The sequence below is a fragment of the Lithobates pipiens genome, unplaced genomic scaffold (genome assembly GCF_037356315.1).
Source record: "Lithobates pipiens isolate NorthernLeopardFrog02 unplaced genomic scaffold, aLitPip1_a1.2 Scaffold_44, whole genome shotgun sequence".
Classification (NCBI taxonomy): domain Eukaryota; kingdom Metazoa; phylum Chordata; class Amphibia; order Anura; family Ranidae; genus Lithobates; species Lithobates pipiens.
The window spans coordinates 1,312,129-1,456,307 of NW_027507870.1; the positions used below are offsets into that span (position 1 = coordinate 1,312,129).

At 45.4% G+C, this 144,179-nt stretch overlaps 1 protein-coding gene and 1 pseudogene across 1 annotated transcript; both read right to left on the reverse strand.

The window, feature by feature from the left end:
* Positions 1-15,045: 15,045 nt before the first annotated feature.
* Positions 15,046-102,919, reverse strand: LOC143956836 (uncharacterized). The gene is made up of 4 exons (XM_077467010.1): positions 102,819-102,919; positions 59,066-64,392; positions 16,139-16,286; positions 15,046-15,308 (listed from the first exon to the last, which is right to left on the reverse strand). Exons 2-4 carry the CDS (start codon positions 64,324-64,326, stop codon positions 15,192-15,194), a joined length of 5,526 nt encoding a protein of 1,841 aa, XP_077323136.1. The 5' UTR covers positions 64,327-64,392; positions 102,819-102,919; the 3' UTR covers positions 15,046-15,191.
* LOC143956852 (ubiA prenyltransferase domain-containing protein 1-like) lies at positions 64,997-74,998 on the reverse strand (annotated as a pseudogene).
* Positions 102,920-144,179: the final 41,260 nt, after the last annotated feature.

The following is a 144,179-nucleotide window of genomic DNA, read 5'->3' on the forward strand; positions in this document are numbered from 1 at the left end:
GAGTAAAATCCGTTGTATGATTTCTACCTATCGGTAAGCCTATAGTAAGGCTTACTTATAGGTAGGGTAAAATATCTCCTAAATGCGCACCATTTAGGGCATAATTACTTTAGATGCAGCTGGTGACATCAGCGGTACATGCACTCTGAAGGAACAGCATACTGTGCCGGTCCTTCAGAGCACCGTGCCGGAACCGGGGGCTCAGGCATGGGAGTGACATCATTGAAGCTCCGGCCACTCACGCGGTCAGAGTCCACCAACCCAGAAGAAAGATCGGGGGAAGATGGAAACCCTGTCAGCAGTGACAGTAGATTACTGATTACATTTCTAGTAGTAAAAAAAGCAAAGTGATTTACAAATAAAATAAAAGCTTTTTAAAAAATACAAAAAAACACAAAAAAAAACGAATAAAACTAACAAAAATAGAAAAAAGAAAAATACATTTGATAGAAAAAAGTTATTTTAATTTAACACTTAAAAAAGAGGATCTTCATCCCTATCATGAAAATGACAACAAAGGCACCTTTAGAAATGTTTAGTAATTACAATCTACAAATAGACACATAGATAATTGCAGGCTTTGTATTCTTTGCATGCCTTTTCTTTTCTTCCCCATTCTTTTTGGGGCGGCCATTTTTACTAAGGGCAGATGAACCCACTTCCCCTTATGTCCTGGAACTCTGGGTCGGCTTCCTGGAACATGTGACAGGAACTTCCCAGAATGCATCTGTGAGGCTCTGGTTACATCAACAGCACCTCAATCAAATAGGAAGTTTAAAAAAAGTAATTGTGAGTTAACTAGTTTAGGACACTGGATGTGTTACCCAAGAAAAAAAAAAGTAATGATAGTACACAGGACATGTGTAGCATGTTCGGTCTTTCTGCCATGTCCTCCCACCAACACTCTGGAAATTCTCGGCTTCGGTTGCTGTGTACAGATTTAGCAGTTTCTGCTGAAAATAAAAGCTTTCTGACTCTGTGTTTGCCAACACCAATCAGAGAGGAAAGGAGATAGGGAGATACAAAATAACATTGTTTATAAACATTGATCAGACAAGAGATAGAGAGATGCAAAGCAACATTGTTTATAAACATTGATCAGACAGGAGATAGAGAGATACAAAGTAACATTGTTTATAAACATTGATCAGACAAGAGATAGAGAGATACAAAGTAACATTGTTTATAAACATTGATCAGACAGGACAGTCCACTCATAAGGCCTCATACCCGCTGGCATTTTAAAAAATGAGCTGTAAAGCTAATATCAATGCCAGAAAAAAGTGGCATCAAAAACACAATTTTTCCCCGCGTTTTGCATTTGCGTCAATGTGCGTTTAGCCGCTCTAGCTTTTCAGCTGCTGTTTCTCTGTCTCTATTGAAAATCAATGGTTCCCAAAATTTTGCTGGGGTTCCCCTTCAAGATTCTCAGCACCGCAAGTCGGATCATCTTGATGCGACTTTTATTCAAATCAATGGGCTCTCATAGGGAACCATTGATTGTGAATAGAGAGAGAGAAACGCCGGAGGAGGCTTAACGCTGTATATACAGCAATAACCATCGTTATTTAGCACCTTTTACCGGTGTCTGGCGTTTTTCCAGCTCTAGTGCTGGAGCCTCAGAAAGCGCTGGTCCTGTGCCACTTACAGCTCCTAAACGCCTTGGTGGACATGAGGTCATAGGATAACATGGAGAGGAAAACATGGAGAGGAAAACATGGAGAGGATAACATGGAGAGGAAAACGTGGAGAGGATAACGTGGAGAGGAAAACTGGAGAGGAAAACGCGGAGAGGATAATGTGGAGAGGATAACGTGGAGAGGAAAACGTGGAGAGGATAACGTGGAGAGGAAAACGTGGAGAGGAAAACGTGGAGAGGATAACGTGGAGAGGAAAACGTGGAGAGGATAACGTGGAGAGGAAAACGTGGAGAGGATAACGTGGAGAGGATAACGTGGAGAGGATAACGTGGAGAGGAAAACGTGGAGAGGATAACGTGGAGAGGAAAACGTGGAGAGGATAACGTGGAGAGGAAAACGTGGAGAGGAAAACGTGGAGAGGATAACGTGGAGAGGAAAACGTGGAGAGGATAACGTGGAGAGGATAACGTGGAGAGGAAAACGTGGAGAGGAAAACGTGGAGAGGATAACGTGAAGAGTATAACATGGAGAGGAAAACCTGGAGAGGATAACGTGGAGAGGAAAACGTGGAGAGGATAACGTGGAGAGGAAAACGTGGAGAGGAAAATGTGGAGAGGATAACGTGGAGAGGATAACGTGGAGAGGAAAACGTGGAGAGGAAAACGTGGAGAGGATAACGTGGAGAGGAAAACGTGGAGAGGATAACGTGGAGAGGATAACATGGTGAGGAAAACGTGGAGAGGATAACATGGTGAGGAAAACGTGGAGAGGATAACGTGGAGAGGATAACATGGAGAGGATAACGTGGAGAGGATAACGTGGAGAGGATAACAAGGAGAGGATAACATGGAGAGGATAACGTGGAGAGGATAACGTGGAGAGGATAACATGGAGAGGATAACGCGGAGAGGCATTTTTAAGTTGTGAAAAACACTCCTAAAGCAGCTGTAAAAACATCGGTGGGCACGAGGCCTTATAGTCAGAGAAGAAGAAGAAGAAAGTGCTGACGGAGGAAATAGGGAAGGAAATGAGACTGGAAACCCGAGAAATATGATAACACTGTGCTGTAATACAATCTATACTACACACAGCTCCACTCTGCACACTGTGCTGTACAATCCATACTACACACAGCTCCACTCTGCACACTGTGCTGTACAATCTATACTACACACCAAAACTACTAAACCCCAATCTGTCTAAAGTCTCTCCCATCCTCTGAAACTCCCTCGTCCAGTCTGTCCAGAGCATTTCCCAGCCTCTGGAACTCCCTACTTCAATCTGTCCAGCCTCGACTATCTCCTACTCTGTTCACCTTTAGGTGATTCCTGAACACTCATCTCTTCAAGGAAGCCTATCCCACCTATCCCACCTTCACCTAAAAATGGAATGTTTATTTTATTCATAACCTAATCTACCTTCAGTTATTACCTTTTGTATCGCTTGCCCCCCCCCCCCCCATTTTAGATTGTAAGCTCCCATGAGCGGGGCTTTTCTAATTTTCCTTAATTTAATTGTATTGTAACTGTAGTGTCTGCCTTTATATTGTAGAGTGCTGTGCAAACTGTTGGTGCTATATAAATCCTGTATCCCTGTATCAGGGATAACTTGGGGTTCCTGTATGTATAGTGAAGTAATATATTAGGACAATTTACCAGAGATCAGAATATTTATAAATATCTATACATTCCTGGTATTACAAAATATAAAACTGGGAAGAATTCAGAGATTGCATCATTAAAAAAAAATTGCATAACATCTGCTTTTATTTCCTTTTTACTGTATTTTGTTGAGCCGGCAAATATGAATCGTGGGATTTTCTAATAATGAAGAAGGGCTTCCCCATTTTATTCATAGTTCCATAAACTTCAGGAAGAGTTTTGATGTTATAAATTGTTCTCATTCAAATTATTCCCAACGTCCCTCTTGAATAGAGTTGGGCAAACAGTATGAGCCAAGCAAAAGTTTGGGCCAAACATTTGGTGAACACCCGAATTTGCGTGCCGCTTGGAGGGAAGCTTGGTTGGTGATGTCACAAGGGGCGGTGACAGCTGGTGATGTCACCAGGTGGCCCCGTGCCTTACCAATCTAAGCACTATCAAATGGCGGAGCAGGCATTCGGTGGTTAGTCTTTATCGCGGGTGGAGAATTTTTTTCTTCTAATTGTGGGGACTTAAAGGGGGCTTCCAGATTCCAATAAGCCCCCTGCTCACAGACCCCCTCAACCACAGACCAGGGTTGTCGGGAAGAGGCACTTGTCCCCCATGGACATGGGGACAAGGAGCTTAGGTGTGGGAGGGGCAGAGCCCTACCTCCCCTACAGCACCCCCCCCATGTTGAGGGCATGTGGCTTGGTATGATTCAGGAGGAGGGGCACTCGCTCACCCCCTCTCTTTCCTTGTCTGCCAGGCTGCATGCTCGGATAAGGGTCTGGTATGGATTTTGGGGGACCCCATGCCTTTTTTTCAACATGGTTGCATGGGGTTCCCCTTAAAGTTCATACCAGACCCAAAGAGCCTGGAATGGATGGGGGGGGGGGGCGCCACACCATTCTTTAAAAACATTTTTGTATTTCCGGCAATGGCTTGCAGCCAGGAAAATCAGTTTTAATGTTTTTCTTTATCTATGTCAGTTTTGCTGCAGCAGGTTCTATACATGGTACAGATGTGCCACTTTACAGGCAGGCTAAGGGGACCCCCCCAGGCACTATATTTAAAGGGATTTTTATTTTTATTGTTGTACTTTAAGCATCATTAAATTCACTGCTCTTGTTAAAACCATTTTTTATTTTTCAAACATCAGGTCCCATAGACTATAATAGGGTTTACACTTTTTCCATGTTTGGTGTGAACCAAACCAGGGGGTGTTCAGCCCATCACTAACCACCAGCATAAGGGGACATTTCTCCACTGACCACCAATGTAAGGGGGCATTTTCTTCACTGACCACTAACGTACATACCTGAGAACTTTAGGGAGCTGACCTTGCAATTTTAAACTGGTTGCTGGCTCATTGGTTTGCAAACATTCAGGCAGAGCGCATGGCATCATTCTTGAGAGGCACGCTGTGCTCTGCAATGACTGACTGTTTACATTGAGAGAAGGAGGGAGGGGAGTAGTTCTGTGCCGTGTAGGAGACTGGCAGGAGTGGCCAGTAGTCTCTGGGTTGGAGTCACAGACAGAACTAAGGTAAGAGCTCAGCAGGTAAGATCAGTTGTAGCCCCAAGAAGGGTCACAATGGGCAAATGTGGCAGGTCTGGGCTTTCCAGAAAGAGACCCAGGGAAACTGGTGATGTACCTGGTGAGGGGTAGGTAGGTGTCAGCCAGGTGTTCTGTCAGTGTCATTGGAATGGTGTGTGCACCAGGCTCCCACCTATCCACAATTCCGGTGGAGGCAACATTGGAATGGTGGATAGGTGTGAGTCAGGTGCACTGTCTATGTTACTATAAGGCTAAATACATAGTACACCAGTGTTACTGCAATGTTGCACACACATTGCTCATGGCTCCCACCTGTCCATCATTCTGAAGCCTCTGGGCCTATCCTTTAAGCCCCCCAATTTAAAACACACCTTGGCCACACCCACCAGTGTTGCTTAGCCCCACGCACAATCCTGCTCACAATCTAGGGAATAAAAATGAATCTGGAGAGACACCAATTTATTCCTGGAAGAGGATGTCAGGGGCCATTGGAGCCACCAGCACTGCCAGGAGCTCCTTTCGGTATCCACCACAACGGGATTAGCGGGACTGGACCAGCTTGATACATGACTAGATGAACGCTTTTATCTCCATCACATTGTAGGATGTCATTTTGTTATTTCCAAATAAATAACACTTTTATGCTACATTTAGAACGGTGCTGTTCTTCTTTTCTATTGGTTACCAAGTCACTTCCATGATTTGTCCTTCCACTGTATGGATTGCCCCAAGTATTTCTATCTTCTTATAAGGAAGATTTCTACTTGGGCATGACTGCAACAAATGTTATCATGCAGGGACAGTATACAGGTACATCTCATAAAATTAGAATATCATCAAAAAGTTTATTTCAGTAATTAAATTCAAAAAGTGAAACTTATATTTTATGTAGATGCGTTACACACAGAGTGATATATTTTCTTTCTTTTCATTTTGATGATTATGGCTTACAGCTAGTGACACCCCAAAATTCTGTATCTCCGAAAATTTGAATATTACATAAAGCCAATAAAAAATGCGTTGTAATACAGAAATGTCCATGTACAGTATAGTGTGCACTCAAAACTTGGTCGGGGCTCCTTTTGGATGAATTGCTGCATCAATGCGGCATTGCATGGAGTTGATCAGTTTTATCAAGTCCAAAGTCAGTGCAGCCCTCTAGCAGGAAATTCTAGAGCACTTCACTTCAGTAAACTCGCCTGACCTAAACCCCATTGAGATTCTGTGGGGTATTATGAAGAGGAAGATGAGAGGCACCAGACCCAACAATGCAGACTAGCTGAAGGCCACTATCAAAGCAACCTGGGCTTCCACAACACCTCAGGAGTGCCATAGGCTGATCCCTTCCATGCCACTCCGCATTGATGCCGTAATCCAGGCAGAAGGAGCCCTGATTAAATATTTAGTGCATACTATACTGTACTTGGACAGACTTTTCACTAAGGCCGCGTACACACGCGGGGACTGTTCGCCCAACTTTGTCCGTCAAACAGTTTCGGCGGACAGTCCGCTCAAACTTAGCATGGACGGACATGGCCACACACGACGAACGAACAGTTTGCTGAAACCGTGCGCGATGACGTTTCGACACGTACGACGGATCGAAAAATTCGACGTCCAATACACTGCAATGCAACTTTCCGACGTGTAAATCCTTTCTGAGCATGCGCGGAACTTAGTTTGTCGAACAAGCCTACACACGGGCGGACTGTTCGCTCAAACAAAGTTTCAGCGGACAGTTTTTCGGAATTTCCGAAAAACCTTGTTCGTCAAACTGTCCGCTGAAACTGTCCGCTGAAGCCCCACACACGAGCGGACTGTCCGCTGAAACACTGTTCAGCGGACAAGGTTGGGCGAACAGTCCGCGCGTGTGTACGCGGCCTTAGCCAACATTTCTGTATTAAAAATCCCTTTTCTTATTGGTCTTATGCAATATTCTAATTTTCTGAGATAATGCATTTTTGGGGTGTCACTAGCTGGAAGCCATCATCATCAAATTTAAAAGAAAGAAATGTGTGAAATATGTCACCTATCCTATAAGTTTCATGCGATTTGGTGTTCCACAAGGCAAAATAGGGACATTAAGCTTGTTTTTTGGGAGCTTAATGTGGCTTATCATACAAAAAAGACCTTAAATGTTAACCAATGTCCCCCAAACTTTACACAGTATAAGGCTCTACCCATGTCAACATATTCTGAAAATTTCAGCTCATTTGGTTAATCACATCAAAAGTTATTCATATTAAGCTATATTTTAGAATGCTAAAACGTTTAATGTAAAGAGCTTAATTTACCATAATGTACCTTAAAGTGGCTGTAAACCCTTACAAACCACTTTGACCTACAGGTAAGCCTAGATTAAGGCTTATCTGTAGGTCCAAGAAATATCTCCTAAACCTACACGGTTTAGGAGATATTTGCCAAAACACAGGCACCGCTGTCTATGGCGCTTGTGCCGTAGACAGCGGCGCGCAGGTGCACTGAGCACGCCACTGTCAACGGTGATATGCCGCGAGTGGCGGCTCCCGTGCGCATGCGCGGGGAGTAACATCATCGCGGCTTCGTCGAATGACAGCGCCGGAGCAGCGAGACCCACCAAGAAGATGGAGGCTCCGTACACAAGAGGACAGCGGTGACTTCGCTGGCTCCTGTGTCAGGTAAGTGACACATAATGGACTAATATGCTATGCATAGTAGTCCATTATGCTTTACCTTTGCAGGGAATCAAAGAGGAAGTAAACCCATCAGATCCGTGAGATCCAGGGGGGCATCCTGACTCATTTTCTTCTTTGGGAAGTATCGCTGGAACAAAGGTTCTGGTAGAATGGTGACTTGGGACCCAGTGTCGAAGAGACATTCAACCTCTTGGCCACCGAAGTACCCATGTACCACAGGGCAATCGACCACCATGTCCTCCGTATGTGAAGGGGGAGTCGTTTTGCTGGGCCGGCCCACTGCTTGACTCTTAGTGGCAGGGGCGCTCTGAATTTAACGGCTCCCTCGGTATATTCGATCAGGACAGTCCCTCAAGCGATGTCCCTTTTGTCGACAGCCCCAACATGGAGAGGGAGACCTTGCCTGCCTTGGTCATCTGCGGGGTGGTGATCGGTTTCTCCATGAAGGGGTGTACTCCCTTGGCCCCCTTGGATTGTCTCGCTCACGTCTCAGTGTGGCAAATTCTGTCTGTACCTGGGCAATTCCTTCTGTCAGCTTGTGGATGGCTACCTACCACGGAGCTGTGTGTTGAGTTTGTGGCAGTTTACATGGTTTATCACCTGTGCTGGCCATGAGGACGTCCGTACTGGCACGTCTGGGTTCTGAATATAGGATAGCCACTTCTAGAATTTGATGGAATTTTAAGTTTGGGTTACTTCTTTCCTTTTCCTGTAACTTTTCCCTAACTTTGTCAGACAGAAGCCCATCCACGAACTGATCCTTTAGCCACCCATCTGTATCACTCCAGCCAGCACGTCCTGCTTGCCTCCTCTCCTTGCGGCGGATCTCGGCTGCTATATCCTGCAATTCCAGGGCATACTGTGGAATGGATTCTCCCACTCTCTGCCTTCAACTGATAAAGTGAGCTCTGAGATCCCCTAATGCAACCGTTTGGGTGTAGACTGCTTCCAAGCGGCTGATTATCTTGTCTAGAGAGTCCTGGTCCTCTGCTGGAAGGTGTAGGATCAACTTCCTTGCTTCCCCTTCAAGGGCATTAATGTCCAGGTCTGCCTGTTGTGCAGGTGGGAACCCATATGACCGGATCAAGCCCCGCAATCTTCTAATCCAATCATCTAAGTCCTGATCTGGTCCTGTGTACTTAGGCAGCTGTTGTGGTAGCAATCCTGCCAGCAATAAAGAAGCCATGACTGACTGTTTAACTCCCTCCATGCCGCTGCTGACTGGCTCTGCTATTGTGCTGCTCTCCTCATCACTGTCTGACATGGCTGATCCTGTTCATGATGCCAAGTGTAATGTAACGGTTTCAGCCAAGTGATCAGACCAGCCGTGATGTGCAATTTCTACTTTACTTAACAATAAACTTCAACATAAATTGTACCGGATATTGTGTGAACACTGGTATATAGTACAGAACATTAATATGAACTGTGAAGAAAAAGGATATAACAATTATACTGCTGTTCAACTAATGTCCACTAGATGGCAGCAGGGTGTTCTGAGTTCAATCTTCAGATAGAATAGAGCACTAAAGAATCTCAAGTGTCCAAGATAGTAATCGTTCGTTCAACAGACTGGGAGCTGAATGGACCTCCTGCTGGCACAAAACTTCACACTGGCCCTGCTTTCTACTTGCTTCGGTCAGGAGGTTCTGGTGGCTGCAGATAGGGCCAACCCACATCATGGACAGCTTCCAAAAATGGACTGTAACAGACTTTTCTCCAATGACTGGGGCCTGGAAAAATGGTGCGTGCTCTTGTGCTCACTGCTGATGGCCCACATAGCAGACTTAACAGGGGAGGACCCAGCACCTGGGAACAGCTCACTTGCCCAGTCATTGCTGTCCCATCAGGCAGGATCTCTCTGAGTACAGGAAGCTGGCTGGAGCTGACATTTATACCACCGGGCATGTCTAGGAGCTCAGAGGATTGTAGAAAAAGAGGCATCCCACTACATATATATATATATATATATATATATATATATATACAGTGGGGATCGAAAGTTTTGGCACCCCACGTAAAAAATGTGTTGTTAATGTGCATAACGAAGCCAAGGAAAGATGGAAAAATCTCCATATGGCATCAAATTACAGATTAGACATTCTTATAATATGTCAAAAAAAGTTAGATTTCATTTCCATCATTTACACTTTCAAAATTACAGAAAACAAAAAAATGGCGTCTGCAAAAGTTTGGGCACCCTGCAGAGTTAATATCTTGTACTGCCATCTTTGGCAAGTATCACAGTTTGTAAATGCTTTTTGTAGCCAGCCAAGAGTCTTTCAATTCTTGTTTGAGGTATCTTTGCCCATTCTTCCTTACAAAAGTGTTCCAGTTCTTTGAGATTTCTGGGCTGTCTGTCACTCACTGTTCTTTTAAGGTCTATCCATAGATTTTCAATAATGTTGAGGTCAGGAGATTGTGAAGGCCATGGCAAAACCTTCAGTTTACGCCTCTTGATGTAATCCCCCGTGGATTTTGAGGTGTGTTTAGGATCATTATCCATTTGTAGAAGCCATTCTCTCTTTAACTTCAGCTTTTTCACAGATGGCATCAAGTTACCATCCAAAATTTGCTGAAATTTTATTGAATCCATTTTTCCTTCTACTCATGAAATGTTCCCTATGCCACTGGCTGCAATACAACCCCAAAGCATGATTGATCCACCCCCATGCTTAACAGTTGGACAGAGGTTCTTTTCATTAAATTCTGTGCCCTTTCTTCTCCAAACGTACCTTTGCTCATTCCGGCCAAAATGTTCTATTTTAACCTCATCGGTCCACAGAACTTGTTTCCAAAATGCCTCAGGCTTGTCTATATGTTCATTTGCAAAGTTCAAACGCTGATTTTTGTGGTGAGGACGTAGAAGAGGTTTTCTTCTGATGACTCTTTCATGAAGACCATATTTGTACAAGTATCTCTTTATAGTGGAATAGTGTACCACAACTCCAGTGTCTGCCAGGTCTTTCTGGAGGGATCGTGCAGTCAAACGTGGGTTTTGAATTGCTTTTCTCACAATCCTGCGAGCTGTTCTGTCTGATATTTTTCTTGGTCTTCCAGATCTTGCTTTAACTTCCACTGTTCCTGATGACTGCCATTTCTTAATTACATTCCGAACAGAGGATATTGACATCTGAAAACACTGAAAACCCTTTGCTATCTTCTTATAGCCTTCTCCAGCTTTGTGAGCGTCAACTATTTTCACTTTCAGTTTTCTAGACAGCTGCTTAGAAGAACCCATGGTGCTGATTGTTGGGGCAAGGTCAGATGAGTCTGGCCATTTAAAACCTTTGAGATTGACATCACCTGGTCTTCCCAGACGATGATTGGGAACAATCCATGACACTGGCAGGTCTCGGCTTTGTAAAGGGGGCAGTGCATGCTATAAATTCTGCAGGGTGCCCAAACTTTTGCAGACACCATTTTTTTGTTTTCTGTCATTTTGAAAGTGTAAATGATGGAAATAAAATGTAACTTTTTTTGACATATTATAAGAATGTCTAATCTGTAATTTGATGCCATTTGGAGATTTTTCCATCTTTCCTTGGCTTCGTTATGCACATTAATACACATTTTTACCTGGGGTGCCCAAACTTTCGATCCCCAAAGTATATATATATATATATATATATATATTAGGGCTGTGTAAATTAAAGATTAATTCCTCGATTAATCGATTAATTATTTTGATCGATCAAACTTCTTTTGATCTGTACTCACCTCTCCGCCAGCTTCAGGGAGTTCCGTCGGAGACGTGGTGATGTCACAGACATCGACATCACTGGACTCCTCCCCCCTTCCCCAAGTGCCTCCATCTGCTAACGAATGGAAGGGGGGAGGAGTCCGGTGATGGCAAAGATTGGGTATGGGGGAGGAGATTCGCATGACATCACCTGCTGCTGCCCTACAGAACTAACGCGATTGTTGGCTTTACATGCTGTGCTTTTATCATCTTTATGTGAGTAGTTTGTGTTTGAACACAAAAATTAAATCTTATACTTAAGCGGTGAGCACTGAGATCTTTTCTTTCTACCCATGACCTGGCGTCCTTGCTGAGATCTAAGGAGACGTGAGGGAAGTTTATGGTCCGGGTTAACCCTTTTGATACCCGCTTGCTTGACCACCTGTTTGCACAGGGGTCCATGCCATAAGGTGAGAGTGATTCGTTAGACCGGAGGTGGAGAGATTGTCACACTACTGTAGAGAAAAAAATGACTTACGTCAGTGCTACAGTTTGAATTTAAAACGTATTTGTGTGAACTGTGAAGTTAAGTCATGGATTGTGGAAACTAACTAGTGTCAGGTGATTGTATATAGTGTATACCACATTTACCACTGACTAATGCAGAGTTGCAATGCAAGGAGATCAGCTAAAAGTAGTTGGATCTGTATGTGTATTATAATTAATCGAATTAGTTGATTAATCAATTAAAAAAACACAGAAATTTTAATCAGTAACAGCCCTAATTTTTTATTTTTTTTGTTTTGTTTTTGGTTTACATCACCAACACATCAAGTGAGGGGTGGCTGGGGGGAGTTGGATGGGGCAGATGGGGGGGGAGGGGTGGTGGGGATGCGGGGAGTAGGAATTAGGCAGAAAAGCCTGGTAACCCCTAGACCAGTGTTTCTCAACCTTTTTCAGTCAAAGTTATTATGGAGAGTCTTGAGGCACCCCATTCTAAAATGTATAAACTATTCTAAATATTTTTACATAATGCAGCAAAATCCACACATGTAGGACACCAAGCGTTAGAGGTGATTTATTCTTCCAAAGCAACTACACATTTGCACACTGGTACTGACTAGTATTCTGTTGTTTCTCTTTTCCCTCAGGTTTTCTCCATCTCCATTGCTCCTCCTTACATCCATCCTCCTCCCCCATCCATGCGTCCGGGCCCCTAATCAACATGGGCTTTAATAGGCCAGAGGCTCTAATAAGCTTCAAAAAAGGGTGGGCTCGGGGCACAGAGAACTGCGCCCGAAGCCCACCCAGTTGTGTGACAATAGTGAATGGATATTTGCTACTGTAACACAGATTCTCCTTACGGCTAATCAGGAAGCGGGTCCTGAGACCCATTTCCCAATTGGCCAAAAGGAGAAGCGATTCTATTGGGCCACAAGGAGGAGGAAGGACACGCGGAGGCCGCCGGAGATGCAGGAATGAAGCCATTGCCCGGAGGGAAGCACAGCCCGTGGGTAAGTGTGGGCCTCATCGATCGACCTGGACCTGGACATCCCCTTTGTATGGCACAGCAGACGCCCCCACCACTGGGAAGAGAGAGAGCAAGCACATCAGATTTCAAGAGGAAGAGAGAGCACCCAACCCAAATGACTCACGGGTGGGGGGGGGGGTGTGATGTGTGCAGTGGACCTGACCGACCCATTTTGGGTTGCGGGTGAACTGACCAACCAGGGAGGGGGTGCCGGCCAAACAATATACCACCAGCCACCACTGCCGCCTTATCATCTGATGATGTCATTGGTGGTTAGGAGGTCGGCAGCTAGAAGGTCATAATGGTGCACAATGAAAACCTGTGGCAGGATTCAGCCACCTTCTAGCTTGTATACAATTCTCGGGCAATTGTTGGGCATTTTGCCAAGGCACCCCAGGCTGCCTGTCAGGAACCATGAAACAGACAGAGACAGAAGTACAATCAAATCGCAACTTGTTTATTAATAAAAATAAAAAGGTAAATAGAAAAAAAGCGTAGTCAAGCATAGCCAGAGTCCTGTAGCCAGATCAGGTAGTCAGCCAGTCCAAAGTTCATTAACCAGATCGGGTAATCAGCCAGGCCGGAAGTCAGGGATCCAAGGAGAGCAACCGTAAGTGGGATAAGAAGCCAGGTGGCATGTCAGCAAACCAGTCTTGAAACAAACAGCAGGAGATGGTTCCCTGTGATGTGACCAATGCGAAGGCAAACGAAAAAGTGAGCAGGAAGGCTTTAAATAGGCAGGTCAGACGAGCATCATCGGGAACAGCTGGTAACTGTGGAAAGAGAAGAGAGCTGGCAATTATCCGACAGCTGAGCGGCCAGCCCAGAGGAGGAAGGGCTAAGCCAGCCCTGACACTGCCCTAGACTATATATGGGAGAAAGATCGGAAATAGTATCTGTTCTTAGAAGAGGGGCACCTCCACCTGTCACATGTCTCTTGGCTCCTCTCTTGGGGAAGAAATACGATATACATGGTTACAAGAAGAAGCTCCTAGACCATACACCTTTTATTATGTTTGTAACTAAATTCATATTGTGGTGTCTACGAAACTCATATGGTTTTCTGTTGGGTTTTTATTTTTTTTTGCTTATTCTACAAATGTTGTCTGGGTTTTTGACTGTGATGTATTGTTTTTGTTACTCCCTAAATTAATAAAAAATAATGTAAACACCAAATTGAAATGAGCGTGGAGTAGAAACTGTCAGCTTGTGTTGTGAATGACGGTCACTGGAGAGAAGCGCCATAGTTCACAGAAACAAAAACTCTCACTGCTGCTACTACACTACTTGATCTAAGACAAGTATATTACCTGCCTAGATGAGGATTTGCGTTCTTAGGAATGGCAGTGCTCCCCCCATTTGCCATCACACATAACAAACCCCGGACCGCCCACTGCAGATTTACATTGGCTGTTTGAAGGAGGATATCATTGTTATGGGCGCAAGATCGCTTTTATCCGTGGCGGGAGAGAGTGCCCCCACTCCCGCTGCGATCTGGTGCCCTCCGCCGCTTACCGGAGCTATCGGCAGCGGCGGAGGCGATCGCGTCTGTTCGCCTGTCAGGCATGGAGACGAGTGAGGGGAAGATGGACCCCACCCGTCTCTATACAATTGCTCGGCGAAAGCGACGCCAAACATCCCTTCTGCCACGGCTCTTAAAGGGACATTTTATTTAAATCATTTTTTTTATTGCATTTTAGTCTAAATATGAGATCTGAGGACTTTTTGACCCCCGATCTCATATTTGAGAGGTCCTGTCATGCTTTTTTCTATTACAAGGGATGTTTACATTTCTTGTAATAGGAATAAAAGTGAATTTTTTTTTAAACAGTATAAAAATGAAAAATAAAAGGTAAAATAAATAATAATAAAAAAAAAAAAATTTTTAAATGCCCCCCCGTCCCGAGGAGTTCGCGTGCAACCTGTAGAATTTTTTAAACGTTGCCTATGGAGATTTTTAAGAGTAGAAGTTTGTCACCATTCCACGAGCGGGCGCAATTTTAAAGCGTGACATGTTGAGTATCAATTTACTCGGCGTAACATTATCTTTCACAATATAAAAAAAATTGGGCTAATTTTACTGTTGTCTTATTTATTTATTCAAAAAAGTGATTTTTTTTCCAAAAAAGGTGCGCTTGTAAGACCGCTGTGAAAAAAAGTATTGCAATGACCGCCATTTTATTCTCTAGGGTGTTAGAAAAAAAACATTGTATAATGTTTGGGAGTTCTAAGTAATTTTCTAGCAAAAAAAAAAAAACAGTTTTAAACATGCAAACACCAAAATCTCAAAACGAAGGCTGGTCCTTACGTGGTTAAGAACACAAGCTGACAGTTTCTACTCCACTCTCCCCTGCATAGCTGGAGGAAGACAAGGCAGCTATTAAGCATTTGGTGAGACTTCTTTAATATGTCATATCTTTTTATTTGAACACTAAAAAAGTTCACTGAGTCTTTGTTTTGTTCTCATTTTTCATCCTCCTTATTTCCCGGGATTGTGTAATGAGCCGCCATGTCCATCCATTTCTGTCGCTGGATCTCCCGGTTGATCTGCGGTAGATACTCCTCCGAATTCTCCCGGATCTGGGAAATATATACAAAGAGGATAATGTACTCCATGCTGTATCTATGACATTGATCACACTACTGACAGAAGTCTGAGAATTTTTGGGAAACCATTTTGGTGAAAGTTGGTTAAAGAGCTCTAAACTGCTACACAGACCTGTCTACTGCCCAACATTCAGAACATTTCAGACAATGTCAACCATTTTAACCCCTTTTGTTGCCAAAGCTGTTTTTTTTTTCTTTGCACACATGTTTAAAAAATTATTTTAGACCTGAGGATTAGTTATCTATTTCAGTAACGGTCATTTTCACTCAATTCCAGCATTAGCAAATGTCTAGAAACATTTTGTAACACTTTTTAGAGAATGGTCAATTAATTGTTGGGGAAATTTACATCTAATTGTTTTTTTTTTTACTTTCCATTTTAGTTTCCTTTTTAATTTGTTTCATCAACCATAAGAAATAGCTTTTATTGCTGTGGCAGAATGTGAATCAATAGTCCTGAGGGGATCGTCTTCTTCTGCCGGCATTTGATTCCATCCCCAAACAATTTGGCTTGACAAAGGGGGTCCACCCCGGAAACACGTTGTCCTTTCTCATTTTGACATTTATTGTAGTTCTGATGTGCATTGCACTCACTGGGTTTGCTTTTTTTTTTTTTTTTAATAATTGACAGTTTCCTTTAAATACCCCGATACCATGGTAACACCCAATACTGAATGGGGACTTTGGCTGTGTCAGGTGATAGTTGCCCTGACCGGTTCCTTTTAAGTATTCCTGTTATTTACTTTTTTTTTTACATGAAGATGAGTTCTGTGGATCACAGCACCACCGTCTAATACCAATACCTCATTATGGACGGATGTCTGGATGATATCACCTCTGATCTTCCCTCCGCTGGCTTGTGATATGGCATCATACAGTTCGCTCCACTCGCCGCTGGCTTCATGGCCCTCTGGATTGGCAGTGCGGAACTTTAATTGTCCTGAGTGAGAACTGAAGAACGATAGAGGAAGAAGTGTGAGTAAAGGAACACATAGACATGGTATACGACAATAATAATAGATTAATATAAATACATTTATGTAACACAATAGAAATTATTTCATACTGTCTCACTATTAACTTCTTAAAGTAAAACAGTCAGGCAATGGACATTCAACTATCTGCATATTCTTAACATGCAATAAATACGCTTCAAAACAACTCCTAACTGATCTCTGTAGCTGCAGGAACCATGGAGTAATTCATCCTTAAAGATCACAGCAGAAGCGCTGAAGTGGTTCAAGTCCTTCTTGCTGCAGCTTAGCTCTGCTTCTCCCTACCAGCAGTGACTCAGGAGCTCATCTCAACATCATCCCTTTCCACAGAGGTGTCTCCGGATTTCCGCTCCCTGCGCTCCACCTGTTCTCCCCTCTTAGCAGCGACTTAACAGCTCAGCTCACCCTGTTTCCTCTCCCAGAAGTGACTTAGCAACTCAGCTCATTCTGCTCCCCCTTCCAAGCAGTGACTCGGAATCTGATCCCTCCTCCTCCCAGCAGTGACTCAAAATCTCACGTCACCCTGCTCCCCCATCCCAACAGGGTTTCAACAGGCCATCTTACCCTACTTTCTTTCCTAGCACTGTCTCAGCAAATCAGCTAACCCTGTTCTTCCCTCCCAGCAATGACTCAGCAGCCCAGAAGTGACTCCTGTCAGGGCTGGCTTAGCCCTTCCTCCTCTGGGCTGGCCGCTCAGCTGTCGGCTAATTGCCAGCTCTCTTCTCTCTCCACAGTTACCAGCTGTTCCCAATGATGCTTGTCTGACCTGCCTATTTAAAGCCCTCCAGCTCATTTCTCCATTGCCTTCACATGGTCACATCACAAGGAATCATCTCCTGCTGTTTGTTTCAAGACTGGCTTGCTGACATCCCTCCTGGCTTCTTATCCTGCTTACAGTTGCTCTCCTTGGATCCCTGACTTCTGGACTGGCTGATTACCCGATCTGGCTACTGGACTCTGTCTATGCTTGACTACGCTTTTTTCTATTTACCTTTTTATTTTTATTATTAATAAACAAGTGTAATTTGATTGTACTTCTGTCTCTGTCTGTTTCATGGTTCCTGACACTCCACATCTCAGTTCCCCCTGCTCCCCCCTCATATAAGTGACTAAAAAGTTCACCTCTTTCTACACTCTGCTTCCAGCAGTCATTCGGCAGCTCTGCTTACCCTGCTCCCCCCCTTGCAGCAACTCAGCTCCACTTGCCCCTTCCCCCCAGCGGTGACTAGGCAGTAGGTTTGCCACCTGTACAGGAATGACCCGGACAGTCCAGGTTTTGACAGCTGTGCCCAAGTTTGTGCTCTCCCGACACCCGGACACATTAGCAATGCAGAAGCTCCGCTCTCTATACCAGTTCCAGGCTCCAATGAGATCATCATCCACCCCCCCCCGCCTGTGTGTCAGTGTGGAAATAGATTTCCTATTCCGCCAGCAGACTACCCCCGCCCCCCTCCCCAGAAGAAGACGATCCCCCGCAGTGTAATCGGGCAGCTGCAGAACTCCTCTCTCTCCCGGCTTGTCTTTTACAGTCAGCAGCATGGCACCGCCCCAGCCCCCCCCTTCTTCGCTGCTCCAGTGGCCAATGTGCTGCAGCAGCCGCCCAGGTCTGTGGCTCTGTGCCTGTGCTCTCTCTCCCACCCGCCGGCGCCGATGCCAGCCATAGACAGTGCATGAAACTGTCTGGTCTCCTAGCAACCTAGGACGCGATGAGTGAGAGAACATGGTGTTAGACTCCTGAAAGGTAAGGTTTTTTTTTTCTTGCTCTGTGGGGGGTGGAGGTAGGCACTGTATGGTAAGATTTAAGGCCTGATTCACACCTATGGCATTTTTAGTGCTTTTTGCAGATTTGCACTACAGTCCATTTATCATGGTTTCCTATTTAACACGTTCTGTAGTGCAAATGTGTAAAATGCAAAAAGCAAATAAAATGTCCTAGGTGTGAATCCAGCCTTAGCCCTTGTACACACGGTCGGACATTCCAACGGAAAATGTCCGATCGGACCGCGTTGTCGTATAATCCGACTGTGTGTGGGCTCCATCGGACTGTTTCCGTCGGAATATCCGACGGACAAAGTTTTAGAGCTGGGCTATAAAACTTTCCGACAACATGATCCGATTGGACTTTGTCCGATTGTGTGTAGAGAATTCCGATCGGACACAGTGCCACGCATGCTCAGATCAAATTCCTAGACCAAAGCTATTGGCTACTAGCCTGAACGTAGTCCCGTCGTAACTAAATAACGTCATCACTAGGGATGAGCCGAACACCCCCCGGTTCGGTTCGCACCAGAACTTTCGAATGGACCGAAAATTCGTACGAACTTTAGAACCCCATTGAAGTCTATGGGACTCGAACGTTCAAAATAAAAAGTGCTAATTTTAATGGCTAATATGCAAGATATTGTCCTAAAAAGGGTTTGGAGACCTGGCCCCTGCCCCAGGGGACATAGGTCAATGCCTAAAATGTTTTGAAAAACTGCAGTTTTTTCGGGAGCACTGATTTTAATGATGGTTAAAGTAAAAAAAAAAAAAAAAAGAGTGAAATATTCCTTTAAATATCGTGCCTGGGGGTGTCTATATTATGCTTGTGAAGTGCCACGTGCTTCCCGTGTTTAGAACAGTCCCTGCACAAAATGACATTTAACGGAAAAAAAGTCATTTAAAACTGGTTGCGGTTTTAATGTAATATCTGGTTCTGGCAATATGGATGAAAATCATTGAGAAAAATGGGATGGGTAGCCCCCCTGCCCCTTACCATCCCCTTTGGGTCTTGTACGGATATTAAAGGGAACCCCGTACCCAATTCATATTAAAAAAAGGAAAGACGTGGGGCCCCCAGGCCCTATATACTCAGAACAGCAGTATAACAGGCGGTGCAAACAAGACAGGGACTGTGTAGGTTTGTTGTGTTAAGTAGAATCTGTTTGTAATTTTCAACTGGTAAATTTTTAAAGTGTAGCTCCAGTCAAAAAAATCTATTTTTAAGCTTTTTGGAAAACATAGGGAAGGGTTATCACCCCTGTATAATTTGTTTGCCGTCCGTCTATTTTCATCTCACTTCCTGTTGTCTCCTTCCGTTTGCAAGTAGGAGATGTTTGTAAGTTGGATGTTTGAAAGTAGGGGCCTGCCCTATATGCTCTGCAGAAATTGTGGAACAAGGTGTTGGTGTTGCCACAACATTGTAAGCCCCCAACGTGACTCTTGGTGGGCGCTGGAGCACCCTGCTGTGAACGATTATATCAAGAATTGTAAATACATGCCATTGTTGAACAGGGGCTGAAAAATTGGGCCTTAGGCACTGGTGCTGGTGCCACGACACTGCAACCTCTCCCATATACTCTACTTGTAGTGCAGAAATGGTAAAAAAAATCGGGCCTTTGGTGGTTGTGGTGCTGGTGGTGCTGGTGCCACAACACTACAAGTCCTCACAGTTATTCTCGGTGGGCACAGGAACGGGCCCTGCTGTGAAATATTATATCAAGAATTGTAACTACATGCCCCTGTTAAACAGGGGCTGAAAAATTGGGCCTTAGGCACTGGTGCCACGACACTGCAACCTCTCCCATATACTCTAGTTGTAGTGCAGGAATGAGCCCTGCTGCAAAGCATTGCATCAAAAATTTTAATTAAACGCCCCTGTTAGACAGGGGCTGAAAAATTGGGCTGGTGGCATCACCCAGAACCAAAAATGTTCTTCCAACATATCAGTGGAGGAGGAAGAGGATAGACAATCAACATAACAGGACAGTCACTCGGCATCAGCATAGGCAGTCTTGAAGGGATGTGATATTTCAAAAAAAATTATTCGGTTACATCAACTTCAGGTGCTTGGTAGCTGTGGGTGATCCAAGACTGATTCATCTTTATGAAGGTCAGTCGATCAAACGAGTTGGTGGACAGGCGCACCCTGTGATTCAGCAGCACTGAAGGTGCGTTCCGAAAGAACGCTGGATGCAGGACAGGCTAGTAGCTCAATTGCATACTGTGCAAGCTCTGGCCAGTGATCCATCCTCAAGACCCAGTAAGCCAGAGGATTTTCGGTGGGAAAGGTTTCCAAGTCTGACCTTGCCCCTAGGTATTCCTGCACCATGTAAATCAGACGCTGGCGATGGTTGCTGGAACCGATCATACCTTGGGGCTGCGGACTAAAAAATTGTCTGAACGCATCAGTCAAACGGCCACCTTCTCCACCGCTCCTTCTGACTGATGCTTCAGCGACATGTTGTCCAGGACCAGGAGTTTGTAACCTCCCAGTCTCTGGTAACGCGTTGCACAGACCTTTCTGCAAGGCCTCCCGGAGATGTCTCATCCTCTGCTCCCTCTGCGATGGCAAGATAAGGTCGGCAACCTTACCCTTGTACCGTGGATCAAGGAGAGTGGCCAGCCAGTAATGGTCCCTCTCCTTGATCCGAAGAATACGAGGATCCTTCCGCAGGCACTGCAGGATCAGGGAGGCCATGCAGCGTAGGTTAGCTGAGGAATTCGGTCAAGAGTCCTCTGGGTCACTAAGGACAACATGATCCGCAGATACCTCCTCCCAGCCACGTACAAGTCCATGGGTTTCTTGGGACTGTAAATCATCCCTACAAGACTGCTGCTGCTGCTGCTGATGCTGAGTGCCAGCCTCCACCTCCATGCTGACACAATCATCCTCCTCCTCCTCCTCCTCCTCCTCCGCGTTCTCGTCCTGTGTGATGGGTGGGACAGCAGGAACACTGTCTGGATAAAGGGGGCCTTGAGAGGCAAGGAAGTGCTCCTCTTCCTGCCTCTGTTCTGCCTCAAGTGCCCTGTCCATTATTCCACGCAGCGTATGCTCCAACAGGTGGACAAGAGGTACAGTGTCACTGATGCATGCACTGTCACTGCTCACCATCCTTGTGGCCTCCTCAAACAATGACAGGACAGTGCATGCATCCCTGATCATGCCCCACTGGCGTGGTGAGAAAAAACCGAGCTCCCCTGACCCTGTCCTGGTGCCGTAGTCGCACAGGTACTCATTGATGGCCCTCTGCTGCATGTGCAGCCGCTGCAGCATGGCCAACGTTGAGTTCCACTTGGTGGGCATGTCACATATAAGGCGGTTCTTGGGCAGGTTCAACTCCTTTTGGAGCTCAGCCAGCTGAGCACAGGCATTAAATGATCGGCGGAAATGCACACAGACTTTCCTGGTCTGCTTCAGGACATCCTGTAAGCCCGGGTACCTGCCCAAGAACTGCTGCACCACCAGGTTAAGGACGTGAGCCACACAGGGCACATGGGTCAGTTGTCCCTGTCGGAGGGCGGAGAGGAGGTTGGTGTCATTGTCGCAAACCACCAATCCTGGCTTAAGCTGGCGTGGCGTCAACCACCTCTCGGCCTGCCCCTGCAGAGCTGACAAAATATCTTCCCCAGTGTGGCTCCTGTCCCCCAAACAAACCAGCGCAAGCGTGGCATGGCATTGTTTTGCCTGCGTACTTGCGTAGCCCCTTGAACGCCTACGGAGCACCGCTGGTTGTGAGGACAGAGTACTGGAAGAGGCCATGGAGGAAGAAGAAGAGGGGGTGGAGGAGAGAGGTGTGTCACAACCAGTAGTAGCATTTTGGAGGCGTGGTGGCGGAACAACCTCCAACACTACTGCACATTGTCCTGCATCCTTCCCAGCTGCCAGAAGAGTGACCCAATGGGCCGTGAAAGACAGGTAACGTCCCTGTCCATGCCTGCTGGACCATGAGTCAGCGGTAATATGCACCTTACCGCTGACCGCCCTGTCCAGCGAGGCAAGGACATTGCCTTCCACATGCCGGTAGAGAGCCGGAATCACAAAAGTGGCCAAAGTGGCATTTGGGGACCTGCCACTGAGGAACCACACATTGTACAAACTCACAGAAGGGGGCCGAGTCTACCAACTGAAAAGGCAGCAGTTGAAGTGCTAGCAATTTAGCCAAGCTAGCATTCCACCGCTGGGCATGTGGATGGCTGGGAGTGAACTTCTTTCGGCGGTCCAGCAGCTGGGGCAGGGAAATTTGCCTGCTATAATCGGATGTGGGTGTACTGCTAGCAGAATGCCCGGAAGCACTTGGCTGTGACACACCTAATTCTACACCTTCATTCCTCTCAGAGCAGGTTTCAGAGAGGACTGAAGGTCTAGTGGGGTTGGAGATCCCAGCTGATGAGGAGCAAGGAGAGGTCCGCTTTGTTCTTTGGTGTGGGTCTTTGAGGTACGCTTGCCAACGAGCTGCATGGCAGGTCAACATATGTCTGGTCAAGCATGTGGTGCCCAAGCAGCTGATGTTTTGGCCACGCGAGATACGCTTGAGACATATGTTGCAAATAGCAGCGGTGCGATCTGATGCACTCGTCTCAAAAATGGCCCACACCAAAGAACTTTTAGAATAACACGCAGAGGCAGCACCCTGCACAGGTGGAGCTCTGCGGTGTGATTCAGTCGGTGTGCTGCCCCTAAGCTGGCCCCCGGAGGGCATCCTGCCTCGTTTGACATGTGCCTCCTCCTCCTCCTCTCTCCTACCAGGCACCCATGTGGAGTCAGTGCCCTCATCATCCCCTCCCTCTTCATCGCTGGAGCAAACCTGGCAGTATGCTGCAGCTTGAGGAACATGACTGCCAGATTGCTGTTCTTCTTGAGCATCCCCTCTCTCTGCGCTGACGCTACTGCCTTCCTCTAGCTGAGTATCATCATCAGAGCCTACAAAACACTGGGCATCCTCCTGGAGCATGTACCCAACACTGTGCTCAAAGAGTTCAGGGGACTCCTCAGGAGGACGTGGTGGGTCTAGGGAAGGAGTCACTGATGATGACATTGAGACGAGGGAAGAGGATGCGTTGGCAGTTGCTTTGCTAGTACCCTGAGCCTGGGTGAGAGAGGATGAGGAGGATGAGGAGGGCTTGGTCATCCACTCTACCAAGTCTTCAGCATGATGTGGCTCAACATGTCCAGCTGCCGAAAAGAAGGACAAGCGTGTCCCATGGCCACGTGCTGATCCTGCCTGTGGCCAATCATGGCTCTCCTCGCTGCCGGCGCTGTGATTGGCCAAGCATGCGGGGTCACAGTGCATGCTTGGCCAATCATGAGCCAGCAATGAACTGTGATGGCGCAGTGCATTGTGGGCCGTGCGTGCCACACGAATTTGGCGCGAACGCCCCATAACGTTTGGTATTCGCTGAACGTGCGAACAGCTGATGTTCGAGTCGAACGTATTTTCGACTCGAACACCAAGCTCATCCCTAGTCATCTCGTTCAGAACAATCAGATTTTCCGACAACTTTGTCCGACCGTGTGTATGCAACAGTTTCGGACAAATCCATCGGACAAAATCCAACGGATTTGGTTGTCGGAATGTCCGACCGTGTGTACAAGGGCTAAGAGCTAACAGGGTCCGGGGGGGGGGTGGCATCACCCGAGGAAGGTCTGTAATGGTCAGTGGCTCAAAATTTTTACTTGGGAGGTCACAAAAAATGTGAAAAAAAAAACATTAAACGCAGCCACTGTGCCATCAAACTCAGCCACTGTGCCATCAAACTCAGCCACTGTGCCATCAAACTCAGCCACTGTGCCATCAAACTCAGTCACTGTGCCATCAAACTCAGCCACTGTGCCATCAAGCACTACCACAGCACCATCAAACACTGTCCCTGTGCCCATGAAACAAAGCCCCTGTGCCATCAAACGCTGCCACTGTGCCATCAAACTCAGCCACTGTGCCATCAAACTCAGCCACTGTGCCATCAAACTCAGTCACTGTGCCATCAAACTCAGCCACTGTGCCATCAAGCACTACCACAGCACCATCAAACACTGTCCCTGTGCCCATGAAACAAAGCCACTGTGCCCATGAAACAAAGCCACTGTGCCCATCAAACTCAGCCACTGTGCCCATCAAACTCAGCCACTGTGCCCATCAAACGCAGCCACTGTGCCCATCAAATGCAGCCACTGTGCCCATCAAACGCAGCCACTGTGCCATCAAGCACTACCACAGCACCATCAAACACTGTCCCTATGCCCATGAAACAAAGCCCCTGTGCCATCAAACGCTGTCACTGTGCCCATCAAACGCTGCCACTGTGCCCATCAAACGCTGCCACTGTGCCCATCAAACGCTGCCACTGTGCCCATCAAAAGCAGCCACTGTACCATTAAACGCAGCCACTGTGCCATCAAACGCTGGCAGTGTGCCCATCAGTGTGACCCCCCCACCTACTCGCTGTCTGCCCGCCACTCACTTTCTTGGTGGGGCAGCGGGTGACAGCGATGAGCGGGGTCCTCCATGCTTCTCCTACTGTCCTCATCTCCCGTCCTCTCCTCCTGATAGGCGTCCAATAGCAGCGCCTGTAGTTTCAGCCAGGTAACAGACCTGAGCACCTGATTGGCGGAGAGGCGGTTTAGTGTTAGTAAAGCGAATATTCATTCACTTTTCTAACACAGCTGAGTGACCTGCGAGCGCCATGTTTTTTGTGACGCCTATTAGATCCAATGGTTCTAATCAGGTGCTTCAAAAAAAAAACCCTCGCACGCCGCTGTGATTCCGGCGCCCTGCGCCCAAAAAGCGGCCGGGCGCCTGAATAGGGGATGGCAGCAGCAGCCATGGATAGATTCATGCAATGCATGAATCTATCTATTAGTGATAGAGGGGGCGGCGCCCCTGTGCCATTATTAACGCACAGCTACTGATTATGGGGGGAGACAGGCACTGTCCGATAGTTAAGGGACTCAGAGCTAGCAGGGTCTCTAAGGGGGGGGGGGAACTGTCACCAGGGGGAGGTCTATGCTGCTAATATGAAGGGACGGGGTGAGTCTATGCTACTAATATAAATTGAGGGGGTGAGTCTATGCTGCTAATATAAAGAGGGGGGTGAGTCTATGCTGCTAATATAAAGGGAGGGGGTGAGTCTATGCTGCTAATATAAAGGGAGGGGGGTGAGTCTATGCTGCTAATATAAAGGGAGGGGGTGAGCCTATGCTGCTAATATAAAGGGAGGGGGTGAGTCTATGCTGCTAATATAAATTGGGGGGGTGAGTCTATGCTGCTAATATAAAGGGAGGGGGGTGGGTCTATGCTGCTAATATAAAGAGGGGGGTGAGTCTATGCTGCTAATATAAAGGGACACTATTCTAATGGGGCTCACTCTTTAAGGAGGAGTGCTGATCAGTGGCGTCACTACAGGGGGGCTCACTCACACTACAGTCACCACTGGTGCCGATATAAGATGACTCTAATAAGATGAACTAATGGGGAATGCTGACTGCCAATTTAATGGTTGCTGACCAACCATTCGATCAGCAGTCAGCACCCCCCATTAGAGACCCCCATTATATCAGAGTCATTTTATATCAGCACCCACCGCTTACAGACCCCCATTAGATTCGAGTCTGGAGAAAAGTGTCCAGTAGTAAAGTTTTTTTGAGCTTTAACGAATAGTGCTTTATTTGTATGAAGAAATAACACCCAGCATCATTCAAACCCGGCTGTCAAAGGTACAACCCCCGAGGCTGAGTTCACATATGTGCGGCCGCATGTTTACCCGTGGGGCCCGGACGTGACTGTTCACTGGTTCAGGCGCAAATCAGGTCTGAATTTCTGCCTGAATCCGCACCTGAACCAGACCAAAAAAGACGCACAGGACCCTTTTTGTATGCAGACTGCGGCCACCCCAGACCCGTGTGAAGCGGCTCCATAGAGAGCCGGTCACACTCGCCTATCGTGCGAATTGGATGATGGGGAAAACCACATTCCAGTTCGCACATATGTGAACCCTGGCCTAAGGGTGCGTCATCGTGGGCTCTTATTACACCTGCACAGAATGGCGCTTTTATGTCATTACATAAAATCTGCGTTGTGTGCAGGAGTAGAACCACCCTAGATTTAAGGGACTTTTTTAAAGAATATATGTGTGTGGTGAGGAAGTGGGTGGTGGGTGGTGGCTTTAAGCAGAGAGTGTGGGGAGAATAGTCTAAAGGCCCGTACACACGATCAGACTTTTTGACAACAAACATGCAAATTAGCTGTTTTGGAGCAACATCCGACTGTGTGTACGCTCCATCGGACAAACTTTTTCTGTTTTCATCGGACTTTTGTTGGCTGTGCGAACGGACAAACTTTCTGGCAACAAAAGTCAGATCCGACCGTGTGTATGCAAAAGCATTGGACTTTTGTACAAGGTACAAACACGTATGCTCAGAACCAATGCAAAAGATCAGACTACAATACAGAAGTTGACCAAAGGTGGCGCTGGAGTCATTGAACGTCCTCTTTTGAAGTGGCGTCAGTACGTTGTGACGTCAATACGTTCGTGTTTGTTGTCAAAAAGTCAGATCGTGTGTATGCAATACAAACTTGTGGACCACGCCCTTTGTACAAATGTCCACGGGAAAGTTTGTACAAAGTCCGATCGTGTGTATGGGGCTTAAAGCTTGTTTATAAGGACTACTGCACTGCATGAATATGAATATCATCGCCGGTGACAGAAAGTTCAAATTTATGGTAGATGTTTTAGGTTTTTTTTTGGTGTGTGCCTTTCTATTCTGGTGTGTTGACATTTCATGACCTGATGTCAAAGTCGTGTCCCCAAGAAGACACATAATAAGGAAAAGTAACTCCCCGGTGGGGTCAGATGCAGCATTAAAAACCTAATAGAGGTTCAAACCTTTCCATGCCCTTATTTAAAACTAGAATAAAATTGGTTGGGGTTATGCTGGTCATAGATGATACAATTTTCTTTCCCTCCAGCATGGCTAAAAGAAAGAAAAGAAAATAGCTCAATTCCCCGATGAACACAGTGTTGATGGGGAAATGCCTCCAGAACACTATTGTATTCTGCATTCTCATCTGGCAGAATACAATGGTTACTGCTAGTGGCTATAGCTGCCTGGCAGTAACTGTATGTAGAAAAATCTGACATGCTGGTTGTACCCAAGTTGATCGATAGGTCAATGTAAGGGCATCTTGCCCTTACATGGATTGAAATTCAGACACAGATTTAATGTAGGGCTGTGGAAATTAAAGATTAATTCCTCGATTCATTTTTTTTGATCGATCAAAAGCGTTCCGTCGGAGATCCGGTGACGTCACAGACATCGACGTCATTGGACTCCTCCCCCCTTCACCCAAGTTCCTCCGTCTGCTAACGAAGGGAAGGGTGGGGGGGGGGGGGGGGAGTCCGGTGACGTCAAAGTTCTGATTGAACGTAGCGCGTATGGGGGAGGAGCTACACATGACGTCACCCGCTGCTGCCCTACGGAACTAACGCGATTGTCGGCTTTACATGCTGTGTTTTTATCATCTTTATGCGAGTAGTTTGTGTTTGAACACAAAAATTAAATCTTATACTTAAGTGGTGAGCACTGAGATCTTTTCTTTCTGCCCGTGACCCGGCGTCCTTGCTGAGAGCTAAGGAGACGTGAGAGAAGTTTATGGTCCGTGTTAACCCTTTTTTGAAAGCCGCTTGCATGACCACCTGCCATAAGGTGAGAGTGATTAGTTATGCAGCGTACACACAGGCGGACTGTATGGCCTTCTTAGTCCGTCGAAACACATTTCAGCGGACAGTCCACTCGTGTGTGGGCTTCAGCGGACTTTTTTAGCGTGCAGTCTGGCGTACTAAGTATTTCGGATTTTTGGAAATTCTGTCCGTCATACTTTGGTTTCAGCGGAGAATCCGCTCGTCAGTAGGCTAGTTCGACGGACTAAGAATGGCGCATGCTCAGAAAGGATTTACACGGCGAAAGGTTGCATTGCTGTGTATTGGACTTCCTATTTCTAGTCCCGTCGTACGTGCTGTACACGTCATCGCGCAAGCTTTCGACGGACTGTTTGTGCATCCGTGTGTGGTCAAGTCCGTTCAGTGGAAAGTATGACGGACTGTCCGTCGGATTGTATGACGGACTAAGTAGGCCATACAGTCCGCCCGTGCGGCTTTAGACCGGAGGTGGAGGGATTGTCACGCTACTGTGGGGAAAAAAAAATTACTTACGTCAGTGCTACAGTTTGAATTTAAAAATTTGAATTATTTGTGTGGACTGTGAAGTTAAGTCATGGATTGTGGAAACTAACTAGTGTCGGGTGATTGTATATAGTGTATACCACATTCACCACTGACTAATGCAGAGTTGCAATGCAAGGAGATCAGCCAAAAGTAGTTGGATCTGTATGTGCCTTATAATTAATCAAAATTAGTTGATTAATCGAACACGGAAATTTTAATCAGTAACAGCCCTAATTTAATGACATTGCAGACACCCAGCGCTCCGTGGCAAAGATATTGCGCCGCATCCTGAAAAGAATTCTGAATTGTTCTACAAGGGGACTACTTTGAAGCTATGTTCACATTGGTGTGGTGCAGGGAACTGCATGTGATTCAGAGGTATCGCACCACATTCCTGTTCAAAACACATGCAATTCATTGCAGTGCAATTTGGGCCCATTCATTTTGTGTGGCTCAAATCGCACCGCACCCACACAAAAAAGGTGCATGCAACTTTTTTTGCCGCACTAGAATCAGATCGCGTGGGTGTTCACACCTATGCAATTTGATTCTGACAATTGCACTGCATTTTGTGAACTGTTTTTTGGGTTGTTGTTAATATTGACAACCACAACAGTTCACATGGAAAGACTATGATTGTGACGCGGTGCAGAAAACGCACAGGAATCACTGCAAATCCCACCCACCCTGCATTAGTGTGAACCAGGGCTCCAGGTTACATTAGCTGCTTGTGTATAGGTAGGTATAACTTTTTTTCCCCCCACACTCACTAAACACTTTATTAGGTACATATGTTCAAATGCTTAGCAACACAAATTGCTAATCAGTCAATCACATGGCAGCAACTCAATGCATTTAGGCATCTAGATGTGGTGAAGACGACTTGCTGAAGTTCAAACATTTTGATGGTAGGGTCAGAATTTGGCGTAAACATGAAAGCATGGATCCATCGTGCCCTGTATCAATAGTTCAGGCTGGTGGTGGGGGTGTAATGGTGGGGGAAATATTTTCTTGGCACACTTTGGGCCCCTTGGTACCAATTGAGCATCGTTTATACACCACGGCCTACCAGAGTATTGTTGGTGACCATGTCCATCCCTTTATGACTACAGTGTCCCCATCTTCTGATGGCTCCGTCCAGCAGGATAATGCACCATGTCACAAAGCTCCAATCATCTCACCACTGGACAATGAGGTCACTGTACTCCAATCATCTCACCACCAGACAATGAGGTCACTGTCCCCCAATCATCTCACCACCGGACAATGAGGTCACTGTACTCCAATCATCTCACCGCTGGACAATGAGGTCACTGTACACCAATCATCTCACCACTGGAAAATGAGGTCACTGTACTCCAATCATCTCACCGCCGGACAATGAGGTCACTGTACTCCAATCATCTCACCACTGGACAATGAGGTCACTGGACTCCAATCATCTCACCACTGGACAATGAGGTCACTGTACTCCAGTCATCTCACCACTGGACAAAGAGGTCACTGTACTCCAATCATCTCACCACTGGACAGAGAGGTCACTGTACTCCAATCATCTCACCACTGGACAATGAGGTCACTGTCCTCCAATCATCTCACCACTGGACAGAGAGGTCACTGTACTCCAATCATCTCACCACTGGACAATGAGGTCATTGTACTCCATCCATTTCATTGCTGGATAAAGATGTCACTGTACTCCAATCATCTCACCACTGGACAATGAGGCCACTGTACTCCAGTCATCTTACCACTGGACAATGAGGTCACTGCACTCCAATCATCTCACCACTGGACAAAGAGGTCACTGTACTCCAATCATCTCACCACTGGACAAAGAGGTCACTGTACTCCAATCATATCACCAGTGGACAATGAGTTCACTGTACTCCAATCATCTCACCACCGGACAATGAGGTCACTGGACTCCAATCATCTCACCACCGGACAATGAGGTCACTGGACTCCAATCATCTCACCACCGGACAATGAGGTCACTGGACTCCAATCATCTCACCACTGGACAATGAGGTCACTGTACTCCAATCATCTCACCACTGGACAATGAGGTCACTGCACTCCAATCATCTCACTACTGGACAAAGAGGTCACTGTACTCCAATCATCTCACCACTGGACAAAGAGGTCACTGTACTCCAATCATCTCACCACTGGACAAAGAGGTCACTGTACTCCAATTATCTCACCACCAGACAATGAGGTCACTGGACTCCAATCATCTCACCACTGGACAATGAGGTCACTGTACTCCAATCATCTCACCACTGGACAATGAGGTCACTGCACTCCAATCATCTCACCACTGGACAATGAGGTCACTGTACTCCAATCATCTCACCACTGGACAATGAGGTCACTGGACTCCAATCATCTCACCACTGGACAATGAGGTCACTGTACTCCAGTCATCTCACCACTGGACAAAGAGGTCACTGTACTCCAATCATCTCACCACTGGACAGAGAGGTCACTGTACTCCAATCATCTCACCACTGGACAATGAGGTCACTGTCCTCCAATCATCTCACCACTGGACAGAGAGGTCACTGTACTCCAATCATCTCACCACTGGACAATGAGGTCATTGTACTCCATCCATTTCATTGCTGGATAAAGATGTCACTGTACTCCAATCATCTCACCACTGGACAATGAGGCCACTGTACTCCAGTCATCTTACCACTGGACAATGAGGTCACTGCACTCCAATCATCTCACCACTGGACAAAGAGGTCACTGTACTCCAATCATCTCACCACTGGACAAAGAGGTCACTGTACTCCAATCATATCACCAGTGGACAATGAGTTCACTGTACTCCAATCATCTCACCACCGGACAATGAGGTCACTGGACTCCAATCATCTCACCACCGGACAATGAGGTCACTGGACTCCAATCATCTCACCACCGGACAATGAGGTCACTGGACTCCAATCATCTCACCACTGGACAATGAGGTCACTGTACTCCAATCATCTCACCACTGGACAATGAGGTCACTGCACTCCAATCATCTCACTACTGGACAAAGAGGTCACTGTACTCCAATCATCTCACCACTGGACAAAGAGGTCACTGTACTCCAATCATCTCACCACTGGACAAAGAGGTCACTGTACTCCAATTATCTCACCACCAGACAATGAGGTCACTGGACTCCAATCATCTCACCACTGGACAATGAGGTCACTGTACTCCAATCATCTCACCACTGGACAATGAGGTCACTGCACTCCAATCATCTCACCACTGGACAATGAGGTTACTGTACTCCAATCATCTCACCAGTGGACAATGAGGTCACTGCACTCCAATCATCTCACCACTGGACAAAGTGGTCACTGTACTCCAATCATCTCACCACCGGACAATGAGGTCACTGTACTCCAATCATCTCACCACTGGACAATAAGGTCACTGTACTCCAATCATCTCACCACCGGACAATGAGGTCACTGGACTCCAATCATCTCACCACTGGACAATGAGGTCACTGCACTCCAATCATCTCACCACTGGACAATGAGGTTACTGTACTCCAATCATCTCACCAGTGGACAATGAGGTCACTGTCCCCCAATCATCTCACCACCGGACAATGAGGTCACTGTACTCCAATCATCTCACCGCTGGACAATGAGGTCACTGTACTCCAATCATCTCACCACTGGACAATGAGGTCACTGTACTCCAATCATCTCACCGCCGGACAATGAGGTCACTGTCCCCCAATCATCTCACCACCGGACAATGAGGTCACTGTACTCCAATCATCTCACCGCCGGACAATGAGGTCACTGTACTCCAATCATCTCACCACTGGACAATGAGGACACAAGTACCAGGCTTGATAGCAGGTAGTAGGCAAGCCGGAACAGGTGGTAGACTGGAACGGCAGGTGCAACCAGCGCTGGGTGCTGGACTGGAACTGCAGGGCAGCTGGCACAGGTGAACAGGCAGGAACCGCAGAAGTAGTCTGTGCTGGACTTCAGGTAGACAGGCAGGCGTGGTCAGGGACGAGCTGGGTCGGCAACAATCGGGCAGCAGAGGTACAGAGCAGAAGGCAGAAGCGAGGTCAATCAGGCAAAGGGTCGGAGGCAGGCGGCAAACAGGCAAGGTCCAGGAACAGGCCGGGTACAGAATCAGGAGCACACACACAGGAACGGATAGCAGGAGTCTCGGGAACGCTGTAGACAGGACAGCACTGAGGAGCAGGAGCAGGTCCCTTAAATAGGCAATTGGGCGCCAAGAACGGTCGCACGGTACGTTTGCGTACCCCCGCGGGTAACCGTGCTCCCGTTCGTGACCCCGCGTACCCGCGTACGCCCGTTAGGCTCGTCGCGCACCCGCGTGCGCCCGCTCGTGTCAACGCGCACCCGCGTGCGCCTGCTGGGGACTACGTGCACTCGCGTGCGTTCGTTAGCGCCAACCCGCGTCCGAAGGCACCGACGATCCCCTTGTACGGGGAACTTGCGGGTAAGTCTTCCTTGAACGACCGGGATAGTGGAACGACCGTGACAGTAGCCCATTATGTGTCACTTACCTGACACAGGAGCCAGCAATGTCACCGCTGTCCCCTGTAGTCCGGAGCATCCATCTTCTCGGTGGGTCTCGCCGCTCCGCCGCTGTCATTCGACAAAGTCGCGATGACATCACTCCCGCGCATGCGCACGGGAGCCACCACACGCCTGCGCGCCACTGTCTTGGACCTACAGGTAAGCCTTAATCTAGGCTCACCTGTAGGTCAAACTGTATTGTAATGCCGCGTACACACGGTCGAACTGTTTGACGTACTTAGTCCGTTGAAACACATTTCAGCGGACAATCCGCTCGTGTGTGGGCTTCAGCGGACTTTTTCAGCGTGCAGTCTGGAGTACTAAGAATTTCGGTTTTTCCAAAAATCTGTCCGTCATACTTTGGTTTCAGCGGACAATACGGTCGTCAGTATGCTAGTTCGACGGACTAAGAATGGCGCATGCCCAGAAAGGATTTACACGGCGGAAGGTTGCTTTGCTGTGTATTGGACTTCCTATTTCTAGTCCCGTCGTACGTGCTGTACACGTCATCGTGCAAGCTTTCGACGGACTGTTTGTGTATCCGTGTGTGGTCAAGTCCCTTCAGTGGAAAGTACGACGGATTGTCCGTCGGATTGTATGACGGACTAAGTACGCCATACAATCCGCTCGTGTGTACGTGGCATAAGGGTTTACAACCACTTTAAAAGCTGGCTTGTAAGGGAAAAAGGTGACAATACATTGGGAAGATGCAGAGTGTGTCGTGTTACATTCAAGGTGACATATGATGGCCTTAAAGCTGTTAAAGCTCACCAAAATTCAGAGACGTTACAAGCAAGCTATGCATGCTCAGAAAACATCCAATACTAAGCAAATTTTTTTTGTCAAAGCCAACACAGAGGAAGAAGACAAAGTCCTTGCTGCTGAAATCAGCCTAATCTATCATGGGGGGGTTACACATCACCACAGCTATTTGTCTCAGGTGAGAAAATTATTTGATTTTTATAATGCTACCTTTTCCTAGTAGTAGTTTAGTTTACTTCACATAAATTGTGTTCTTCCATCAATATAGTTAATGTATTTTTACTAATTATTTATGGCATGTATTTGAATAAAATAAAATCATTTTTTTAAATGTTTGCCCCCCCTTCAAAGAAGTAGTAAAAATTATAGTAGTTAAAAATGGTGCATGTTTAGGAGATTCTCATTTTACCTACAGGTAAATTATACAGCTTTACTAAAAGCTTACCTGTAAGTAAAAAAAAAAAAAATCCAATTCAGGAGTTTCCTGCCACTTTTATAGTAACATTATAAGTTATGTTTGCCCACCCGCTGTAATAGTAGCATTATAATGTATGTTTGCCCCCCTTTAATAGTATCACTATGAAGTATTTACTTAGAATATAAAGGTATTATGATCCATAATAATTTCAATTACACTATAACACATACTTGTTTTTTTGCTTTTATATATAATATCTATTTTAGGACTGTGGGACTAAACTTTATTCCAAAGTTTTTCCAGACTCTCGGATTGCCAGGAGAATACACTGTGGAAGAACAAAGTGTGAAGCTATTGTCCGAAATGTTTTATCCCCGTTCTTCAGTTGAAGCCGTAGTAAAGCAGATTCAAGGAGGAAAGCCTTTTACTGTTTCGCTTGATGCTTCGAACAAAGGTACCGTATATACTCGAGTATAGGCCGACCCGAATATAAGCCGAGGCCCCCAATTTACCCCCAAAAAAACTGGCAAACTTATTGACTCGTGTATAAGCCGAGGGTGAGACATGCCTGTCCATCCCTGTGTGTCCGTCCATCCCTGTGTGTCCGTCCATCCCTGTGTGTCCGTCCATCCATCCCTGTGTGTGTGTGTGTCCATCCATCCATCCATCCCTGTGTGTGTGTGTCTCCATCCATCCATCCATCCATCCCTGTGTGTGTGTGTCTCCATCCATCCATCCATCCCTGTGTGTGTGTGTATCCATCCATGTGTGTGTGTGTGTGTGTGTGTGTGTGTGTCCAGCCTACCTGTGTCCCGAGCCTTTGTCCCGAGCCTCCGTCCCGTGCCTTGCCTCCTTGCCTCCGTGCCTTGCCGCCGTGCCTTGCCGCCGTGCCTTGCCGCCGTGCCGTCCCGTCCCGTCCCGTCCCGTCCCGTCCCGTGCCGTGCCGTGCCGTGCCTTGCCTTGCCTCCGTCCCGTGCCCTCTTCGTCGGCGCCTCGGCGGCCATTGTAAAATTCAAAAGCTGCGCCGCCGCCTTCGCCTGTGATAGGCGGAACACTGAATTTCCCAGCAGCCTGTGTTCCGCCTATCACGTACATCGTATCATCCTCGTCCGTAGTACGAGGATGATACGATGTCCGTGATAGGCGGAACACAGGCTGCTGGGAAATTCAGTGTTCCGCCTATCACAGGCGAAGGCGGAGCCGGAGGCGCGGCTTTTGAATTATAGAATGGCCGCTGTCTGTCTGCTCGACACGCTGATCGAGCGGGCAGACAGCGATGACTCGAGTATAAGCCGAGGGGGGCACTTTCAGCCTCAAAAAAGAGGCTGAAAATCTCGGCGTATACTCGAGTATATACGGTAACTTAAAATATTTTCCACTTGCGGTGACCTATTTCACCAACAATAAGGGAGTTCAGAAGAAAAATCTGGATTTTTATGAGGACGCTGATGCAATATCTGGCCATATACGTCAGGTTCTGAGCTCATTTGATCTGGACCTCAAGCAAATAATTTCTTATGGTGCAGATAACGCATCCGTCAACTATTGTATCCATCATTCCGTCTATACCAACTTAAGGTCAGAAAATTCTTTCCTTTTAGCTGCAGGCTGCAACTGCCATCTGTTGCATAACGCTGCAAAACATGGCTGTAAAAGGTTGATGTATGATTTGGAAGCATTCGTAATTAAAGTCTACAAGTCTAGCATGTTAACCACTTCAGCCCCGGACCAATTTGCAGCCAAAGAACCAGACCACTTTTTGCAATTCGGCACTGCGTCGATTTAACTGACAATTGAGCAGTCGTGCGACGTGGCTCCCAAACAAAATTGGCGTCCTTTTTTTCCCCCACACATAGAGCTTTCTTTTGGTGGTATTTGATCACCTCTGCGGTTTTCATTTTTTGCGCTATAAACAAAAATAGAGCGACAATTTTGAAAAAAATGCTATATTTTTTACTTTTTGCTATAATAATTATCCCCAAAAAATATATAAAAAAACATATTTTTTCCTCAGTTTAGGCCGATACGTATTCTTCTACATATTTTTGGTAAAAAAAATTTCAATTAGCGATTATTGATTGGTTTGCACAAAAGTTATAGCGTTTACAAAATAGGGATAGTTTTATGGCATTTTTATTAATAATTTTTTATTATTATTATTTTTTACTAGTAATGGCGGCGATCAGCGATTTTTATTGTGACTGCGACATTGTGGCGGACACATTGGACATTTTTGACACATTTTTGGGACCATTGTCATTTATACAGTAATCACTGCTATATAAATGCAGTGATTCCTGTGTAAATGACACTGGCAGTGAATGGGTTAACCAGTTGGTGGCAGTGTAGGGGTTAAGTGTTCCTAGGGGTGTGTTACTAATTGTGGGGGGGTTGGGCTTTAATTTAGTGAACACTGATCTCTGCTCCAATCACATGAAGCAGAGATCAGCATCACTGTATATATTTATATTTTGCAGGGGTATACACTCAATAACTGATATGTCTACCACTGCCCCCAGAGATCAGTGTCACTAGTTGCTAGGCAGAATGGAGAAATGCTGTTTACAACGGCATTTCTTCATTCGGCCGCTCCGTGAGACGATCGCGGGTATGCCCACGGCGATCGAGTCCACGGGTCCCGCGACCGGACTCATGGAGGTCCCGACCAGCATGGGAGCCCACCGCCGGCGGCGCGCTCCCGATGGCAGGGCGTCAAATTTAAAGGGACGTACAGGTACGCCCATTTGCCTGCCCGTGCCATTCTGCCGACGTACATCGACGTGTGCTGGTCGGCAAGTGGTTAAATGCACTGATTCCTGTGTAAATGACACTGGCAGTGAAGGAGTTAATCACTAGGGGGCAGTGTAGGTGTTATGTATGACGTTATGTGTATTTTTTATTGTAGGGGGGCGTGGTCTGGCATGTGACGTCACTGATCGTCCTTCCCTATAAAAGGGAACAGACGATCGGTGACAGCCACACTTGGAAGCATGGGGAGAAGTTTGTTTACACAGACCTCTCCTCGTTCTTCAGCTCTGTGACCCGATCACGGGACACCAGTGGCGATCTGGTCCGTTGGTCCCGCGGCCACGGTCACGGAGCTCAGTACCGACCAGGCGCGCTCCTGACCCACAGATGGGCACTTAAAGAGCCACGTACAGGTACGTGATTGTGCCCAGCCGTGCCATTCTGCCGACGTATATCGGCGTCGGCCAGTCCTTAAGTGGTTAAAGAACTTCAAGTCATGCTTTGAATTTTTGGATCTGGGTTATCATAAACTTTTACGACATGTACCAACACGATGGCTATCGTTATTTAAGGCTTTGGATCGGTTGCTGAAGAATTGGCCTGCTGTGAATCTATACTTTATTCAAAAGGGAGAAGAGAACTGTCCACTTCTCATCTGGAATTTTATTAGGTCTCAGGAACATGGTCTTTTATGAATATATTTCAACCTGCCATCTTAAAATTGGAGAGTGACACAATGCAGTCAACTGAGATCTTTCATATTCTTGAGGACGTTCTTAACAATCTCAGGTTGCGAATAACAGAGAATTTTTTCGACTTCAAAGTAAACCAATCACCGAAGAATCTTCCACCAAATTCACAGGAGGCATTCAAGAAAAATGCTTTAGAAGTTTATAATGCATGTGTTACAGTAATTGGAGAAGAGATTTAATTTCGGATCAGATTTAAAGAAAATTGCCATTCTAAGCCCCTGTACACACGATCGGAGATTTCCACAACCAAATCTGTCGTATTTTGTCCGTCGGATCTTGTCCGAAACTGTTGAATACACACGGTCAGACAAAGTTGGCGAAAAATCAGATTTTTCAGAACGTGATGACGTAATTTCGTTACGATGGGACTACATTTGGGCTAGTAGCCAATAGCTTTGATGTAGGAATTTGATGTGAGCATGCGTGGCACTTTGTCCGATCGGAATTCTCTACACATGATCGGAGTATGTCCGACCGGCCCAGTTGGTCGGGAAATATTTCCAACATGTTGGAAAATTGGACCCGGCGAATATTCGGAATCAGTCCGATGCATACCACACACAGTCGGATTATCCGACAACACGGTCCAATAGGACACATTCCGATGGATTCTCCGACCGTGTGTACAAGGCTCAAGTCTTAAATCTAAAGAGACTTTAACATTTGACAGTTTATGTGACATTAAGAAGATGTTCAACATAGAAGTTGATGGTGATGAGCTCTTCAGTGAGTTCACCATTCTGTGAAAAGTTCTTCACACATTGGATCCTGATGGAGAACATTCGGTGGACCAAAGATGGGTAGCATTCTTTGAGAAATGCTCTGCACCTAATCTTCTAAACATAGTGGAATGTGTTTTAGCAATTCCTGTAAGCAATGCATTTGTGGAGCGTTATGCAAAACCTTTGGAGTGATGAAAGAAATCGGATGTCCCCCAATCTGGCGAAAGCAGAAATCTGCATAAAATTCAACTTCAAAATGTCTTGTATGGAAATCTATGACTTTGTAGTAAATAACAAACCGCTACTAAAAGCTGCAAAGTCTAATACAAAGTACATATGGAAAAATAAATAACGTGTAGTTATTTTTAGTTTGATCTTGATGTGAAATTTGCATTGTTTGATGTGCACTTTATTTTTTTACTTGATCTCAAAAAAAATTTTTTTCTTTAAAACAATTTCTTATAAGGGCCGGTTCACACTGCGGCGCGAGGCGAGGCGACACGGCTCGCCTCGCCTCGCTCCCGCAAGTCGTCCCCATTGAGTACAATGGAACCGTTCTGAGAGGAGCGACTCGAGTCGCTCCGACTCAGAAAAAAGGTTCCTGTACTACTTCGGGGCGACTTCGGGGGCGACTTGCATTGACTTCTATGCAGAAGTCCTCTGCAAGTCGCCGCTGACCCCCCCTGCAAGTCGCGGTGAGGAAGTCGGAGACGCCTCGCCGCGGCTCGCAGTGTGAACCGGCCCCCAAGGTTTGGGTTCTGAAAATCAGTATTTTATTTATCAACATAGGATGGGTTGTCATTTGTTATTTATATTTGAAAAGCACTTTTTTTTTTTTGTTATTACTACTGGATGTAGTATTTTTGTATTGGTCATTGTTATGTATCAAGTGCACTTTGTTTCCTAAAAGTTAAAATAATATTTTATTTATGTACCCAAGCTGGGTCATTGTTATGTTTATAATGTATAAGTTATGTTGTTGCATTACAAGGTTAAGAAATAAAATAAATATGTTACTAATTTGTTTTGTTTCTTTCTGTTACTATTTGACTAAACTACAGAAGATAACATTGTATGTAACTAGACTCTTTCCTTGTAAGGTGAAAACACTTACTAAATCTCTACTTTTTACTCATTACATGCAATATATTTGCTATCTTATAGGTAATAATATTTTTTTATATACACAGGTCATCTTCCAATGCATAAATAGTGTTTATAAAGTTTATTTCATCAAAAAATATATGTATATTTTATACTACAAAAAAAAAATGCCATGTGCCGTTAAAGTGTTCGGGTTTGGCTTGAAGAAAAGGTGGCAACCCTACTAGGCAGCTCAGCTCATCATGCACCTTCCTCCCAGCAGTGATTTAATAACATAGTTCCCCCTGCACCCCCCTCACAGCACTGTTCCATCTGCTCTTTATTCCAGCACTGACTCAGCAGCTCAGCCCCCCTCCCAACACTGACTCAGCAGCTCAGCCCCACTCCCAACACTGATTCAGCAGCTCTGCTCCCCTCCCAACACTGACTCAGCAGCTCAGCTCCCCTCCCAACACTGACTCACTCAGCAGCTCAGCTCCCCTCCCAACACAGACTCAGCAGCTCAGCCCTCCTCCCAACATTGACTAAGCAGCTCATCCCCCTCCCAACATTGACTCAGCAGCTCAGCCCCCCTCCCAACACTGACTCAGCAACTCAGCCCCCCCTCCCAACACTGACTCAGCAGCTCAGCCCCCCCTCCCAACACAGACTCAGCAGCTCAGCCCTCCTCCAAACATTGACTCAGCAGCTCAGCCCCCCCTCCCAACACTGACTCAGCAGCTCAGCCCTACTACCAACTCTGACTCAGCAGCTCAGCCCCCCTCCCAACACAGACTCAGCAGCTCAGCCCTCCTCCCAACATTGACTCAGCAGCTCATCCCCCCTCCCAACATTGACTCAGCAGCTCAGCCCCCCTCCCAACACTGACTCAGCAGCTCAGCCCCCCCTCCCAACACTGAGTCAGCAGCTCAGCCCCCCCTCCCAACACAGACTCAGCAGCTCAGCCCTCCTTCAAACATTGACTCAGCAGCTCAGCCCCCCCTCCCAACACTGACTCAGCAGCTCAGCCCTAGTCCCAACTCTGACTCAGCAGCTCAGCCCCCCTCCCAACACTGACTCAGCAGCTCAGGCCCCCTCCCAATACTGACTTGGCAGCTCAAGCCCCCTCCCAACACTGACTCAAAAGCTCAGCCCCCCTCCAAACACAAGATCAGCTCTACCTATTCTTCCCCTCACAACAGTGATTCAACTTCTTAGATCCACCCTACTCCCCATCCCAGTAGGGGCAGCTCAGCTCCTTCTGTACACCCATAAGAGCAGAGATTTAGAATCTCAAGTCACCTTGCTCCCCCTTCTTGCAGTGACTCAGTAGCTCAGCTCACCCTGCTTCACACAGTAACTCAGCTCTTTCTGATCCCCCTCCCATCTGTGATTCAGCAGCTTATCTTACTCTGCTCTCACCTCTTTTAGCTCAGTTCCACAACCGCCCCCCAACAGTGACTCAGTAGCTCAGCTCCCTTTGCCCCCCCCCCAGAAGTGGCTCCTTAACTCAGCCCCCCCCCCCAAGTAGAGACTTAGCAGCTCAGCTGCATCCACCCCTTGTTTCTTCTAATAGGGACTCAACAGTTTAGCTTCCCCTTCCTAACAGGGACTCAGGAGCTCAAATCACAGGCAGGAGATAGAGAGTTACAAAGTAACAATAATTTATAAACATTGATCAGACAGGAGATAAAGACATACAAAGTAACATTGTTTATAAACATAATTCAAGTAGGAAATATAAGAATAACTATAAAAGGTTATGGCTGGGAAGAACGTTCCTGAACTGTAGCATCCCATGTGTTTGCTCCACACCTTGTATGGAAATTCTATCATCTCATCACCTCTTCCCCCGCAACCTATTCCCTTGAAGGGTGGGTGTGACGGGAGTCACTTTGGGTGGGAGGGGGTCTGTGGAACCCAGCTTACCTTAGAGAGGTCGGGAAACTCCTTTTTCAGCTCCCCAGGCCCCTCTTATGTGTAAGTCACTTTGTGTCTTTTAGGGGCACAGGGTGACCGAGAAGCCCAGTCTGGTCTGCACTAACCATTCTCACAATGCAAACCACACTAAATTCAGCATTTCGGTTTACCCCTGTTATCGTGGGTTTTATATGTGTGGTTTGTGTTGAAAGTTGGAGAGGCTCCTTCACTTGGGACAGTAATATTTATCAACAATATCCCCTAAGAAATCTATGACGCTAAATTAATTCCACCTTTTCAGACTGCTGGAATATTGTATGAGTTTGTCTCATAGACTGCTGTAGACTTTTTACCAGATAGTAGAGGTGGGGTGGGGGTTTGTTATGTGTTTATTTTCTTTTTCCCACTGTTAATTGAGCCACCTATTGTTTGTGTCTGTCTACATGGCCAGTTATGGATTGAATTATTTGTTGAAATGTTTGAATATACGTGTATCTCATGTTACTAAATGTACAGTTTACCCCACCCTGTGCCATTATGCATAGTAGGGGGGATTGTTTAAGAGTGTATATCTCTTTGTGCCTGTGTTTCAATAAACAGTTTTATGTTTTGCGCCACCCTACACTGGTGTCCCGACAAGTGACTGTGTGAGCTAAGGGATCTTGAATTGTTCTGATGCCGAGCAAGGGAAGCTTATACAACAGACATACTCAATGTGAGTATCGGGGTCTGTCACAGTTGGTAGACCCCATAAGACACCATAAGAGTGCCACCATTACCTTCATCACTCCAGCGATGACACTTCCTTAGTTCTCCAGCTGTGGGCATCCTGGATTTTACCTGCAGTGTTGCAGCCTTGTCACATGATCTGTCACAAAATGTGTCACATGACAGTTCCTTCTTTTTAACCTGCCTACACGGTTTAGGAGGTATTTACAAAAAGACAGGCACGGCTGTCTACGGTGCATGCGCAGGCGCACTGAGCATGCCGCTGCTAACTGCGATATGCTGTTAGTGGCGGCTCCCGTGCGCATGCGCAGGAGTGACGTCATCGCTTCTCCGGCGCTGTAAGTGGCCGGAGCAGCGACACCCCGGAGGAAGATGGACGCTCCGGACTACAGGGGACAGCGGTGACATCGTTTTCTCCTGTGTCAGGTAAGTGACACATAGTAGTCCATTATGTTCCAAACCTATTAGCTGCGCTGAAAAAGTGTTTCTTACATAACTAATCACACAAAAACATTAGTATACAAATATGAATAATTGTGACCAATCAGTGAAATGACACAATCCCCAAAGTGATTAATAATTTGGGAAATAGCTATATACACAAATTCCCAAAACATCCAATCAAACAGATGAAAACAATTTATAAATGCAAAGAGTCCTCCAAATGTGCTCATATCTTTAAAAGTCTATTCCTCGTGGCATCACAAAAAAATGTGCACCCGAAAAGTGGTGACCCGTTCCAAGAAAGAAATCCTCCACCTCTGCTCACACTGTCGCTTAGCAGATTTTATGATCTCTTTTTATGGAGATCTACACAGGCATGCAATCCTTTCACAGGCAGGGGTTCACTTTAAGGATCTCAAGAACGGCTCTCACAGAAACATCACAGATGACACTGAGGTATTCTAGGCAATATTCCTCCCCCATGTGGAAAACAAAAATGCCTCCATAGTGTAATTCGTACACACAACGATTTATTTAAAATAAAAGATTGCACTTACACACATATTCTTTCTCGTACACGCTCAAGATAAAATAAACAAGCCGGCCGGCTCAATTAGACGCTGCCCGTGTCTTCCGGGTCCAGCGCAGTACGAGGTGACGTCAGCACGTCGCTCCTCCCTATGATGTTTCGCCTGACGTCTTCCAGGGGCACGGGCGGCTGACACACCGCCATATGAGCACAGTTATACACGGAAGTAAACGCTCAGTGCTGAACTCCTGGTAAACATCCCATTCCGCCATTCACTAAGTGGGCATTCACAACACTAAAGTTATACCCTTCTCAGCGATCTTTAATTGCATGTATATGCCCATAAGTGCATTTTAGTTTACATGCAGCTCATATAGATATATCTGCTTCCACTCTTACGCTGACGACACGCAACTTTATTTCCGGATCAATGGAAAAAAAGATCACCAACAACAACTTGAAAACTGCCTCAAATCAATAGAGGACTGGATGACCACCAACTCCCTCCAGCTGAACCAATCAAAGACAGAGCTTCTTATCTTACACCCAAATCATAAGCCCGCAACCAAAACCTCCTGGTCTCCACCAACCGTCTTTGGGCAGACTATCTCCCCAAAGACCAAAGCCAAGAGTCTCGGGGTTATTTTAGATGCACAAATGTCAATGGATGCGCAAATAGGATCTGTAGTCAGTGGATCTCACCATCTGCTGTGCATGCTTCGCAGACTCATCCCTTTTATCCCAAAGAATGACAAAGCAGTGGTAGTTGGAACAATCATTAATTCACAACTGGACTACGCAAACTCGCTTTACATAGGATTACCACAATATCAACTTGCGCAATTACAACTGATCCAAAACACGGCGGCAAGGCTGATAACGGGAAAAAAACCCTGGGAATCCATCTCTCCTTCACTGAGGAGCTTACATCGGCTAACCGTAAAAAATCGGATCACGTTCAAGACCCTTTGCCTCACCCACAAATGCGTGCATAGAGAAGCTCCGCAATACCTAATGGAGAAAATAAATCATTACACACCAAACCGCAGTCTTCGATCAGCCAACAAAAACCTCCTCCTCGTGCCCAAAGCCCGGTATAAATCCAAGGGTGATCGGAGATTCGCTGTCCAAGGGCCTCTGCTATGGAATGCTCTACCAATCAACATCCGCCTGGAAGAAAATCACCTGGCTTTTAGGAAAAAACTCAAGACCTTCCTCTTCTAGCAGATGATCAAAGCTCGCCACAGCGCCTAGAGGCGATTCAGTTCGCATTGTGCGCTATATAAGTATTTCATTCATTCATTCATTCATCTACATTATTATCAGCTAGCATGCCAAACTGCAATTACTACAATACCATACAGGATTATAGATCTACATCTCGCACAATATAAAAAATCTTTTTTATTATTTTTTGGGGGAGAAGGGGAATATGAGGAAAGGTACTCATAAGTTCACCAAGCCCCAATCATGGGCCCCATAAAGTCCATAATAAATTACGTCTCCATCTGTTATAATGAATATACACATGGAAGACCAGTAATTATAAATATAATAAAAATGAAAATAAAAATAAATTTAAAAATTAAAAAATATTTAAAAAATATTTAATAATATATTTAGACAGGAAGAGAAACATATGAATAAAAAACAAAAGAAAAAAGAAAGAAAAAAAGGGGGAAAAATTTATTATAAAGGGTACCAAGCCCTTCTTAACCAAATCTAAAATGCCTCATAGGGCAAAAATTCATTATAATTGTAGTTCACCAGGAATTCAACCCTGGTTCACACACATGTTACATCATTCATCTAAATGGGCCCATATGGTCACCACCCCCAAGGGCTCAACTATTGTCAATAAAGGCATTGACATCTGTCTCAATGTTGAGGCCATGGGGGGTGTAACACCGTACTTTGTATATCCACTTCATTTCTAACCTAGAGAGTTCCCTTACAAGAGAACTCCCCCTCCAGTGGGCACTGTATTTATCAATTCCCAAAAATAGAGTGTTAGCTGGATTGCGATTATGGTGAATCGCATAATGTTTAGAGACCAAATGGTACTTAAAACCATTCTTGATATTGGTAATGTGTTCACCTATGCGGACCTGCATAGACCGCTTGGTTCTCCCAATATATTGGTACCCACATGGACATTGCAATAAATAAACAACACCCGTTGAACTACAGGTGATAAAAGGTTCGATTTTATGTGTAACAGATGTACTGGTAGAAGTAAAGGTCTCTGTTTTTCTCTGTTTACTCACATTCAGTGTGCAGACTTGACATCTGCGACACTGATGGTATCCTGTGAGGTTTTGAAAGAAGGAGACCTTTTTACTAGGGGGGTTTACTACATTAGGGACTATCCTGTCCTTAAGAGATGGGGTCCCCTTAAAAATTACCTGTGGTTGTTCTGGAAGAAAGGTCCAAATAACCCTATTATTCTCTAATATGTGCCAATGTTTCTGAAAAATTCTAAAATGCTGACTTGAAAAGGTAGTAATAAAAGGTAATGTGGACCTCTCCCGTACTTTTTTATTCGTGGGCTCCTCAGAGAGTAAAGTAGTTCTATCGATATTCGCCACCTCTTCCAATGTTATTTCCAGATCACCGCCCCCATATCCCTTCTCCTCCAGTCTATCCTTGAGTATCCCTGCTTGTATCCTATAATCCTCCACAGTTGCACAGTTCCTTCTCATCCTGATGAACTGACTCTTGGGGATAGATTTAAGCCAAGAGTCCTGATGACAACTCCCCAAAGGTATGAAGGCATTTCGATCTGTCTTTTTCGATCTGTCTTTTTGAAATATGAAATCGTCCTGAAGGTGTCCCCATCCTTCAAGATAGTGATGTCTAAAAAATTATTTTTTTCCAAACTTGCCTCACATGCAAATCTGATACCCCTATTGTTATTGTTCAGAATACCAAAAAAGTTTTCCAACTCCAAAGTGGTTCCTTCCCACAGGAGGAGGACGTCATCTATATACCTGGCCCAAAACCGTAAATGTCGGTTTCGGTCCTTATAGACGATGTCCTCCTCCTACTTAGCCATGAATAAATTAGCTAAACTGGGGGAATATTTAGCCCCCATAGCCACGCCACGTTGTTGTTTATAATACTGGTGATCAAACCAGAAATAGTTATGATCTGATGCGTATTGCAGAAGATCTATAATGAAAACCTGTTGTTTTCTAGACAAAGTGGAGAGGCCATTCAAATAATACTGTACCGCCGCTATTCCCAAATCATGGGGTATGATGGTGTATAGCAATGTTACATCCGCAGTAACAAGTATAGTTTGGCTATTCGGTTTTAATCCTGATAGTGTGTTGATCACCTGTCTCGTATCCTTAAGATACGACGGCATTTGCTGTACCAGTGGTTGTAAGAAGAAATCTATATACTTGCCCACCCGGGACGTTATGGAATCTATCCCACTAACGATTGGACGACCCGGGGGGCAAGTAAGACTCTTATGGCTCTTGGGCAAAAAATACAATACAGGCACTCTTAGAGCCCTAGGGATCAAATAGGCCCTCTCCTTCTTGGTTAAGATGTTTAACTGAAAACCTTTATCTACAAAGAGTTGCAAGGTATTCTTATACTGACGGATAGGATTACCAGACAAAATGGCATAAGTGTCCCTATCATCCACAATGTTATACATCTCTCGGAGATAATCACTCCGATCGAGAACAACAATTCCCCCGCTCTTATCCGCTGGGCGGATTACCAAATCTTTGTTGTTACACAGGGAATCCAAACCTTGTTCAAGTTGTTTTTCCATTCTCAAATTCGAGATCTTGATTTTCTCTAGATCCCCTAAAAACTACATCCCTGAACACTCTCAATGAAGGGGCAAGGACACCCGGAGGGTTAAATGTTGAAGAATTTGCCAATCCAGTATGTTGATATTCCTCTTTAGTGGTCACACTTTGTCTAACTGGAAGGGTGGCAAAATGTCGTTTAATGTTAACTTTACGGATGTATTTGTGAACATCCATGTATGTCTGGAATTTATTTAACTTTCTCGGTGATGCAAACCTTAGGCCTTTATTTAACATTTTTAACACGTGTTTAATTTCATTATTAATATCACTTTTTTTTGATCACCCCATTTCAGGAAAGGGGTCTTTTGTATAAATTGGTTATTAGAGATATTTGCTGCTCACAGCTCTGATCACTTAGGCCGCGTACACACGCGGGGACTGTTCGCTCAACTTTGTCCGTCAAACAGTTTCAGCGGACAGTCCGCTCAAAATTAGCATGGACGGACATGGCCACACACGACGAACGAACAGTTTGCTGAAACCGTGCGCGATGACGTGAACGGCACGTACGACGGGACTAGAAAACGACATCCTATACACTGCAATGCAACCTTCGGCGTATAAATTCTTTCTGAGCATGCGCGGAACTTTGTTTGACGAACAAGCCTACACACGAGGGGACTGTTCGCTGAAACAAGGTTTCAGCGGACAGTTTTTCGGAAATTCCGAAAAACCTTGTTCAGCAGACTGTTCGCTGAAACTGTCCACTGAAAGCCCACACACGAGCGGACTGTCCGCTGAAACACTGTTCAGCAGACAAAGTTGGGCGAACAGTCCCCGCGTGTGTACGCGGCCTTATTGTTTGTTATGGATATTTTTGAATACAGGGCCTCAAAGGTGGTCAACACCGAGGGGGTATTCCAAATGTTCAAAGAAAATGAGGGAGATCTAGGAGGCCTTTTTATGAGACTAAAAAATCTGACCATCTCAGAAATTCACACACAGTGGGATGTGGCATACTTGGAGACCTATATAAAATTAAATATGGTCCCGAGAAGCCTGAGATGGGAAGTATGCCCCCAGAAGGGAGAATCAGAATTAGAGGAATAGTTCTGATATTTTAATGAAGCAGGGGTCAATTTCCTGGGATTTTTGGTAGCCAGGAAAAATAATAAGTTGGCAAAATTGAACTTAGAGATAGAAACTCTCAAGGACAAGATGCTTTCTTATAAGGATAGTGAGGAATATAAGGAGAGGACAAATAACTTGCTTAAGGTTTTAGACAAAGAAGAGAAGGAACAAAAGTTGAAAAAAAGAAAAAAATACAATAGAGACTATAGCGATTATCAGGCTAATAATGTCTTTGCCTGGCAACAAAAACTGTTAGGAGATCAACAGGCCAATTCAGGAACCCGAATGGAGGCCATCATGCAAGGCGAGGTAATTCCTCCTACCACACCTTTGGTGACACATCACTTACCTATGAATAAGCAACCACAAAATTCATTTAAAAAGGTACATGCAGGTAACAAATCGGGTAAGAAAAGTAGGAGGGTCTCTTACAAATCCCCACAGAGGGGATTTGGACCCAACAGGGGGGGGGGGGGGGGGGGCTATTTTAGAAGCCCAATGAGGAACCAAGTACCCATTCAGAGATATGGAGAAAAATCTGATCGGGATTATGGACAGGCACCTACCTACTATCAGCCTAATAGAGATTTCCATCAAGATATGAGGGGTTATGAATGAATACCATACAATCATTTTGGTTCTAACGCATATTATAGTCAAGGTCCACATTATGGGAGCCGCCCACAATATGAAAGAGAAGGAGATGGCTATGAATATGAGTTTGGTGTGGAAACACAGAGCCGTTTCTTTCCATTAAGAGACAGAGAGGGTCCCAGCTATCAAAGTAATAACGAAAGGGAGGCCATGGATAGTACTCGACCTGGCCCATCTGGTGTTCATTCTAACAAACCCCATGATAAGAAACAGGAACAACAGTATTGGGGTTTTCCCAGACCCAGTCAAGGGGTAAAAAGACAGGTAGAAAACAAAGAGGAAGCAGAGGGGGGAGGAGAGCACAGTCAAAAAAAATCAAATAAATAAATGGAGAAGGCATTTTCAACTTGAGCTCTCAGACTCTTACTGATGCTGAGAGATCAATATTGAATAAAGGCCTAAAGTTTGCATCACCAAGAAAGTTAAATAAATTCCAGACATACATGGATGTTCACAAATACATCCGTAAAGTTAACATTAAACGACATTTTGCCACCCTTCCAGTTAGACAAAGTGTGACCACTCAAGAGGAATATCAACATACTGGATTGGCAAATTCTTCAACATTTAACCCTCCGGGTGTCCTTGCCCCTTCATTGAGAGTGTTCAGGGATGTAGTTTTAAGAGATCTAGAGAAAATTCTCGATCGGAGTGATTATTTCCGAGAGATGCATAACATTGTGGATGATAGGAACACTTATGCCATTTTGCCTGGTAATCCTATCCGTCAGTATAAGAATACCTTGCAACTCTTAGGCCGCGTACACACGGGCGGATTGTCTGTCCAACTTAGTCCGCTGAAACACATTTGAGCGGACAGTCCGCTCGTGTGTGGGCTTCAGCGGACTTTTTCAGCGGACAGTCTGGCCAACTAAGTCTTTCGGAATGTTGGAAAGACTGTCCGCTGAACTCGCATTTGGGCGGACAATCCGCGGACAGTCCTCCCGTGTGTGTGCCAGTCCGCCCAACTTTTGAAATGAGCAGACTTTTCCCGCCCGGAGAAAAGTCCGCTCATTTCAAGCGGGTATCCAGGTAGGCGGGGCCCACGACGGAGACGTCGTGGGCCCCGCCGCCTGGTATGGACTTAAAGGGGAACCCCAACGCCGAAAAAAATCGGCGTGGGGGTCCCCCACAAGTCCACAACAGACCCTTGTCCGAGCACGCTACCCGGCCGGCCAGGAAAGGGGGGCGAGCGAGCGCCCCCCCTCCTGAGCCGTACCAGGCCGCGTGCCCTCAACATGGGGGGGTGCCTTGGGGAAGGGGGGGGCCGCGCGGCCCCCCACCCCAAAGCACCTTGTCCCCATGTTGATGAGGACAAGGGCCTCTTCCCGACAACCCTGGCCGTTGGTTGTCGGGGTCTGCGGGCGGGGGGCTTATCGGAATCCGGGAGCCCCCTTTAATAAGGGGGCCCCCGGATACCGGCCCCCCACCCTATGTGAATGAGTATGGGGTACAATGTACCCCTACCCATTCACCTGTAAAATAAAAGTAACAAAAAAAAAACACAACACACGAGATAAAATATTTTATTGCACAGCTCTGGGGGTCTTCCGTCTTCGGGGGTCTTGTCCCCCTCTTCGGTTCTTCTGCCGGGCCACCGCGCCTTCTTATAGCTCTTTTAGAGGCGGTGGCCCGGTCTTCTGTCGCCGCTGTCGCCGCCGCCTTCCATTCTTCTTCTTCTTCTTCTTCTCCAGGAGATGTTGACACGACGCTCTCTCCGGCCGGAATGCCAGGGCCGCGCTGTGCGGCCACTTATATAGTGACAATGGGGCGGTGTCACATGGTATATGTCACATGGTATATGTCACATGGGTTGGTGTCACATGGTGACCCCGCCCCCTTACGATGTCTTAGTCCCCATGTGACCAACCCATGTGACATATACCATGTGACACCGCCCCATTGTCACTATATAAGTGGCCGCGCAGCGCAGCCCTGGCATTCCGGCCGGAGAGAGCGTCGTGTCAACATCTCCTGGAGAAGAAGAAGAAGAACGGAAGGCGGCGGCGACAGCGGCGACAGAAGACCGGGCCACCGCCTCTAAAAGAGCTATAAGAAGGCGCGGTGGCCCGGCAGAAGAACCGAAGAGGGGGACAAGACCCCCGAAGACGGAAGACCCCCGGAGCTGTGCAATAAAATATTTTATCTCGTGTGTTGTGTTTTTTTTTTTGGTACTTTTATTTTACAGGTGAATGGGTAGGGGTACATTGTACCCCATACTCATTCACATAGGGTGGGGGGCCGGTATCCGGGGGCCCCCTTATTAAAGGGGGCTCCCGGATTCCGATAAGCCCCCCGCCCGCAGACCCCGACAACCAACGGCCAGGGTTGTCGGGAAGAGGCCCTTGTCCTCATCAACATGGGGACAAGGTGCTTTGGGGTGGGGGGGGCGCGCGGCACCCCTCTTCCCCAAGGCACCCCCCCATGTTGAGGGCACGCGGCCTGGTACGGCTCAGGAGGGGGGGGCGCTCCCTCGCCCCCCTTTCCTGGCCGGCCGGGTAGCGTGCTCGGACAAGGGTCTGTTGTGGACTTTGGGGGGACCCCCACACCGATATTTTTCGGCGTTGGGGTTCCCCTTTAAGTCCATTCCAGGCGGCGGGCCCGCGACGTCTCCCTCGCGGGCCCCGCCTACCTGGAGACGCGCTCAAAATGAGCGGACTTTCCTCCGCGTGTGTGGGCGAGTCCGTTCATTTCAAAAGTTGAGCGGATTGTATGGCGGACTTAGTCCGCTGTAATTAGTCCGCTCAAAAAGTGCCGTGTGTGGGCAACTCCGTTCATTCAAAAGTTTGAACGGACTGTCTGTCGGATTGTCTGACGAACCTAGTTGGGCAGACAATCCGCCCGTGTGTACGCGGCATTAGTAGATAAATGTTTTCAGTTAAACATCTTAACCGAGAAGGAGAGGGCCTATTTGATCCCTAGGGCTCCAAGAGTGCCTGTATTGTATTGCTTGCCCAAGATCCATAAGAGTCTTACTTGCCCCCCGGGTCGTCCAATCGTTAGTGGGATAGATTCCATAATGTCCCGGGTGGGCAAGTATATAGATTTCTTCTTACAACCACTGGTACAGCAAATGCCGTCGTATCTTAAGGATATGAGACAGGTGATCAACACACTATCAGGATTAAAACCGAATAGCCAAACTATATTTGTTACTGTGGATGTAACATCGCTATACACCATCATACCCCATGATTTGGGAATAGCGGCGGTACAGTATTATTTGAATGGCCTCTCCACTTTGTCTAGAAAATAACAGGTTTTCATTATAGATCTTCTGCAATACGCAGCAGATCATAACTATTTCTGGTTTGATCACCAGTATTATAAACAACAACGTGGCGTGGCTATGGGAGCTAAATATGCCCCCAGTTTAGCTAATTTATTCATGGCTAAGTGGGAGGAGGACATCGTCTATAAGGACCAAAACCCACATTTACGGTTTTGGGCCAGGTATATAGATGACGTCCTCCTCCTGTGGGAAGGAACCACTTTGGAGTTGGAAAACTTTTTTGGTTTTCATAACAATAACAATAGGGGTATCAGATTTGCATATGAGGCAAGTTCGGAAATTTTTTTATTTTTTAGACATCACTATCTTGAAGGATGGGGACACCTTCAGGATGATTTTTATATTTCAAAAAGACAGATCGAAATGCCTTCATACCTTTGGGGAGTTGTCATCAGGACTCTTGGCTTAAATTAGGGATGAGCTTCGTGTTCGAGTCGAACATACGTTCGACTCGAACATCGGCTGTTCGCCCGTTCCGCGAATTCCGAACATTATGGGCCGTTCGTGCCAAATTCGTGTGGCGCTCACGGCCCACAATGCACTGTGATGGCGCAGTGCATTGCTGGCTCATGATTGGCCAAGCATGCACTGTGACCCCGCATGCTTGGCCAATCACAGTGCCGGCAGCGAGGAGAGCCATGATTGGCCACAGGCAGGATGCCTGTGGCCAATCATAGCTCAGGCTGTGTAGTACATGCCCCACACTATATAAGGCCGCCAGCGCGGCGGCCTTGTGTAGTGTGTTGGCGTCTGAAGCAGTTAGTGGGTGTTCTGTGTACCTTCAACACAGTATACACCGATCATTATCGGCCGATTTTTCGATCTTGCTCTTCTGTAGTGGTTGTTGTCTGCGTGCCCTGACCGCAATATACAGCGATATATTAACCTATATAGCTAGCAATATATCTATCTTTTATAATAGAGCTTGCAGTCAGTGTTAGGAGCTTGTGCGTGCTGTCTGCATGCTCTGTACCCAGTACACACCGCTATATCCACCTACATAGCTCTTCTCTATTTGAGCCATCTGCCATCTGCAGGAGTTATTGGAAGTTGTGTGTGCCTCCAGCACAGCACAGTATACATCTGTATTTACCCTTTATTGCTGGTGTTCTATAATAAAGGCATCTGCAGGAGTTAGTGGGTGTTGTGTGCCTCCAGCACAATATACACCTGTATCTACCCTTTATAGCTGTTCTCTAATAGAGCCATCTGCAGGGCTTAGTGGGTGTTGTGTGCCTCCAGCACAGTATTCCCCTTTATCTACCCTTTATTGCTGGTGTTCTATAATAAAGGCATCTGCAGGAGTTAGTGGGTGTTGTGTGCCTCCAGCACAATATACACCTGTATCTACCCTTTATTGCTGTTCTCTAATAGAGCCATCTGCAGGGCTTAGTGGGTGTTGTGTGCCTCCAGTACAGTATACCCCGTTATCTACCCTTTATTGCTGGTGTTCTATAATAAAGGCATCTGCAGGAGTTAGTGGGTGTTGTGTGCCTCCAGCACAATATACACTACCCAATTGCTGTTTTACCCAACTCCCTTCAGGCCATTACCATGTCTGGAAGGCCAACAAGGAGAGGCAGACAGGCGCGAGCCGATAAAAGAGGGCAAGCAGGCTCTGTGTCTAGAGACAACAGTGCTGGTCGTGGACGCGGTGCATTGTCATCATCAGCACGTGGCCATGGGACACGCTTGTCCTTCTTTTCGGCAGCTGGACATGTTGAGCCGCAACATGCCAACGACTTGGTAGAGTGGATGACCAAGCCCTCTTCATCCTCCTCATCCTCTCTCACCCAGTCTCAGGGTACTAGCAAAGCAGCTGCCAACGCATCGTCTTCCCTCCTCTCAATGTCATAATCAGTGACTCCTTCCCTAGATCCACCACGTCCTCCTGAGGAGTCTCCTGAACTCTTTGAGCATAGTGTTGGGTACATGCTCCAGGAGGATGCCCAGTGTTTTGTAGGCTCTGATGATAATACTCAGCTAGAGGAAGGCAGTAGCGTGAATGCAGAGAGAGGGGATGCTCAAGAAGGACAGCAATCTGGCAGTCATGTTCCACAAGCTGCAGCATACTGCCAGGTTTGCTACAGTGATGAAGAGGGAGGGGATGATGAGGGCACTGACTCCATGTGGGTGCCTGGTAGGAGAGAGGAGGAGGAGGAGGAGGCACATGTCCAACGAGGCAGGATGCCCTCCGGGGGCCAACTTAGGGGCAGCACACCGACTGAATCACACCGCAGAGCTCTGCCTGTGCAGGGCGCTGCCTCTGCGCGTTATTCTAAAAGTTCTTTGGTGTGGGCCTTTTTTGAGACGAGTGCATCAGATTGCACCGCTGCTATTTGCAACATATGTCTCAAGCGTATCTCGCGTGGCCAAAACATCAGCCGCTTGGGCACCACATGCTTGACCAGACATATGTTGACCTGCCATGCAGCTCGTTGGCAAGCGTACCTCAAAGACCCACACCAAAGAACAAAGCCAACCTCTCCTTGCTCCTCATCAGCTGGCATCTCCAACCCCACTAGACCTTCAGTCCTCTCTGAAACCTGCTCTGAGAGGAATGAAGGTGTAGAATTAGGTGTGTCACAGCCAAGTGCTTCCGGGCACTCTGCTAGCAGTACACCCACGTCCGATTATAGCAGGCAAATGTCCCTGCCCCAGCTGCTGGACCATCGAAAGAAGTTCACTCCCAGCCATCCACATGCCCAGCGGTGGAATGCTAGCTTGGCTAAATTGCTAGCACTTCAACTGCTGCCTTTTCAGTTGGTAGACTCAGCCCCCTTCCGTGAGTTTGTACAATGTGCGGTTCCTCAGTGGCAGGTCCCCAAACGCCACTTTTTCTCACGGAAGGCGATTCCAGCTCTCTACCGGCATGTGGAAGGCAATGTCCTTGCCTCGCTGGACAGGGCAATCAGCGGTAAGGTGCATATTACCGCTGAATCATGGTCCAGCAGGCATGGACAGGGACGTTACCTGTCTTTCACGGCCCATTGGGTCACTCTTCTGGCAGCTGGGAAGGATGCAGGACAATGTGCAGTAGTGTTGGAGGTTGTTCTGCCACCACGCCTCCAAAATGCTACTATTGGTTGTGACACACCTCTCTCCTCCACCCCCTCCTCTTCTTCTTCCTCCATGGCCTCTTCCAGTGCTCTGTCCTCAGAACCAGCGGTGCTCCGTAGGTGTTCCAGGGGCTACGCAAGTACGCAGGCAAAACTATGCCATGCCGTGCTTGCGCTGGTTTGTTTGGGGGACAGGAGCCACACTGGGGTGGATGTTTTGTCAGCTCTGCAGGGGCAGGCCGAGAGGTGGTTGCCGCCACGCCAGCTTAAGCCAGGAATGGTGGTTTGCGACAATGGCACCAACCTCCTCTCCGCCCTTCGACAGGGACAACTGACCCATGTGCAGTGTGGAGCTCACGTCCTTAACCTGGTGGTGCAGCGGTTCTTGGGCAGGTACCCGGGCTTACAGGATGTCCTGAAGCAGGCCAGGAAAGTCTGTGTGCATTTCCGCCGATCATTTAATGCCTGTGCTCGGCTGGCTGAGCGCCTAAAGGAGTTAAACCTGCCCAAGAACCGCCTTATATGTGATATGCCCACCAGGTGGAACTCAACGTTGGCCATGCTGCAGCGGCTGCACATGCAGCAGAGGGCCATCAATGAGTACCTATGCGACTACGGCACCAGGACAGGGTCAGGGTTTTTTCTCACCACGCCAGTGGGGCATGATCAGGGATGCATGCACTGTCCTGTCACCGTTTGAGGAGGCCACAAGGATGGTGAGCAGTGACAGTGCATGCATCAGTGACACTGTACCTCTTGTCCACCTCTTGGAGCATACGCTGCGTGGAATAATGGACAGGGCACTTGAGGCAGAACAGAGGCAGGAAGAGGAGGACTTCCTTGCCTCTCAAGGCCCCCTTTATCCAGACAGTGTTCCTGCTATGCCACCCATCACACAGGAAGAGGATGAGGAGGAGGAAGAGGAGGAGGAGGATGATTGTGTCAGCATGGAGGTGGAGGCTGGCACTCAGCATCAGCAGCAGCAGCAGTCTTGTAGGGATGATTTACAGTCCCAAGAAACACGTGGACTTGTACGTGGCTGGGAGGAGGTAGCTGCGGATCATGTTGTCCTTAGTGACCCAGAGGACTCCGGACCGAATGCCTCAGCTAACCTACGCTGCATGGCCTCCCTGATCCTGCAAAGCCTGCGGAAGGATCCTCGTATTCTTCGGATCAAGGAGAGGGACCATTACTGGCTGACCACTCTTCTTGATCCACGGTACAAGGGTAAGGTTGCCGACCTTATCTTGCCATCGCAGAGGGAGCAGAGGATGAGACATCTCCGGGAGGCCTTGCAGAAAGGTCTGTGCAACGCGTTCCCAGAGACTGGGAGGTTACAATCTCCTGGTCCTGCACAACGTGTTGCTGAGGCATCGGTCAGAAGGAGCGGTGGAGAAGGTGGCCGTCTGACTGATGCTTTCAGACAATTTTTTAGTCCGCAGCCCCAAGGTATGATCGGTTCCAGCAACCATCGCCAGCGTTTGATTTACATGGTGCAGGAATACCTAGGGGCAAAGTCAGACTTGGACACCTTTCCCACCGAAAATCCTCTGGCTTACTGGGTCTTGAGGATGGATCACTGGCCAGAGCTTGCACAGTATGCAATTGAGCTACTGGCCTGTCCTGCATCCAGCGTTCTTTCGGAACGCACCTTCAGTGCTGCTGGTGGCTTTGTTACCGATCACAGGGTGTGCCTGTCCACCGAATCAGTTGATCGACTGACCTTCATCAAGATGAATCAGTCTTGGATAACCCACAGCTACCAAGCACCTGAAGCTGATGTAACCGAATAATTTTTTTTGAAATATCACATCCCTTCAAGACTGCCTATGCTGATGCTGAGTGACTGTCCTGTTATGTTGATTGTCTATCCTCTTCCTCCTCCGCTGATATGTTGGAAGAACATTTCTGGTTCTGGGTGATGCCATCAGCCCAATTTTTTTGCCCCTGTTTAACAGGGGCGTCTAATTACAATTTTTGATGCAATGCTTTGCAGCAGGGCTAATTCCTGCAATAAAACTAGAGTATATGGGAGAGGTTGCAGTGTAGTGGCACCAGCACCAGTGCCTAAGGCCCAATTTTTCTGCTCCTGTTTAACTGGGACATGTAATTACAATTCTTGATATAATATTTCACAGGAGGGCCCGTTCCTGTGCCCATCCAGAGTAACTGTGAGGACTTATAGTGTTGTGGCACCAGCACCACAACCACCAAAGGTCAATTTTTCTACCACCGTTCAACAACGCCATGTAATTACAATTCTTGATATAATCGTTCACAGCACGGCGCTCCAGCGCCCACCAAGCGTCACTTTGAGGGCTTACAATGTTGTGGCAAAACCAACACCTTGTTCCGCCATTTCTGCAGAGCATATAGGGCAGGCCCCTACTTTCAAACATCCAACTTACAAACGTCTCCTACTTGCAAACGGAAGGAGACAACAGCAAGTGAGATGAAAAAAGATGGACGACAAAACAAATTATACAGGGGTGATAACCCTTCCCTATGTTTTCCAAAAAGCTTAAAAATTGTTTTTTGGACTGGAGCTACACTTTAAAAATGTACCAGTTGAAAATTACAAACAGATTCAACTTAACACAACAAACCTACACAGTCCCTGTCTTGTTTGCACCGCCTGTATACTGCTGTTCTGAGTATATAGGGCCTGGGGGCCACACGCATTTCCTTTTTTTAATATGGGTACGGGGTTCCCCTTAATATGCATACAAGACCCAAATAGGCTGGTAATGGGCAGGGAGGGCTACCCATGCCATTTTTCTCAATGATTTTCAACCATATTGCAGGAACCAGATATAACATTAAAACCGCAAGCAGTTTTAAATTATGTTATTTCCGTTTAATGTAATTTTGTGCAGGGACTGTTCTAAACACGGGAAACACGTGGCACTTCACAGGCATACTACAGACACCCCCCAGGCACCATATTTAAAGGAATATTTCACTTTTTTTTCTCACTTTAATCGTCATTAAAAACACTGCTCCTGCCAAAACGTCAATTTTTAAAAACATTTTAGGCATTGACCCATGTCCCCTGGGGCAGGAGTCAGGTCCCCAAAACCTTTTTAGGACAGTATCTTGCATATTAGCTGTTAAAATTAGCACTTTTAATTTCGAACGTTCGAGTCCTATAGACTTCAATGGGGTTCTAAAGTTCGTACGAATTTGGGGTCCGTTCGAAAGTTCTGGTGCGAATCGTACCGGGGGGTGTTCGGATCATCCCTATTCAGCACCAACATCCTTTGTGTCTCCGACATGTCATTTGGCCAAATGTTGAGAGATTAAATAGAAGATGATGCTGAAAAACCTGAAAATGTGTGTACTAATAAAGCATAGGAACATCCCACTTACCCCATGTTTCACCCAGCACTGCAGCGCCATGGTACATGTGCATAGTACAGTTTCTTTAGCTCATAGAAATCTGTCCCTACCATGGAAAGGCCAGTTGGTTGAGTCTTCTTCCCTGGGCCAAAGGTTTGCAGCCCTTCCCTGTTCCTAAAGGCCAATTATAATAAAAATGTATTGCTTTTCCTGGGTCTATGTACGGCTCCTGGGGAAAGGGGAACCAATCACACAGTAGTGAGTTGGCAAATGGTTTCAGTTTAATGGACTTAATGAACTTGGACATGTGTTGGCACCCCTTAGTGCTTGCTTATCAGTCATTGGGTCTTTTTCATCATATTCTTGCAAGGGTTCAATTTTAAAGTAATTGTAAAGTCTTGTTTAAAAAAAAAAAAAAAAAAATGTTATACTTACCTGCGCTGTGCAATAGGTTTTGCACAGAGCAGCCTGGATCCTCCTTTTCTTGGGTGCCTCTTTGCTTCTTCTGGCCCCTCCCTCCTGTTCAGTGCCCCCACCACAAGCAGCTTTCTATGGGGGAACACGAGCCGAGCTGCAGCTCCGTGTGTCCCTTCAGATATGGAGCTGCCATTCGGCCCAACCCCCTCTCTCACCAGGAGGGAGAGTCCTGGACAACCGAGGGATTTGTGGACATTGCTGGACAGAGATGGGGCTCAGGTAAGTATTATGGGGTGCTGAGGGAGGTTGCTGCACACAGAAGGCTTTTTATCTTAATGTATAGAATGCACCTTCTGCCTTAACAACCCCTTTAATAAACTAAAAGAGAAAAATATGTTTCTTACCTCATCTCAAGCACAATGTTCTGAGATGATGAGTTCTTTCCGGGGTAATATTCTGTGGACACCGTTGTTCCATCCTCCTTTATAGATATCATTTTTACTCCTCGACCCTCAATTAGGTCACCCTTAGTTAGGACATTGAGTTCCAGGTCAAGGTTTTGATCCTTGTCCATCAGTAATTTGGTTATATGTGACTGATTTTCCTCTGGCTTTATTTGGGTGTCTTGCTCTCCATTCTGGTTATTTTGTTCCACATTCATTTTTTGGTTGATATGAAAGTATTTCTGTGGTGTCTTCTTAAACCACTCAACTGCTTTGTCTTTTATTTTTGTCACATTTTTTTTTACATAAGGGATTACCCATGCAGTTTGTACTAGAGATGAAACCAGATCAACCAGTACATCAATAAAAATTCTGGATACATCTTCTGATACTATATCCTGCATCTCTTCTTTCAATTTGAGAACCTCTTTGAACTCGCTACGTTCATCCTGCACATTGGAGGAGCCTTCAGACATGCCAGAGACGATATAAGGTATTAATTTCTCATTGATTATTGGCTCAGTAGGAACAGATTTTACAAGATCTGCAATTTCTAGTCCCACCTTTGTAAGACATGCGCACAGTTTAACTTTTACAACGGTTGACGAAGAAACCTGTGTTTCTAGTATTTGTATAATAAAGTTGGTAGTGGTATCTAAGTGTGATCGAACCTCATTGTAGGTCTCATGATGACTGAAGATGTCTTCTACGGCCGACTGAACCAGTTTTTTCATTGAATCTTTTATTGATTCTTTGTTTATTGAGGGAATTTTATAATCTATAGATTGGTCCTTTGCAGTCTCTGGAACGGCTTGTGTTACAATGAAGTTGATGAGACCCTCCTCCAGAGCTTTATTGTTCTTCACAGTGGTGTGTATTTTCTTTAGAAAGCAGTCCTCAAAAATCTTTTTAAGTACTGTGTCGATTGCAAAGTCAAATGCTTTTGATACTCCCTGCTTAGTCAGTTCCTTGCCAACATATTTTGTGCCCTCAAGCATGGCTTTCTTTGCAGCGGAGTTGGTGGCAAGTCCCTTGAAGGATTTAGTGACCGCATCCCTTGTTACTGAAGATGTTACTGATTTCAGACCAGAAGTGGCTGATGAAAAAAATATCTTTCCTGATTGAATTGCATCTTTAGCTAGTGAGCTGAATGTCCGTGTCCCATTGAGAAGATCTTTGGTGATGCTGAACATTGCTTTAGCACATTTCAAAAGGTGTTTGCACCCTGCTGTCACGAGAGACATTCCGATACTTACAGCTTTTGTCACTGCCCATTGTGCCCAATCAAAAGTACCCTTGATCATACCTTCTATGCCATTGATTATGTCACTAACACCTTCAGAGATAAGACCTAATCCAAACTGACTTGCTGCTCCACATGTTAATCCACAAATCAATATCCCAGCTAGAATTTGTAATGCTCCAAGAAAAAAACAAATGAGGGCATCAAAGCAGAACTTTGGCTTTTGTTTCACCTCATAGACAAAGGTAAGTCCATAATCATAGAGAAGGCACATCTCATCTTCCTCTACTTTACTGCTGTGCTCAGTTGTAGAGGGCGTGGACATGCTGGTCAGCTCAGTTACTGCATCTTTTCCTTCTCTGTCCAAATCCTCCAACTTTTTTATTGAATGTTCAATGTAATTTTTCCAGGAATTCAGCAATTGCATCTTTGTTTGTTTCTGCAAGTCAAAATTTGATTCATGATTGTGTTGTTCAAATCTTGAGCATTGTGTCAAGTCTCCAAAGACATGAATATTGAAAATTTCAGAGGCATAAATGTTCAGAGCTGCTTTGGCTTCTCTCAGTAAGGTAATAGCATTTTGTTTATAGCCTTTCTTGGCCATGTTAATGGTGATGAAGGCACGATTGTAAAGGGAGATTGCCCGGTACATATTGTCAGCTTTTTCCATTTTTTCCCAACAAGATAATGCACCATAATCATTTTTCTTGTCATTGCTGTGTAAGCATGTCCGATCCACAGCGGCCTTAACATAGTCATAGAAATTTTCACTTCTTCCGTGTAGAAGGTTTTTAGACTTGGCCTCCATAATTAAGCTAAGATTATCTTTTAATGGCCCTAAGTCCTTGTGGTCATCAATGTCATCTTCATGAGTGGTGAGCCATAAAGCCCAGGTCTCTTTTAAGGAGTTTAGGGCCGGATGGTAATCCATTTTTGAGGTTGCTTCCACGCTTTGTTGACTAATGTTAGATTTTTGTTTCTCCACCTCTGAATAATGACTGTCAAACTTCTTCAGGCATTTACAAAACAAAGTAAAGAGCTCATGACGTATGTTGACTTCTAAAAGCTTATCATTTTCCATGTCTGCAATACGTCTTTTTTCATAATTTTCCCTCAGTTTCCTCATTTCCTCCACAGTTTGTCCCTGATATGAAACAGCCAGATCATTCTGATTTAACACCATTTGCACCATTCCTGGATTTCCTCTACGTGATGTACGTCCAAATATTTGCTTTTCTACTCGCCTATTGCTGGGAAAATGAGTGAGAATGACACTTAGACCTCCACTTTTGTTCACTTCTTCTGTAACTTTGATATCTGTTCCTCGACCACCAAGGTTTGTCGCCAAAATGACTTCACCTGGCTGGAATGTTTTTGCTTCTACATTGTGTTTGTCACTTCTGGTGTACATAGTGATTTTGTCTGGGTTGGATATTGACCTAAGATTGATCAACTGGCATTGAACTTTCTCCGCGGTTTTCACATCCTCACAAACTACCAAGACACATTGACCTTCGGTCCCACATCTTGGACTTGTTTGTTTCTTCACCAACATACAGATTTCCCTAATCCAGGCTTCACATCCTCCAAACACTTGCAGAACTGGTAGCTCCAACCTTTTAGTGTAACGATGAGTGGGCATAGGATAGCAATATGTTTTAAAATGCTTCTTCAGAAAGGTAAAATCAACTTCATCCCCTAGAGTACCTGACACCCCGTATATTCCAGAACCAGAGAGGTATCTTTGAAAGAAATGGAAGTTGGACATAAAGTTGGTGACACAAGATATTTGAGATAAGGCTAGTCGATGTTTTAGTTCCAGAAATTGCTGCAGACCGTCTCCCCAGCGCTTGTTTTTCTCCAACACGCCTGTGGATTTAAAGTCAATTGGAATGATGCTGTGATGCTCGGGTGAATTTGATTTGTCTCTGCTGTCTATAGTATATTCTCTACCCTTTTCCATCATGATGGCCTGAAGGGCATTCTCCACAAAGACGGGAAGTCTATTCTTGGTGTACTCTTTCAGGTGTTTAGGAATTAGAATGACACCTTCGTTTACTTTATCGGTGATATATTCTGGTCTGTAGTCATCAGAGTATTTAATTTTCAGAGATAATTCTTTAACGGTGGCATTCACCAGCTGTTTTATTGTCATCAGCACACATGCTTGTCCTTGTGGGAGGAGGAGGACACTGATTGGCTCTCCGGAATCACAGCTGGTGTCAATAAAAGAAGCTTTGTCATCCTTTAGTTCATAAAACCTAAACTGGACGAAATCTTCCAAAACTTTGCCAAAAACTTTCAGCAGATCTTTCTCTTGCTGTGGTCCAAATTTTACGATCAACTTTTCTAGCTCTGTCTGTTTTTGGTCACTTATTTCAGAAGAAGTCTGAACTTTAACCTCTTGTAGTTCTTCTTCACTGAGGAGACCGAGCTGCACCCCGAATTCTAGGATATGAATAGAACTGAAATGCTCAGATGTTTCCTGTCCAAAAACAGCATCTGTTGCAAGCTTGTGAAAATATTGTATTCCTGGAGTCCAGTACACCTCACCTGATTCCGCCATGATTCTTTGACACTTATGAAGTTTTGCCCAAATTGCGGTCAGTAGCTGGTCCAAGTGTCTCATCCCCGTAGCATCATGAGAAAGAAAAGTAATTTGCACTCCATTGTCCAAAGTCATATAATCCACCTCATCGACGATGGCGACATCAAACTTGCGTTCATTTCGGGTCTTTTGTCTTTCAAATTCCTGTCTCAGAATGTCAGCAGCAAAGTCTTCAACCGTTCCATATACTATGTGTGAATTATAGGCCTTACAAATGGCTGCAGTTGGGTCTTTGGAATCAGAGGGTACATCTAAATGGGCTGGAGGAATAACACTGCAGGTTATATCAAATTTTTCATATAGTTTACTCCATTCTTCTGCATCTCGACGAGCCAAAACTGGAGAACTGGTGATAATATCTACTGTTTTTCCTCTTATTGCCTGTATCAAGGCAAACAATGCCACAATACAGGATTTTCCTTCTCCGGTACCAATTTCCAACAGACAACCTTTACCATCATGAGAATTTGAAAGGAGCAGACTGATGACAGAAGCAAACTGAGTGGTTCGAGGAAAATATCCCTCTGCAATCTTTGTATGGTTTTCAGAAATAAGAGTTGTGGCGTCTTTAACTGCTACTGATAATCTAATCAAAATTTGCACCATAACTTCCACACTGGGATTGGTCAGGTCAAAATCCCTCATCATTTGGATCCCTTCATTTTTCATTTTGGCATCAAGATTTTTCTGTTTGTACTGGGGAAGATCAGGCATCAATTTTTCTAAGACATTTTCAAGAAAATTTAGGATATTTTCTGGATGACTCAACTGCCTCATTTCTTGTATGAGTGTCTTCACATCTTTATCAGTTTCCTTCATAATTTCTGTGTTTAGATATGGCAAGGGCTCCTTTTCTTGCAGAACATCAACTGGTGTATGGGGTCCAAGGTGGAAGGTCTTTACTTGATGGAGAATTGTTTCTATGTTCTCCTGGGAAGTTCCAGCTTTGCAGGCTTCTAGGTAAAATGTTAATGCCTGGAAAGGATTCCATATTCCATTGAACAGAATCAGAGACAGTTGTTCCTTACAGACATCTGAAAACTCTGGGATCATGTTCAGGGCAATGTTCCCAGCTGTGGTCTTACTGTCTTGATAGAGCTTTTCTATCACCTGGAGCAGAAATACCGTCTTCTCTTCCATAGGTGTTGCTTCAGATGAGATACGAGTGTCTTTTGTTGTAGCATCGGTCATGGTGACCTCTATCAGGGCTTTCGATATTTTAACTTGTTCTGTTAGAGACAGATTCTCATAACAAAACACGTGATCCATATCTTGGAAGGCATGAAGAGGTAAATTATTTTTTGAAGCATATGCCTGAACCATTGTATGATGAAGTGCAATGATCCTCTGAGGTAAACTTTTGTTTTGCATTATTCCATCTTCCGGAATTTTATGCTCAGTCAAGAGTTTGCTGAATTTCTCTTTTACATCTTCAACCTTTGTTAAAAAAAAAAAAGGGGGGGAAAAAGAAACAGTTTTAGGCAAGGTTTTAAGATATTTTCTGTATGAGCCATATTAATCAATGGATAGTTTTTATTAAAATGTAATAAGTTATATAATTCAGTGCTAGTGATAACATACAAAAAGGAGTCCCAGATAGCTTTTTAGGAATTAACTGCACTATCTGCATACATGGCAACTATGTAATATTCTATTCTTTTAAGTATAGATTCACTTATCCTTTATACTATGCTACTCGAAAGTACCTCATCCGCCCCTCCCAAGATGCATACTTACCTGATCCAACAACCATGGCTTCCCTGCATTGTTTATTTTGTGCAAAAATAGACTTTTGTGGAACTAACTCCTAAGCATCTCCAGCTTGTGGGGATCTACCTACATCCATGGAGAGAGGAGAAGACGTGACCCTTGTGTACTTTTTTCATTTTTTATTCTTGAATGAAGTGACTCTTCCATCACAGGTTTTGCTCTCTTTAAGACACTATACAATCTCCTAAATGACCCAAACACACAGGTAGTGCAACTTTGTGAATAAGAATGTACTATAGCACTGTGCGCTGTGTGAGGCACTGCATTTCTGCTAGAGTTTTGGAAGCGAGCTCAGGGGTGCAAGCAAAATACCCAACAAGTGGAAAAATAAAAATAAAAACAGGTTGAGTTTGGCCATTTTCTGGGGGAACCCAGTGAAGTTCTGGCTCCTGAACTGGTGCTCCAGGGAAGAAGCCAGTGGGAATGTGAGAAGCAGCAGGACAATTTTGACGGTGTAACAGGTGGCTAGGATGCAGAAACGACATACGGGAAGAAGACCAGCAGGCTGTATAACATATAGGAAAAGGTTGGGCCGATAAGGATGGCCATCCTTACAACGCCAGCCTGCCTGCCGGACTCCATGTCTAAGGTGTTGTTGCTATGAAGGATGGCTTCTGTGTTTATTGTCAAGGGCAAGGCGTACAGCCAGGTTGTGACAGAGAGATACCCAACCTGGACTACGTGAGCGAACATGACCAAGGGTCCCAAGGTAATAAGGATCACCAAGTTGCCTAGACCCAAGTACTTTTATCCATTTTCTCTGGTATAGAGGAAAGAGCCAGACAGGAAGGTAATAAGGATCACCAAGTTGCCTAGACCCAAGTACTTTTATCCATTTCCTCTGGTATAGAGGAAAGAGCCAGACAGGAAGGTAATAAGGATCACCAAGTTGCCTAGACCCAAGTACTTTTATCCATTTCCTCTGGTATAGATGTAATGGAAATTTGTAGGTTCTGTATATAATTGTATTCTATTTTATATGTATTGCACAATGCCCTCACTGTGCACACGGCACTAACAATGTTTTCAGTACATGTTTTGCATTCTTTCGAGTTCTGATTAGAATAAGCCTGCCTATGTAACGCCCCTTGTTACCATAAACGTACAAGTGTAATATTAATGTGATACCTACGTAATCATGTGTATAAAAGCCTTCAAATGCGTCATAATAAAGGAGAACGGTTATTTAGAAAGATGCTGAGCGTATCTTTTGTGTCTGTTCCCTACTGCAGTAGTTATTAATTTGGAACCACTAATCAATATGAGGATAGGAGTTGCCTATCATCAAAATATCCATTTCAGGTGGCGAAGCCAGCCCAGCAGGGGTTATCAGGTGACCCTGAGTATCCGAAACGAGGAGCTTGAGACGATCCGGGAATTTCTGATAATCAGCCGGCTGAGGTAAGCCTTTTGCTTACATTTGAGTTATCAGACTTCCTTGATCGGTAAGGCATTTTCGGGACAAAGGGTACCTATTTTACTCCCCTTAATCGAACTGTATTGATTAGTGGTTATATGTTATGTTGTCACTGTCTACTGTCCATCAGAGTGTTATAGAGAAAGGGAAGAATAGTACTGTTCACAGGTATATGTAGTACATCTGCTAGATAAAGTAGTTTAGAGGCAAAAGGGTATAGGCACACGTAGAGAAGACTGGCCAGTCATTATGGGCATTAAATTAAGTAAGGGAATGATGGGTAAGAGACCCTCAAAAATGCCCAGCGCAAGAGGAGCGCTATATATGAACCGAAGGTGCGGTTCTGCCTATACTGAGCCCCTAGATTAATGGTTAAAGTGGACAGGGATCCACAAAGGGTAACTGGGTTACCACCAAAGTCCACGGGGACAAAGATTCATGCAGAGTATACAGCTAGAGAAACGGATATTTATGTGAGCAGGATGGATCAAGAGTGACATTAACACTAGACAGAAAGGGACTTTTTGATGTTAAGTTGTGGGATGAATTTGGGGTCAGGCACTACAACTAGTAAAGTCAAGAAACAGTAAAGAGAGTTAAAACAGAATGCTTTATATGTTGTCAGAGAGGGAAGATGGGATGAGCACTATGGCTGCCCGTCTGATCATAGAACGTTACAGTATGTGAAGTATGGTATTACAATACATTGGATGCAAAGGATATCAGAACAAAATAAAGAAAGCAGAAGTTTAAGCAAGGAAGTATTAAAAAAGCGTTAAAATAAAGTGAGAGAATGATATGCATGTGTTGTGTACAAATGGGAATAATGTAAGCAATTTTAGAGATATATTTGTGTATGTTTGTGAATGCTGGAACCTTTAGTTCTATCGCTTGTGTCATGTATGCAGATGTGACCCCCCTCCTTTGTGCTCTCCTGAAAGAATGTGGCTGACATGAGAGGTTGGTGATAAGCTGGAGGACACCATGCCAATTTCAGTTTTTTAGACAAAACATTTATAACAAAATGTGCCGGGTTAACGAATCTAATGATAAACAATGTGGTCACAATTATTTTTGAATCTGTTTTCCAAACATGGTAAAATGAAGGTTACAAATTAACCGTGTCTTACACAAATTGAATATCCTGTGATAGTGGAAACAGTGCATTAAAAAAAAAAGAGAGAGAAATTGAGTAAAATTAAGTAATATGTCCCCCTTTAAGGACATTTATCTGTGCATATATATTAGTGTGTGATATTGAAATTATCATATGAGTATTAATTTCTAATATGAGTTTAACAATTTTATTAATAAATATAGATATATTGAAACTGGTTTAGACAACCTTTGGTTGGAAATGAAATCCAGGTTAATGGGGAAATTGGTAAAAATGGAATTAGTTTAGATTAAGATAACAATTTTGTAATTTTATATTTATTGAGTGGAAAGAGAAAAAATTAAGATGAGGTTGTTAATTTGAATACAGCTGCAATAATGTTTAACAAAGCCAAGATGGATGGGATACATAAGGACGTTTTTCTACAGAAATTAAATCTTAAAGTCTGATAATAACTTGATGTGCGGTCCATGATGTGAGAGTAATAATAACATTTAAATATAACAGACCCATCACATCAAGTCCATACATCCTGTTAGGATAGATGCCGCCTGCAGCCAGTTGGTTTATAGTTTTTGATGGCCAAGTGCTTTCTGGTCCGTCATACATATTGTTGGTCCTTTTGTTTTTATGTATTTTTATTTTTGAAATCCAAAGCAGAATGTGTGGATTGTGAAATGATGTGCCCCTTTTCCTTGTAAGTGCAGTGGGTATAAGTAGAAGAAAAATTTAGATTTATGGACATCTCTGCATGACTGCAGGGTATTCTTATCATTTATTATAATATTGCCAGGAAAAAGTTGTCTTTTTGAAAAATTAAACTACAGTTCTTACACAAACAGCATGATAGCAAAAAGCCATTGTTATATTTATGCAAGCTGGACCCAGTAATGAAGGGTTCACTCCGGTGTATCAGAGCTGTAGCTTTATGGAAAGTTGCTATTAGACAAAGTTACAGATATTATTTTGGTTGAATATTTAATTTTTAATAGTCCGACATTCTGCACAGCAAATATATAGCTACCATATATACTCGAGTATAAGCCGAGATTTTCAGCCTCTTTTTTGAGGCTGAAAGTGCCCCCTCGGCTTATACTCGAGTCGCCGCTGTCTGACTGCTCGATCAGCGTATCGAGCAGACAGACGGCGGACATTAATTTTCAAAAGCCGCGCCTCCTTCTCCGCCTCCGCCTGTGATAGGCGGAACACTGAATTTCCCAGCAGTCAGTGTATGAGAGGATGTCCGTGATAGGCGGAACACAGGCTGCTGGGAAATTGAGTGTTCCGCCTATCACAGGCGGAGGCGGAATTTTGAATTGTAGAATGGCCGCCGAGAAGAGCGGCGATCCATCGGCACGGGACGGAGGAGGCACGGGACGGAGGAGGCACGGCACGGGACGGAGGAGACACGGGACGGAGGAGGCACGGCACGGGACGGAGGAGGCACGGGACGGAGGAGGCACGGCACGGGACGGAGGCTTGGGACACAGGTAGGCTGGACACACACACAAGGCTGCACGGACACACACACACACACACACACACACACACACACACACACACACACACACACACACACACAGGGATGGATGGATGGATACACACACACACACACACACACACACACAGGGATGGATGGATGGATGGATGGATACACACACACACACACACACACACACAGGGATGGATGGATGGATGGATGGATACACACACACACACAGGGATGGATGGATGGATGGATACACACACAGGGATGGATGGATGGATGGACACACACACAGGGATGGATGGACGGACACACACACAGGGATGGACGGACACACAGGGATGGACAGCCATGTCTCACCCTCGGCTTATACACGAGTCAATAAGTTTTCCAGTTTTTTGGGGGTAAATTGGGGGCCTCGGCTTATACTCGGGTCGGCCTATACTCGAGTATATACGGTAAGTGTTTGTCTAATGAAAGGTTCAAAATATGAATTTGTTTTGTGTGTTTATGTACAAATCTAACAATGAAAAAAGTGTATACCGTATATACTCGAGTATAAGCCGAGATTTTCAGCCTCTTTTTTGAGGCTGAAAGTGCCCCCCTCGGCTTATACTCGAGTCATCGCTGTCTGTCTGCCCGATCAGCGTGTCGAGCAGACAGACAGCGGCCATTCTAGGATTCAAAGGCCGCGCCTCCGTCGGTGATAGGCGGAACACTGAATTTCCCAGCAGTCTGTGTTCCGCCTATCACGGACATCCTCTCATCCTCGTCCGTAGTATGAAGATGAGCGGACGTCCATGATAGGCGGACCACTGACTGCTGGGAAATTGAGTGTTCCGCCTATCACGGACATCCGATAGGCGGAACACTCAATTTCCCAGCAGTCAGTGGGAAATTGAGTGTTCCGCCTATCACCGACGGAGGCGCGGCTTTTGAATCCTAGAATGGCCGCCGACGAAGAGCTGAAGGACGGAGGCTCGGCTCGGGACGGGCCGGAATGGGACGCAGGCTGGACGGGACGCAGGCTGGACGGGACGCAGGCTGGACGGACACAGGCAGGCTGGACACAGGTAGGCTGCACGGACACACACACACACACACACACACACACACACACACACACACACGGATGGACACACACACACACACGGATGCATGGACACACACACACACACACACACGGATGGATGGACACACACACACACATGGATGCATGGACACACACACACACACACACACACACACGGATGCATGGACACACACACACACACGGATGCATGGACACACACACACACACACACACACACACACACACACACACGGATGCATGGACACACACAGGGATGGATGGACCCACAGGGATGGACGGACACACAGGGATGGACAGGCATGTCTCACCCTCGGCTTATACACGAGTCAATAATTTTTTCCAGTTTTTTGGGGGTAAATTGGGGGCCTCGGCTTATATTCGGGTCGGCCTATACTCGAGTATATACGGTATTTGAATCCAACCACCTTATTGCCTCTATTGGAGGAGGCTGGAGACAAAGAAAAAGCACATGTGTTAAATTGATGATGTGGGAATCAGCTGCTGTGAGCCCAGTGCAGGACACACTCCCAGAAGACCCGAGTATTTACTTTTTTGTAGTTATTCCCGGTTTTATACTGAGGATGAAGTTTATCACCCAGAAGGATACCCTGTATTCAGAGTCATTGGATCCTTTTTCCCAGCTCAAGAAGCAGAGCTCCATGTTTTAGAAAAGCCTGTGAGCTATAAAAAGAGTATATATTTATATAGTCAAGAGATAGAGAGCTTTTGGTTCCATTTGAAGGGTCAGAAGTTTGTTTTACTTCGGCAGGTAAACCAATCAAGCATGCCAAGTTAATTTGATCGGCTGTTTTCAGCCTTCCAGGTTCTTGCTGAGGTAGCCATACTAACAGTAAAACTCACATATGGAAGCAGACCAGGCGACTCTAAGGATGCTGCATTTACAGCCCCGGACACTTGCTGGGTCTGTGCAACTCACAGATTCCACCCTAGTTCTGGCCCAGTATAGCTGGGATTAATAATTCAACTTTAAGGACCCCAGAACGAGAAGCACAAGTGGTCCACAGAGGGCAACTTCTTCCGAAACAGGACTTTGGAAAAGGTGATCATTTATGTCTGCCAGACACTCTTTTCCCTTCAGCTTGACACGTGGACCGTGTCATCAGTCACAAGCAGTTATGGCTGCCTTAGTAAATGAGCGTGGGATAGAGCCAGGGTTCTCCACAGTTGTTTTTATAACATACCACTTCTTGTTTTACCTGTTACCAAAGGTGTTACCAAAAGCTGAACATCCCTTCCAGAGATAGCAAAAAGATACATCCAGATGCCCAAGTCAGGATCTTACGAGTATGTATTTTGTTTGTATGGACATGTTTTATAGATGTCCAGTGGCAAATGCTACTGCAAAGGCCCCAGTAAAAAAGTGTTATCAGAAGTAGTTTGTAAGTACAGAGTGCAGAATCTACAGAGAGTAACAGAGGAAATCATTTTTATAGGAGAGTCCTTACTAGAAGTTTTCAGGTTTTATTTTTACACCCCCTACTGTCTACAATGTAGCGGACAAAGTAGAGTAAGAAACTAGAAAACTTTTGCCTGAATGTTTTATTATATTTTATCAAGCCCGTAGGGGGATGTTGGACTCTTTCCCTTTGGGATTTGGTTGGGGAGTGTGTTACTCACTTGCTTATATTTTGTCTCAGCAGCTGAAGTCCTCCATTCGGATCTCACAGAGAATGTTGCTGATCTTTTAAGGTTTTTTGACAAACTCATTTATGTGTTTTCTCCCCAATTCCAGATCCTAAAAGTTTGGAAGGATCTAAAATTAAAGCCAGTTGACTTGTGGATTGTTAAGAGACATTTATATATAAGGAGATGTTTGGAGACTCAATACAGCATCTATTTCATGTACAGTTTTGCAAAACTTGAAGGAAAAGTCACCTGGATCTACACCAGACACTGCAAAAATGACTAAATGAAAGAAATCTCTGTGTTTGATTTGTTTCCTTCTTGCGATCACAGTCTAGGGCAATTTTTGATTCAATTACTTTAATTGTAAGGGATATATATATTTGAAAAGTAGTTTAGCCATGTTGAAGTCATATTTGTCTTTTGTACCTCCATTTTATGTAGAATCGTCTGTGTTTACATATGCTGATAAGTCAGCATACCAGCAATTACGCTAGAAGGCCATTCTGGCCACAGGAGTGTACAGCCAGTACTCTGTAAATATGTCTTTGTTTTTCACAGTGAAAAGTCATTTTGTAATGAAAAAAGCTGCTCAGCTATTATTTTCTCCACAATGGAGTTTTTGCCTCTTTGGCCAGGACTACCTCCACCTAAGCATGTGGAGGTTCCAGGTTAAAGGTGATAGCAGGTATGGTTAGTGATCAAAATATTGATCAAAAGAGAGGAGACTGTAATGGAAATTTGTAGGTTCTGTATATAATTGTATTCTATTTTATATGTATTGCACAATGCCCTCACTGTGCACACGGCACTAACAATGTTTTCAGTACATGTTTTGCATTCTTTCTTTATTCTGGTTAGAATAAGCCTGCCTATGTAACGCCCCTTGTTACCATAAACGTACAAGTGTAATATTAATGTGATACCTACGTAATCATGTGTATAAAAGCCTTCAAATGCGTCATAATAAAGGAGAACGGTTATTTGGAAAGATGCTGAGCGTATCTTTTGTGTCTGTTCCCTACTGCAGTAGTTATTAATTTGGAACCACTAATCAATATGAGGATAGGAGTTGCCTATCATTAAAATATCCATTTCAGAGGAAAGAGCCAGACAGGAAAGTAATAAGGATCACCAAGTTGCCTAGACCCAAGTACTTTTATCCATTTCCTCTGGTATAGAGGAAAGAGACAGACAGGAAGGTAATAAGGATCATCAAGTTGCCTAGACCAGAGTACTTTTATCCATTTCCTCTGGTATAGAGGAAAGAGCCAGACAGGAAGGTAATAAGGATCATCAAGTTGCCTAGACCCAAGTACTTTTATCCATTTCCTCTGGTATAGAGGAAAGAGCCAGACAGGAAGGTAATAAGGATCACCAAGTTGCCTAGACCCAAGTACTTTTATCCATTTCCTCTGGTATAGAGGAAAGAGCCAGACAGGAAGGTAATAAGGATCATCAAGTTGCCTAGACCCAAGTACTTTTATCCATTTCCTCTGGTATAGAGGAAAGAGCCAGACAGGAAGGTAATAAGGATCATCAAGTTGCCTAGACCCAAGTACTTTTATCCATTTCCTCTGGTATAGAGGAAAGAGCCAGACAGGAAGGTAATAAGGATCATCAAGTTGCCTAGACCCAAGTACCTTTATCCATTTCCTCTGGTATAGAGGAAAGAGCCAGACAGGAAGGTAATAAGGATCATCAAGTTGCCTAGACCCAAGTACTTTTATCCATTTCCTCTGGTATAGAGGAAAGAGCCAGACAGGCCCCGGAAATATATCAGGGCCATATGCTCCAACTTGAGTATAGTTTCATAGTAGGTAAGGTTGAATAAAGACAATAGTCCATTGAGTTTAACCTGTGTAGGTGTATGTGTGTCAGTGTCAATAATCATTTCCCATATCGCTGTGTGTTGTGTTCGCTAAGAGACACATCGGAGCGTCTTTTAAAAATATTAATACTCCCCACTGACACCACCAATAGTTCCACATACTTATCGCTCTGACAGTGATAACCCCCCCCCCCCCACTCCGCTTTAGGTTAAGGCTTTTTATTCAACCTCGTTGTGTAGTCCTGTGTCCTCTTACACTCCCTGAGGCTGAAAAGTTTTCTTCCTACACTGGGGTCACCATTGAGGTATTTGTATACTGCTAGCATGTCCACTCTCAAGTGTCTCTTCTCTAGAGAGAATAAATCCAGTGCTTGCAGTCGTTCCTCGTAATTGAGGTCCCCATATTCGTTTTGTTGCCCTTCTCTGCACTCTCTCCAGTTCCAGCACATCCTTCCTGAGGACTGGTGACCAGAACTGGATGGAATACTCCAGATGTGGCCAAACCAGAATTTTATAAAGTGGCAGAATTATAGTTTATCCCTGGAGTAAATCCCTTTTTTATGCATGTTAGTATTCTGCCGGCTTTGCTAGCTGCAGCTTGACATTGCATGCTATTGCTCAGTTTGTTTTCTACCAGGACCCTTAGACCTTTCTCCATCCTGGAATCCTCCAGATGTTCTCCAAGAGTGAGTAGTTTGCATTTATAGCAGGGGTCTCAAACTGGCGGCCCTCCAGCTGTTGCAAAACTACAAGTCCCATCGTGCCTCTGCCTGTGGGAGTCATGCTTGTAACTGTCAGTCTTGCAATGCCTCATGGGACTTGTAGTTTCGCAACAACTGGAGGGCCACCAGTTTGAGACCCCTGATTTATAGTCTTAGCCCCAAGCGCATCACTTTACATTTCTCAACATTAAACCTCATTTGCCATGTAGTTGTCCATTCCATTATTTTTTTTTGGGTCTTCCTGTAAAATTTCTATATCCTGATGTGAAGTTATTGCCCTGCTTATTTTTGTGTCGTCCTCAAAGACTGAGATTGAACTATTTGTGCAAACCTCTATAATATTTATGAATGAGTTAAACAGAATTGGTCCCAAGACAGAGCTTTGGAGTACCCCACTTACCACTCCAGACCAGTCTAAGTACATGTTATGTATCGCCACCCTTTGGACACGCCCCTGCATTTTCTATCCATGAACAAACCCTATGGCCCATGGACAGAGAGTGGAGACACGCAACACACATGCAGCCCAGTGTGTACAGCACCGTGCCAAACCTCATCACCCTCTGCGGCTCTAGAATTTGGTCCACTAAAGTCCGGTTGTCCCTTTTCTTGTGGTCAATGTTTGTGAAATCATAGTAAGTGTTGACCAAATTCCCAGCCCTGTGGATGGCCAGGACTGTCACGGCACAGGCCAGGAGCATGATAAAGTCCAGCTTGCCTTCGGCCGATACTCCAAGGTGCTGCCCAGGGCCATGGGGGCGAAGGAGGCCCTGAAGCTCCAGGGGTGGAGGGTGAGGACATAGCTGACGTATTTCTTTTTCCATTGGTTGGAGGTCTATCCACCAGTGGCTGAGCAGGGCCGTTGGACAGCAGGATGAAGTCCTTGGAGAGGTCAGTGAATCCCACGCCGTTGAACAGCTCTGCACCGATGCTGATGTTATTTGAGCAGTTGTCATATTTCATGGTTATGATTGTGGGAAAAATACAAAATGTGTCTTTGGAATCTGATGTTGAAGGATCAACCTTGACTCTTGCCTCTTCTACCTCTCTACGTGTCCTCTGGATGCTGCCATCTTTACTGTGCCACAGGGTAATTCTTCGTCTTGTGTACAATTTATTTTAAATGGACCACCAAATTGGACTAATAAGAAAAAAAAATTGTGTTTTAGTCTTTCATTCCAGTTTATCGTGTTCCATACATGACAATTTGTTGTAGGGTTAGATATCTTCTCGATGATGAAAGCAATTCAACTTGTTGTAACAGTAAGGCCGCGTACACACGAGAGAATTGTGCGTCCAACTTAGTCCGCTGAACCGTGTTTCAGCGGACAATCCGCTCGTGTGTGGGCTTCAGCGGACTTTTTCAGCGGACAGTCTGACGGACTTAGTCTTTCGGAATTTCCGTAATATGTCCGTCCAAACTTGGTTTCAGCAGACAATCCGCTCGTGAGTAGGCTAGTTCGACGGACTAAGTATGGCGCATGCTCAGAAAGGATTTACACGCCGAAGGTTGCATTGCAGTGTATTGGACGTCGTATTTCTAGTCCCGTCGTACGTGCTGTACACGTCATCGCGCAAGCTTTCGGCGGACTGTCTGTTCATCGTGTGTGGTCAAGTCTGTTCATTCAAAAGTTGAACGGACTGTCCGTCGGATTGTCTGACGAACTTAGTTGGCCAGACAATCCGCCCGTGTGTACGCGGCCTAAGTCAGTGCTGCTATTGTCTAATAGAATGCCGGTATATAATCAGAACTGATATATTTAACAACTACTACGATATCTTGGAAGTAAAATAAGAAATCACCTCATTTGTGCATTACAACTGACACTAAAATTATTTTTTCACAAAATAAAAATCTTTATTTTTTTTTAAATCTGTACAGCAGAGAAATCATTACATTTATTAAATTCCTTCCCAACAGAGAAAACTCTTAATTAATTTTCAGGAAGTCAGCTCTGTAGTTCATAAAATACTGTCTGTTTTCTGCCAAGGAGGAAGTGTCAGAACAGTGATTGCATCATATCCTCCCCCTCTCTCTAACTACATTTCCCATGAATCCTTGGGATTGCAGTGAATGTAGGAGGTACACTAGGCCTGTACATGTTAAATGCAAACAAGCCCACTTCAACATAAATCACCCCCCTCATTCTACAGCCAGCCACACTACTCAGTAACACACAGCACGATAGATAGGTTACAGCCTTACAAATACAAAGCATGTCTGTGCTCTCTCCCCTCCAGCCACAGCAGGAGATAAACATATTTCCATTACTCGGTTTATGTAAACATTACTGAACTGTACTCATCTGTGCCCATATATGCGGTCTCATCAGAGCCTATAGGTGCGGTCTGATCTGTACCCATATATGCGGTCTCATCAGAGCCTATAGGTGCTGTCTGATCTGTGCCCATATATGCGGTCTCATCAGAGCCCATAGGTGTGGTCTCATCTGTGTGGTCTCATCAGAGCCCATATATGCTGTCTCATCAGAGCCTATAAGTGCGGTCTCATCTGTGTGGTCTCATCAGAACCCATAGGTTCGGTCTTATTAGAGCCCATAGGTGCAGTCTCATCTGTGCCCATATATGCGGTCTCATCAGAGCCCATAGGTTCGGTCTCATCTGTGCCCATATATGCGGTCTCATCAGTACCCATAGGTGCGGTCTCATCTGTGCCCATATATGCAGTCTCATCAGAGCCCATAGGTGCGGTCTCATCTGTGCAGTCTCATCAGAGTCCATAGGTGTGGTCTCATCAGAGCCCATAGGTGCAGTCTCATCTGTGCCCATATGTGTGGTCTCATCTGTGCCCATATGTGTGGTCTCATCAGAGCCCATAAGTGCGGTCTCATCAGAGCCCATAGGTGCGGTCTCATCTGTGCCCATAAGTGCAGTTTCATCAGAGCCCATAGGTGCAGTTCAACTGTGCCCATATGTGCGGTCCTATCAGAGCCTATAGGTGCGGTCTCATCAGAGCCCATAGGTGTGGTCTCATCAGAGCCCATAGGTGCAGTCTCACCTGTGCCCATATGTGTGGTCTCATCAGAGCCCATAGGTGCGGTCTCATCTTTGCCCATGTATGCAGTCTCATCAGAGCCCATAGCTGCGGTCTCATCTGTGCAGTCTCTTTAGAGTCCATAGGTGTGGTCTCATCAGAGCCCATAGGTGCGGTCTCATCTGTGCCCATAGGTGCGGTCTCATCTGTGCCCATATGTGTGGTCTCATCAGAGCCCATAGGTGTGGTCTCATCAGAGCCCATAGGTGCGGTCTCATCAGAGCCCATAGGTGCGGTCTCATCTGTGCCCATAAGTGCAGTTTCATCAGAGCACATAGGTGCAGTCTTAACTGTGCCCATATGTGCGGTCTCATCAGAGCCTATAGGTGCGGTCTCATCAGAGCCCATAGGTGCGGTCTCATCAGAGCCCACAGGTGCGGTCTCATCAGAGCCCACAGGTGCGGTCTCATCAGAGCCCACAGGTGCGGTCTCAACTTTGCGGTCTCATATGTGCAGCCTTATATCTGAGGTCTCATCAGAGCCCATAGGTGCTGTTTTGTCTGTGCCCATAGGTGTGCACAGCCTATTGCAATAGGGTGTGCACCCTAAAGCTCAAACACACATACGTATGTGTATATATATATATACACACACACATTATATTGTCAAAAGTATTGGGACACCAGAAGTGCATTTGTGAGGTCAGGTACTGATGTTGGATGAGAAGGCCTGGCTCACAGTCTCCACTTTAATGTGCAAGACAGTCAAGTTCCTCCACCCCAAACTCACTCATCCATGTCTTTATGGACCTTGCTTTGTGCAGTGGTCTAAATCATTTGGTGGAGGGGGGATTATGGTGTGGGGTTGGTTCTCAGGGGTTGGGCTTGACTCTTTAGTTTAGTTGAAGGGAACTCTTAAGGTGTCAGCACACCAAGACAAATTGGACAATTCCATGCTCCCGACTTTGTGGGAACAGTGCGGGGGGATGGACTCTTCCTGTTCCAACATGACCGCGCACCAGTACTCAAAGCAAGCTCCATAAAGACATGGAGGAGCGAGTCTGGGGTGGTAGAAAAGGAACTTCCAGTGCAATAAATCACATTGTAATAGTAACTACATCATATAAAATTAAGTGTAATAATCTAAAAAAAAAGTAATTCCAAAGTGCTATAATGAAGTAAACCTCCCAACAGACTGTGTGGCTTGCCCGTCAGTTAATGTAACTGCATGCAGGCAGAGAGAGATCAGCTGTCACAACTCAGCCGTGATGTCGGCAGTGGTTGGGACCAAACAGCAAACACCACACCAGCCAATGATTGGGCTGCTTAAGAAAGGGTGTGGAACCACATAATTGTAGCGGTCCAACCAGATCCCATCACATTGGCTTGTGTTTGATAACTGTTCCACCCCCCCGACATCACCGCTGAATTTTGACAGCTGGTCTTTCTCCTTGGAAGGAGTGACATTACCGGACAGATCACACACTCAGCGGTTCTGGCAAGCCTCACGATCTGCTGCCTGTGAACGTGTTTCACAGGCAGCGGGGCTACACACTCTCTTGGATGCAACATTTTGGGGCAGATCTCGGGAGACAGCCCGGAGTGATTAGGGTGTGTCCAGGTGCACGCCTATCATAGGTGCAGTCTTATCTGTGCCCATATGTGCGGTCTGTTGTGGAAATTGTTATTAATGTATGTTGTCAGATGTCCCCCAGTGTCAGTTTTGCTGTAATACGCTCATGCAATGTAATAGCCGCACATACAGACATTGGCAGCGGAAACCTTCCTGTGGACACGGCAGATCTGTTTGTTCTTTTAGGGATGTTCGTGTATGCCTCACCAAGGGAACTGGCCACTCCATGGCGACTGCATTAACACTCCACCATCAGAATGGTACCCCAACAGCCAAAAGAAAGTCATAATGGTACCCCAGCAGCCAAAAGAAAGTCATAATGATACCCCAACAGTCAAAAGAAAGTCATAATGGTACCCCAACATCCAAAAGAAAGTCATAATGGTACCCCAACAGTCAAAAGAAAGTCATAATGGTACCCCAACAGCCAAAAGAAAGTCATAATGGTACCCCAACAGCCAAAAGAAAGTCATAATGACACCCCAACAGTCAAAAGAAAGTCATCATGATACCCCAACAGTCAAAAGAAAGTCATAATGGTACCCCAACAGCCAAAAGAAAGTCATAATGATACTCCAACATTCAAAAGAAAGTCATAATGGTACCCCAACAGTCAAAAGAAAGTCATAATGATGTCCCAAAAGTCAAAAGAAAGTCATAATGATAACCCAACAGTCAAAAGAAAGTCATAATGATGTTCCAAAAGTCAAAATAAAGTCATAATGATATCCCAACAGTCAAAAGAAAGTCATAATGATAACCCAACAGCCAAAAGAAAGTCACAATGATACCCCAACAGTCAAAAGAAAGTCATAATGATAACCCAACAGCCAAAAGAAAGTCATAATGATACCCCAACAGTCAAAAGAAAGTCATAATGATACCCCAACAGTCAAAAGAAAGTCATAATGATAACCCAACAGCCAAAAGAAAGTCATAATGATACCCCAACAGTCAAAAGAAAGTCATAATGATAACCCAACAGCCAAAAGAAAGTCATAATGATACCCCAACAGTCAAAAGAAAGTCATAATGATAACCCAACAGCCAAAAGAAAGTCATGATACCCCAACAGTCAAAAGAAAGTCATAATGATACCCCAACAGTCAAAAGAAAGTCATAATGATACCCCAACAGTCAAAAGAAAGTCATAATGATACCCCAACAGTCAAAAGAAAGCCATAATGATACCCCAACAGTCAAAAGAAAGTCATAATGATAACCCAACAGTCAAAAGAAAGTCATAATGATAACCCAACAGCCAAAAGAAAGTCATAATGATACCCCAACAGTCAAAAGAAAGTCATAATGATACCCCAACAGTCAAAAGAAAGTCATAATGATAACCCAACAGCCAAAAGAAAGTCATAATGATACCCCAACAGTCAAAAGAAAGTCATAATGATAACCCAACAGCCAAAAGAAAGTCATAATGATACCCCAACAGTCAAAAGAAAGTCATAATGATAACCCAACAGCCAAAAGAAAGTCATAATGATACCCCAACAGCCAAAAGAAAGTCATAATGATACCCCAACAGTCAAAAGAAAGTCATAATGATATCCCAACAGTCAAAAGAAAATCATAATGATAACCCAACAGCCAAAAGAAAATCATAATGATGCCCCAACAGTCAAAAGAAAGTCATAATGATAACCCAACAGCCAAAAGATACAGTCAGTATGGACACGGCAGATCTGTTTGTTCTTTTAGGGATGTTCGTGTATGCCTCACCAAGGGCACTGGCCACTCCATGGCGACTGCATTAACACTCCACCATCAGAATGGTACCCCAACAGCCAAAAGAAAGTCATAATGGTACCCCAACAGCCAAAAGAAAGTTCATAATGGTACCCCAGCAGCCAAAAGAAAGTCATAATGATACCCCAACAGTCAAAAGAAAGTCATAATGGTACCCCAACATCCAAAAGAAAGTCATAATGATACCCCAACAGTCAAAAGAAAGTCATAATGATACCCCAACAGCCAAAAGAAAGTCATAATGATACCCCAACAGTCAAAAGAAAGTCATAATAATACCCCAACAGCCAAAAGAAAGTCATAATGATATCCCAACAGTCAAAAGAAAGTCATAATGATATCCCAACAGTCAAAAGAAAGTCATAATGATACCCCAACAGTCAAAAGAAAGTCATAATGATACCCCAACAGCCAAAAGAAAGTCAACCCCAACAGTCAAAAGAAAGTCATAATGATACCCCAACAGTCAAAAGAAAGTCATAATGATAACCCAACAGTCAAAAGAAAGTCATAATGATATCCCAACAGTCAAAAGAAAGTCATAATGATAACCCAACAGCCAAAAGAAAGTCATAATGATACCCCAACAGTCAAAAGAAAGTCATAATGATACCCCAACAGTCAAAAGAAAGTCTTAATGATGCCCCAACAGTCAAAAGAAAGTCTTAATGATGCCCCAACAGTCAAAATAAAGTCATAATGATATCCCAACAGTCAAAAGAAAGTCATAAAGATAACCCAACAGTCAAAAGAAAGTCATAATGATGCCCCAACAGTCAAAAGAAAGTCATAATGATACCCCAACAGTCAAAAGAAAGTCTTAATGATGCCCCAACAGTCAAAAGAAAGTGTCATAATGATATCCAAACAGTCAAAAGAAAGTCATAATGGTACCCCAACAGTCAAAAGAAAGTCATAATGATAACCCAAAAGCCAAAAGAAAATCATAATGATACCCCAACAGCCAAAAGAAACAGTCAGTATGGTACCTCAACGGCAAATGGAGATACATAAGACGGTCCGAAGGTCCCTTGGACCAGAGTTTCAGACAATGCCACCTCTGCAGGATGTGGAAAGAACCAGAGTTGTGGAAGTTGTTCCTGAGCAAGATACTAGAGATTTGATAGACTTTTCCAGTGAATTGTTACCAATCCCTAATATGTAAAAATACCAGAAATACTGCTGGACCCAGCACTTCTAATGATGGACAAAACTTAGAGAATATACACTATGGTTCTATATATCATCAGCTGCTATCGTAACATGGTAACGTGAAATAAAATAAAATATATGCTCTAGCATGTAAACATGGTAAGCAATGACAGCGCTAGAATTGAAATTGTAGCTAGCCACATATGAAAAATATCACATGTGCTACTTGAGAGCTAGACACAAGAAAAATATCAGCATCAAAAAATGTAAAATCACAAAAAACAAAATAAATTAAATAAATCATAAATCACAAAAATATCTCCACTCAAAAGTCCAGTGACAAGGATAAAAGTAAAGAGCGACAACAGTGTCCGTATCAAGGAGTGCTTTTATACACCCATCCACCAAAAGTGAAGGTCCTAAAATCAACAAATTATGTCCTTTAAGTTGCGGCTACAGTGACTTCATTATAGTCATCAGAACATTATTCCGCATGCTGATAGACCTTTTCTCCTCCACCACTGCACCAACTGATTCCCCTTTTTGTGTGTAAGCCCTTGTACACACGGTCAGACATTCCGACAACCAAATCCGTCGGATAAATTCCGACGGATTTAGTCCGGAAGAGGTCCAGAAGTGGTGTTGCATACACACGGTCGGACTAAGTTGTCGGAAGTTCCAGTTGCCAAGAACGCGGTGACGTAAGCCGCGTACGACGGCACTAGAAAAGGGAAGTTCAGCACCACGTCCGGCAACCCTTTGGGCTCCTTCTGCTGATCTCGTGTCTATCGGGTGTTAGCAGAAGTTTGGTGAGAGACGATGCGCGCTTTTCAGATTTGTGCTTCAGTTCGGTACTGCTCTTCAGCTTGTGCTTGTAGGTGCGTATCTGATTATCAGTGTGTGTAGTCAGTAAGCATTAGTTTCTCATTGTGGACTATATCTTGGTATAGTACGCTTTGATTTGCATTGCTTATTGTCTGCTCGTTTCTGTTTTTCAGGTCGTTCTTTCAGCCATTGCTGTTTATCAGTGCTTTCTGTTGTCCGTTCTGACCAGCCGACCCTTTTAAACCATGTTTCATGTACGTACTCGTCATAGAGTTTGTGCTGTGCAGGGCTTTTAGCTTTCACACAAGCCCGGTCCATGAACAGGGCGAGGAGGAGTTTGTGGACCAAGAATTGGTTGCGCCAGCATGACCAGTTCTCCCACATGCCTTTGCTCCGTGAGATCCGGGAGAATAATCCTGATGATTTCAGGAATTATCTCTGGATGACAGACCCCATTTTTCACCGTCTGCTGCCTTTGCTGTCCCCTTATATCACCAGGCAGGATACCTGCATGCGGCAAGCCATCACTCCGAAGCAGAGGCTCATTGCCACGTTGCGCTACTTGGTGACAGGGAGAAGCCTTTAGGACCTCAAGTTCTCCACAGGCATCTCCCCCCAGGCTCTGGGGATCATTATTCCAGAGACCTGTTCTGCCATCATTCAGGTCCTGCAGAAGGACTATATGATGGTAAGTTTTCTCCTTTAACCTCACATTCTATGTATTTAATGATTGCTAATGTATTGCATTTCTTTCCTCATTCCCTAATTACCAAGATTGCAATATGCTCTAATTGATATGATGTGCCCCCTTGTCCTCATGCATGCTGGAAGCTTTTCAAGTTCCTTTTTTGTACTTCATGCATATTTGCCTTCACTAACTTCCCCAGCATGCTCTTCTGGGGCCATAAACCTATAGCCTAGTCACTTAGCAATTTATTTTGTCAGCTCCATAGTATTGCTTTCCCCTAAACACCCCCTAAAATGTGTATCAAATGTGTGTGCTTAAATTTTTGGTTGGGCTAAACTCATTAGGATCCAGGGGCGGACTGACAACTCAAGGGGCCCCCGGGCAATAGGAGATTATGGGGCTCCCAGGCAATCAAAGATTCTGGGGCCACACAGTAGACACAAACACACACACACACAGTATACAATCACACAGTATACACAGACATGTTTGTATTGGCTGAGAAGGTACTGGAGAGGTAGCACAGCTATAATCTCTGGATTTTTAGACCAAAAGGATGTCGGTAAGGGACATTTCAGAGACAGCTGTAAAAAAAAAACATACATTTTTACATACTGTCCCTGTTTTTACTGAGGCTGGCAACCCTGATGGGGCCCCCTAGTGGTATGGGGCCCTCGGGCAGTGCCCGAGTGGCCCAATGGTCAGTCCGCCCCTGTTAGGATCCCCTCTCCCCCCAACTGCTAGGTCAGCTGATAGCAATCCTCTATCTGCTGACTTTGCCAAACCCAATATACACTATACCTACCTTTTTTCTGGTAAGATTTATGGTCGAATTCATTCAGCCTGCAGGGGACCTTATACTTTAGGCTTTAAATACTAATTTCCCAAAATGTTATACTGATCTTGGCCAAAAATGTTTGTGTCTAATCTGCTTGCAATGTTGATGTGCCAAATGACAAATTTTTTTTCTTGTTTCACTCCACAGTTTCCTTCAACGCCACAGGAATGGCAGACTGTGGCCTCCCACTTTGCCAGCCGTTGGGACTTTCCCAATTGTGGAGGTGCAATTGATGGGAAACACGTCCGCATTGTCCCGCCCCCCAACTCGGGGTCATACTATTATAATTACAAGAGGTTTAATAGTATCGTGATGTTGGCGGTGGTGTCAGCGACCTATGACATCCTTTATGTAGACGTGGGGCAAAATGGCCAGATGTCGGATGGTGGAGTGTTCCCATGGACGGAGTTCTACTGGTGTCTCCAGAGTGGCAGTCTGGGCTTGCCACGCCCAGAGGAGAATGTCGAAGAACTCCCGTTCGTATTCCTCGCGGATGAGGCGTTTGCCCTGGCAAACCACCTGATGCGGCCTTTCCCAAAGAGGACCCTCACCCCCGATCAGAGGATCTTTAATTTCCAGCTGGCCAGAGCCAGAAGAGTCATGGAGAACAATTTTGGAATACTGGCCAGCCGGTTCTGCCTATTTTTGATGCCAATCGACATGGCGGAATATAAACTCAATCACATAGTGCTTGCCTGCTGTGTTCTGCACAATTTCGTAAAAAGACATTCAGCTAACTATGTGGTCTCAGTTGGCCCAGATGCAGACTTGCATGAAAATTAGAATCTCATGGCCCTTGAAGCTGCTCGTCCTGGCTTGCCCCCCTCCCCCCCAAAGCGCCCGCGAGGTCAGAACCCCATACATGGCGTACTTTGTGGGTAGGGGGGCCATTGATATGCCAGACAATGTCTGAGAGGCATTTTTGTAATACATTTTTCTTTGAAACTACAATAATCTTTGCTTTCATTTACTGCTTGGCTTGGTTTTAGGTGTCTCATATGTATTTTTTTTTTTTTGGGCCTTTTTCTACAACAGTGCAAACCCAAGTTCAGAGTGAGATGAGGGGACAGTCTCTTCTTCAGATAATCTTATTATGTTGTGGGTCTGCTACACACACACCTTGTTGTTGTTGCTAATGTATGTAGTGCATTACTGACAAAAATATTGCTCATTTTCAGCACCATGGCAGAAATATGTGGGGTCATGAAAATGGCATGATTGGGGAAATTTACACATCACTGTGGGTGTTATTTACTAAAGGCACATCCACTATGCATTACAAGTGCACTGCAAAAGTGCACCTGAAACTGCACTTGGAGTGCAAAGTGGATTTGCCTTTAGTTAACACCCATTGCCACAGAAAACAACTTTACTCCAAATACTGCTTTTGCGCATTGAAAAAGGAAGCCACACATTGTTTATAATTTCACTTTTTAATCAAAGCACATTCACATGTGCGTTTAGAAAAGGGTTTTACAACAAACCAACATATTGGGTGTATAGAAAACATTATTTTTGGTTATTTTTTTGTAACTTGGCATTTTTGTGTAAACAGGCATGTATCAAAGTGTAACATACAGAACACAGGAAACTTTGAAAAGTGAAGACAATATCAGACATGAGTATGTACAAACTGGGCTGATATTGCCTTCATCACATGGGGTGTCACCCCTGGAAAATCCAAATTTGGAAGATGCACACAGTGTGTCAACATGTGCTATCTCCCATCATGGGGGATCAATGTGCATGTTTTGGGGGTGCAACCCCTTCATCTCAGCCACTTTCCACAAAACACGTACATTGATCCCCCATGATGGGAGATAGGGCATGTTGACACACTGTGTGCATCTTCCAAATTTGGCTTTTAGTAAAATACAAAAGTTGTTTGTTTGAGAAACAAAATACCCGAGCTAGTTTGGGGTGTATCAAACTCTCCCCAAAACATCAATGATGTTCTTCATTTTATGTTGAACATCATTGATGTTTTCCTGTATAATTTCCAAAATCGCAATTGCACCCCATTATCTCCCCAATCAGGATCTGGGCAATTTCACTGGTAAAATGTGTTTCTTCTTCCACATCACCTAAAAAAATAAAAATAAACACGCCATGTATTATAAACATGCCGTCATACATTGATTAGCTTACCGTAAGCTGTGGTCTCCAACACTCACCGGTCGTGGTGACAATTTGTCCAACTTCAACAATCTCTCCTTCCTCCTCCTGCTCCGCTTCTGGTGTTGGAATTTCGCCTTCTTTGAGGTGTGGGGTCCCTGGTGTCCTCAGACTTCCCGAGTCTTCTCTCCCCTATGAGAATGTAAAAAAGGAATACTTAGCACACAGAGGGCAGAAATAGGAATATGAAACATTGCTTGGAAATGTCGTACAGTTGTGTGTTTGGTCCGAGTTCAAAGGTGAGAACATTATGTTGGACACTTTCTAATGCTGGAATACTTACCTGCAGTGTGAAGAAGTGTAGTGAAGTGTAATTTGAGAAAACATCGTTTTGGGAGTGGGCTAACGAACAATGTTTATTACGAACGATTGAACCCATGAACATGAAAGTGGCCATTTTAAACTGTACAACATTAAATCAAAGCACATGGAGCAGTATGCAAGCAATAATAATCATATGAACACACGACAACTACTTACTTTTTTGAAGAACTCGCTTGATCCTTCTGTACTGATCGTGCTCCTTCAGTTTCAGGTCTGACCAGCATTTTCTCAGTTGATCCTTAGATCGTCGTACCCCAAAATTCTTCTGAAGACTCTTCACAACTTTAGTCATGATCTTGGCCTTTCTGATATTTGGGTTTGGGTAAGGTCCATACTTCCCATCAAAGTCGTTCCTCTTCAATATGTCCACCATCTCCAACATCTCTCCAAAAGACATATTTGAGGCCTTAAATCTTCTCCTCCAGGATCGTGACGTTTCGGGCTCCGGGCTTTCCTCACCCTCCTCCTTGTTAGTGGAACTCTGATTGCGCACCCGCGTTCTCCCTGCCATGTGCTCTCCCCACTGCGCCAAAAGAGAAGTTTTTTTTTTGGTTGAAGAAATACTTGCGTATGTGTTTTACTTCAATAAGGACAGTTTATTTGTGAGCAGGCAGGTACATTTCAAAAAAACAAAGTGAAATGAATAACAAGGGGCACCAACACCAAACAACCTCCTGTAGATTAAAAAAGAAAAACAAAATTAAAAAGATAATAATGGTGTTGTGGTAAGTTGACACACAAAACACACCCCAAAAATGCCAAGATGAGCAAACTGTCAAAAAAGGAGATGCCGATTAAAAAAAACAAACACAAAATAAAAAAAAAATAACAAAAAAAAAAGATTGGGGAGATGTGACGATTTAAAATATTGTATTGCTGAAATGAGTAAAAAGAATAAAGAAATACGTTCGGGAGAAGTGTGTGTGAATATGAGCAGCAAAACAACTTCATTCTTGCAGCATTGTAAAGAACAAGAGAATGTGCTGCATGAAAGAATTTTTAACATTGCAGCGTGACGAATGTGCTATATCGATTACGATCGGTAGTTTTACCTGAGCGAGCGCTTCCGTCTCCAAATTTGATTGTGAGCATGCGTGGCACTTTGTCCATCGGAGTAGGCTACAAATGATCGGAGTATGTCCGATCAGAGCATGTTGTCAGAAAATTTTATAGCCAAGTTGGAAAACTTGGTCCGTCGGATACTCTGACGGAAACAGTCCGATGGAGCCCACACACGGTCGGATTATCCGACAACACAGTCCTATCGGACATTGTCCATCGGAATATCCGACCGTGTGTACAAGGGCTAAGCTTACCAGAGATACCGTATTTATCGGCATATAACACGCACTAAAATCAGGGGGAAATCAGGGGGTGCGTGTTATACGCCAATCCCCCGCTGTTGCTGAACCTTTTTGCCGTTCTCTGCCGCTTCCGTGTATTTTCGGCCGCACTCAGCCGTTCTCGGCTATCTTCAGCTGCACTCGGCTGTTCTCAGCGGCTTCCAGAAAGCCGAAAGCTGCCGAGAACGGGCGAGTGTGGCCGGAAATAGCCGAAAGCCGCCGAGAACGGCCGAGAACGGCCGAGAACTACCGGTGCCATTTTTAAACGGCAAATGACTGACAAGGCTGAAAAATGCAAGGCTGAAAACGACTGACAAGGCTGCAATGGAAGGCTGCAAATGACTGACAAGTTGCAATGCAAGGCTGCAAATGACACTGACAAGGCTGAATTGATGGGCATTTAAATGTAAGTTTTTTTCCTTAAACTTCCCTCCTAAAAGTTTTTTTCTTTTAAATTCCATCCTAAACTTGGGGTGCGTGTTATGCCGCGTACACACGATCAAACAAGTGGGTGGAAAAGTCTGGCAAACTCAAGTCCGCCGGACAATCCCCCCATGTGTAGCCTCCGGCATACTTTTTTGACCCGAAAGTACGGCGGACTTAGAATGCCCTGTTGCACTCCAATCTTCCCACCGGACTCGCATTTCGGCAGACAATCCGGCCGTGTGTATGCCAGTCCGCCGTACTTTTGAAATGAGCGGACTTTTCCCGCCCGGAGAAAAGTCCGCTCATTTCGAGTGGGTCTCCAGGTAGGCGGGGCCCACAAAGGAGACGTCGCTGGCCCCGCCGCCTGGTATGGACTTAAAGGGGAACCCCAACGCCGAAAAAAATCGGCGTGGGGGTCCCCCCAAGTCCACAACAGACCCTTGTCCGAGCACGCTACCCGGCCGGCCAGGAAAGGGGGGGCGAGCGAGCGCCCCCCTCCTGAGCCGTACCAGGCCGCGTGCCCTCAACATGGGGGGTGCCTTGGGGAAGGGGGGGGCCCGCGGCCCCCCACCCCAAAGCACCTTGTCCCCATGTTGATGAGGACAAGGGCCTCTTCCCGACAACCCTGGCCGTTGGTTGTCGGGGTCTGCGGGCGGGGGGGTTATCGGAATCCGGGAGTCCCCTTTAATAAGGGGGCCCCCGGATACCGACCCCCCACCCTATGTGAATGAGTATGGGGTACAATGTACCCCTACCCATTCACCTGTAAAATAAAGTACAAAAAAAAACACAACACACAAGATAAAATAATTTATTGCACAGCTCCGGGGGCCTTCCGTCTTCAGGGGTCTTCTCGCCGGACTCCTCCGCTATCTTCTTGTAGCTCTTTTACTAGCGGAGGAGCCCGGCATTCTTCTTCGTCGCCGCGGCCTCTTCTTCCGACTTCGGGGGTCTTGTCCCCCTCTTCGGTTCTTCTGCCGGGCCACCACTCCTTCTTATAGCTCTTTTACAGGCGGTGGCCCGGTCTTCTGTCGCCGCCGCCTTCCGTTCTTCTTCTTCTTCTTCTCCAGGAGATGTTGACTCGACGATCTCTCCGGCCGCAATGCCAGGAACGCGCTGCGCTGCCACTTATATAGGGACAAGGGGCGGTGTCACATGGGTTTATGTCACATGGGTTGGTCACATGGGTTGATGTCACATGGCGACAGTCCCAGCATCCTCCGGGACTGTGACATCGTAAGGGGGTGGGGTCACCATGTGACACCAACCCATGTGACATAAACCCATGTGACACCGCCCCTTGTCCCTATATAAGTGGCAGCGCAGCACGTCCCTGGCATTGCGGCCGGAGAGATTGTCGAGTCAACATCTCCTGGAGAAGAAGAAGAAGAACGGAAGGCGGCGGAGACAGAAGACCGGGCCACCGCCTGTAAAAGAGCTATAAGAAGGCGCGGTGGCCCGACAGAAGAACCGAAGAGGGGGACAAGATCCCCGAAGTCGGAAGAAGAGGCCGCAGCGACGAAGAAGAATGCCGGGCTCCTCCGCTAGTAAAAGAGCTACAAGAAGATAGCGGAGGAGTCCGGCGAGAAGACCCCTGAAGACGGAAGACCCCCGGAGCTGTGCAATAAATTATTTTATCTTGTGTGGTTTTTTTTGTACTTTATTTTACAGGTGAATGGGTAGGGGTACATTGTACCCCATACTCATTCACATAGGGTGGGGGGTCGGTATCCGGGGGCCCCCTTATTAAAGAGGGCTCCCGGATTCCGATAAGCCCCCCGCCCGCAGACCCCGACAACCAACGACGAGGGTTGTCGGGAAGAGGCCCTTGTCCTCATCAACATGGGGACAAGGTGCTTTGGGGTGGGGGGGCCGCGGGGCCCCCCCTTCCCCAAGGCACCCCCCATGTTGAGGGCACGAGGCCTGGTACGGCTCAGGAGGGGGGGCACTCGCTCGCCCCCCCTTTCCTGGCCGGCGGGGTAGCGTGCTCGGACAAGGGTCTGTTGTGGACTTGGGGGGGACCCCCACGCCGTTTTTTTTCGGCGTTGGGGTTCCCCTTTAAATCCATACCAGGCGGCGGGGCCAGCGACGTCTCCTTCGCGGGCCCCGCCTACCTGGAGACGCGCTCGAAATGAGCGGACTTTCCTCCGCGTTGTGGGCGAGTCCGTTCATTTCAAAAGTAGGGGGGATAGTACGGCGGACTTAGTACGCCGTATTAGTCCGCTGAAAAAGTGCCGTGTGTGGGCAAGTAGCCCGTTCGGAAAGTCCGACGGGCAGTCTGGCGGGAAGTCCGCCAGACTAAGTATGTCGGACAGACGGCTACGTGTGTACGCGGCTTTATACGCCGGCATGTGTTATACGCAGATAAATATGGCATATATCAATGGAGCCTGTCTCAAATTCAGCCACTAGAGGTCACTCAATCTCCTCGTTCCTCCACTTGGACAGATCAGAGTGTTTAAAATATACGGATCATGTAATAAATGCAAGGGAAAAAAAAATGCATAGTGTAACACGGTTTTATTAAACTCACAATTCCCTCCCTGCACACGTTATGCTTACAAGATAGATTAAAAGATTCAGCATATAACGAGCTATGCGTCTGCTCACCGCCAGGGTGACCACGCGACCAGGCATACCAACACTGTTAGCGTCTTCCCGGGACTCGCAGCAGGCTTTAAGTATTGAAGGACCCGGCGGTAAGCAGACGCATAGCTCATTATATGCTGAATATTTTAATCTGGTGATCTAGGGCTGGTAATGGGACACTCTGATGTAAGGGGGCTGGTGAGGGGACACTCTGATGTAAGGGGGCTGGTGAGGGGACACTCTCATGTAAGGGGGCTGGTGAGGGGACACTCTGATGTAAGGGGCTGCTGATGGGACACTCTGATGTAAGGGGGCTGCTGTTGGGACACTCTGATGTAAGGGGGCTGCTGATGGGACACTCTGATGTAAGGGGGGTGCTGATGGGACACTCTGATGTAAGGGGGCTTCTGATGGGACACTCTGATGTAAGGGGGCTGCTGATGGGACACTCTGATGTAAGGGGGCTGCTGTTGGGACTCTCTGATGTAAGGGGGGTGCTGATGGGACACTCTGATGTAAGCGGGCTGGCTGATGGGACACTCTGATGTAAGGTGGGTGCTGATGGGACACTCTGATGTAAGGGGGCTGCTGATGGGACACTCTGATGTAAGGGGACTGCTGATGGGACACTCTGATGTAAGGGGTGCTGATGGGACACTCTGATGTAAGGGGGCCGGTCTGGATGAAGTCCAGGGCCACATTTCTGTTCCAGTCCAGCCCTGGCATGTGGAATAATGTTCTGATGACTATAATGAAGTGACTGTAGCCACCACTTAAAGGACATTATTGATTTTAGGACCTTCTCTTAGGTGGATGGGTGTATAAAAGCACTCCTTGATACGGACACTGCTGTCGCACTTTACTTTTATCCTTGTCACTGGACTTTCGAGTGGAGATATTTTTGTGATTTATGATTTATTTAATTTATTTTGTTTTTAGTGATTTTACATTAATTACAGTGGTGTGAAAAAGTGTTTGCCCCCTTCCTCATTTCCTGTTCCTTTGCATGTTTGTCACACTTAAGTGTTTCGGAACATCAAACCAATTTAAACAATAGTCAAGGACAACACAAGTAAACACAAAATGCAATTTGTAAATGAAGGTGTTTATTATTAAAGGTGAAAAAAAATCCAAACCATCATGGCCCTGTGTGAAAAAGTGATTGCCCCCCTTGTTAAAACATACTATAACTGTGGTTGTCCACACCTGAGTTCAATTTCTCTAGCCACACCCAGGCCTGATTATTGCCACACCTGTTCACAATCAAGACATCACTTAAATAGGAGCTGCTTGACACAGTAAGGTCCACCAGAAGATCCTTAAAAGCTACACATCATGCTGAGACCCAAAGAAATTCAGGAACATTTGAGAAAGAAAGTAATTGAGATCTATGAGTCTGGAAAGGGTTATAAAGCCATTTCCAAAGCTTTGGGAATCCAGCGAACCACAGTGAGAGCCATTATCCACAAATGGCGAAGACATGGAACAGTGGTGAACCTTCCCAGGAGTGGCCGGCCGCCCAAAATTACCCCAAGAGCGCAGCGATGACTCATCTAAGAGGTCACAAAAGACCCCACAACAACGTCCAAGGAACTGCAGGCCTCACTTGCCTCAGTTAAGGTCAGCGTTCATGCCTCCACCATCAGGAAAAGACTGGGCAAAAATGGCCTGCATGGCAGAGTTCCAAGGAGAAAACCACTGCTGAGCAAAAAGAACATCAAAGCTCGTCTCAATTTCTCCACAACACATCTTGATGATCCCCAAGACTTTTGGGACAACATTCTGTGGACCGATGAGACAAAAGTGGAACTCTTTGGAAGGTGTGTGTCCAAGTATATCTGGTGTAGAAGGAACACTGCATTTCATAAAAAGAACATTATACCAACAGTAAAATATGGTGGTGGTAGTGTGATGGTCTGGGGCTGTTTTGCTGCTTCAGGACCTGGAAGACTTGCCGTGATAAAAGGAACTATGAATTCTGCTGTCTACCAAGAGATCCTGAAGGAGAATGTCCGACCATCTGTTTGTGTACTCAAGCTGAAACGAACTTGGATTCTGCAGCAGGACAATGATCCTAAACACACCAGCAAGTCCACCACCGAATGGCTGAAGAAAAACAAAATGAAGACTTTGGAGTGGCCTAGCCAAAGTCCTGACCTGAATCCTATTGAGATGTTGTGGTATGACCTTAAAAAGGCCGTTCATGCTCGAAAACCCTCTAATGTAACTGAATTAGGACAATTCTGCAAAGATGAGTGGGCCAAAATTCCTCCAGGATGCTGTAAAAGCCTCATTGCACGTTATCGCAAACGCTTGGTTGCAGTTGTTGCTGCTAAGGGTGGCCCAACCAGTTATTAGGTTTAGGGGGCAATCACTTTTTCACACAGGGCCATGATGGTTTGGATTTTTCACCTTTAATAATAAACACATTCATTTACAAATTGCATTTTGTATTTACTTGTGTTGTCCTTGACTATTGTTTAAATTGGTTTGATGTTCCGAAACACTTAAGTGTGACAAACATGCAAAGGAACAGGAAATGAGGAAGTGGGCAAACACTTTTTCACACCACTGTAAGTGTTCAGACCGATGTCAAGGAAACAACCGAGGATTCACCACAGACTGCTGGAACATATTCACCCATGCGGTTGAGGCGGGATATGCACCCTCCCAAGAGGCTCACGTATGGCACACTGGGAGAGAGTTCTGGAGAGCTTATTCATACCATTCGCAGGTCAGCTCCTGAAGCTACACCTCCCACTGTTAGTTGGGTAGGGGGCGACTCTGCTCTAACCTCTGCCACCAATGGATGGGACGCAGCAATTGCCCTGGCCTAGAAAATTTAAAGTGAGTTCCCTCACGCTACTAAAATAAGTGAAAAAAATCAAACTGGGCTAAAAGTGTGAAATTCTGAAACTGCTGCAAGATCTAAGGTGTACACTATACACACAGGGGAATATATAATAATGGTAGTGATCTGCACAGATTTCTAACACATAAATAATAAAATAATCCAAAATATGTATATAAAATAAACACAGTGGATAGACTCGAAATTAAAGTGTATATATATATCAAAAATCAAACAAGGTGATGAATTAGTGACAATAAATATGAGTGTCCACATCAAAGTGATGAATTAGTGACGATAGTCATGAATATCCATATCGATGACCAATCTTCTTTTTTTTTTTATATTTCTTTATTTTTGATATTTTCCAAAATATACAAACAACTATAATTCATATAAAACCCATTTCACATAGTAAAAAAAATACATCATCATTTCTTATAAAGGTTGTCTTTCTTTTCCCTCCCCTCCCCCCCCCCCCTGCCCATCCCTCTCTCACTCGGTCCTACTCCATGGGATTCCTTTTAACTAACTTTCCACCATCTTCAAATAATTTTCAGTTTTACCAAATAGTAGCCAAAGACGCCATTTATTCTGGTACCTTTCCTCCATATTATCCAGTTTGTACATTGACTCCTCAATAATTCGTATCCTTTCTAATCTTTCTACCCACTCCCTCATCGAGGGAGGCTCAGACCTTTTCCATTTTAGCGGTATCAATGATTTAGCAGCATTTAATAAACAGGGGATTAAGGAATACCCATACTCCCTCTCTCCTTTTTCTATATCATGGAATAGGCATACCCATGGATCCCTCCTAATCCTTTCCCCTGTTACTTCAAAGATAGTTTCTATTACTTTATCCCAAAATGTCTGTATCTTAGGACAAAGCCACCATATATGGGCAAATGACCCCGTCCCCAAACAGCCTCTCCAGCATAACCGGGGGGTCGCGCTACATATTTTATTTCCTTGTTGTGGAGTTATGTACCATCTTGTCAAAAGTTTATATGACATCTCTCGTGTTTGTGAGTCTATGGCAACCGAATAAGTTCGTCTAATTATCCTATTTCTATGATAGTCATTACTTAAGGGCCCAATTTCCCTTTCCCACTTTTCAAGATAGGGGGGGGTAGTTTTGCTCTATTCTTTCTATTAAGATTTTATAAAGTTTTGAAATCCTTTTTTCAAGGCACTGACGATTCGCTAATAACTTCTCCAATGGTCTAAATTGTTCCTTACCCCGTAATGGCTGTGGTAGAGCCTGAGTAAAATAATATAATTGATAATATCTCCATTTATCTAATGGTTTGTGACCCCATTTCCCTATAATTTCCTCATATGTGCACATCCTATTACCTTCCATCACCTCCAATAACTTAATGTTATCTTTCTTAACCCATCTACTATAATATAAATATTCCTCATGACCTGGGATGAAAAATGTAGTGTCCAATAGTGGCATTAATGGTGAGTTGTGATCCCAGTTATGTCTCTTATTTATTGTGTCCCATATCTGAAGTGAGTTTTTTGTCAGTGTGTTTGTGTTAAGGCCTAATTCCCTATATTTTGCAGGTATCCATACTATTTCCCCTAATTCCCTTCTACTTAACTTAATTTCTAGTTCAACCCAATCCTTACCCTTTTTATTGTGTATCCAATCCGGTATTCGTGAGATTACTATAGCCTCATAATACTTTTGAAGATCCAGCATTGCCAGCCCTCCCCTCTCTTTACTTCTTATCAGGATATTCCGTGCCACCCTCGCCACTTTTTTTTTCCATATAAATCTATTAATCAAAATTTTGAGTTTATTTAAGTAAACCTGTGGTAACACTATTGGGATCATTTGGCATGTATAGATGAAAATTGGTAAAATAAACATTTTAACTACGTTTATTCTACCTGTCCATGATAGAGCTTTATGTTGACACCTTTCCAGATGTTGTTTAATTTTATTTAGTATGGGTATATAGTTGGCATCAAACAGATCCCTCATCTCCGATGTCAACCTTATTCCCAAATAGGCCAATTCCCTCTCACACCATCTAAAGGGGAATTTAGATTGAAGGATGCTCTGCTCTGTTATTGGGGTATTTAAGTTCAAAATTTCAGATTTAGATATATTAACCTTGAAGTTAGAGACCTTCCCATAATCTGATAATTCTTCCATTATTACTGGTATGGAAGACCCGGGGTTGGAAATATAGAGCAAGAGGTCGTCCGCAAATGCTGCGACCTTAAACTCCCTCTCAGCGGCCCATATCCCATGAATGTTTTGGTTCATCCTAATGGACATCAATAGGGGTTCAAGCAACAATATAAATAATAATGGGGATAACGGGCAGCCCTGTCTTGTCCCGTTAAACAACTCAAGGGGGCAAGACAGGGCCCCATTTATTCTTATTTTAGCTTTAGGGTGGGTGTATAGGGCTTCTATCCAGCCCCTCATCCGCTCCCCCAATCCATACCTTACCAGCACTTCAAACAGGAATCCCCACCCCACTCTGTCAAATGCCTTTTCCGCATCTATTGACATGAGTACCGTGGGGGCACCACATCTTACAGCTTCTTGGCATAACATAATAGTCTTTAGTGTGTTATCCCGACCTTCTCTCCCTTCAATAAATCCAACCTGATCCTGCAGTATCCACTCTGGCACATGTGGTCTCAATCTTTCAGCCATAATTTTTGCAAACAATTTAATATCTGAGTTTAGCAAGGAAATTGGCCTATAGCTTTCTACTGCAGTTGGGTCCTTGCCCTCTTTCAAGATCAGGACCACATGTGTCAAGAGTGTCTCCTCGCGAAATTTTTCGCCCTTCCCCACTGCATTAAAATAATCGCATAATTTTGGGACTAGCTGTTTTTGGAATTGCTTGTAATATGAGATCGGGAAACCATCGGGTCCCGGGCAACCTCCCTTAGCTGTATTTTTAATCGCCATCTCAACCTCCCCCCTTGTTATTGGAGCTTCTAGTACTTCCATTTCTAATTGCTTGCCCCTGGGGATATCTATCCGATTTAAATAATCCTTTATTTCCTCCCCTACTCGATTCTCTACCTTATCCTGTTGCCCGATATTATAGAGGCCCCGGTAATATGTAAAAAATGTATTCACAATATCATCTGGCATATTTTGTAAATCCCCCGCAGCATTTCTTACTTTTGGGATGAAAGTTCTATTTTTCTTTTCCTTCACCCTCCTAGCCAACCATTTACCTGATTTATTCCCCCATTGGTACCTTTCTCTTCCCAGAATATGGTAGGCCATTCTCCTATCCTGCTCCAAATACTCTTCCAACTCTCGTTTTTTTATTATCAAATCCTGGGTGTCCCGCAGCCCCCATGGTCTCCTCGTCTGTTCTAATCTCTGAATTTCCTCATATAGTAGGGTTTTCTTCCTAACCCTCTCTCTCTTTTTCCCTGCACCGATCCCTATTAATACCCCTCTTATAACTGCCTTGTGTGCTTCCCATAATACAGGGCTGGAGGTTTCCGGTGTGTCGTTCAAACTAAAAAATTGTGCAATCTCCTGCTCAATCCTTTCTACTGTATCTTTATCCTGTAATAGAGATTCATTCAGTCTCCAATTCATCCTCGGTCCATGGTCCCCCCCAATCTCCAGCTGGATCCACACAGGTGCATGATCTGAGACTGTTCTTGTCTTTATTTCCGCCTTCTTAAGTGACCCTAAAAATGAGTGTTCCAGAAAAATATAATCTATTCGGGAGAAAGAACCATGGACCGAGGAGAAACATGTATAATCCCTATCTTTTGGATGCAGTGTTCTCCAAGTATCGTATATTTGATATGAAGTTAATGCCCTTAGAAACATTCTCTGTTTATGTTCCAATATCCTAGGGCCCGCCCCTGTGGTATCTATTTTAGGGTTCATACTCCAATTGAAATCTCCTGCCAGGATTAATTTCCCTTCTTTAAAGTCTTCAATTTTATTCAATACTTTCTTCAGGAATCTCCCCGTATTCTTGTTTGGGGCATAGATATTAACAATTGTACATTTAAAATTGAACAGCCTACCTTTTAGGCACAGGTAACGACCCTCCGGATCCACCAGACGCTCAACTAAGTTAAATGTAGTTGTTCTACTAAACCCTATCGCAACCCCTCTCGAGTAGGGGGATGGGGAGTCCCCATAGAACCACACCGGAAAATTGGCCGAATTCAATGTAATCCCAGAAGTACATGTTATATGCGTCTCTTGAAGACATACTATATTTGCATCCATGTATTGCAATTCGTCATTTATCCTATATCTTTTCCTTTTTGAATTTAAACCCCTTACATTATAAGTGGTAACATTAAGGACTACCATACCTCTCAAACCGGGGTAATTCCCCCTCTATCTTTTTTTTTTCCCTTTTTTTTTTCCTTTCCTTTTCCTTCCCTTAAGCGTCTGGTGGGTCCGGTGTTACCTGTCCCCCCCAGCCCCATGGGAGGACCGAGTGAGAGCCCCAAAAACCAACCAAAAACCACCCCCCTCCCTCTCCCTCCCTCCCTCCCTCCCTCCCCCCTCCCCCCCTCCCCCCTCCCCCCTCCCCCCTCCCCCCTCGTCCTATAACGGCACGTCTCGTAAGACTGGGTAGGACATCCCCCTTCCCGTTAAGCCTATGGCATTGGTGGGCCGATATTTGTGTTCGCCTCACCCCCATAGTGTCCCTGGGGCTCATACCCTTATCTGCCCGAGGCCCCCCTCGCCTTCCCTCCCCCCCTCCCCCCATCTCCCCTCCCCCCACACTCCTCCGCTCTCAGCGTGGCCTATTAATCCATCTCACTTCCAATAATCTACTTTCGACTCCAACTGTTCGGTCGACCATGCCCTTTCCTCCCCTGGGTGCTGTTCCCCTCCCCCCCTAATACATCTTCACCCCCCCATTCTATCTGAGGGGCGGGGTATATACCTAACTGCTCACAAAATTCTGGGAGGTCTTCAGGGTAGCGCAGAACTGCAGATCGTCCCTCTTTCTTCCCTATGAGGCATGCTGGAAATCCCCATTGATATGGGATGTCCGCCGCTCTCAGTAATTCAGTGAGTGGTTTTAAGCATCTCCTCCTTCCCAATGTCTCACCCGCTAAATCAGGGTAAATCTGCAGTTCCGTGCCCTCATGGACCACCCCAGGCTGAATTCTCCCTCTTCTCATTACCTGCATTTTTTCTGCTACATTATGAAATCTCACTATGACGTCTCGAGGTGCTTCTGTTCTAATCCCCCGGGGTCGAGTCATTCTATGTATTCTATCAATTTTCAATGGGGCTGTAACTTCCTTGTCCAATAAGGGATTAAAAATCTGTTGAGCTATCTCTCCCAGGGCGGACCCACCATATGTCTCGGGGAGACCTTTTATCCGTATGTTCTTCCTCCTACTTCTATTTTCTTGGTCCTCCAACTTATATCTAATTGTTCTATTTGATCTCCGGAGGGCTGTTATCTGCTCTAAGATTCCATCCATCTTACGCTCTTGAGTCTCGACTCTGTTTTCTAACTCCTCAACTCTCCCCAATACCAAACCTATATCGCTTCTTATTGTTGCGATATCCGCCCTTAGAGAGATCTCCATTCTCGAGAACATCTCAGAGAGCATCTCCCTAATTTGTGGGGGTTGGGGGGTTTCTTTATGGCTATCCGGAACCATTTCTTCTGCCTCTCTGTTAACCACCTCCCCCTCTCCCCGGGGGTTATTCTGGTCTACTTCTACATTCTGTGGGTTTACTCCGCTTTTTTTTTTAAGCTCACTTGACTTTATGGCAGGATTTTTTACCCCCCTACCCTCTTCCCCCTTCTGTCTACTTGGGCCCGAGCGGATAGGTTTTTCTGTTCTGGGGCTATCGGACCCTTCATCCTCTCTTATACTAGAATTTGCAGCCAGATATTTTTGAATCCCGACCGGACTTGTAGCCGGGGTGACTGTCTTGTTGACTTTACTTGTCTTTCCCCTCATTTTGGCAGGACTGAAAACCCTCCTCCCTTTATCTAACACTCACCAGGTGTTCCTTCTTACTATCAACCCCCTCTCTTTTCCTTCCTTCCCCCTCTTCCCCCCTATCTCTACCCTAATCTAATATACCTCCCTCCGAACCACTGAAAATCTCCCAGAGGCCTAGGACCACCCACAATGAGGTACGATTAAATCAGGGGTAACAACAGCAACGGCTAGCTTACTCTCAACCCCAAAAAAGAAAAAAAAAAAAAAAGGAGGAAAAAAAAAGAGAAAAAAAAAAAAAAAAGGGGGGGATGAGACCTAGTTCAGCTGCTTTCCACGCCGCAGATAAATCCTCTATCAGAGTCCATACCGTCTAACTCAACGGTATACCTATAGTGTAATAGGCTAAGCAGCGAAAAGTTATTGATATTAATATTATTACAGCTGTTATACTGAGTTCGTCTTACATTGATGACAAATTTTCCCACCCTAAAATCAAAAAAGCAAAAAACAATATCAAATATATCCAGTCCTTTAACTGTTAAATGGAGGCAGTCAAAACAGTCACACAGCCAGAAAAGGTTTTAGATGAGTTTTTCCTGCAAAAGAAACTCTTGCGTCAGATATCAAAACATCGAGATGCATCCAACCTCAATTGTTCACAACAGCGCAAACTTCATCCTTTGGTTATATACATACTCGTTCAGTTGTAATTTTGTGTTCAAACAAAAGAGGGTTTAGCAGATAAAGCGAGTTCCAGCAGTAAGCAGATTATTATTCTTCCTCTTATTATAGCTTCCCCTTCTCCTCTCCACGTACACTTATAATCTAGCAGCGGCAGGTTTGGGGTATGCAAAGAAACACTGTCCTTCGAGGGTAGACCTTCAAAGACATTCAATAACAGCCTTCTTATGCCATTAAAGGGAGGGGGGAGGGGGGTACTCACAGGTGAGCCCAAGCTATAACCAGGGGGAAAGGACCCTTCCTATCAGGTATACTGTCTTTAGCCACCTCCAGCTTTGGGCTGCCCCCCTCCCCTTGTGACCGCTTGTCTTACCGCTGTCCTGTCATCATAGACCGACCGCCAGACACCGGCAAGCACAGACACAGCTCCTTGAGTACACGGCTCCTCTCCTGACACCAGGTTTCGGATACAGCTGTCTGCTAGTCAGGGGGTCTTCATCACTGAGGGGTAGGCATCTGCCAGATCTTCCGCCGATTCGCCGAGCAAAGGGTGGCTGTCAGCGTTTGCACAGTACGCGCATATGCCAGGATCACGGGAGCCGCCGCAGCTTGGTTCGAGTCAGCGCGGCGTTGCTGGAGCTCTCCGTGGGCCAACAGAGTTGCGCACAGCCCAGCATCGAGAGCGTGACGAGGGGGAGACAGAGTGAGGATCTCGGGAGATCCGGCGTGCGGCCGCTCCTACGTCATGACGCTCCGCCCCGTCACACAACACCGCATCGATGACCAATCTTCTAAATTAACATCTTCTAAATTAACATATTATCCATTACCTCCAGAAGGCGAGAGATAAGCCTCAGATCAATATCCTAGGGTGGGATCAAATATGTGACGTCCGTATTCCTGATCGATATCCATGTGAAAACAATAATGAATATGGGTCTTGGTCTAATGGACAAATTTTCTCTCTATTGTGAGCTGGGTTAGCCTCCAAGTCCCATGGTTCCATGGTGGACGGTCAGCATTCACCATTAGGGAAAATTAAAGAAAACAGGCCTCCCATAGTGTTATATGTAAACATTGTGCGATTTATTAAAGATACCAAATGGCCTCTTACATTAAAATAATAAAAAGAAGCTTATCTGTGTGCATCCACGTGTCAAACACGCTCCTTTGCGGCACATCCGGTTTATTGAACTTCCGGCCACGCCCTACGCGTTACATCACAACACGTGACTTCATCAGGGGATTTCCCTGATGAAGTCACGTGTTGTGACGTAATGCGTCATCTTTTCATCAGATGGAGACATCAGGAGGGGAGTCCGGATGGAGCCTCACAGCCTCTGAGTCTATTGTGGTGAAAGGGCCCCTGCCCATTCCAGTAAAGTGCACAGTTTTGCTGAGTGAGTTATTTTACAGAGTGCTGGTGAGAATTGTAGTTCCACGGAGGTGATCTACTTCTTCACAGGCATCATACAGCTGAACTCAGGGGTTTGTTTGTTCCCTGCGCTGTAAGCTCAGGACTGTATTACACTCACATATATCAGGAGAAATCTACAAGTGCCTTATTTCTTCAGTTAAGCATTTATCAACATACCATTTATTACACAGTGATTTCTTCTCCCTTTCTCTGTGGATTACAAATACTGCAGTTTAAAGTACAGGCTAGCTGAACATATCTGGAGTCAAAAAACGTTTACCATCCTCCTTTCTACCAGGCACTGTTACTCTATTTGTGGTCTGGACTTTAAATTATCACCTAGGGGGAGCCATTGAGTACATGTTAGACATTGCATTGTGTTGTTGAATATAAGGAATATTGTACTGCAATTTGGTGTGTGTATTGAGGCCTCAGTGGGAAGGTGTTTAATACAGGTATTGAAGGATATTGAACTATTACAGCATGGAACCCGATGTGTCAGAGGTAAGAGAGGATCTACAGAGTCGGGGTAGCCAGTGGGGTATAGAGTCAATCAGCAGCCCTCGTGGGGGTACCGCTACAAGTACACCAGGGGTTAATAGCAGCAACAGTCACTAGGATCCTTTACTCAGGTCTGTACTCACCGTGTCCCCAGGTACTTGGATGCCTCCCTCCAGATTTAGGTAGACAGACTCCTCAGTGAATATTCCAGACCAGATCCCCAATGAAAGCCCTCTTTTAGCACCAACAAGTTTATAGCAGGATAGACCCCCAGCTGTACAGAGCTGGGACCTTGTTGATCACAAGCAGAATATTCAGCTGATATTCCTAGAAGGTCAGAAGCCCTTCAGGCTAGAAATCCCTCTGTCTAAGGCTCCAAACTAAGTTATGCACTCTCCCAGCCACCATTTGGGCATCCTCCCCAAGAGATTGGCTGGACCCCTGTAAATATTAGGGCTGCTCGTTTGACTCCCCTGCCCATCGGGGCCTCCAGAAGACAGGCAGAAGCAATCAAACCTGCAGCCTGCAGAGCCCAGAGCAGACCAAAGTAATCATAAGCTGCTCCACTGAACTAAACTTCCATACCTAACCTGACTGGGAGGGTGCTCCATCTATATACTGTATGTATATATTTGTTACCTCGGTATTTTGGATGGGAAGGGCATCATCTTCTACTATGTGGCGAAGGATATGAGTTTGCGTCTGTCTTTGTAACCCTTTGTTTCTTCTCCTCTCCTGCTTCTTTTTCGACTCTTTTTCCACTCTCACTGGGAAGGCTCTGAGAGAGAGTAACTTAAACACCTGACCAGACCATAGTTCCATGCCTGCCAGAAGAGACAGTGCCCCCTGTGGCCAGGCTGAACATCTCACGGTCTAGTTAGACTGATGCTGAGGCCCATTTAGGCAATTGTACCCAAACCAAACTGCAGTTTAGGCAACTTTAACTTTAGAAAAACGCATAGCGCATGCTCATCAGTAGCCGCCGCTACACATATCAGAATTAAATAGCACAGTGAATATACTGTATATAATATATTTTGTACATATTATATATAATGTTACCTCAGTGGTTTGGATCGGAAGAGCAGCATCTTCTACTATGTGGTGAAGGATTTGGGATTGCTTCTGTCTATGTAGCCCTTTGTTTCTTCTCATCTTCAGCTCCTTATTGAACTGGGCTTGATTTTCTTCTAGAGCTTTTTTCTCAATCTCCTCCTGAATCCTCCTCTCTTGCTCAATCTGCTGCTGCCTCCTCCTCTCTTCCTCTTCAAGTCTTCTTCTTTCCATCACTTTTCCGTCCTCTTCTTGTTTGCCTTTAAAATAACGCATTTCATATAATGAGAAACCTCTAGTGGTGAGGCACGATGGCAATCCATGGTGAGAACTTATCAGTTGTTTCCCACCCTTACCTGATGACTATAGCTCTATATTTTTTCTCTGCCTTTAGGACTGGGGGTGCTGTTATCAAACTACCTGAGGGCCACACCTCTAATTGTTTAGGAAGACCCTTTTCTTTTGGCATTAGACACTTCATGCAAACACAACTGTTTCCAGTGAGTTGATAAGAAACAAATTTAGAAATATTTTTGGAACGCTACTTTTGCCTTTGAATGTAGTCCTAGTACTAAAGAAGGCTTTTTGAGGAAATGTAATCAAATACCGTATTTATCTTTAACCACTTGCCGCCCGCCCTATAACAAATTGACGGTGGCAAAGTGGTTGCATAATCCTGATCGGACGTCATATGACGTGATCAGGATTGTGAGCCGCTGCGCGCCCCCGGGGGCGCGCATCGCGGCGATCGTTGTTGCGGGGTGTCAGTCTGACACCCTGCAACTATGATCTCGATAAAGAGTCTCTGACGGAGACTCTTTACCACGTGATCAGCCGTGTCCAATCACGGCTGATCACAGTGTAAATAGGAAAAGCCGGTAAACGGCTTTTCCTAACTCGCGTCTGTCAGACGCGAGTAGAGGAGAGCCGATCGGCTGCTCCTCTGATGGGGGGGGTCTGTGCTGATCGATTATCAGCACAGCCCCCCCGAGGATGCCCACACTGGACCACTAGGGACGCCACCAGACCACCAGGGATGCCCAGGACAAGGTATGCCACCCTAGACCACCAGGGATTCCAGTCAGTGTCACAATGGATGCCAATCAGTGCCCATAATGGATGCCAATCAGTGCCCACAATGGGCATCACTGATTGGCATGCATTATTGTTTGGCACTGATTGGCATCCATTAGTACAGTATATTATAATACAATGCCGCCTATCAGTTCCCATCTGTGCCGCCTATCAGTGCTCATCCATGCCACCTATCAGTGCCCATCCATGCCCACTTGTGCCACCTACCCATGCCCACCTGTGCCGCCTACCCATGCCCACCTGTGCCGACTAACCCATGCCCACCTGTGCCGCCTATCCATGCCCATCCATGCCAATCTGTGCCAGCTATCAGTGCCAATTTGTGCCACCTATCAGTGCCCATCCATGTCGCCCATCAGTGCCACCCACCAGTGCCGCCTATCAGTGCCCATCAGTGCCGCCTATAAGTGCCACATATCAGTGTCCATCAATGCCACCTCATCAGTGCCACTTCATTGGTGCCACCTCATTTGTGCCCATCAGTGCCACCTCATCAGTGCCACTTCATTGGTGCCACCTCATCGGTTCCCATCAGTGCCGCCTTATCATTGCCCATCAGTGTAACCCCATCAGTGCCCATCAGTGAAGGAGAAGACTTACTTATTTGCAAAGTTTTGAAACTGAAACAAAAAAATATATATATTTTTCAAAATTTTCTGTATTTTTTTATTTGTTTAGCAAAAAATAAAAACCGCAGAGGTGATCAAATACCACCAAAAGAAAGCTCTATTTGTGGGGAAAAAATGATAAAAATTTCATTTGGGTACAGTGTAGCATGACCGCGAAATTGTCATTCAAAATGCGACAGCGCTGAAAGCTCAAAATTGGTCTGGGCAGGAAGGTGTTTAAGTGCCCCCCGGTATTGAAGTGGTTAAGAGGGATGTTTCAGGAAAAAAAAACTTACATTTTAAATAGAGAACTTTGAAGCAAAATAAGGGTCAATGCTCATCAACGCAGCCACACTAGTGCCCATCAATGCAGCCTCACCATTTCCCATTAATGCAGCTTCACCATTGCTCCTCAACGCAGCCCGATCAGTGCCCATCTGTAGCCTCACCATTGCCCATCTATGCAGCCTGATCAGTGCCAATCAGCGCAGCCTTATTAGTGCATGGAGATTAGACCTGCGGGATTACACAGAGCGGGGATCTCCCATTTACTCGGCTGATACTGTTATACGAAATCCCGTCTCCTGCACCGGCTCCTATGATAAGCAGCACACATCCCAGTATTGTAACAGTGTGCTGACTTTCATAGGAGCCGGTCCAGGAGGCAGTACTTTGTATAACAGCGCCAGCCGAGTAAGCGGGAGATCCCCGCTCTATGTAATCCAGCAATGCTTGCCCCTCACCCCTTACCCTCCGAGGCAGCCCGATGGGAAATATTGGCGTATTACACACACACATTATTTGCGCTCTGTTTTCAGGGAGAGAAAGTGTGCGTTATACGCCGATAAATACGGAAAATGTAGGTTGGGGTGCTGCTGCAGCAAAGCAAATTGAAAATAAAGAAAAAAAAAAGATTCAAGTCCACAGCCAAATATGTTCTGCCAACCTACTTTGTTGCTGAGTGGGTCCCTTAAAAGCGCACTTTTCCATAACATTATATACAACTTTAAAGCATCCTCAAGCCTATAAATTAAACATTTGTATATTTTTCCATGTTACAACTGAAGCTGTATAAATGGGCCCAGCCACCTGCTGTACCACACTTTCCACCATGCTATGGATTAGCAAAGGTCCCCAACTGCAATGCCTGGTTTCCCATGACAAGAACTTGGTTGGTAACTTGACAATGTAACAAAGTCCAGGGCCTCCACAAGCCTAATGGTAACCTCCAGAGGCTGGGACAGCCGACATCCTTCTGTGTAGAGTGGGTTGCGTGGCATGGTGGGTTTAATGCAAGATGAACAGGTGGGCGCCAGACACTTTTTGGATGCAAAGAGATTTATTGTCTCTTGAACAGAACTGTGGGAGAGAGGGTTTAGGCCAGGACACCATTAGATAGATGCAAAGATAATTGGCAGACTCTGAGACTTCTATAGGCAGACAGCTATACAGGCGAAGGCCTCCAGCCGGACACTACTTCTGTATAGGTAGGAACGCTGTCTCCTATGGCAACAATATTGCAGCAGTTACTAAAGGCAATTGAAGTCAACTATTTGCAAAATGAACAGTCCTTAACTTATCCCACCATCACTCACTGTGGGTCTACTCTTCACTCAACGAGCTACCAGTCTCTCACTAGACTTCAGATCCACTAGCCATTGGATCCCCTGAGCTCTTCCACATTAGCACTCAGTATCTTCCTCAAGCGTCACCCCTGCTCCCCTGCTGGGTCCCTGGCTTGGCACTCATATACTCCTCAAATTTCCCCCCCACTGACACATTAGGTCCCTGGCTGGGCACTCACTGATGCTCCAGAAGCGTCACCTCTGCTGTCCCGCTGGGTCCCTGACTTGGCACTTGCTGATGCTTTCCCACTTCTTCATCGTCCCCGGCTGGTGAGAAGTCAGCTCTGTTACTGACCTCAGCTTACTCACAGTGGTCTCCGGTAGCAAGGTGGATGGCCCCTTAATGGCGACAACTTCCCCTCTACCTCTGGCCACAACTGTTTCCCCGACCGGTGAAACCGTTACTTCCGGTTGGACTACAAGCCTGCAGTTCCAACCCTGAGCTACTTTTGGACAGGCTCTCTGACAGCCTAGCAGCCAGATGTCCCCGGGATAGGCCTTAGGTTTCTGGCCTAGCAGCCCGGGGCAATACAACACACGTCCACCCAAACAGCCATTCAGGTGGCACAGAACCCCGATCACCTGACTCCACCCGAATAAATAGGCTCTGCCAGCAGACCAAGGGTCCCATGAAAATCCCTGCCCATTGGCTGAGATACCCATTCATTCCTAATCTGTCCTTACTATGCCCCTGTCTTATCTAGAGTCAGAATTAGGGGGAATTCAATTGATCTCCTTACAATTGGCCAAGGCAACTATCAACTGGCAACTAAATTTGATAGCAACCATGCCTAAACATCAGGGTGCTACAACAACATTGACCATCAAATATGCTCTTGCATTGACTGTAGTGGAATTAAAAAAAAATTACATATCTGTTGAACCAAATTTTGACTGATTCATTCATAAATGCTCACTCCCTTTCTGAACCAATTTGATGCAAATGAGATTCAGAACTTACACAGGGTCTGTACATTCTTCTCCTGACCCTCCTATGCCCTCAATCTATCCATTATTATATATAATGTGCCCCACCTTTGGAGACTCTCAAAATGTATAGAGTTAGGTCTGTAGTACACTGGGGTGTTGTGAAGTGGCCCTGCAGCTTACGAATATATTTTCAAATGCAAACCAAACCCTAGTTTAATGTTAGGCAGGACAATTCTGTTTGTTGCAGGCTGGCTGGTGATGGGGAAATTGCATATTTCCTTATTAGTTGTCTAGTTGCCTCACAAATATATAAGAAAGCCTCTAATAACCTGGTTATCCTGGTCACCGTAGCTGACTCAAACCAAAGGAAAGCCACTGCGAACTGATCAAGTCCTTAAAAGGTCCTAGTGTTGTTTGCAGTGGGGGGTTGGTACTTCCTTACACACAAGTCTATATATTATACTTTGAACTTGGAACATTCAGTCTCATATCAGAGCCTATAATCTGGGATCACCTTTGTACTAGAGATGGGCCGAACACCCCCCTGTTCGGTTCGGCTCTGCCCCCTATGTTGATGGGGACAATGGCCTCTTCCCGACAATCCCGGGCAGTGGTTGTGGGGGTCTGCGGGCGGGGGCTAATCAGAATCTGGAAGCCCCCTTTAAAAAGGGGACTCCCAGATCCCGGCCCCCCTCTATGTGAATGGGTATCGGGTACATTGTACCCTTACTCATTTACCAAAAAAGTGTCAAACATAAATATAAAAAGCACACAGGTTTTTGAAAAGTCCTTTTTTAAAAAGTATTAAAAAAATGTCTCCCAATGTAGATTGTCAACCATGATGCCGCCGCCACCGCCAGACCTGAAAAAATAAAAAAACAATGTTTCACCCACAATGGAGACTAACCACCTACTGCAGGCTCCACCATTTGACAGTTCTTATATAGGTAAGAGACGCAGCCACCTTGCGTCATCACCTGGTGGCACTGCCCCATTGTGATGTCACCAACCCAGCATGCACCAGTCGGTGATGTCACAAGGAGGGGTTGCCACCTATAGGGGTTACCTATAGGTCCAGTGGTGGTGTCGACATCGTGATTGATGATGGGTTTACATTGGGGATATTGTTTTTTTATTTTTTTTATAAAGGACTTGTCAAAAACCTGTGCACTGTTTTAATTTTTTACACATTTTGGGTGAATCAGTAGGGGTACAATGTACCCCATTCTCATTCATATAGGGGGGATCTGGAGTCATTAATGATTTTGGGAGCCATGTCATCTGCTGGTGTTGGAGAATCTGTGGGGTATTGTCAAGAGGAAGATGAAAGACACCAGACACAACAATGCAGATGAGCTGAAGGCCGCTATCAAAACAAACTGGGCTCCCATAACACTTCATCAGTGCCACAGGCTGATCACCTCCATGTCACACTGCATTAATGCCGTAATTCATGCAAAAGGAGCCCCAACCAAGTATTGAGTGCATACTATACTGTACATGTACCGTATATACTCGAGTATAAGCCGAGATTTTCAGCCTCTTTTTTGAGGCTGAAAGTGCCCCCCTCGGCTTATACTCGAGTCATCGCCGTCTGCCTGCCCGATCAGCGTGTCGAGCAGACAGATGGCGGCCATTCTACTATTCAAAAGCCGCGCCTCCCTGTCTTTGATAGGCGGAACACTCAATTTCCCAGCAGTCAGTGGTCCGCCTATCACAGACGGAGGCGCGGCTTTTGAACAGTGGAATGGCCGCCGAGGCGCTGACGCCGTCTGTCAGACGAGAAGAGCAGCGATCCTGGCATGGCAGAAGCACACATGCTCGGGACGCAGGCTCGGGACGCAGGTAGGCTGGACACACAAGGCTGCACACACAGGGATGGACGGACACACAGGGATGGACGGACACACAGGGATGGACGGACACACAGGGATGGACAGGCATGTCTCACCCTCGGCTTATACATGAGTCAATAAGTTTCCCAGTTTTTTTGTGGTAAATTGGGGGCCTCGGCTTATATTCGGGTCGGCCTATACTCGAATATATATACGGTACATACTTTTCAGTAAGCCAACATTTCTGTATTAAAAATCCTTTTTGTTGGTCTTATGTAATATTCAAATGTTATGAGATACTGAGGTTTGGGGTGTCACTAGCTGTAAGCCATAATCATTAAAATGAATAGGAAATAATTGCTTGAAATATATCAATCTGTGTGTAACGCCTCTTTATAAGATATGAGTTTCACTTTTTTGAATGGAATTACTGAAATAAAATTAACCTTTTTGATGATATTCTAAATTTATGAGATGCACCTGTATATACACATTGTGTTATCCCATTAGTCAATACCCTGGTGTGACCGGTAATGGGTCTCTGCACACTTCCTGATTATTGACTATGCTTACCATAGTTTGGGCATGTAAGAACAACTCGTCCTTTGTTAGATGTTAGCTGCAGCAAAGATCTGTCTGCGCCGTATTCCCGGATAGAGAAGGTGTGATGGTAGATACCATTGTAACTTCGATGCAAATGTGGACGGTGACGGGTGCTATTTTGTGACTGATGTCCATATTTCACGTAAATATGACTGGGTAAAGCCTGCTGACTGATGCTTTTAGAAGACCGAGGTCTTAGAACACCAAATCCCTGAAAACAAAGCAGAAGTTATAGTTATAAATAAGTAGAAGTTATAAAGTTATAAATAAGTAGAAGTTATAAAGCACATCCAACACCGTACTATTATGCTACATGCTACCAAATTAGATGATCTTGAGAATCATCTTAGATGCAATAATATACAGATTTTGGGTATATCCAGAGAAGGCTGAAGGGAGAGATCTGGTCCAATTTATTGAAAAATAGTAACTAAATACATTTGGAAGACATTTTGTCACCTCTGTTTGTGGTAGAATGAGCCTAGAGTTCTCTTTCACCCACCATTTCCTGGCAACCCTCCCAGAGCTTTTTTAATTGACCAGTTTCCCTCCCGGCTTATAGTAATATGAGGGCCAGACTGGCCTTTCATCGATCCAGGTGGACATCATATAATGTCCTCCCAGATCGCTCCTCATGCGCCACCCTGGGGTTGACTGATCAGTGTATCGGCTCGCTGCGGCTACCATTTGATCGCTGTGATCATGTTGTAAACAATGGGTGGCTACCTTTCATGCCATCCATTGTGTACAATTGTTAAGGTATCTGTGACTGGTCACAGTGATCACATGGTACAAACAAGGCAAATCACAGCCCATCTGTACCATGTGATTAGATCTGACCAATCATAGCTAATCACAACAAAGCAAACTGAATGAAAAGATCTCATTCAGTAAAATGCGTGCTTATAGCAATAAAATGCATTGCTATAAGCACTCATGATGTGTAAAAAAAAAATCCTGATCACTTCCCTAGAGTAGTGTAATGTAACTATGGTAACTTTATATTATTCTGGTCACAGTGTTTTTTTTTTTTTTTTTTTCGTACGGTCACCGGTCAGTGTCCCTGATTACAGCCACATTGTCATATGATGAGGCTGTACTGCTGTACCTTCCAAAAAATCATGATAAAAAATTACAACTTAAAAAAATTTTGGTCTATGAAAAAATATTGTTTGTTTATAAAATGATTAAAGAAGAAAAACGCATTTTTTTCAAAATGTTGGGTCTATTTTTGTTTAGCAAAAAAGATATATATATATATATATATATATATATATATATATATAAAACACCCCAGTGGGGATGACAAAAAAGACCGAAAATTTTGAAAAAAAAAGGTTTTTCTTAGTTTCTGTCAGTAAAATTTGTTAATAAGTAATTTTTATTTTTCACTAATATGCACTGATGAGGCTGCACTGATGAGGCTGTTCTGATGAAGAGGCACTAATATGCCGCACATATGGCCACTGATGTGGCACTGATGTGTGGCACTGATGTGTGGCACTCATGAGCACTGACGGGTGGCACTGATGGGCACTGAAAGCCAGCACTGACTGGCATCATTAATGGGCACTGATTGCTGGCACTGGTGGTCACTGATTGCTGGAACTTTATTGTAATCAGGGCACTGGTGATCAGTGCCCTGATTATTTGTCTTGCTGTCCCCTGCAAGGAGATGCCGCTGATCGGCTCTCCTCGCCACTCTGTCAGTGTGAGGCGAGGCGAGCCAATTACCTGCACTTCCGTGTTTACATGTGATCAGCTGTGATTGGACACAGCCAATCACATGTTTAAAGAGCCGTGTCATCGGCTATTTACAGAGATTGGGGTCACGCCGTGTCCTAGCAAAACGGCACGGCCACTTGAGAGCGGCCATTCTGGGAGGATGTCACCCGATGCCCTCCCGGAACAAGAGCCGCCTTGCTGTCATTTGATGGTGGGCGGGCAGCAAGTGGTTAAGGTGCTCCAAAATCAAACCAGATGTGCCACCGCACTCGTACTCCCCCCTTTTAGGTGTACCCTCACCTGTATGTGTGTGACCTCCCAATTAAGTTTGGTCAGACAGAGCTTTTTAGCCTCTGGGGCGGTGCGTCATTTTAGCGGCGGTATTCAGCCGCTAGCAGGGCGGTTTTATCCTGCCAGCGCCCCACTCCAGTGTGAAAGCTCTCTGGCTTTCACACTGGAATGGAAGATGACGCTTTTTTCAGGCGCTATACAGGCGCTATTTTTAGCGCTGTAGCACCTGAAAAACGCCTCAGTGTGAAAGGGGCCTAGGGCTTACCTAATGTGATCATCAGTAGATCTCCCGAATAGAGTTGAGCGGACACCTGGATGTTTGGGTTCCACGGGTTCAGAAAAAAGTTTGGGTTCGGGACCGAACTTGACCCGAACTTGACCCCGAACCCAAAACCCATTGAAGTCAATGGGGACCCGAACTTTTGAGGACTAAAATGGCTCTAAAAAAAGTAATGGAAAGGGCTAGAGGGCTGCAAATGGCAACAAAATGTTGTTAAGAGCATGGCAAGTAAGGCCGGTGATGTGTCAAATTCTGTCCCCCGTCGGATAGTGTCCACCCTGTACTGCGTTTGCTCAGTATGTAGGACAAGGGGATTTTGAAAATCTCCGAAGATGAACGGCGTGCCCGTAGCATGGCGAGCGAAGTGTGGCGAGCGAAGCGAGCCTGTGAGGGGCCCTGTTACTATGTGCTACCGTATGTCCACTTGAATGGTGGGGCTTGAACCTGCACTCACGGGGCAGGCGCTGTTCATCTTCCGAGATTTTTGGAATCTCCTTGTCCTCAGGCCAGACACTATCCGATGGCCAGACATGTTTTTGTCAGAACACCGGTATACATGTCTATTCTGCACATGGTACGGACAAGTCCTGTGGGATCCATGCCTGGTTCATTTTAATGAATGTGAGCTTGTCCACATTGGCTCTGGACAAGCGGCTGCGCTTGTCTGTGATAACGCCCCCTGCCGTGCTAAATACACGTTCAGATAATACACTGGCTGCAGGGCAGGCCAGCACCTCCAGGGCGTAAAGGGCAAGCTCAGGCCATGTGCCCAATTTGGAGACCCAGAAGTTGAAGGGGGCACTGCAACATGTAATCACTCATGTGTGCCAGGCTGCCCAGAGGCAACGAAAAGCTGTCCTCTGTGGGAGGTGTATCGTCTGTGTCCTCTGTATCCCCCCCAGCCACGCACTAGTGATGGCCATGAGCTGGTCTGGGTGCCACCCTGCTGTGAACATGGTTCCTCCTCCTCCATCTCCTCCTCCTCATCCTCCATCTCATCATCCTCCAGAACTGTGCCCTTGCTGTCGGATAATTGTGTACCTGGCGTTTGTTGGTGCAGGAGCCCACCCTCATAGCCACTTGTGAATGACTGCCCTGAAAGCCTTGCAAATCATCCCTCTTCCTCCTCCTCCTCCTCCTCCTGTGCCACATCCACTTCCATCATCGCCCGAAGCGTTTTTTCAAGGAGGCATAGAACTGAGATAGTAACGCTGAGAACGGCGTCATCGGCACTGCCATGTTGGTGGAGTACTCAAAACAGCGCAACAAGGCACACAGGTCTCGCATGGAGGCCCAGTTATTGGTGGTGAAGTGGTGCTGTTCCGCAGAGCGACTCACGCGTGCATGCTGAAACTCCACTTTCGCCTGCTGCTGCTCGCACAGTCTGGCCAGCATGTGCAAGGTGGAGTTCCACCTTGTGGGCACGTCACATATGAGGCGGTGAGCGGGAAGGCCGAAGTTACGCTGCAGCGCTGACAGGCAAACAGCAGCAGGGTGAGAACGCCGAAAGTGCACACAGACGGCCCGCACATTCTGCAGCAGCTCTGACATATGGGGGTAATTTTTAAGGAACTTTTGGACCACCAAGTTCAGCACATGTGCCAGGCAAGGGATGTGCGTCAAACCGGCTAGGCCCAGAGCTGGTGCGAGATTTCACCCATTATCGCACACCACCAGGCCGGGCTTGAGGCTCACTGCCACAAACCACTCATCGGTCTGTTGTTCCATGTCCCTCCACAACTCCTGCGAGGTGTGGGTTTTTTTTCCCCCAAACAGGAAAGTTTTAAAACTGCCTTCTGTTGTTTACCCCTGGCTGTGCTGAAGTTGGTGGTGAAGGTGTTACGCTGACCGGATGAGGAGGCGGTAGAGGATGAGGAAGCGGAGTAAGAGGAATTAGCAACAGGAGGCAAACTGAAGCTCCCTGCAATCCTTGGTGGTGGAAGGACATGCGCCAAACTGTTATCCGCCTCAGGCCCAACCGCCACTGCATTTACCCAGTGTGCTGTTAGGGAGATATAACGTCCCTGACCGTGCTTACTGGTCCACACATCCGTAGTTAGGTGGACCTTGCCAAAGATGGTGTTGCGCAGTGCACACCTGATTTTGTCCCCCACTTGGTTGTGCAGGGAAGGGATGGCTCGCCTGGAAAAGTAGTGGCGGCTGGGCAGGACGTACTGTGGGACAGCCAATGCTATCAGTCTTTTAAAACTCTGCGTCTCCACCGGACGGAATGACAGCAATTCAAAGGCGAGGAATTTTGAAAGTTTGGGAGATGGAGAGCTGAACGCTTCCATGGGACATTGTCAGGGCTGTCTTTAAGGCAGGGCAAAAGGGGCAGCTGCCCTGGGCTCTGTTATTGTTGTGGGGCCCAAAGTCAATGCCTCATACTTGCCAACTATCCCAGTTTAAAATCATGCTGTGTCCTGATATCTCAGTGTGAAGTGCTGGTACTAATGCTGCCCAGCTCTGCCCTATTGTTGTGTACAGATGACTCACCTGCAAACCCTGTGTTTACATGTAAATAACCGGCATTCATACGTAAATCGTGACGCCATTCATAAGTAAACAGCAGCGGCCAGCGGCATTGATATGTAAATAAGGGTGACATTCATATGTATATCATGTCGCTCCTGCAGTGAGGAGATGATGTGCTGTAACCTCTAGCAACCAATCAGCGAGCAGTATTACTGTACAGTAATCTCTAGCAACCAATTAACAAGCAGAAATCACTTGCTGTAACCTCTAGCAACGAATCAGTGAGCCGTAATGTGTGCTGTAACCTCTATCAACCAGTCAGTAAGCAGTAATGATATGCTGGAACAGCTGCCAATCATTCACAATTGCTGCCTGCTCTGATACAGTAAACTCATTTTAAGTCTAGCTGCTATATATTGTATATATTTTATGCAGGTGTAGAGTGAAATTGCATGGGGGGGGGCAAGAAAACTTTTGCCCAGGGTCGAATTAACATTAAAGACGGCCCTGGACATTGTGGAGATGGTTGGTGACCCAGGTGGTAGTGTTGCTGGCAGATTCTCTGTTTGCGGCTTGGCAGGTGCCACTGTCACTGCAGAGGTGGATGAAGAGGCCGAGACTGCAGCAGAAGAGGAAGCAGGAGGACCTTTCTTGGTTTTTGAGGTGTCTACTCCACTGCAGCTCGTGCTTTGCACTTAGATGCCTGGTCATGCAGGTTGTGCTCAGGTTGAGAACGTTTATGCCTCGCTTTAGGCTCTAATTGCACAGCCTGCAAACCACTTGTGTCTTGTCATCAGCACATTGTCTGAAGAACTGCCACGCTAGGGAACTCCTTGGACCTGGCTTTGGTGTGCTCGGTCCCTTGCCGCGTTGGGCAGTAGCAGGCGTACTGTCTAGGGGACGAATGCTCCGCTTTTGCACCCTGCTTCCTCTTCTGCTGTGCTGGTGGCTCTGTGCAAACACCACCTCTTCCTCCGAACTATACTGGTCACCTGCATGACGCTGATTCCATGTAGGGTCCAGGACCTCATCGTCCTCCACATCATCTTCCACCCAGTCTTCAGGGGTCCAGGACCTCATCGTCCTCCACATCATCTTCCACCCAGTCTTCAGGGGTCCAGGACCTCATCGTCCTCCACACCATCTTCCACCCAGTCTTAACCCCTGCCCTCCTTGTCGGTCTGCACAATTGCGAGAGCAGCAGCAGTTGGCACCTGTGTTTCGTCATCATCCGAGACGTGCTGCGATGGTCCTACCATGTACTCATCTTCAAACAGAAGTGGTTGGGCATCGGTGCACACAATCTCTTCCACTTCTGTGGCAGGGCTAGGTGGATGGCCCTTGGAAACCCTGCTAACAGAGTCATCAAAAAGCAGAAGAGACTGCTGCATGATTTGGGGCTCAGACTGCTTGGCTGATTTGCAAGGGGGTGATGTGAAAGACTGATGGACATCGGCTGCAGGTGCCCACTCTGATCATCAGGAGACCTGGTGGGAGACAGTGTCAAGGAACCAGAGGCACTGTCAGGAACCCAATCTACTATCACCTGTACATGTCCTGGCCTCAACATTCGTACAGCCACATTAGGCCCGACTAAATACCGCTGCAGGCTCTGTTGCCTACTCGCACCTGAGAAAGGTGTTTCACTTGTGCGTGTAGCTGGCGCAGATCTACCACGTCCTCTCCCTGCAACAAGAGCTCCACCAGCAGCACCATGACCAGAGCCATGTCCCTTCTTTGACGTTCTCCTCATATTTTCCAAATTTAGGATCTTGCCTTAAAATGGGTGTTTTTGCAATAGCAGAATACACCCAGAGTATGTAAACGTGTATCTTAGAGCTGCAGAAATGGCGAAAATGCTATTGAAAAAAAAATGTTTTTGCCCTAAAAACATTTTTTCGATATTTTTTAAATATATAAATTGTGTAACACACACCTCCACATATGCAGAAAACGCTGCAAAGTTTTTTTGCACTAAATGAGTGTTTTTGGAAGAGCAGAATACACCCACAGTATGTACAAGGTGTATGGACTGTGCACTGCAACCCAAACAGGTAAATCTATGTAGATCGCTGAGTTATTAGAATAGATTTCTGAATCTGGACTCCTAGATAATTCTCTCTCCCTCAAAGCACCAACAGGAACCTTGCCCTACACATACGGTGTGGAGACAGGACTATCCATGCTGCATACCGCACACAGTATGACATGTTGATTGCAGAGGCTCTGCACCGTATCTTCAGTGACCCACCGAAGCACTGGGAGGAGGGGCCGAGATCCCTCACAGACAGGCGGGAGAAGAGGAGACCAGCGGGGAGATCAACTGAGCGCTGCTCTGTATCAAAGGCACCTGACACTCCTAGAGACTCACACACTCACACTGCCGTAACAGGATTATACTGCATTTCCTCAAAAAGCACACAATCACCTCAAACTAGGGCTTTATTTTGGGGTAGGGCTTATATTGCAGCCCTTCTGGAAAATAGCGCTAGGCTTATAGGCAAACACAGTATTTTTGTATAATTTCCCTTTAAGGGAGCATGACGGAGGGTGTGTCCTATGCCTACTTACTTTTGCTAATAGCTGTCACTCGTTCCCATCTCAAAAAGTTGGGAGGTATGGACTTCTACACAATGCTATGGTGTCTGGCTACCACACCAAGGCAAATGCGAACTGAGCAAAGCAAACAGGTACTTGCAGTTTAGCAGATAGCGTGGTTATGAGACAGTTCAGGTAAAAGGCAGGCTGAGTTTAGGGAATAGTCCAGTATCCAATCCTGGTCATACACAGGGGATCCAACAGCAAGCAAGGCAGACTAACGGGAGGCTTGATCTAGAACAATGCAGGTAAGTCTGTCTCTATCACAACCGAGGGATAGAGTGTTCGGTTTCCTTATATCAGGTGACTGACCAGATCAATCAGCTAACAGGTGAACATAAAGAGGGAAAAGCAACAGCCAACGCCCGGGTGCTAGAATGAGGAACAGGGGCACTGAGTGATCATGGCAACATCCCTTGACAGGCATGACAGGTCCTCTTTATAGAGAGATCGGGGATCTAAGAGCCCAAATCTCTCCTCTACCCTGGAAAGCATGAGATTAAAAAAAAAAAAAAACCCTTGATCTCTGCTTCCTAGAAAAGAAAATGGAAGTGTGTACATCTGCCAAAACCGGAAGTGACGCCATGCCGTCGCTTCGGGCCTCCGAGGAGCATCAGTCCATGACTGGCTCTGGATTGGATTCTGGGCTCTCAGATCACACAGGAGAGCCCAAAGATGCGCCAGTAGGTGGGGAGGGCCTAATCGGTCACTAGAATGGCTTTTACAAAAAAGAGAATCACCTGCTGAAAAACAATATACTGGGATGATGCCTGTAGCTGCATCATCCTGGTATAACCACTTCAATCCAAGGATGTTCATGAATGTCCGTTATTTGACCTGCAATCTGAGCCCAGTTTGTGCTTTAAGTGTAAAAGTTGGACCCACCTCCCACCTTCAATGGCTGGCCGCACCAACTTAATTAAAATGATCCGGCTTTCTTTACAGAATGCGCCTATCTGGATTCCAAAGTGTTTTTTTAAATATTGTTGATGCTTTTTTTCAGGAGCTGGAATGGAATGGAGGCTCACCAAGAGTGAAGTTAGAAGTTTTAGATTTTTTTCTAACAAGGAGGACTGACAAGGAGGACTGACACTCCCTAACATGTGACTATATTACATGCCTGTTCAGATTCAACATTGACCAGGTCTGCTTGTGGATGGGAATAGAGACCCCAACTCATATACTTATGCAAGATATTTTGGTTGACGTGAGGGTGGTTTCGATGTTAGAAGCCAGACAGTTACTGCATTTGAAGTCCTTTCCTACTTAATTGATGATTCTAAAAATGTGAGGCAAGAATTTCTTTTGCTTAATTATGTGGAATTTTAAGGATAGTGTCAGTGGCGTAACTAGAACCTTCAGGGCCCTGATGCAAGAAACCATGAGGGGCCCCCCTGAACCCCAGCCAGGGCCCTTCCTCCCGAGTCTGGTGGTGGAACTCCAGGGCATGGTCACAGGTATGACCTTTGTGAGCCCTGTAGTTCCACCACTGCCATCAGTAGTTTTTTTTTATTATTATTTTTTTATTTTTAGGTGCCCCATTGGGGGACTGTCCCTAGGTAGGGTGGGGTCCCCATCCCCAGAAGAGATGAGGTCCTTTTCTCCAGGGCAGATGAAGTTACTGCTCCCACGTGAGAAGGGGCCCCTGTCCCCACGGGGAGATGGAGGGGGTAAGTAATGGTGTGTGGGGGATGGGGTCCTCTCACTCACCATGACCAAGCTGCAGGCCGCGCACTCATCCATGTTGGCCTGGGCTCCATCCAGTGTGCTGGACGGGTGATCAGCATATCTCCCAGAAAGACCTTTCATCATCTGTGTATGATGGGGGAGGAGGGGGGCTGGCAGACAAGCCTGCAATGTCCTCCGGGGGGCTCTCATAGGGCTGCACTGCATCTGTGTGCTTAAAGTTTGTTTACTCTGGCTGGGGAGAACAGACATCGGACTGAGCGGCAATGCATGGAGCAGGAGAGGGGTACTCTGAGGAGCCGGCCGAGGACACAGGTCATGCAGGGAATGCACAACTAAAGAGCAGCCAGTGCGATAGTCGAGCATGGAGCTCTGCTAGTCACCCTCCACCTCCAGCCACCCGTGTGCATGGTGCACTGGTACCCTTAGCTGCTTATGCTGCTGCCGGCCATATGTAGAGGGGGCTGCATGGACCCCCTGCAGCAGAGGGCCCAGTAGCGGTCGCAACTGCTGCACCCCCTATAGTTACGCCCCTGGATAGGTTTTGAAATCCTTTCAACAATTACCAAATCGCTAGAACTAGTTTTCTTTTTCAATATCTCCAAGTTCAACATGCTTTACATCCTGAACAGAAACTGAGTTGCTTCAGATTATATACACCAATAGAGTTCTTTGGGGGGGGGGGGGGGTTAATGCTTCTTCTAAAAGGGGTAATGTGTCTTATATATACTTAACCCCTTCCCACCCGCGGGCTTACTTTGCCAGGAACTCGTCTGCTGACGTCCTCCCGTGATCGAGCTTTCCGCACACCCTCTGCGGCACGCGGGGGTACGCTCTGTGATCTCTGAGTCCTTGGGACTCGGCTGATTGGGTGAAGGGCCAATCACAGCGGCCCTTTAATACGTGACAGCTAAACAGAAGGCGGTTATCGACATTTCTCTCCTCACAGTCAGCACGAGGAGAGAAGCATAAAGCTGATAATCGGCTTCTGTTAAAGGGACATCGGCAATGATAATCAGGGCACTGATTATTAGGGATGAGCTAAACACCCCCGTTTGGTTCGCATCCAGAAGATGCGAACAGGCAAAACAACTGTGCCCTGGTACGGTTCGGGGGGGGGGGTTCTCTCTAGTCCTCCCCTCTTTTCCTGTGGCCTGCCAGGTTTCATGCTTGGATCTGGTATGGATTTTTATGGGGACCCCACGCCATTTTTTTTGTAAATTTTGGTGCGTAGTTCCTCTTAAAATCCATACCAGACCTGAAGGGCCTGGTATGGAATGTAGGGGGACCACCACACATTTATTTTTATTTTTTTCGGTTTGGGGTTCCCCTTATTATTCATTCCAGACCCAAAGGGCCTGGTAATGGACTGGGGGGTGGATCCCATGAGTTTTTTTCAATTACCTTTATCTGTATTGCAGAGACCTGACAATTCATTAATAGCCGCGAGTAGCTTTAAATTACTTTTATTCCTTTAAAAATGTCAGACTGCTCTCAGACTGTTCTAAACACGGGAAACACACGCTACTTTATAGGCATACTATACTTTTTTGGTTTCTTGAACAGCAATAATAGGGGTATCAGATTTGTATATGAGGCGAGTCTGGAAAAAAATAATTTTTTGGATATCATCATCTCGAAGGATGAGGATACCTTTAAGACAATTTCATATTTCAAAAAGACAGATCGGAATGCCTTCATACCTTTGGGGAGTTGTCATCAGGACTCTTGGCTTAAATCCATCCCTAAAAGCCAGTTCATCAGGATGAGAAGGAACTGCAGAACTCTGGAGGATTATAAGATACAGGCAGGGACCCTCAAGGATAGACTGGAGGAGAAAGGGTATGGGGGTGGTGCTTTGGAGACAACACTAGAGGAGGTGGCGAACATTGATAGAACTACCTTACTCTCTGAGGATTCCATAAACAAAAAATCACGAGAGAGACCCACCTTACCTTTCATTACTACTTTCTCAAGCCAACATTATTGCATTAAGAAAATTTTTCGGAAACATTGGCATATATTAGGGAATGATAGAGTCATTAAGACCTTTCTTCCTAAACAACCGCAGGTGATCTTTAAGGGGGCCCCGTTTCTTAGAGATAGGGTAGCTCCTAATGTAGTGAATTCCCCTAATAAATAGGTCTCTTTCTTTCAAAATCTTTCAGGATATCACCAGTGTCGCAGATGTCAGGTCTGCACACTAAATGTGAATAGACATAGAAAGACAGAAACCTTTGTTTCCACTAGTGCATCAGTTACACATAAAATTGAACCATTTATCACCTGTAGTTCAACGGGCGTTGTCTATTTATTGCAATGTCCATGTGGGTACCAATATATTGGCAGAACTAAGCGGTCCATGCAGGTTCGCATAGGTGAACATATCACCAATATCAAGAATGGTTTTAAGTACCATTCGGTCTCAAAACATTATGCGATTCATCATAATGGCAATCCAGCTAACACATTGTTTTTCGATAAATATAGTGCCCACTGGAGGGGGAGTTCTCTTGTGAGGGAACTCTCTAGGTTAGAAATGAAATGGATATATATGGTACGGTGCTATACCCCCCATGGCCTCAACGTTGAGACAGATGTCAATGCTTTTATTGACAACAGTTGAGCTCTTGGTAAGTTGGCGGCCATATGGGCACACTCAGATTTATGAAGCAACATGTGTGTGAACCGGTGTTTTAATTCCTGGTGAACTATAACCATATTGAATTTTTATCAAATTAGACGCTTGGGTTTGGGCAAGAAGGGTTGGGTACCCCTTGCCCTTTCTCATCCTTTTTTGAATGGGGTGTTTTTATTATATATCTTTTTTTTCGCCCTTCTCTTTTCCTTCTTCTTTGTTTTAATTATATATTTTCAAAAAATAAAAAATATTTTTTTTATTTTTTATTTTTATTTTTTACATTTATTTTTATTTTCATTTTTAGGGATATTGGTTTTCTATGTGCGAATTAAATATGGCAGATAGAGACGGAACTTAAAATGGTGATCACTGTATCCATGATTGGAGTTCGGTGAATCTACCAATGACCTCTCCTTATATTTCCTCCTTTAACACACTTTTTTATATTAAGTGGGATGTAGTTTTATAATTCTTACAATATTGCATTAATTATAGTTTAGCATGCTAGCTGATTGGGCTGCACGTGGATTATGATGCATCTATGGGCATATATATGCCATGTAAGATCGCTGGAGAAGGGTATAATTGTAATCTTAAGAATGCCCACTTAGCGAATGGCGGAATGGAACATTTGCCGGGAGTTCAGCACTGGGCGTTTACTTCCGTATGTGATTGTGTTTATATGGCGGTGTGGCAGCACGCCGCCCGTGCCCCTGGAAGACGTCAGTTGTGATGAAACGGCGTAGGGAGGAGCGACGTGCTGACGTCACCGCGTACTGCGCTGGACCCGGAAGACACGGGTAGCGTCTAATCGAGCTGGCCGGCTTGTCGATTGTAAACAGCGCCTATGCGATAGAATATATTTGTAAGTGCAACTTTTTATTTTTTAATAAATATTGTGTGTACGAATTACACTATGGAGGCATTCTTGTTGTCTACATGGGGGAGGAATATTGCCTAGAAAACTCCGGTGCCATTTGTGACGTTACTGTAGGAGCCACTCTCTGGATTCTTGAAGTGAACCCCTGTCTGTGGAAGGATTACATGTTTGTGTAAATCTCCTTAAAAAGAGACCTTAAAATCTGGTAAGCGACAGTGTGAATAGAGGTGGAGGATCTCTTTCTTGGAGCGGGTCATCACTCTTCGGGTGTATATTTGCTATGTGATGTCACGAGGAATAGACCATTAAGGATACAAATATATTTGGAGGACTTTTCCATATGGTTTATTTGATCGGATGTTTGATTGTTTAATTTATTAACTGTTTTGGGGACTGTGTTATTTCACGGACTGTTCAAAACTCTTTTATATGCACATCATTTTTTGTATGGTAATTCATGTAGAAAATATTTTTCAGCGCAACTAATAGGTTTGGAATACTATAGACACCCCCCAGGTATGAAATTTAAAGGAATATTACACTTTTATTGTTCCACCTTAAGCATTATTAAAATCACTGCTCCCGAAAAAACTGCAGTTTTTAAAACGTTTTTTTTGCATTGATCCATGTCCCCTGGGGCAGGACCCGGGTCCCCAAACACTTTTTAGGACAATAACTTGCATGTAAGCCTTTAAAATTAGCACTTTTGATTTCTCCCATAGACTTTTAAAGGGTGTTCCGCGGCTTTTGAATTTGCCGCGAACACCCAAAATTGTTTGCTATTTGGTGAACGAGCGAACAGCCAATGTTCGAATCGAAACTCACGTTCGACCCGAACAGACAGCCCATCCCTACTGATTATCAGTGCAGTCCCAAGAGTGCCCATCAGTGCCACCTATTAGTGCCCATCAGTGCCTTATCATCAGTGTCACCTATCAGTGCTGCCTATCAGTGCCCATCAGTGTGCCTACCAGTGTCTATTAATGCCCATCAGTGCCACCTATTAGTGCCATTCAGTGCCGCCTATTAGTGCCACCTATCAGTGCCCATTAATGCTGCCTATCAGTGCCTCCTCATCAGTACCAACCAGTGTCGCCTAATGAATGCCCATCAGTGCCACCTATCAGTGCCACCTATCAGTGCCCATCAGTGCCCCCATCAGTTCCGCATCATCAATGCCACCTATCAGTGCCCTTCAGTGCCGCCTATTAGTGCTACATCTCAGTGCCACCTATCAGTGCCCATCAATGCTGGCCATTGGTGCCCCCATCAGTGTCCATCAGTGCTGTCTCACCAGTGCCCATCAGTGCCACCTATCAGTGCCACCTATCAATGCCCATCAGTACCCTTCAATCGTGCCCATCAGTACCCTCCAGTAGTGCCAAGCAAGGCTGCCTCACCAGTGCCCCTCAGTGCCACCTATTAGTGCCCATCAGTGTGCCTACCAGTGCCTATTAGTGCTCATCAGTGCCACCAATCAGTTCCCTTTAGTGCCATCTATCAGTTCCCCCCATCAGTGTCCATCAGTGCTGCCTCATCAGTGCCCATTGGTGCCACCTACCAGTGTCCATTAGTGCCCATCAGTCCTGCCTCACCAGTGCCCATCAGTGCAACCTATCAGTGTCCATAAGTGCCGTTTCATCAGTGCACATCAGTGAAGGCGAAAAATTACCTGTATGCATAATTTTATACTACAAACGATGAAAAATGTTTGCTCTTTTTTTGTTTGTTTACAAAAAAAAAATCCCAGTGGGGATTAAATACCACCAAAAGAAAGCTCTATTTGTGTGAAAACAAATAATAAAAATTTAATTTGGGTACAGTGTTACATGTCCGTGCAATTGCAATTCAAAGTGCGACGGCACTAAAAGCTGAATATTGGCCAGGGCATGGAGGGGGGTAAAAGTGTCCGGTATTGAAGGGGTTAAAGATACTTGACTCCCAAATATCTTTGACCCCCCCCCCCCATGTAAGGTTAAATGGGAACAGGACATGAGTCCTATAACTGAAGATCAATGGGAATATATTCTTCGTAACGTCCTTTCTCGAGTAGGATGACACAGATAAATATATTACATGGAACATACAGGACACCTAAGTGGTTCCATTAAATTGTATTTAGAGATTCCTCTCTGTGTCATAGATGGCGTAGAGACCCGGGCAATATGATCCATAGTTTGTGGTGGTTGCAATAAATAGTGGATATGATAAACGTTATATATGATATCGAAATTCCCTCCGTCCCGCTCAGCTGTGTTTTGGGGGTTTCTGAGTTTTTTTGGAGTTAAATCATTCTTCAGTGCTGGCTATTACGGATGAGCTGGGTGTTCGAGTCGAATGCATGTTTGACTCGAACACCGGGTGTTCGCCTGCTCGGCGAAGCCAGAACTTTATGGCCCGTTCGCGCCATATTCGTGTGACATTTGCGGCCCACAATGCACTGCAGCATCACAGTGCATTGCTGGCTGATGATCGGCCAAGCATGCACTATGACCCGCATGCTTGGCCAATCACAGCGCCGGCAGCGAGGAGAGCCATAATTGGCCACAGGTCAGTGATTTTTAACGTGACTGCGACATTGCGGCGAACAAATCAGACACTGACACTTTATGGGGACCAGTGACACCAAAACAGTGATCCGTGCTAAAAAAAAAAAAAAATTGCACTGTCACTGTTCTAATGACACTGGCAGGAAAGGGGTTAACATCAGGGGCGATCAAAGGGTTACATGTTTTCCCTGGGAGTGCTTTCTTACTGTGTGGGGGGATGGTTTTAACTGTAGAAACACAGAGATCCATGTTCCTGCTTAGCAGAAACACAAGATCTCTGTCTTCCTTACTAGCAGAACAGGGATCTGCTTTGTTTACCTCTCTCAGAACGATCGCCGGGTTTCCCGCCGGACCCGCTGATTAGTTCACGATGTGTCCAATCACAGCGGGAGCAGGGCTCTGGCTGCACACGTGCGCGCCCCCCAGAGCCTTAGACAGAGATTCATATATAGGTACGTGATTTTGCACTTAAGGGTCACCCTACCCCAGTATATGTACATAGGGCCATCCTTTAAGCTGTAAATATTCAGGATCCCAAAAAACATATCAGTTTTGGGTGGGCCAACCTATTAGCAACAAATCTCACAAATGTGTTTACATATACAGTATCAGGTGTACTTACCTTTATACTATTCAGTGCATATTGGTATGAAAAGCAGTAGGAAATATAATACGGAGTCTCATTTTTAATTGTTACAGACATTTTCCTTCTCCCTCCCTGGTTGGTCTAAAATTCGGATCTAGGACAGAAGAGAACAGTTCATTTAGCTCATTTAGTGAAACAACCTGGAAACAATAGGTGGGTGAGAGTGTAAGTGGGTGCTTGCTGAGATATTACAGTATTAGTTGTGTTCAGTATTTCTGCCGTTAAAGGGGTTGTAAAGGTTTGTTTTTTATTTTCTAAATAGGTTCCTTTAAGCTAGTGCATTGTTGGTTCACTTATCTTTTCCTTTGATTTCCCTTCTAAATGTTTTTTTTCTTTGTTTTCTTTGTCTGAATTTCTCACTTCCTGTTCCTCCTCAGTAAGGCCGCGTACACACGGGCGGACTGTCTGACGGACTTGGTCCGCTGAAACGTGTTTCAGCAGACAATCCGCTCGTGTGTGGGCTTCAGCGGACTTTTTCGGCGGACAGTCTGGCGGACTAAGTCTTTCGGAATTTACGTAATATTGTCCGTCCAAACTTTGGTTTCAGCAGACAGTCCGCTCGTCAGTAGGCTAGTTCGACGGACTAAGTATGGCGCATGCTCAGAAAGGATTTACACGGCGAAAGGTTGCATTGCAGTGTATTGGACGTCGTATTTCTAGTCCCGTCGTAAGTGCTGTACACGTCATCGCGCAAGCTTTCTGTTCATCGTGTGTGGTCAAGTCCGTTCATTCGAAAGTTGGACGGACTGTCTGTCGGATTGTCTGACGAACTTAGTTGGGCAGACAATCCGCCCGTGTGTACGCGGCCTAAGCTGTTCAGTAAGCTGTTCTGGCTGACTAACCACCGCTCGGATGATGGTGTGAAGTTTACTGAGGAGAAACAGGAAGTGAGATATTCAGACAAAGAAAAAAAACATTTAGAAGGGAAATTGAAGGAAAATGTAAGTGAACCAACAATGCACTAGCTTAAAGCAACCTATGTAGAAAATAAAAAAATGAACCTTTACAACCCCTTTAAGTGTATTTTCTTCTGTGTTAATTCCATACCTCCCAACTTTCCGAGATGGGAACGAGGGACACCTATTAGCAAAAGTATGTAGGCATAAGACACACCCCCTGCCACACCCCCTTAAAGGAGAAATATACAAAAAAAGAAGATAACTTAAACCCACAAGTGCTTTTTTTTTTTTGCTGTTGTTTACAAAAGTTTTTATTGGAAGATCCATCATATTAAAAAAAGTGGTACAAAGCAAATGGTTATAAACAATAATACAATATTGTACAATAAATCACATTAAAAGAAGTCGTTGAACAATCTTGGTGAAATATCTCATAAACTTGGCCATCTGAAGAGGAATTAAGATTACAATGGCATATAGATGGTGGAAGAGATCTAGGTGATTTGGGCGGGTCCCGCTATGACCATTATTTGTTAAAGATATAAATGTTATCATGAAGTGTGTGGTAGATTCTCTCAGTAAGTTTCATCATTTCCAACCTAGATAATACTTGCGACCAGATGAGATTGTTTGATCTCCAGTTATAAGCAATTATCCATTGTATGGCACTAAACAGTGAATGTATTAGCCTGTTGCAAGGTGTTGGAATATTTGGTATAGAGGCGAACAGAAGACATGTTTTGGGTGAAAGATATTTTGGGTGAAAGAAGCAACAGGCAATTGTTTTGCCTGTTGCTTCTTTAATTCTGTTATGCCGCGTACACATGACCGGACTTTATGACAGCTAAGGTCCGACGGAACCAGTCCGTCGGACAAGTAGATCGTGTGTGGGCTCCATCGGACCTTTGCTTGCCAAAAATCCGGCGGACTTTAGAAATAGAACATGTTTTCAATTTTCCTGCCGGACCCAGTTCCTATCGAGAAATCCGTTCGTGTGTATGCCAGTCCGACGGACGAAAACCGACGCTAGGGCGGCTATTGGCTACTGGCTATGAACTTCCTTATTCTAGTCCGGTCCTACATCATCACGTTCAGATCCGTTGGACTTTGGTGTGATTGTGTGTGTCCAAGTCCGTTCATTCAGAAAGTCGGCCGGAACTCCGCTGAAAGTCCGCCGGGAGGATCGTCGGACCTAGTCCGTCGAAAAGTCCAGTCGTGTGTACGCGGCATAAGTCGCAGCTTGTCATATTGGTTCTAGAAGCTTACAGCTCCGGAATATGTGTACAAGAGTCCAGGGGTGGACTGACAACTCATGGGGCCCCCGGGCAATAGGAGATTATGGGGCCCCCAGGCAGAGATTATGGGGCCACACAGTATACAAAAACACACACACACACACAGTATACAATCACACAGTATACACATACATGTACACATAGTATACACAGACATGTTTCTATTGGCTGAGAAGGTACTGGAGAGGTGGGACAGCTATAATATCGGGATTTTTAGACCAAAGGGATGTCGGTAAGGGACATTTCAGAGACAGGTGTAAAAAAAACACAGATTTTTACATATTGTCCTTGGTTTTACTGAGGCTGGCATCCCTGATGGGGCCCCCTAGTGGCCCGGGGGACCTCGGGCAGTGCCCGAGTGGCTGAATAGTCAGTCCGCCCCTACAAGAGTAGGGTAGAAGTTATGAATCTTTTAAGCGGTCAAATACCATCTGGTTAGTAGTTTTAATGGAGTCTCTCTAACTGAGATAGCACAGTTGCTCTTGTGGAGGTTGCCCATCATTTTTTCCCATGTTTATGTTGTGAATGAGCAATCTAGTTCTACTTCCCAATGTAGAATGGGTCAAGATTTCTCTGGTAGAGAAAGTCTGTTAATATGGACTCTCATGGTACGATAAATACTTACATACACATTTGTATAAAAATATATAATTTATTGAAACAAAGACATGATTAAAAAGGTCCTGATGAGAGATAATATGTGATATACATATAGATTCATTTTCTGAACAAGAACTGAGCAGTTGGTCGTACATTCATCCAAGGAAGGAATCGGAATGTCGTCCAAGGTCAGTTCAGACTCAACATGTTTCGTGGTGTGACCTCTTCTTGAGTATGTTTCCAGAGTCATTATATGCAATAATCTCTATAAGGACAAATATATAAATAATCAAGCTTATAAACAATCGAAAATACAGATGAAATTGATTGTAAAGATTGGAACATATGTGAACACTACTCAAATCTGCCATAAAGGTGAACACGTTCAACAATCTAAACAATGCTAAAAATAATATGTTATATATCTAATTCCAAACCATAACTACATCACCATATAGAATGGACAAAGGGAGCTTACCACGGCTGGACCAACCCTTGGGTCACCGAGGGTCGAGGTATCTATTTACCTAATGGTCAATGGCATCAATCCCGCAGTCAGGCTGACTGCATGTCTATTTGATGACCTGTAGGTGTCATGCTTTTTTATATCGGAAAGACTAAATTTGGTCAGAGAATTCAAGACCATGTCTATTGCTCAGGATCTGGGAAAATGGTCACCTCGGTCACTAGACATCTGGAACAGTCTCTATTCAATCTGAGACATTACTTATCAGTGAGCTTCTATGGTATTACACATATACATATATATAGATAATATATGGTTGAACAATTTAGTTATTTTGGGTGTTAATAATGGTGCACATTTTTTATCATAGGAGGTGGCAAATCCATCTGGACCTGGGGCAGTGGATGTTTTTAGAGATTTGATGATGTTATTGATTTCAAGGTCTGTACAAGGTTCATTAAAGTGGTTTTAAACCCTTACAAACCACTTTGACCTACAGGTAAGCAACAGCGATATGCCGTTAGTGGCGGCTCCCGTGCGCATGCGCGGGAGTGACGTCATCGCTGCTCCGGCGCTGTGAGTGGCCGGAGCAGCGATACCCAGAAGAAGATGGATGCTCCGGACTACAGGGGACATCGGTGACTTCGATGGCTCCTGTGTCAGTTAAGTGACACATAATGGGCTAGTAGAAAGTAGCCCATTATGCTTTACCTTTGCAGGGAGACAAAGTTGAAGTAAACACATCAGGGTTTACTTCCTATTTAAGAGCGGCTATTTGTTGGCTAGACAGTGAAGGGAGTTGTAAACCATGCAACCAATTAAGTGAGGGTGTTGAGGGGTGTGTTTGTGGTCCTGAGATTTTTATAAAAGTTTGAAAATATATCAAGGACCTCTTGTGGGTGAGTAACCAAATTACCCCTCTGATCCCTTAACTGCTTGCCGACCATCCGCCACAGTTGTACTGTGGTAGAATGGCACAGGCAGGTGAATTGCCGCCATGTTACATCGGGGCGCGCGGCCGGCCACGCCCCCCGCCAGCCACGACCATTGGATTCAATCAGGAACCAATTAATCCCAAGGCCCAGGCCAATGATATCTGGCCTGGACCTGGTGAGGGGCCCTGACAAATGAGATCTTTCCCCTGTCGTTTAACTGTAAACACGGACAGGGGAAGTGATGTCATCTCTCCTCATGTCGGTCTTTTCCTTTCCAGACCATGGAGAGATAACGTCTAAAAGTGAGTTGCACAACACTACACTGACACCAGGTCACGTAGGCACACAATTCACGACTCGACCACCCCCCCCCCCAGTTAACCCCTTCACCACCTGTCACTATGTCACCCAGTGCAGCGTTCAAATTTTTTTTTTTATTGCTGTACTGGTGTCATTAGTGACACTTATCAGTGTTAGGGTAATTAGTTTTAGTCCCAGATAGGTCTAGGGACCCCCCCATAAAGGTTTAACCCCTTGATTACCCTCTGTCAAATGTGATCACTGTATAAGTGTCATGGGTGATGCAGTTTAGCTAGATTTTTTTTTATAGCGTCAGGGCACCCGCCGTATTTTACGCAATAAAGGTTTAACCCCCTGATCACCCAACGGGTGATCAAAGTTAGGTTTTAGCATCAGATAGGGTCTGCGTAGCCCCAGGCAGCGTCAGATCAGTGCCAGTAGCACTAACACCTACACACGCAGCATACTCCTCCCTTGGTGGTATAGTGTCTGAACAGATCAATATCTGATCCGATCAGATCTATACTAGCATCCCCAGCAGTTTAGGGTTCCCAAAAATGCAGTGTTAGTGGGATCAGCCCAGATACCTGCTAGCACCTGCATTTAGCCCTTCCGCCCAGCCCAGCCCACCCAAATGCAGTATCAATCGATCACTGTCACTTACAAACACAACACACATAACTGCAGCGTTCACAGAGTCAGGCCTGATCCCTGCAATCGTTAACAGGTTTTTTGGTAGCGCTTTAATCAGTCGCTGGCAGTCAGGTGCTTTTTTACCTGTGTGTCTCACTACTGTATCAGTAAATTTAGAGACCAAAATGGCAAATCAAAGGTACAGTAGTGAAGAGGCCTACACGTTTCTGAGCATGACAGATAGTGAAGAGGAAGTCACTCATCTGTCAGATTCAGGCTCAGAATACGATCCTGTAGACAGCAGCGGCACACTGACAGATAGCTCTGATGACAGAGTTGTGGTTCCTGCCAAGGTCAGGTGTACCCAACCCCGTTCTTCTTCTGCTGTCGTTGAGGTGCAAGAACTGCAGTTCCCTCGTATGGAGCAGAGAGCCAGTACTAGTGACGCTCATCCTTCTGGTGAACTGGCAAGCACCAGCGGCCTAGTACTACCTGGTCATACATCCAGCACTGCAGTAACACTTGGTGACATGACAAGTCCCAAAAGTGCAGTTCAAGCTGGCAAAGTGGCAAGCACGAGTAGTGTCCCGCTGCCACCAAGAAAAAGACAAAGACAGGCCCGTTGAGCCCATAGTGCCCTTCCTGCTGCATTCGCCAATCCTAATTGGGAACTCACCACTTCTGCAGCACCCTTACTTCCCCCATTCATTGGGGAGAGAGCCTGCTTGAGATGTAATAATTTGCTGGCAGTGAAGTGGAGTGTCAGGGAAATAGGCGCATCCCTATGTGCAACCTCGCAAGGTATGGCCATGTTAACGCACGTCAGCGCACTCGGAGGCGCAATGTGTTTCTAAAACAAACGCCTGGCATTACGTTTGAGCAAGTGATGATGATACGAACGCATAACGTTACATCGTCTCAGGCGTACGAACGCAATGGCGCACATACGACGTGACATAGGCGCCTTGCCTATTTAAACACTCTTCTGACAGTGCTGCATTGCTGGATTATCGTCAGCTTCTCCTGTATACCCGTGTCCGTGATTTCTGCTATCTGATCTCCTGTGTACAGGCCTGACTTGTTTGACCTGCTCCTGTTGTTCTCCTGGCTCTTACTACTGGCTTGTACCCCGACTTCCCTTGTCTGCTTCCTGCATCTGATCCCGGCTTGGCTTTTGGACTCTAATACGCCGGTCTCCGGTTCTGGACCTGTGGCTCCGATCTTGGGACTGATTTACCGTGTTTGATCCCTGGCCTGGCCTTGACCCTGCTACTGGACTCTCGTTTTTTCTTTTCTTGGACATCCCAAGCACGGTTGCCCCCAGAGACTTGCTCTACTCAGTTCCTGACATCAGCTACTACTACCAGGCAACCCGTGCTTCTGTGGGCACTGCATCCCTGTGTCATCTTCAGGGTTGTGCTGCACTCGGCCGCAAAGGGGAGCCCTCTCAGCATCTCGGCTTCCCTCCAAACACGTGACAGTATAATCCAGCCATGTCAGAGGCCGACAGAGGTGACTCCCTAATGGAGGCCATTCTGCAACAAGCCATGGCCCTTACCCCAGTGTTTCAGGAACTCCAAGAAGGATATCTCTGGTTGAAGGAACGTCTGCAGCACCCACCAGAGTCACCCATTTCCTCCGGCCAAGCTACTGCTACCGTAATTATGGCTCCTCCAGAACCACGAGTCCCAGCACCAGAACGTTTTCATGGGGATTGAAGGAAATTCAGATCCTTTAAGAATTCTTGTTATTTATACTTTACCTTGCAACCTCAGACTTTTGCCACTGAAAAGATCAAAGTCGGTTTTACCATTTCACTATTAAGTGACAATCCTCAGACATGGGCCCATGGCTTATTGGAAAAAAGCAGCCCCTTCATTAACACTTTGGACCAGTTTTTCGACGCTATGGCACATTTATATGATGACCCCCTTACGGACAGCAACAGCTGAAGCGACTTTGTACTCCCTTCGCCAGGGTCTGCGGCCTGTGGAAGATTTTACAATGGAATTCCGCACATGGTCTACGGATTCCGGTTGGAATGAAGCGGCATTGAAATATCAGTATCGGATGGGGTTGTCTGAAGACCTCATGGACGAGCTAGCCAGATTAGAGGTTCCCCCAACACTTGAGGATCTTATCCAACTAACTATCCAGCTTGACAGACGTCTACGGGAACGCCAGTCTGAACGTGCTCAGGCCCTCTGTAGTATCCAGGCTCTACCTTCGGTCTGCCCTGCGGCAACTTCTTTACAGAATGGCTTGTTCCATCCCGCATTAACCTCTGAGGAGAGACTTCGTCGCCGACAGGCGAACCTTTGCTTTTACTGTGGGGAATCAGGACATTTCATAAACAACTGCCCCACAAGACCAAGTAAACCAACCCTCAGTACTCCATTTCACCTTCAAGTAACGAAGTCTGCTTCAGCCCATATCACACTTCCTGTCACATTGTTGGTGGCAGGCACATAAGTTTATCTACAGGCAATACTTGATTCCGGGGCTTGTAGTTGTTTCCTGGATTTGGCCTTAGCTAAGAGTCTTGCTCTTCCACTTAATCTCAAAAAACAGAGACTGACTGTTCGTCTCCTTACCTAGCTCCGGCTATGTCACCAGGGAAACAATACCCATCTTAACCACCACCAATTCGGGTCATCGGGAGTTTCTTAAGTTTGATGTCCTGAGTTCTCCCATGTTTCCCATCATCCTGGGAATTCCATGGCTACAGGCACACAATCCTGGGATTGATTGGCTCAAGAAGGAGATATCCTTCGCATCCACCTATTGCCAGCAACATTGTCTGGACTTTGAATCAAAAGACTTGTCTAGTTGTCTGACCGTACAACCCATGCCCAGCCCAGTTCCTAATATACCAGCAGTTTACCAGGAATTTAAAGATGTTTTTGATAAAAAGAAGGCAGATACCTTACCTCCACAACGTTCCTATGATTGCCCCATCAAGTTATTACCGGGGGCTCCCATTCCTTTTGGTTGGATATTTCCCCTTTCTGAAACCGAACTTGAGACCCTGAGACAATATATAGACGAAAACCTTGCAAAAGGATTCATTCGTCCCCCCTCATCCCCTGCCGGTGCAGGAATCTTCTTCGTGGAGAAGAAGGACAAAACTTTGAGACCATGTGTGGACTACAGGGAATTAAATAATATCACCCTTAAAAACCGCTACCCACTTCCGCTTATCCCTGAACTCTTCCAAAGGTTCCGCACAGCACACATCTTCACCAAACTTGACTTACGTGGAGCTTACAACCTTGTCCGTATCCGGGAGTGGGACGAGTGGAAGACAGCGTTTAGAACAAGATTTGGACATTTCGAGTATTTAGTCATGCCATTTGGGTTGTGCAATGCCCCGGCAACTTTTCAGCATTTCATTAATGACATCTTCCGGGAGCATTTAGACCAATTCGTTGTCACCTATCTTGACGACATTCTTATTTTTTCGACCACTCTGGAACTTCACAGAGTGCATGTTAAGAAGGTACTATGCATTCTTAGAACACACAAATTATTCGTTAAAGCCGAGAAGTGCGATTTTGAAAAGGAATCCATTCAATTCTTGGGACTCATCATTACCACAGGTGGAATTACCATGGACCCCCAGAAGGTGAAGTCTATCCTTGACTGGCCCGCTCCTTCTGACAGGAAGGGTGTTCAGAGATTTATCGGCTTTGCAAACTTTTACCGAAGGTTCATAAGGAACTTCTCCACCATTGTAGCACCCATTACTCAGACCACTCGCCAACATACCAAATTCCATTGGTCCGTAGCAGCGCAGTCCACCTTTGACCAGCTCAAGACCCTCTTCACTACCGCACCAATCCTGCAGCATCCAGATCCCGCCTTACCCTACGTCCTGGAAGTTGACGCCTCAGAGGTGGCCACAGGGGCGATTCTTTACCAACGTCGAGGCTCCAAGGCATTACTGCATCCCGTGGCTTTTTTCTCAGGAAAGATGAGTTCCCCAGAAAAGAACTACGATGTGGGGGATCGGGAACTCCTAGCAATTAAAATCGCTCTCGAAGAATGGAGGTATCTCCTGGAAGGTGCCGCTCACCCCATCCTAATTTGTACCGATCATAAGAACTTGGAGTACCTCCGCACGGCCAAACATTTGAGACCCCGACAGGCCTGATTGGCTCTATTCTTCTCAAGGTTTAATTTTCATATAACCTATCGCCCAGGATCAAAGAATAGTAAAGTGGATGCCTTGTCCCGAATGTTCCCAGACACCCCAGAAGGGGTTTCACCCAGTACAATTTTGTCCCCCCAAAATTTCCTACTAATCCAACCAGATCTAAGATCTTCAATTGAGCAGGCCTCTAGCCAGTGTACTGAAGCTGAAGTTTCTTCCTTGAGAAGTCAAGAAGGGCTTCTATGGCACCAAGACAAGATTTTTGTCCCCCAGCAAGCCAGGTTACTGGTATTGAAAACTTTCCATGACCATCAACTAGCTGGCCACTTTGGAGTCCGGAAGACAACTGACCTTGTGCAGCGATCCTTATGGTGGCCCACTCTACGATCGGACTGTAAAAAATACGTTGACTCCTGTACAACCTGCCAGCGTAACAAGGGGTCTAACGCCAGATCCTGGGGCTTGTTAAGGTCGCTGCCGGTCCCGGAAAAACCTTGGAAGGAAATCTCCATGGATTTTATTGTAGAGTTACCCCTCTCAGAAGGGTTTACGACCATCTTGGTGGTTGTAGACCGTCTATCCAAAATGGCACATTTTTTGCCAATAAAAGGAACTCCCTCTGCCTTGGATACAGCAAACATTTTTATAAAGGAGATTGTCCGATTACACGGACTACCAGATAACATTGTATCAGATAGAGGGGTACAATTTACCTCCAGGTTTTGGAAAAGTCTTTGCAAGTTACTATCAATTGAAATTTGTTTATCCACGGCCTACCATCCACAGAGTAACGGTCAAACCGAAAGAACCAACCAGACGCTTGAACAATATTTACGATGCTTCTGTTCCTTTTCTCAAGACTATTGGATCTCATTGCTACCTTGTGCAGAATTTGCATACAACAACTCAGTGCACCCCTCTACCAACCAATCACCTTTCTGGGCGAATTACGGATTCCATCCTTCATTCTTGCCTAACACCATTCCTGAATCCTCTGTCCCGGCAGTTCAAGACAGAGTGAATTTCATTCAAGCTAACTACCAAATGCTTCAGGATACCATTAGGAAAGGCTCAGGAAGAGTATAAGAGACATTATGATAAGAAAAAGAGAGTTAACCCTACCTTTAAGATAGGGGACAAGGTGTGGCTCTCATCAGTGAATCTCAAACTGCCATGTCCATCTCGGAAGTTGGGACCTAAGTTCCTGGGCCCTTTCGAGATTAAACGTGAAATTAACCCTGTAGCTTTTGAACTTGCTTTGCCTGAATCTTTCAGAATCCATCCAGTATTTCATGTTTCACTTCTTAAACATGTTATTTCCAGTCCTTTTCCAGGGACAGAAGAAGTGCCCCCGCCTCCGGTTCAGGTTGGAGATGAAACTGAATTTGAAGTTGAGTCTATCCTTGACTGTCGTTGGAGAGGTAGGACAATCCAGTTTCTAATTAAGTGGAAGGGGTATTCTGCTGAAGAAAACTCTTGGGAACCTGCAAGTTATGTACATGCTCCTAGGCTTATACGCAGGTTTCGCAGCCGTCATCCCGAAAAATGGGCTCGTTTAGACATTCGGAGGCTGCCCCTTGGGGGGGGGCACTGCCAGGAAAATAGGCGCATCCCTATGCGCAACCTCATAAGGTATGGCCATGTTAACGCACGTCAGCACCCTTGGAGGTGCAATGTGTTTCTAAAACGAACGCCTAGCATTACGTTTGAGCAAGTGCGCGTACGCGATAATGATACAAACGCATAACGTTACAACGTCGCAGGCGTACGAACGCAATGGCGCACATACGACGTGACATAGGCGCCTTGCCTATTTAAACACTCTTCTGACATTGCTGCATTGCTGGATTATCGTCAGCTTCTCCTGTATACCCGTGTCCGTGATTTCTGATATCTGATCTCCTGTGTACCGACCTGGCTTGTTTGACCTGCTCCTGTTGTTCTCCTGGCTCTTACTACTGGCTTGTACCCGACTTCCCTTGTCTGCTTCCCGCATCTGATCCTGGTTTGGCTTTTGGACTCCAATACTCCGGTCTCCAGTTCTGGACCTGTGGCTCCGATCTTGGAACTGATTTACTGTGTTTGATCCCCGGCCTGGCCTTGACCCTGCTACTGGACTCTCGTTTATTCTTTTCTTGGACATCCCAAGCACGGTTGCCCCCAGAGACTTGCTCTACTCAGTTCCTGACATCAGCTGCTACTACCAGGCAACCCGTGCTTCTGTGGGCACTGCATCCCTGTGTCATCTTCAGGGTTGTGCTGCACTCGGCAGCAAGGGGAGCCCTCTCAGCATCTCGGCCTCCCTCCAAACGCGTGACATGGAGGGATAATAAGAATGTTTTCCTTCTGTCCTCTCTTCACGCCGACGTGGCGGTCCAAATTCCTATGGCGACTGGTGTTGTGGAGAAACCCCTCTGTGTCCATGAATATAACCTTAATATGGGAGGGGTGATGACCATTTGTTGGCACCGTACCTAATTGCCCGTAAGGCCAGACACTGGTACAAAAATGTGTCTGTTTATTTATTTCAATTGGCTCTGCTGAACGCTTAAGTGCTATACAAAGCTTCAGGATGAAATGAATCCTTCCTTAAATTCCAGGAAGAGATCATCAGAACCTTTCTGTTTCCAGACAGTGCTGTGGCCCAACTTCCCAATCCAAATGCAGTAAGCCGGCAGCATGAGAGGCATTTTCCGCATGTCCTCTTTGGTACCCCTGCCCACAGAACACCCCAAAGAAGATGTTGTGTCTGTAGAAAGATCAGATTTAGGGGTGACACCCACTTTTATTGTCCCTCCTGTCCTGACCAACCTGGTCTTTGCATTGGTGACTGTTTCGAATGCTATCACACACAAGTTAAGTATTAGCATAGGGTACAGCACCACACAGTCATAGGCACACATACACAGGGTCTCGAAAAAGATGTGATGGCCATCACATTTTGAGAAACCCTAATCTGCAACGTTCAGTTTATAGTTTTTTTTTAAGTTTTTATAAAAGTGAAAAAAGTGAGAAAAAAAAACACACACAAAAACACCAAAAATAAAAAAGCCAAAAATATTTGTGGTTGTACTTTTCTTCTCTCTCTCTCTCTCTATTCTTCCCTCTTATATTTGTCTCTACTGTCCGCTCATTTTCTTAGCAAGTACGCCATTCAACTGCAGCATGGGTTTATTTATTTTGACAGCAACAGTGTTTTCTCCCACGATACATAAAGCTGTGACTCCAGTGCTGTCGGACGTGATTTCACCACCACAGTTAAAAAAAAGAGCATATATGCCAAAGCATGAGGGCAGGGGTGGAGGAGCGATTTGCTCCTACCATTTGGGGCGGATGCCCCAATGCTTCGGCATATATTTTTTAGGCACAGATTGCGTTAAAAAATGTTTTATTTTTACTGTTTTATTGTATTTTTCTTTGCAGGTATGGTAAGTCTTACTGTTATACTGTAATGTTACTTTGTTTTATTGTTAACCATAATTTGCTTAGCAGGTACGCCATTCAGCTGCAGCACTGATTTATTTAACTTGACAGCAACAGCGTTTGCTCCCATGATACATAAAGCCGGGACTCCAGCACTGTAGGAGGTGATTTCACCAGCACAGTTAAAAGAAAATGGTGAATGTATGCCCGTCATTAGAAGTGGGTGGATGAAGGGCAGTATTCTAATGGTGGGCATACCCACCGATTAATCTCTTTTTTTTGTTCAGCCCACAGGCTGCATGAAAAAAAGAACATTACAATGTATGTCCAACAAAGACCAGCACCGTGCTGGTATGTTGCTGGAATTTGAGTGGTTATACCAGAATGATGCCTGCAGGTTTAGGTATCATCTTGGTATCATTCTTTTCAGCCAGCAGTCGGCTTTCATGTAAAAGCAATCCTGGTGGCTAATTATCCTCTAGACTGCTTTTATTAGCAGTGGGAGCGAACATCCCCCCTACCTCCCTCCATCTTCCATGGTTTTCTCTGGCTCGCCTGTCCCAACAGGGAACCTGAGAATGCAGCCGGTGGTTCCGCCAGCTGACCATAGAGCTGATCAGAGACCAGAACAGCTCCAATCATGTGAGGTATCACCATGAAGGTCAGATTGAGGGCAGTAATTTTTGCAGTAGACCTCCTCAAAATCTAAAATGGTAACCTGTAAAGGCTTTTAAAGGCTTTTCAAAATGTATGCAGTTTGATGCAGCTGCAAGTTTTTGCGCAATTTTAAAGCATGTCGTGTTTGGTATCCATGTACTCAGCATAAGATCATCTTTTTTATTTCATCACACATTTTGGCCATATAGTGTGTTTTAGTGCATTAAAATAAAAAGAGTGTGTTTTTTCCCAAAAAATTGCATTTCAAAAATCAAATACTGTGTGAAAAAATGATGCAACACCCACCATTTTATTCTGTAGGGCATTTTCTTTAAAAAAATATATATAATGTTTGGGAATTCAAAGTAATTTTCTTGCAAAAAATATATATATATATATATATGTTTTCATGTAAACAAAAAGTGTCAAAAAGGGCTTTGTCTTCAAGTGGTTAGAAGAGTGGGTGATGTGTGACATAAGCTTCTAAATGTTGTGCATAAAATGTCAGGACAGTTCAAACCCCCCCCAAATTATCCCATTTTGGAAAGTAGACACCCCAAGCTATTTCCTGAGAGGCATGTTGAGTCCATGAATATTTTATATTTTGTTACAAGTTTTGGGAAAATTACAAATTTTTTTTTTTTGCACAAAGTTGTCGCTAAATTATATATTGTTCAAACATGGCATGGTTATATTTGGAATTACACCCCAAAAATGCATTCTGCTGCTTCTCCTGAGTACGGGAATACCACATGTGTGACATTTTTTGGGAGCCTAGCCATGTACAGGACCCCGAAAACCAATCAACGCCTTCAGGATTTCTAAGGGTGTAAATTTTTGATTTCACTCCTCGCTACCTATCACAGTTTTGAAGGCCATAAAATGCCAAGATAGCACAACCCTCCCGAAATGACCCCATTTTGCAAAGTAGACACCCCAAGCTATTTGATGAGAGGCATGTTGAGTCCATGGAATATTTTATATTTTTCCCCAAGTTGTGGGAATATTACAATTTTTTTTTTTTTTTTTTTACACAAAGTTATCACTAAATTATATTTTGTTCAAACATGTCATGGTTATATGTGGAATTACACCCCAAAATACATTCTGTCTCTTCTCCTGATTATTGGGATACCCCATGTGGCTGAATACATCTTGCTCTAAATGTATGACTAGAATTGAGTTTATTAATTTTTTTTGTATAACAAAATGTAGAAAATTTCATTTGTTTTCTAAAATTTCGGTCTTTTTCCATTTATATCGCAAAAAATAAAAATCACAGAGGCAATCAAATACCACCAAAAGAAAGCTCTATTTGTGGACAAAAAAAAGGATACAAATGTCGCTTGGGTACAACATTGCATGACTGCGCAATTACCAGATAAAACGGCGCAAAATTGACTCTCTGAATCAAATTGTCTCTCAGTCTTACCAATTGTGGAAATTGTATAACCAAAAATTTAATCTTATCTCCAAAACCCCGCCACACGCCTCCTTTATAGGAGACCCAAAACTCCACCACTACCTTCAAGACCCTGCAGATCTTACTTGGTGGATTAATAATAACCTTACATTTCTTTATTGTTTCATTGAAGGCTCAAATTTAATTTATTTCTCCTCCCTCAAGGCAAAACATCAAGTTCCAGAAACAGAATTTAACAATTATCTTAAGATTAAACAATTTTTTATTAAACATTATCAAACCACGCATACTCAAGCTCCATCCTTCTATGAAAACCTCTGCCTCAAATCACCTAGAAAATGTGGCTTTATCTCGGAAGTATACTTTAACCTATCTAACACTACAAGCATAAATAAACTCCCATACATGATTAAATGGGAACAAGAATCAAATTTCTCGTACACTATGGTTAATTGGGATGTTTGTATAAATAATTTGCATAAATGTACAAAATCTATTGCCATGAAAGAAACGGCCTTAAAATTATTCACTAGATGGTATTACACCCCAATTAAACTCCACACCATCTCCACACCATCTTGCCTTCCTCCTCCCCTACATGCTTTAGAGAATGCCATTCTATAGGATCTTTCTCACATATTTTCTAGGCCTGTGATAAGATCACCTATATTTGGAGGCAACTAGAAAAGTTTGCTTCCAAAATATCAGATAAAAATATAGTTTTATCATTACACAACTGCCTCCTCTTCTCCCCAATTACAGATCTCCCCACTCATAATATGAGATTAATCCATACTATATGTATAGCAGTCCACTGGTTAATTGCATATCACTGGAAATCATCTACAGTCCCACTAAGACATCTTAAGACAAGGATTTTAAACATTAACTTAATGGAGAAAATATTTCATTCTGTTCAAAACACTATGCATATATACAATAAAAAATGGGATCCCTGGTTTGAACATAGCAATGAGTTTTTCAACCCTGAGGGGGCGCATAATTTCCACATTTATATCTAGTCTTTGAAACTTTAGTTGCCTACATATATAAAGTAAGTGTTACCCCCCAAAAAGAATTTAAAATATAAATACCCCAAAATATGATAGAATTCACCCTTTTTTCCTTTTTTTTTTTTTTTTTACTGTCAAGGAATGTTATTTATACCACATATGATTATTATATCCTCAAATGTATATTGAACTCTCTGTGATTTGTTTTATATTACTGTACTATATATTTTGTACCACCTTTTGTACCAAATAAAAAAGTTTGTAAACAAAAAATAAATAAAACGGCGCAGTGCCAAATTGTAAAAAGTCCTCCGGTCATTGAGCTGCCAAATCCTCTGGGGCTGAAGTGGCTAATTTGTAGACATGGGGTGGTTTATGTCCTTGGTTTATTTTCCACGCAAACATTGCAGAGGTGGAGTTACTATGAAGGATGAATTTAACTTTGGAAAATCTAAGGGATTTTTTTATGTCTGTTGATAGGATTGGCGTTTGATTTGGATCTGGTGAGTAAGGTCTTGGGATGGGGTTTGATTGATTTTGTTGTATAGGTTATCTAGGCCTTTAGTAAGGCCTTTAATATCTGACAGTCTGGCTTTGTTTTTGATAGAAGCGATGTTAGTTAAGTGTCCTCTCAAAACTGCTTCATATGCAGACCATAGTGAGGAGGGAAGTATTTCTTCTGTTGTATTATGTGAGAATTATTCTTCTATATATAAGGTAATCTGTGATATGATAGAGGGGTCTGTTAACAGTGAGTCATTTAAGCGCCAGCTAAAAGGGGTTGGGGCTAAACCTATGTGTGATGTGTCAAAATAAATAATTTGGTGGTCAGGCCATGGGCAGGTGTGAATATATGCTTTGGAGGAGCTGGCTAACAATATTGGGGTGCTGAAGATAATAATCCAAGTGGGCATAACAATTGTGTGGGAAAGAGTAGTGTGTGCATGCTTTTACCCCGGTATTGTGAGCTCTCCATGAAACAATCAATTGAAATTTGTTAAGGGAGCGGTTAATTAATCTGGAAAAAGCTTTTGTGGAGGGGGCCACTCTGCTTTCATCTAGGGCAGGGTGTGCCACCAGATTAAAGTCACCTCCTAAAATTGTATGCGTGGAATTGTGACGGTCTAGCATTTAAAAAAAAAAAAATTGAAAGAAAACGTGGATTGTGACTCGTTCGCGACATATATTGAAGCGATAGTTAGTGGCCTATTATTTATTAAACCTTTTTATAATGATAAAGCGGCTATCACATTATATATCTTTTGTATATCAAAAGCAATAGAGTTGCGAATAAATATAGCTACACCATGGGATTTGTTGGAAAAGGTAGTATAGAGGAACTGGCTGTATGTCTTGTCAAAATATTGTGGGTGTTTTGTAGTTGAGAAATTGGTCTCTTGTAATAGAATTATGTCAGCACCCAATCTCTTATAAAAGCTAAAAAGCTAAAAGCTTTTTTTCCTTTTATTTGGGGAATGAAATCCCTGGACATTGTGAGAAAAGATCTTAAACTCATTATTCAACAATAAAAAAGTACCAGTAATGCCGCGTACACACGTAGCGGACTATCTGGCGGACTTAGTCCGGCGGACTTACCGCTGGACTGTCCGCCGGACTTTCCGAATGGGCTACTTGCCCACACACGGCACTTTTTCAGCGGACTAACACGGCGTACTAAGTCCGCTGGACTATCCGCTGTACTTTTGAAATGAACGGACTTGCCCACAAACGCAGAGGAATGTCCGCTCATTTTGAGCACGTCTCCAGGTAGGCGGGGCCCCGCGAAGGAGGCCTCGCTGGCCCCGCCACCTGGTAAGGACTTAAAGGGGAACCCGGATTCCGATAAGTCCCCCGCCCGCAGACCCCGACAACCAACGGCCAGGGTTGTCGGGAAGAGGCACTTGTCCTCATCAACATGGGGACAAGGTGCTTTGGGGTGGGGGGGCCACGTGGCCCCCCCTTCCCCAAGGCACCCCCATGTTGAGGGCACACGTCCTGGTATGGCTCAGGAGGGGGGGGGGGCGCTCGCTCGTCCCCACCCTTTCCTGGCCGGCCGGGTAGCGTGCTCGGACAAGGGTCTGATGTGGACTTGGGGGGGACCCCATGCCGATTTTTTCAGCATTAAGGTTCCCCTTTAAGTCCATACCAGGTGGCGGGGCCAGCGAGGCCTCCTTCGCGGACCCTGCCTACCTGGAGACGCGCTCAAAATGAGCGATATTTTCTCCGGGCGGGAAAAGTCAGTTAATTTCAAAAGTACGGCGGACTGGCATACGCACGGCTGGATTGTCCGCTGAAATGCGAGTCCGGCGGTAAGATTGGAGTGAAAAACTACTTTCTAAGTCCGCCGTACTTTTGGGTAAAAAAAGTGCGTCGGAGGCTACACACGGGGGGATTGTCCGGTGGACTTGAGTTTGCCGGACTTTTCCACTGGATTGTTTGATCGTGTGTACGCGGCATAAGAGTCAATTAAAGTAGGCTGAAAAGGCGTAGGAATATATAGCACCTGACAAGTATGTAGTGTAAGATATACTTACAGACATTTCCACAACACCAAGAATTTCCAATGTGGATTTGTGCAATACATTGTACTAGTAAACTGCAGTGTACCAAAAACATGAAATATTTTGAAGATATGGCCATCAAAACAGATCTGAGGATATATGTTGATGACTTGTGTCTTCCA

Excerpts from the sequence above, each read along its gene's own strand:
- LOC143956836 (XM_077467010.1), bottom strand. The coding sequence starts at position 64,326 with ATGCAAAACAAAAGTTTACCTCAGAGGATCATTGCACTTCATCATACA. Across the intron at positions 16,287-59,065 it reads AACATTGTGCTTGAGATGAG|TTCTCACTCAGGACAATTAA; the intron begins GTAAGAAACATA and ends ATCGTTCTTCAG. Across the intron at positions 15,309-16,138 it reads AGACATCCGTCCATAATGAG|ATCCGGGAGAATTCGGAGGA; the intron begins GTATTGGTATTA and ends TATATTTCCCAG.